This window comes from Macaca fascicularis, chromosome 4 (genome assembly GCF_037993035.2).
Source record: "Macaca fascicularis isolate 582-1 chromosome 4, T2T-MFA8v1.1".
Classification (NCBI taxonomy): Eukaryota; Metazoa; Chordata; class Mammalia; order Primates; family Cercopithecidae; genus Macaca; species Macaca fascicularis.
In genome coordinates this window covers 30919013-31063191 of record NC_088378.1, presented here as the reverse complement: position 1 = coordinate 31063191, position 144179 = coordinate 30919013, and the positions used below count along the sequence as shown (strand labels likewise).

The 144179-nt window shown below is 35.6% G+C and overlaps 1 long non-coding RNA gene across 3 annotated transcripts; it reads left to right on the top strand.

The window, feature by feature from the left end:
- Positions 1-38601: 38601 nt before the first annotated feature.
- On the top strand, positions 38602-106197 carry LOC107129410 (uncharacterized). 3 transcript variants are annotated; one of them, XR_010586073.2, is made up of 6 exons: positions 38602-38825; positions 51917-52014; positions 81292-81324; positions 88376-88446; positions 102577-102777; positions 103946-106197. It is a non-coding gene; the product is annotated as an uncharacterized lncRNA (long non-coding RNA). The 3 variants fall into 3 exon arrangements; XR_012433422.1 differs by lacking the exons at positions 102577-102777; positions 103946-106197 and adding an exon at positions 95822-96741; XR_012433423.1 differs by lacking the exons at positions 38602-38825; positions 51917-52014; positions 81292-81324; positions 88376-88446 and adding an exon at positions 101753-101876.
- The last annotated feature ends 37982 nt before the right edge of the window (positions 106198-144179 follow it).

Sequence of the window (144179 nt, the reverse complement as noted above, 5' to 3'; positions counted from 1 at the left end):
CTTAGTAAAAGGATACACTAGTTTTCTAGAGATAGTTTTATGAAGTATTAAGAAAAATCTAAATTTGACACATTATGGCAACCTCCTAAACATAGGAGGAGACTGCATAAAATATTATACATAAATTGTTCTCAAAACAATGACATAAATTCACCTGATGTTTGAAATGAGATAGTAAAGAATAAAAATTACCTGGAACCTGCACTAAAGATGGAAAGTGGGTGAGTATGTATTATTGGAATGCAAGGACGTGGGGCAAAATGCATATAGTTTCTTTTTACTCATTTTCTTTTAAAATTTAACTGTTTTCAAAATTGCTATTACTCATACCCGTTAGTGAAGACTGTATGAAAGTATTTTCTCTGCATGACCAACTTCTAAATGCCTCTTTGAGAGAAACTTCAGTGACAACATAGACATGTTTGATTGGATACTAGTACTTATGCTACCTTCTTTTTAAAAAAGTGTCCACATAATAAAAATGTTTTGTTTAATATATAGCCCTGAAGTTTCATATTCTAGATTGATAAATTTGCGGGTATTAATTTTTAAAACGTTAAGTGGACATATTTTTCATTCACTGAAAATTGTGTTGCCTTACAGTTATTCTCTACCTATCGAACCAAGGTCATTCATTGTTTGGTGGTAACGGGAGATAACTCCTAGACCACAATTTCACTATTTTGCTTTGAGTCTCAGAGCTGCCTTCCTTGAATCCCTAATAGTTAGTCTTGCCACGGATTTGTTGAGAGAAAGAGATCTCTAAACTCCAAGTTTCCTTTATATATACCAGCAAAGTTTTGGTTCCAAATACGCAGTTTCACGGAAAGCCACAGTGTAGTGAGGAATCAGGACCGTAAAAAGTGCCCTTGTCAGAAGGAAGAGGAAGGGAAGAACCTTTCTGGAACTGGAGGAAAGAGTGGGCGTGTCAGAAAGAAATCAGACTCTAGTCTCCTCTTGACAGTTGATTATTCATATCTCTTTTTATATCGAAGGAGTAGAAGAATTATGCACCTTTAGGGCCTTGTGTAAGGTGTTCGTAGAGAGCTAATAATCAAAGGTAGAAGATGAACTAAAATCACCCCTGTGCTTGTAGAAATGAATATAATTGTTCAAAGGCAGATCTGCCAGGGGCCTGAGACATCTTGCACAACTCTCAAGTGTGAGTGAAAAGTGCTCAAAAAACTTTTCCCTGCAGTGTTGGCCCCGGCATGGCATTGTGTGGAAGAGACGGGGCCGTTCAGCAAATCGTTCTGTCTCTCCTCAACCTGTTTTCTCTAGACATGCAGAGATTGCATTTCCATGCCTCTCCCTGTCCCTTTTTTTTTTTTTTTTTTTTTTTGAGATGGAGTCTTGCTCTGTTAACCAGGCTGGAGTGCAATGGCGCAATCTTGGCTTACTGCATCCTCTGCCTCCCGGGTTCAAGTGATTCTCCTGCCTCAGCCTCCAGAGTAGCTGGTATTACAGGTATGTACCACTGCGCCCAGCTAATTTTTGTATTTTTAGTAGAGACAGGGTTTCACCATATTCCCCAGGCTGGTCTTGAACTCCTGACCTCAGGTGATCCACCTTCTCCATCCTCCCAAAGTGCCTGTTACTTTTAAAGTTAGGTGGGGATGTATAAATTGAAAGAAATGAGACAGAAGTGAGATTAGTCACTTGAAGATAAAAGTTTGAAGAACCAGGGTTGAGTTTACCACATTCTCTTTCTAGTGTTGTTGTGATCATAGAAGCATAAGACAGAGTGAAGTCTTTGTCAGACAAGGTCCTTGAGTGACTATGAACAGCCCCCTCGCTCCCTGCCCATTGCTGACCTATGTTAGACACAGCATGAATGAGAAACACAATTTTGTAGTTATCGGGCCACTGAGATTTCCCTTAAGTCAGCTTCCATATATTTCAGTCAGAATAGTTCCTTGTCTATATAAATCAGGACATGTGTGCAGAAGGGGAATAAAGAAGAGACAAATAAACAATTTCCACTGAAATACCAAAGCAGGAAATAATGGATAATTTACAGAGTAAGTTCAATAGATTCTTATTGATAGTGTGCAAGAGTGAACGAAAAATGGAGCAGCTGAGTCCGCTGGAATAAGATATATTTGCTGTTGCTGAATTCATAGATATTTAAAAGTTAAATACAGAATGAATTATTTTATGTCCATTGTTGAAGAATGATTATCTTTAATACCAAGTTGAGAAACATAGAACTTGAAGGGTCCTTGACAAATCAGTTAATCTTTCACACTTGGCAAATATTTCAGTCTGAGGCCACAACTCCTTTCTTCCAAAGTGCACTTTATTGATATGATCTTGGCACTCTGGACCACTGACTCTAAGGAGTTTCAGAATTCTTTATGTAAAGGGCTGCATGCAGTCACTGTCAATGGATGGGAGCTGGAATACAGTAGAGAAAACTGTTTGAAACCTGAACCTGAGGTAGGAGAATATTTAAAGCATCCTTGAGAGACAAAGATGTATACTGTTTGTAAAGACTTTTTAGGGAAAGAAATTTCCCTCTTCTTTAGAAGCTTTAAAAAAGGTAGAACAAATTTTGTTTCAAAAAATATTTTATTTCCCTCTAATGGCAGGTTATGGCAGTGTAAGTTTTCTGTACCGAAGTAAAATTTCAAAAGCAAATTGGAATCTTTGTCTAGAAACTGGAAAAACTTTTGATTTTTAAGAAAAAGAATCTAGTTTAATTTGACTTATGAAATTCATAGAATTCTAGAGCTGGAAGTACTCTCAGAAATCGTTAGAATACATTATTTTATTTTGAATGAGACCTAAAAGATTAAGTGACATGCCCAAGGCCCTACTGGCAATGCTGAGACTAAAAGCCACTCCTCCTCATTACTAGGATATATTTTATTGCACCACCATTCTGAATGCTGTTTCATTCAGCATTCAGTGTTTAATTAGTCATTCTACTTTAGAAATCCATATCCTTGTTTTGTATCAATTGAATCTGAGAACAACTCATTTATTCACCAATCATTCATTCATTCATTCATTCACTCACATTAATTGAACATTCCCTTGGTGCCTATCTTCTTTGGACATTGTCCTTAATCCTCATTATCATTTTAGACTAAGAACACTTAATAAAGTTTAAAACAATTGTGAATTTAGCCATTTCCTGGGGTAAAACACTTTAATTCTGCTTCTTTTAATAATTCTTCATTGACTTTCATATACTTCTTATTGCAAAGTTTAGGGTTAAGTAAGTTCTGAATGTACTAGAAAGAAGATCTAATATTTCTGCATTTATTTTGATTAAAAATATTTATTATTATAACTAGAGAACTCCTTATGGATTTGTTATACAAACTGACCCTAGGTTTTTTTTTTTCAGTCATAATTAAGGAAAAAAATAACCTGCTTAAAGTAGTAAGGCAATGCATTTATATATTATCCTATATTGGCACTGCTGAAATTTATTCATTTCTTTCCAGATTGATGCAATGTATAAAAATCCCTCGGATTCTACTCTAACACTGCCATCAGTGAGCATGCTGAGTACCTACTATGTGGGCAATAAACATAAATGTGTTAAATGTAGTGACAATAACACCAAAAAAAAATGAAGGGCCCAGGTCTCCAGGAGTGCATAACTAAGTCATGAAGAAGACCTAAAGAAATAGATTAGTAATAAAAATGCTATTCTATTTATGCCTTTATTACCAAAAAAAGAATCACTCTTAAACTACCAAGAAAAGAGAAGAACTAAGTCAGTTTAGTTAAAATACCAGTCTTTAAAGACTTGAGTCAGGTAAGCCAGATTTTGAAGCAAGCCTAAATCTGATAGAGATATAGGGAAATAGCAATTAATATAGGGAGGCATTACTATTTAAGGGAAGGCTTGGGTAAGAAGTCTTCCTCTCTCTTTTGAGTGACCTCTCTCAATTGAATGACCCACTCTCTGCTTAGGTTCCTTCGGAAGGTTCAGTTTCACATTTAGCAGCATTTCCTGAGACCTCGTGTTCCAGGCCCTGTGCAAGGCACTATGGTGTGCCATCACATTTGTTTAACTAGTAGTTCTTCCCTCTAGAGAGGTTGGCAGGTTATTCTCAACCTTTTCTTCCATGCTGTGCATCTTATTCACCCCTGGAATCTAAACTATATAAATAATGTGTGTGTGTGTGTGTGTGTGTGTGTGTGTGTGTGTGTGTTTGTGTGGTGGGGAGAGAGGTTGAGTGAGTGATCAGTAGCTTTAGCTCTGTCTCCATTCCCCAAAATATTCAGTTTAATAGGCCTTGCTACTTATAGGCAGTCCAGAGAGCAGAAGCACAGAGATCATCTGGGTACTCATTAGATATGCACAACATCAGGCTGGGTGCGGTGGCTCACACCTGTAATCCAAGCACTTTGGGAGGCTGAGGTGAGTGGATCACCTGAGGTCAGGAGTTCAAGACCAGCCTGACCAACATGGAGAAACCCCATCTCTACTAAAAAATACAAAAATTAGCCAGGCGTGGTGGCACATGCCTGTAATCCCAGCTAGTTGGGAGGCTGAGGCAGGAGAATCGCTTGAAACTGGGAGGCAGAGGTTGCAGTGAGCTGAGATTGTGCCATGGCACTCCAACCTGGGCAACAAGAGTGAAACTCTGTCTCAAAAAAAAAAAGGAAAGAAAGAAATGCAGAACATTAGGCCCCACCTCCGACCTGCTAATCACAATCTACTCAATCATTTATCCAGGTGACTGAATGCACATTGAAGTTTGAGAACCCTTCATGATATAATCATCTGAAAGAGTTTTTAACAGGACAATTGAGTAGGCTCAATTTCAGCACAGTTAAGTCGGAAAGTCTGGTGACTGGGGTATCTGTGTGGTTTAAACACTCTCCAGGAGATTATAGTGTGCACCCAAGGTTGGGACACACTGCTCTGCTCTTTCCCAAAATGATATATAGATAAAAATTCCACAAATCCCTTGTAAACAAAGTAGATTTCAGAGTCTAGATTCAGGACCTACAAATCAGAAATCCTAATTTCCAGAAAAGAAAGCTGTTCATCTGTATATTTAACGAGCAACTCAGGCTCTATTTCTTTTATCTGGTGACCTTGTGGGAACTCATTTTTTCCTGTATACTTACATCCTTCACCAAAGGACAAGAGGCAGTGGAGTCACAAAGTAGGGAGACAAACATGGAAAGGAAAGAATGTGGGATGAGAAACAGATTCCAAAATATCCAATAGGGTGAGGGCAGAGGTGGATGTGGGACTCAAATCAGCCTGAATCCCTTTGTCACTATCAAGAGCCACTGCTGCACTTAGATCAGTGAATGATTCTCAACAACTCTAAATCTCTTTGTTTGAGAAAGGACTGGTGTTGAAAGGGCCCATTTCAGAGAAGATAACCATGGTTTGCGGGAAGAGAGAGATCAAATCAGAATGGTTGACTTGACTGAGAGTCTTCTGGTTCATTACGAAGAGAATGAGTCAATATTCTGTAGCACTGTGGGAAACTGTCCTTTGGATTCTTTCTTTGCTTATGTGATTCTCAGTTTGAGGAATACCAATTTCGAGAATGTGTAGTCTCTCTACTGGTAAATGTAACGCAAAGGTCAATAACACATTTCTAATACTGGTATTGATTATAATACATTATAATGCATTATAATACATACTCATTGCATTTGTTCAATGTATCTGCTGTCTTGATATAGAGTACCAGGTTGGTTTGAGAAATTAGTTATCCTAAAATTATGTAAGTTGTATTTCAAGAATTTTTTGAGACCATGCATTGATTTATAGAATTATTTATAGTTTTATTTATATTTTGCAGTAGGAGAAATACCATGTATTTTAAACGTCTACTTAAAAAATATGTGGGGTACTCTGCTAGGTGCTGCCGATAGAAAATAGAGGATACAGCCTCCACTTCTGAAGTGCTTAAAATTTATTTGGAGTCAGAGGTGTCAGAACTTCTATGCACAAAAAAATAAGTAACAATGGAGCAGTGGATATGTTGACGGACAAATGGGAGATTTGGATGGTAAGTGTTAAAGGAGTTGAGAGTGCTTTTATGCCTGTGGGCATTGTGCTTTGTGCTATCCCTAGAAAACTTGCCAGTGTGAACTAAGAGACTATTTTTTAATTTCATTTCCAATTCTCACTGTAAAACTTTAATGATTATTTAACTTCTCTGAATAATAGCTGAATGCAAATACAATTAAAAACATATTTTTGGAATTTCCTTTGGTGCTAACTTAAAGGAAGTTTAGAGACACAATAAGTTATCTTTTCTAGTTTGAATATCTAGGGGAATTAAAAGGCCCTAAGATAATTAGCTTTTGTAATATGGACCCAAACTGGATATTTGGTTGATAACTATTTTCTTGCCTTCTCATTCTAGCAAGGAGTTGTGATTTCCCAACAAAGACAGGGAGTTGCAAAACAGCAGGACTTTACTAGAGTTAGTAATTAATTAGGTGCTAAAAGTACCAGAGGCTCTGAGACATAGTGTGTGACTCAAAGGGATAAGAAGCACCCAGCATTTCAAACAAGTGTCACTTAAATAAACAGAAAGTCAAGTGAGTCCCGTCTGTGGAATGGGAAATGGTCAATTGACATCAGGAGCCACCACGCAACTGTGTAATACAATATTATAAGGATTAGTCACTGTATTTTGCAACTTGTGCATGACTGGAAGTTTTTTTCTCAGTTCTGTAGAAGGTGAGCAATTATCTGCCTTGCAGAATTCACAGAAGTCAAAATGAACTCTTAATGCACCATAGTGTTCAAATAAATAACCAATCCTTCACAGGTTCCCACCAGCATGACTTTCCTCTACCCCTTTAATGTATATTAATCAATCAAGTTAATTATTAATATTATTAGACAAGCTAAAGTACTTTACTAATCAACTAATAGCTGGGGACCCAGGGCCAAGCCAGAGCTTTCATGACTGGGAGGAGCATTATAGAGAGAAAATGAGGTAAGTGGTCATTTTGCCTAAAAGGAAATGTGTTTTTCCTATGGAGTAGAAGAATTCCTGCATAAATACAGATAAGTGTTAAAGTGTTATTCAACTTAAGATTTATGATTTGTTTCCCATATTGTTTCCAAGTTTCTTTATGTAACTATTTAAATTTTGAAGTGGTAAGTACTAAACACTGTAATAGGGTCTATCAACATAAGATAGTGGAAGATCATCAGAGCTCACAAATAAATCTATAGGTAAACATTTTGTGTGTGTGTGTGTATGTGTATGTGTGTATGTTTTTTAAAATGTAGGTTCCCTGCAAGAATGGGAAAGAAGAAAAAAGATCTGATGTAACTTGATTATCCTAGAATATTATTCTTATGAGGGATTTCATAAACACTTTTATTGTAATTGATATGTGGTACAGAATGCTGCAGTGTGACATTGAGAACATTTTTGTTACATTGAGTAAGTCTGCCTTCATACTTAATACTTAAATGTATTCAAGTTTTAAGAGTTTAGAAGAATTAAGCATCTCTCTAATTGTGTACTTTTTTTGCAATATGAAATTAATACATGTATGTCTTGCCATAAAGAAACATGTAACTTGCATATTTACAAGTGAATATGTGTTCATCAGAGACACGAGAAACCAAATTTCATTGAGTTTGGTTAGTAAACTTTAAATTGTAGACATAAATGTTTCATGACAGGTTTATTTGATTTGATGGCATGTATTAAACGCTAATTCATTAAAACATTATCTGACTCATACTAAAAAAGCTATTACTGCAAATTTGAAATTTTTTTACTTTATATTACAGAACCAGTAGCTAATTACTTTCCTTTAGCGATCTCTGGTCCTGGCACTAGTGGATGAATGAGTTGAAGTTACAAATCAGTAGTTTACTTAACAGAAACATTTTAGCTGTGTCCATTAATAAAGACTGATTATTGTTTTTGCTTTTTTTTCCTTTTTAAGAAAACTTGTAGTTTTTTTTTTTTTTTTTTTTTTTTTTTTTTTTTTGGAGGTTGGGACAGATAGTTTTGTAGCATGAATGTTCCATATTTTAAAATGTGTATTGAGAAAGAATTTACTGGATCAAGTCTTTCCCTTCAACATACTCTAGAGGGAGTCAAATCTAAGAAAGTTATGTTTAATGCATTTCAAGTGCTGTTGGTTTTTTAAAAATAAATTCCTCTTCTTGGTGACAATCTGTTTTGGCCCTCTAAGTTAATAAGGACGCAGTCCAGGAATTGGTTAGAACTAGGATCTAATGAGGCCGAGGTAGAGACTGACTCTATGCGTGAACCATTTAGCCACTTACAGGGAAAATACCCCTTCCCTTGGTCACAGACTGCTTGGGTCAGCATGTGAACCAATGCATACTTAGGCATGAATAGGGAGAGAGTGAAAGGTAGGACGCGGAGTAAAAGAGTATTTATGGGCCAGGAAAAATTACTCCTTCCCGACTGGAATAATAAACTACAATATGGGTATCAATAATGCCATTCGTTAGCCATGTGAACTTGGAAACACCTCTTAACCTCTTTGAAATTCAGTGTTTTAATTGTGCTAAAATGGAAGTTTGAGCTAGAAGGTCCCAGGTCTAAGTTTTATGATATTATTTCTATAGAATAAAGTTTATGGTTTGTATAAAAGTGTATCTTGAAGATCTGGGTATGAGCCAGTAACTCCTAGAAAAATCTTGGAAGTCTGGGCTGGGCGCGATGGCTCACACCTGTAATCTCAGCACCTTGGGAGGCCTAGGCGGGTAGATCACCTGAGGTTGGGAGTTTGAGACCAGCCTGACCAAAATGGAGAAACTCTGTCTCTACTAAAAATACAAAATTAGCTGGCCATACATGCCTGTAATCCCAGCTACTCGGGAAGCTGAGGCAGGAGAATTGCTTGAATCCGGGAGGCAGAGATTGGAGTGAGCCGAGATCTCGCTATTGCACTCCAGCCTGGGGAACAAGAGCGAAACTCCATCTCAGAAAAAAAAAAAAAAAAAGAAAAAAGAAAAAATCTTGGAAGTGTAGCATTTTGTTTTTAATATACCTTTGTCCTAAATATTCTTGTATCATGCACAACTGGATTATATGTACTTCTGCCAAATATCTCCTGTACTTTTTAAAACATTTGTTCCTTTATTTGCACTATTTCTTTCACTTGAAGTTTATTCAGCTTCTATTTACAGTTATAGAAATCTTACATGTTCTTTAGACCCAACTCAGCTGATATGAGTGCCATGAAACACTCCTTGTCCCTTCTTAACACTATAAGAATGATTTCTACTTTCTCTGAACTTCACTCAAATTTTGTTGTTACTTTTCTTTTGGCACTATCACTTTCTGCCTTGCCTTATAGTTGTTTTTGGAACATGTCTTACTCATCAATAAAACTCAAACTCCTTAAGGAGATGTGCAGATCAAGGGATCTAAACTTTACATTCTCCATTTTAAGCAACGGGATTTTCTAGTAGTAAATATTCAACACAAATCTGCTGACAAAATCAATAAAAGAATGCTGCTTAAAATAACGATCTAGTTTTTGAAAAATTATTTAAATAGACATGTAGTTCATTTTAGTGAGACCATCGATTGCAGTTCTTCAGACTTTATAGCTTTTACATTTGTGAGCAGACATTTTTAGCAAATTCTCTTTTTAGGAAGGGAGGGAGGAAATATACTTGCTATTATTTCTTTCTGACTTGTACATGCATACTAATTTTAAGAACTCATACAGCTTCGGTTTTTTTCTTTGGCAACTTGTAGGTTGGTATCTACCTGAAACAGAGTTTGAGTGAATGTTTTTTAAAGATTTTCATACAATTTTTACACAGTTAATTTTCTACAGCCCTTGATGATGAGGAGTAGCCAGCATTTTTCTCATCAGGTATCAATTTCTTTGTATATCTCAAAAGGACCACATCTCCAAATAGAGTTGGATGTGCAATTAGAAATTCTCACATTTAGTGCAAGTATGTGTTAGGATTTTCTTCAATAGCCTCTTAGGTATTATGTAGCTTTTATTTCTATTATGCCTTCTCCCTATCTTCCTACTTTCATTTCTACTTTTTGTTACTTCCTTTCAGCCCACAGTCATACAAGGCATTTATATAGTAGGTGCACAGTGCATAATTTATTTGGTTTAATTCTCTCTGCTCCTTTTCCTTAATCAACACATGGAATTTTATCCAGGGAAAAGAGTCACATGTGGAGTTCATCATCTTCATCTTCTATTTTAGCTTTTCTGTATTTCTTTCTTCAAGCAGCTGCCATTTCATTTCTTTTGAGTGTTAGCTTGCACTGTGGAATCCCCTCACTTGGTAATTGCAAAGACTTAAATCTCTGATGATAAATATCAAGTGGTGGGGTTGAAACTTTTGGAAAGGAGGGTCTTGTGCATCATAATTTCCTTCCTTTTTTTCTTCCTTCTTCCTTCCCTTTCTTTTTCTTTTAAAGTCTGGAACTGACGAGTTGATATTTCAAGACTAATATCTTGAAATAAAGAGACATTAATGCCTAAAGTTATTTTCACAACCTAAAACTGAACATATCATAGCTATTATGTTTATCTATCCTATAAGGTCAGTGTCAAGATCATTCTTTGGGGAAAAAATTAATGCCATTAAGAATATTCCCCATGTAATCTGTGGGATACTTATAGCCATGGAAAAGTTTCTGGTGGTCTTTACTGTTTTTATCCTGGGTGTATGTTTTTTGTTCCTCATATTTTATACGTTTTTGGGTGAAGTTCACACCAAAGAGAGAAATAAAGGAAGAGAAAAATATTAAATAACTATCTTTCATTGTAACTGAACATTTTTCTAAAGATGAATGATACGGACTTTGAAGGAAGATGTATATTTCTAAACTGCAATGATTATCTCAAACATGTACATAGTGACTTTGGAAAATTTGCTAAAGATTCTTGACATAAGAGAAGAATAAGATAAATTTCATTTATATTAATCTAGAAAAAATTTAAAAATTGAAGGAAAAAAGCTATGTTGGTGCAGATGCAGAGACAGAGAAATAAGGAACTTATATTTACACCTACTATATACCCACAAAAATTTAAAAAAGTAAAAAAATAAGGAACTTAATCATAGTAAATTCTCTTAAAAGTCTTATTTGAATTATTACTGGTGAATTTATCTTGTTGTCTTTATACTTATGTTGAGTCCTGTATCAAGATTTTTAAAAATAAAAAATACAGAAAAGCAAAGCTCCCAGAGGATCTTCTTCATCAACACAAGGATTCATACTCTTCCTCTATTCTTCCTCTCTCCACTCCACTGAAAAATCCCAATGTTACCATGGTTTCTGAGATTTCAAAAATGATACTTTTTGCATCTCCCCAATACTAAAAACCAAGGAAGTATCCTAGAATTTTTACTGCTATAGATAGCTTGGATGTTGTTACAAATTACTTATTTATTTATTTATTTATTTTTAATTTTTTGAGACAGAGTTTCACTCTTGTTGCCCAGGCTGGAGTGCAGTGGCGCAATCTCAGCTCACTGCACCCTCTGCCTCCTGGGTTCAAGCAATTCTCCTGCCTCAGCCTCCCGAGTAGCTGGGATTACAGGCATCCTCCACCAGGCCTGGTTAATTTTTTTTTGTTTGTTTGTATTTTTGGTAGAGATGGGATTTCATCATGTTGGTCAGGCTGATCTCAAACTCCTGACATCAGGTGATCCACCCACCTCAGCCTCCCAAAGTGCTGGGATTACAGGTGTGAGCCACCACGCCCAGCCACAAATAATTTAATGAAACATTTAGGGTCAGACTTTCAGATTGCTCAGCCCTACGCAGAATTTTTTGCATAGACTCTAAGAATATTCATTTATATTTAATGTATGCATATTTGGGCTCTCTTTCTATTGACAGCTAGCAATATTTTGCATTACTAGATGAAAGTAATGTCTTAGTTTGTTCATTGAGAGGTCTAAGAACTGATGAGGAGTGTTTTGCCAATAAATACTTGGATGTTGGTTTATTTATTTGCTTTAATATTATCTATGTCTCCTTGCCTCCTGATGGGGTGTTAATGATTTAGTATAATTGAAACGTATGATCTTTCTTTTTGGTATTTGTTTAATGCCTCATAATTTTGTGCTTCCTTGCAGTCTCTTTTATTTCTGTTATGAACTATATTTTAGTTTTTACTTATTTAGAAATTTGGAAAGTAAGTACCCCATTTTTAATTCTACTAGTGATAAACTTTCATTTAAAAAATTTTAGTTTTATTGTTTCCCTTATTAGTGAAGGTAAAAATATATTAGTAAATTTGTTTAGTTATTCAGTTTTAATTCTGAACTTAGCATATTTACATAATTTAATAAACACATTATAGAATTAAACATTTATGCACCTTCCCGGATTCACTTGGCCCCACCTGCTTCCCAGGGTCTTAGCCACTTTCTCAGTAGAGATCTTTGGCTATGTCACTGAGGAGTCACTTCACCCCAAATATCACTTGCTGTCTCAGGTTACCCTGGCAAGAAGTCAAGATTTGTTTGTTGCCCCTGAAGACGTGGGAACTGCAGCAACATCTAAACTGGGCTCAGCTTATCTAAATACCTGACAATTCTGTCTCTCTCCACTGGTTCTGCATTCACAGGAGCACTGAGCATTGGGCATGACATCTGACTATTCAAAGGGTGTGACTAATACAAGCCAGAAACTCAGGGACTTGTGAGGAAGAGTTGACCAATGAAGAATAGGAGATGTGAGGGTTGGTTTTCTAGTCCACTTCCCATCCAGCTCCCAGCTATTCCAAAATGGAGGTGCTCCATATGGCCTGCTATGCTTCCTGTGAGGCTATGCCAGCTTCACACTGACCCACCTTGTTTTTGCTTTTCTGGCTTCCCTGCCTCCGTTTCCTATTTCTCTCACTCTTGCTGCCCTGGGATTGCATACCCTCCACTGAGCCTGCCCATTCTCCCCAACAAAGCAGTAAGAGCCAAGTTTTAACTTTTTTGCTGTTACAAATAATGTCCCCCCAAAATATTTTTACAAATGCTTCTCTATGCTCATGTTCAAATATTTCTTTGGGATAATGAAGTACTATGAGTGGGCTTGCTGGGGGTGAATGTTGCACACATTGCAAATTTTATTAGATATTCCTAAGCCCTGCATCTGCCATCATGTACAGAGTTTTACTGTGACTCATTTTACCTATACTTCCAACAGCACTGGATGTTATAAATTTATACTTCATGCCAAGTTCACATGTGAAAAATAACATTTTACTGTTTTTTAAATTTGTGTTTTCTTAATTCAGGAGGACAAATAGCTTTTTGGTTTTTTACTGGCCACTAAAATGTCTTCTTCTAAAAGATCTCGTTTTTATTATTTTCTTTTGGTAGCGTATGTGCCACACATATGATGAAATATATGGGATTATTTTACTCTCTTTGGCCCTTTGCTACTGAGGTACTATTTTTTAAAAAACATTGGTTTTATAATTGATTATTATTAGCACATGATTATTTTTCTTGTGTTTTCCTAGTTTTACTATCAAGTGGATATTTCAACTTGATTCTATGTTTAATACAACTCAGCATTTACCATCATTTTTCAATATTATCATTGTTCGTTCCTAAGTTCCTAATTTTAGTTAATTCCTTGGTTGCCAAAAAACCCAATAAAAAAACAAGAAATCCAAAATGATCCAAAACAAATAAACAAAAACCAAAACTTTTAAAATATATTTACATTTGGATATATAACTTTGAAGATTTTTTTACACATATTACATATTTGTAAAGATATGTAAATATATTTTAAAAGGTTTAAATTGTATGTAGAATTTTATTTTTTGTAAAATTCCTAATTGACAATGATTGTATGTATTTATGGGGCATAATATGATATTTTAACAGCTATTGTTTTACAACCTCTGTTTCTACTTAAACGTGTAATGCGAACATTTTTTGAGATAAGGCTGGTATATTTCTGAACCTTTGAGTATCTAAGAATGTGCTTCAGTTGGCTTCACAGATGAATAATAACTTGGATGAGTATTAAATTATTGGCTCAAAAAGTTTTCTCCCAACTGCTTTTGCCAATTTTTATTGCAGAAAAAAAGCTATGTAAGCTGTTCTCTTTCTTTATTTTCATAATGTAAAATTTTTGTGTAGTTTGTATTTATTTTTATGGATTTATTCTGATGTTCGATGTAACTTTTCAAGTTGTTTATAAGCTAAATTCTCTTTTTTCCTTTGGCTTTTTTCCCCCCTAGATGTTCTTATTGAGGATCATTATATCATAGTAACTAACAACAGACTTTGGGGTCAAATGATCTTGATTATAATTGTTCTCCCCATATGAACTTTGTGACCTTGGGCTAGTCATTTTAATCTTTTCTAAGTTGGTTTTAAAATCTATACATACAAGAATGAGTTGTTGAGAAAATTAAATGTGTAGCATGTATGCATTTTTTTGTAAAATGCTTTGAAAGATGTTCTGATGCTATGAAAGATGTTAACTATTGTTGCTTATTTAGACATTCATTACCTCTCCTACATATCTATCTTTTAGTTTTCTTGTTTTTCTACAATATTTCGGAAGACTATTTTAACGTGTTTACTGCATCACCGGTTTGAGACCCTGCAGTGCTGATAGTGCCATTTATGCCTTCCAATGTGGATTTTACCTCTGTTACTGTGTTTTAGCTTAAGAAAGCAGTCATTTTTCATTTCATCTTTCTTTCTTTCCTATGATTCTGCTGGATTTTCATCTCACCCTTATGGCTTTCTTTTCTGTTTTATAAATGTTCTGACTTCTTGTGTTCTAATTAAGATAACAAATATATATAGTCTAAGGCCGGCCCATACCTGTAATCCCTGCACTTTGGTAGACTGAGGTGGGTGGATCACTTGAGGTCAGGAGTTTGAGACCAGCTTGGTCAACATGGTGAAACCCCATCTCCACTAAAAATACAAAAATTAGCCAGGCATGGTGGCATGTGCCAGTAGTCCCAGCTACTGTGGAGGTTGAGGCAGGAGAATCGATTGAACCAGGTAGGTGGAGGCTTCAGTAAGCTGATATCGCATCACTGCACTCCAACCTAGGTGACAGAGCCAGACTTCATCAAGAAAAAATAATTATGTATATAAATATATACAGTTTAAATTTATTTTTTAAAGTTCTATTTCTTTACTGGAACTTAAATGTAATGCAACCTTCTCCGAGCTGTCATTCTTTATTTTTTTTCCTAGAAGTCCAGTTTTTAATCTTTCTTATTAGTTTTATTTTTCTATTCACTCACTTTTGGTGTTTGTCAACACACTGGATATGTGCCTCTGCTTTTGGCTTCAGAGTCTGTTTACTTTAGTGATGGTTAATTCTACTTCTCTATGGCTATAATAACTGGTTCGTGTATGGAGTTCTTTCCCAGTTTTACTATCTGCAGCGTTTATCTAGTGCCACTATCTAAGATGTAATTTACTTTTACATTCCACTGCCTGTAGTGTACACATGTACATTAAAAACTACATTCTGCAATATATCCTTCTCCCACAAATCTTGTCTCTACCTATACCTGTAATGACTTACTTGTATGCCTTCTAGAATTAAATAAGTACACCTTCTAGAATTAAAGTGCCATTAATATTATGCCCACACTATATTGTCTGCACAGTTCTAAGCTTGGAGGCTTAGACCAGAGTTGAACAGGGAGGTCCTCGTGGTGAGGTTAGGTGTAGGTGGTGGAGGTGGGAGCCTCTACCGGCTTCTCAAACCTGTGCCTAGTGCAAGGGATATCGTGTGCTCCCCTCTGCATAGTATATTTTTGATCCAATGAGTTGTGATTAATTAATTTCCTATCTAAAGTATCTACTAGATTGCTTGACATACAGTAGGTGCTCAATAAATGTATATTGCGTTCTCCTTTCTGGTGGGCAGCCATGCTTGGACTCTGGCAGTGCCCTTGACTTATTTCTAAATGCTTTCTGAATTCTAGTATAGTTTACTGTCTGTCTTAATTAAGAGTTTTATTTATCATCTTTTCATGTTTTTATAGATGGTAGTGAGAAGATTTATCAGAGACTTCCAGCCTTTTTATAATGAATTATTTATTTTTTTAAAAAAATTTTGTTCGGATGTCCCTAGGGAAGATATACCAATGGGGAGTGACTTTGAGGAAGCAAAAATTGTTAGTGGCTATATTCATGATCCTAACCAAAAACGATGAAAGGCTTGAGCATTGGTAAGAGATTACAGAGAAAAGGATATGATCTTCAAGAGAGATTTGGGAAGTGCAATAGCAATGCTTAGTAATTATACTTGATGTCTGGAGGAGACTGTTGAGTAAAAGGAAAGCTCACGATGACTAACAGATTCTAACATGCACTATTAATTCAATAGCTTAGTGCAAAGAGGAAGTAGGCTGCAGGGCAGGAATTTAAACAATTTAGTTTTTGACATATTAGACATTTGAAGCCTGCAGAATGTCCATTTGGAGTATTCAGGGGTATTTCTAACTATGGATCTGTATTTCAGGAGATCAGTCAGGGCAGGAGGTATGGTTTTGAGAGGTACCAGCATATGGAAGTAGGATTAGAGGGAATGCATATACTGCACAGGAAGGAACAGATGCCAGGAAAAGGCAAGATTATAGGCAGGGAGATCAGTTAGAGAATTGCAATAATCCAGGAAAGAAATGATAACTGACTTTACCAAAACAGTAACAAAACAAATGAAGGGAAAGATAGATCATGTTTCAGGAAGCTTACTGTAAAAGCGCAGTCAAGAACAAGGTAGGGAGGTAGGAGGAAATCATCTGCTGGGCTGTGGCAAGTGGGATAGAACATAGAGCCTAAGAAAAGTTGTAAAAATTTGGAAGGGCTAACATGAGCAAACGGGAGTGATGGGGCAGACACAAGGGTTAAGCAAAACATCATAGGTCCAGCCGAGGCCAGAAACCATAAAATTGTAGGGGCAACAATTTTCACAATGAATGGTTTTCTCCTTGTTTCCTGAGTGTACAAAGCAAAAAGCTAGATTTCTTACATTGAAACAAATTTGGAGGCTTTCCAAATGCGCACTGTAAAAGGACCATGGACTGTGAACTGGTAAAAACATAATAGAAGTGTTATCAGGGTATAGGCTGTGCACAGGAGCAACTAAAACAAGCATATGAGGTGGAATAGTTAATATTCTGGGAGAGAAAACCTGGGTAAAGGGACCAGAGATCTTAATTTGATTGAAGATTAGGTATCTTAGCTTTTGTAAAATAAGTTTGGATGAGGTATGAGTTGCATTAAGTGGGGAAAATTTCATTTACAAATCCTCTTCCGAGCTCAAGCTGCTCCAGATATTAAGCACAGATCATATACGAATGAACACAAAGTGGCTTTACAGTCTGAAGTCGAGGACAATATGCTCTAGAACATGAACTTTCCTTTTTTGTCCATATGTTCTAAGATCATCTGCATAGATATGATGCAGATATGCTAGTTGCCATTTGTCTATGGCCTGATACTTCAATATAATAAATACCCTGTGTGTGACAATGGAAGTGGATGTCATTAGGAGGGACCCCAAAAATACATCAATAAGATGACTGTCAGATATTGTCTGAAGGTAGCAGGATGAGTCTTCCACATCTATTGTATTTTTTTTATCCTGGCCATGCTGTCTGACGCTTTCTTTAGATTCACTTAAAAAATACAAACCAAACACCGCATGTTCTCACTCATAAGTGGGAGTTGGATAATGAGAATATATGGACACAGGGAGAGGAACATCACACATCGGGGCCTGTCTGTGATTGCGGGAAAAGGGGAGGGAGAGCATTAGGACAAATACCTAATGCACGCTGGGCTTAAAACCTAGATGACGGGTTGATAGGTGCAGCAAACCACCATGGCACATCTGTACCTATGTAATGAACCTGAACGTTCATCACATGTATCCCAGAACTTAAAGTAAAAAAAAAGAAAAATACAAACCTCATGATGGTAGTGAATTTCACAAGGAAATTGCATTGACTTAGCTCCTTGTTGATGCATGACTGGAGAATGGAGATTATAGTGGTTATAGAAAAACCACAAGTTACTATCATTGTTAATTTTCAATCTCAGGCTGATTTTTATATTTCTAGTACCTTACAATTTAATAAAAATGAATGACAAGAATGAGCCTAGCCACTTGTAATTTTGCTTCACTTTTAACTTTGTAAAAGTATAGTAACAATTGTATATACTATGCACATGTATGTCTCTATATAATATTTATAAAATGTCTTTTAAAATTTATTCCGATAGGTCAAATCACTTAATAAATGTGGCAAGTTGAACCAACTAACAACCTAAATATTTTTGTTGGAGTGGCAATATGTGTTTGCCTCTGTGATGGTCTGTTTCCAAAGATAACTGCCCATTTTAAGTTCCTTTAGGGTAGGGATTTTGTTTTATTCATCTCTTTCCACCCATGCTGAGCACAATGCTTTAAATATAGTATATGATCAATGACTTTTATTGCGTAAATAGCAGAGAGTGAAAAACTATAAACTAAAAGGAAAATTATAGTTTAAAACGTCGTCAACTCCATTGACAGAAATAAGAACTCTGCTTACCCAGGGGCCTATCTCGAAGTCCTGAAAAATATCAAAACCATGAATTCCAATGTGTGGTTATTGAAATAAACAATTCCTCTTTTGTGTGACACCAAGTTGAATAAGCACATAAATCTAGCCTTGTCCAATTAGGTGTGGCCAGAAGGCTAGCATAGATAAGTTTGGGTGGGTGCACTATTTCCCATTGTCTCTGAAACCTCTGTCTCTTTGTCCCCTCTTGAACAGCCTTTTTCATGATAAAGCCTTTGCTTTTGAGTAGGAGGACTTGTTAGACCACAAACTACCAAACTCGATTTTTGTATATCCTGATGAAAATTCTCAAATTTCTCTACTGAATGTAAACATCTATGTGATGTATTCAAATGGATACTTACTGAGCATTTGCAAAGATTTGCTGAAGGGACTAGGATGCTGCATTTGCATTGATTGGGTCGTTCAGAATGTTAAAGTGATAAAAGACAAGAATCCAAGCCTGGTGTGTACAGGCATGTTTACCTCAGGCCCTTACCCGCAGTGTCACCTCTACCTTTGCCACTTTTGTCTCTTCCTATCATGGACTTCTTTGGAATTTATTGACCACTTTTCCTCTTTGCCTGATATTTGAGTTTCTATGTTTTGTTTCTTCTCTAATACCTATATATTTTGATCCTTCATTGCCTCTGTCTGCACCTTTCCGAAGCTATATTCCAGCATGACTGCCCCAATTTAGATATAATTCTGATAGCATTTTAAAAGAGGATTTCTTTAAAAATCCCAAGGAACTTCCATGAAGAATACCATATAGACATAATTCATGTTCCCTAGCACTTTTAATAAAAGACGTGCAGTACTGACCTGGACAAATAAATTAAATGTAGATGAGATAACTAAAAAACAATACACCAATATAATTTAATTTTAAATTTTTAGTAGCATTTGAGGTTCGCAACATCCTGAGGACATAAATAAAAATCAGGTATAAATTGAAACAGAAATCAAGGATAACTTAACTGAAACGTAGAGTTAAATTCATGGGATTTCTAAACCCAAATTTTACCAACTAAGAGGATATCTGGTTTAGGAGAGAGATAATGCTGTCTATGTATCTTTAGGTATGAATGAATTTACTTTTAGTAAGTATGCATAGGCTTTTTAAAATGAAGTTATATGAAGCTAATATTTTGGTATCTAAAATATAATAGAAAACTAACACATGAAGCACATATATTGGTTAGTTCACCCTTTTAATTTTCCCAAGCCTATGGTAAATGTACGTATCACTTATCACTTGAAGACAACTAACAGAAATAAGTCTATTAAGACAGTTGTTGCAAGCAAACTATTCTTAATTATTTTTAAAATCTCATTTGATATTTTACACTGCTTGCAAGCTAACAAGTTAGTCTGCCAAGTTTCCTGGATGCTGGTGAAAAGTGTAAGGCTCCTGTTTCAGAGAAAAAGACCTTATTATTGGCAATAGCAAAAGGCAAATTATCTGTATTTTATTGTGCTGGTTTCTCATGCCTCAGTTTCCAAAAGCAGCACGAAGAAGATTTAGGTAATGCCTGCACATACTTATTAAAGGCAATGGGTCCTGAAATAGAGAAACTGAATCTTTTATCATGGGCAATAACCATTCGTGTCTTTACTGTGAAGATAGACCTATTTTCTATCATACAAGACAGTAAGCAAACCTTCCCTTTCCTTTGGTGGAAAACAACATCTCTACTTTCCAAGGGTTTTTGTTTTACAAGCATCCTTCAAAAGATAGTCTGGAAAAGTGACAGAAAGTGCCTCTGCTCACAGATAATGGAAAAATGGAAGAGACCCATGGAAAATTCTCTCCCAATAATATCCACTTCCTTTTCTGCACCATTTTGATTTCTGTCGAATTTTCCCATGAGTAGGGAAATTGACCAGCCACTCTGATTAATATGACCAACAGAATCTAAGATCAAATCTGTTCAATTTGACTCAGAAAGCATTTTATTAAATGTACTATCTACAGGACTCCAGGTAGCAGAATGAGGCCAATCTGTAGGTTGAGTGTGGTTGGGTTTGCCATCTCTACTTTGCTAGGGAAGTTACTACCATCTATTTGCTGTGTGTTTTTAGAAAATTTGTGTATGTGTGTGTGTCATTTCAAAAGGAGGAAAGATAAATTCATATACTCTATCCACCATATACAGTTGGAAGCCACATTTCTTCCATTTTTAGACCATATTAATGGCCTAAAAGACCAATAAAAGGCCATAAAGAAGTGACTTTACCTTTCAGTAGTATTTTACTAAGAAATATTTTGAAACTGCTTCACCAAAAACTGAAACATTAAAAAAAAAAAAAAAAAAAACCCCTCTGAGTCCAAAAATAAAAAGCCTTGATTTTTGGCATTTGGTATTTTTTATGCTAATACTGCCAACACAGTCAATATCAAGCAACTAATGTGATATCATTGACCAAGAAGTTGGGAAGAGGTGTACACAATGGATTGCCATGAGCCAGTGTGACCTGGCTCTAGCACACCACTGAGTCTATGAGTTTAATATGAGAAAAACACTAAAATAGCATCTACAAAAATTCTTCTCCTTTAGATATCTTACCCTTGATTTATTGAGTGATCTCAGAATGCTATTACATATTCTGCCAGAGCAGTGGTGCTAAGATGGCTTCAAAAGGGTCTGGGACATTTCAAGAGGGTTTGGCACTTTTCTCCTGGTGCAAGATTCTACTTACATGCCTTCTTTACTGGATAGCTGTGGGGGGAAATATCCAGTCTAATATTCCTTTCATCTGACCAGTCTACCCACCATTCAAAAAGATAAAGATTCTGGAAGCCTTGCTTCATTCATTCACAGCCAATGTAGCACTATCATAAACATTTCACTGCATGCCACCTCTCACTCTGATTTCAGACCCAGTTGTGTCATAATCTCTTTAGCGCCTGACCTTTTGTCTCATATCCTGTCTATGTCTTAACATTTGTTTCTTGCATCTTCTGTTCAATAATATTCCTCTGATAGTCACTGGTAATCCCTGTGATTATAATAATGCTGGCTCTTTGGCTTACATTTGCTGTCCAGTGCTCTGCAAAACAAATCTGATCCATCCAGGCTGCTGGATTCTATCTCATGTCTGAGAGCTGTCCACAGGGTTGAAGTCCCACCCAGTTTTCCCCAGCTTTTACAAAAGAGGCAAGAGTCTACCCAAAGCATGAATGTCCCCTTTAAAATCCGCACCAGATGACCATCAACTTTTTACCTGATTTGTATCTTCTGGATTGGCAGTAGAATCACAGGAATCAAAAAGTAATATACACTTGGGAGGTATATTTTGAAAACTATTTCAATAAAGATTCAGACCTTGGATTTGGAATCGACTTCATTATGAATCAGACATATGCATTAAAAAGCATATGGGATGTATTCTTTTCATAAGGCATGTAGAATTGCCGAGTTTCAATGTTTCAAATATTATCTGAGTCCATCAAATATTATCTGAGTCCTAGGGAATTTGAAGGTGTGTGATAGATAGGACTTTTTCTGGATGAAATAGATATTTTGCAGGAAAAGATTATAAATATTTGAAAACAGATGATCTTGAAAATAACTTTACTACTCCATACAACAGTTTGTGATATTTAAGCATGTAGAAAACAGAGTCTGAGTACTCATATGAAGAATGATATTAGCAACTGCATAAGACCTTTCAACCTAGGCAAGTCTTTGTTCTGTCTTCCTTTATGCTTAATGTTCTTTTCTACTCAACATTCCCTTATTTTACTTTTTTGATATTTTATTTTTTTATATTTTATATATTCTTATATGTTGTGAATTAAAGCAGGGGGGTATGAACAAATATGTAAAATCTTCACTAGTTTTGTTTCTGTTTAATTCTTGAAAAAGTTTAAAATAAAACATGGCTTTAGCTAAATTTCCTGTATATTCTAGACTTTTTCACGTCCTATCAGAGTATAAGGAGAATGTGCTCTACTTAGAAATACTACCTCAGTGTTTGGCACCATGGGAATTCCTGTGGATTGTTTGGAAGTCAGAAATTCATAAAATTTTAGAATGTATTAAAGCCTTAGAAATTAAAAATGACTTTTTTTCTTTCTGAACAAAGGAAAAAACTGAGCTCCTTGGGGGTGAAAATAACATGATCAATGTCATACAATTAGTTAATGGCAAAACCAGGATCTCAATGCAAATCTCACTATATCAAATTCATCATTTTATTCGCTATAACCTAAGTTATTATTTTAGCTTGATACTGAAAAATGAATTAGAATTGCACAATTCAAAAATGAAAATGAATGCTACTTAAAAGACAAGATAATACTCTTAGGGAATGTGGAGCTAATTCATAGAGAATTACTTGAGGAAATTGAACTCACAACCAGTATGTAGAGACAGGTCCCCAAGTTCAAAAGTGAGTCTCAGATTTTAAAAACTCAGAGTATTTTGTGACCAATAGCATTTGAAGTTATACAAATCAGATAAAGATAATCAAATCTCATACCACAGCCCAGAAATTGATTGTCCCGGGGATCCAACGCCTCCTTCTCTTTCTCCTCCCTCTCCCTTAGATGAAGTAATTTCTTGGCCCTTAGAACTGTTTTCACAATTTATTCAAAGTGTTGCTGCCAGAGTCCCATCCCATTTGGCACAAAGAAGGGAACAAAGCCCCCAACAACTCCGTTGCTTTCTTCAAGGGACTTGACTCCCACTGTCTCTTCATTTCTTGGCTTTGGGAAATGACAGATTGCAGAATCAGATGTTGCACAGAAGTCGTGATAACAACTTAGAAAGATGATCGTTCCTTGCTTGCTTGTTCTGTCAGGTTTTCTTTCCTCTGTCTTTTTTTTTTTTTTTTTTTTTTTAACTAGAAAGTTTATAATATGTATTTCCAAAATTGAAAGAAAGATATTTTAGCTCTATCTTCACAGGTATCAAATTCTCTGTGGCAAGAGAGCAACTACTGACCCTCTGGAAGGCCAGACTGATTATTTCTGTAGGTCTATTAACTTATTTCACAAGATGCTGGTGCATTTCAATCACCTTAGAATTCACTTAGCAACTCTCCTTCATGGACTTGATGAAATAAGAATCACTTTTTTAACTATCTTGTAAACAATTGTTTATGTATGTCAGAAACCAAGCTCAAGGGAATGTGCTTTCTGTAGTAAGAAGAGCACATACATACTGAGAATCAGGATTAGTGGTTTGAGAGCAGGCCCAGCTACTTACTAGCCTAGTGGCTCTGCGAAAATCACATCTTAGCTTCAATGTCCTCACCTACAAAATGCAGACAATAATACCTACTCTGTCTACTGCATAGCAATGTGTGGGAATCAAATGGACAAATGCAAGTGAAGGCTTTTCTATAAACCATAGAGTGCTGTGCAAATGGAGGTTATCATTATTACTATCTGAGGAATGTGAAAAGATTAAAGAATAGTTACGTCACAAACAGCAAGACTGATGAAAAATATCAACTTCAATTTGTCTCCAAATGATTGTGTATTTAATTGTCTCAGCTCTGTAATATTGCTATCTGTGATGAAGGGTTATAATTCATTTTTATCAGGGCATTTATCCTAATTGACTGTGCTATGGTGAGGTTGTGGAAAGTACATACATGGTGGTGTTTGCTGAAACAGAAATCTGTTGTTGAAAGAGGTATGCAAGAAGAAAGCGTTTTTCCAACTGTGTTCCTGTTCAGAATCATTAACTTGAAATTCTGCAGCATACATTGAAACTAGAGTGAAAGAATGATGAGATAGGACTCGTGAGGCCTGGATTCCAGTGTTGCCTTTGACTAGCACTGAATCACAAGGAGGCAAATGATGTGGGTAATGTTGATGATGATGAAGATGATAGCAGTAATAACAGTAACTTTTATTGAGTAATTACTTTGGGACAGGCACTAGGCCAAATGCTTTATAGACATTAAATTATTGAATCCTTTCAACAACTCTGTGCCATAATTATCCCTATGTTACAGATGAGGTGATTGAGAATTAGACCTAGAAATCATTGCTACTAAGAGCCAAGGTTTACTCCCGACAGTCTCATTTCCAAACTCAAGCATTTACTGAATACTCTATCACTTTAATGTTTCTGTGCTTTGGTTATTTCATCTGTAAAATGCAAAAGTTAGCACAGATTCTCATATAGGGCTCTTCAAACCTGCTATCATTTTGTAGGTATGAATCATTTAAAAAACTTGGTTGAGAAATACAGAATTTCTAAAGCTGCACTTCAGGCGTTCTATACCTCTGAAGTAGAAGAGGAAATAGTACCACCTGAATTTCCCAACACATATTTACTGCTATCTGGTTTATTTCTTATTTAACATCTAAACTCTGCTAATGCTTTTCAGAGAGTAGGCAAAGATTCAGACATGGAATTTTTTTTTCAAATCTAAATATGACATATTTACTAAGTTAAGGATACTCTTTTAAATTAGAGAAGTGTGAGAATGGTGGCACCTAGGAGTTCAAGAAGAAGAGAAAGTTGGGAAAGAGCAGGCATTGTTAGTACTAGTCAAAGAGCTCATTTTGGAACTTTGCTTCATTGGCAGTGAAAGAGTAGGATGACTTGCCCAATAGAGTACTAACACAACAGAGGTAGAAAGAATGTTAGAGTTGGAAGGAATCTTAGAGAACATCTAGTCTCACATATTCATTTTACAGATAGGGAAAGAGTTAGCAGGGAAAGATTACAGGCTTTGGATTTACGCATATCCACATTTAAATCCCTGTATTGGTACTTGCTATTCTACCTTTGGCCAATTATTAACTTCTGTGAGGCTTTTCAAAGAATAATAGTGCTGTCTATCTCGCTCAAATATATATAAAGCTGCTAGGATAATTCTGGGTTTATCTAATAAGCATTCAATACAAATTAGTCCTCCTCCCACTTAAATATCTTATCCTTTGTAAAAGAGTCACAAATTCGACCTCACCAAGGTCCGTAAGGTCCTCTAACTTCCACAATCAGCAGTGGAGATTTGTAGCACTGCTAAGAATTGCAATGCTTGCTTTTCTTCCTCTATTACATCCTTCCACCTCAAGCTGCCATTGTGGAAAAAAAGGCATTATTTAGTAGGAAAAAGAGAAAGAATAGGAAACTTCTAACCTAAAAAATTGTATCCTAAAAAAAAGTATTTGTTCTTTTTCTTTCAGTCAGTTCCTCTTGGAAACTTTTTTCTTCAATTTCCGGTTTTCTCTGATTCCTTCTCTTTGCCTACAAACACACTAAACAGTGATATTAAATGTAATATTACAAGTTGTAATATCACACTAAACAATGGTATTACAATTTGTTTCATATCTCTGAAGAATCATTCAAAGCCTTTATTTAATTAGTAATACCTTAAAATATTTAAACTTATTAAAATAACTGAAAAAGTAGCGGTAGTAATTTTAGTTACCGTCCTCTCTTTCTCACCTTTCATTTATTTCTTAAGTATTAAGAAACTCCGTAAAACATAGATAGGCGTATCTTATGTCTCGCTGTCTCTTACAAATGAGTCAAAATTTCTTGACATTCCCATTATCAACTCTATACTCATGAAGTCAATATTTTTACTTTACCTAAACTTTACATTTATTTTTCCAAGTATCTCAATTGATGAAACAAATCTTACTATTTTGCCAGTTCTCCTTGTTCCCTGTCTCTTGGACTCTGATTTCCTTAGCATTTCAAATAATTTTATTTTCCTATATCTAATTTCTGTTCATCTGCATAAAAACAATATATAATCTTAGGTATCCTTTTGGAACATCTGAATTTATTTATGTATTGATACATAATAGTTGTACACATTTATGGGGTACATGTGATATTTTGATACAAGTGTACAGTGTGAAACAATCTATTGGGATATTCATCATCTCAAACATTAATTATTTCTTTGTGTTGAAAACATTTCAAATTTTCTAGCAATTTTGAAAAATACAATAAATTATTTTTAACTATACTCACCCTATTGTGGTATCTAACATTGGAACTTATTCCATCTATATAGTTGTATTGGCATTTACCAATCCCTCTTCATCCTCAAAAATCTGAAAATTCAGCAATTACAATGCTGGGTAGAGATTCAAAAGAAAGAAAATCAATATATTGAAGAGATAGCTGCACTCCCATGTTTATTGCAGCACCATTCACAATAGCCAAGATATAGAATCAATCTAAGGGTCCATCAGTGGATGAGTGAATAATAAATATTGCATATACACAATGAAATAAATATTATTCGACCACAGAAAAGGAAATCTTGTCATTTGCAGCAACATGGATGGAACTGGGGGAATATCAAACTTTAGCAAGTCAGCTACTTGCCAACTGTATTCAGTCTTCACAGAGCATTTCAGACCTATTCTTTAGACAATATTCTAGCACAGATTGCTATCAAATAACTTGTGAAATGTCATAGGTATTTATTATTAGATCTGTTCTTCCTCTTTCAATTCATCTGCATGGTTTTGCCAGAACAATATTTGATTTGATTTGACCCCTTCTCCCCAACTGCATGAGTTTGAGAGTGCTTTTATGTTGCTTACAAAAGTTACTTTGAACATCTTTTTAAGGTTGAAAACAAAATAATTTGACCCTAATTAAATCTATCTAACTGGATTTTACATCACTCCCAATAAGTCTTCTATTCCAACCCAGTTAGCTTTCTTACTGTCCATCTAATCCCCTTCCGTATACCAGCCTCATGGAGGCCTCTTGGTCTTGATTCACATCATTTCTCCCACTAAAAGCAGCTGGAGCATATTCATGGTGCTTTGCAGTTCCCAAAGCATTTCTGCAGGCATTATTTCATTTGATCCTCCTTGTAATCATAACAGATAGTCAGGATTATTTTTCCCTATTAGTCACAGGAGAAAGTCCAGAAAGGTTAACAGGCTTGCAAAAATCATATGACTCTCAATGCACCCAAAGTCTTGTGATTTTGAAAAAACTGTATTTATCACAGCAGAACACTTCTTAGAATACTTCCTGAGACCTCATTAAGCTTTCTATTTATTATTCAAGCCTAATTAAATTGTTTCTCTTCCTTAAACGATCTTATGTCTCCAAAAGCCCACAGAGATCTCATCTCATATTAGATATCTGCACAATAGATGTTTAATAGGTATATTCACTTTTATCTCTTAATATTTTGATCATGAATCCAAAGAACTAGAGTGTCATTTTGGCATGGGCAGGGATGGGGTAGTTCTGAGTGCTTACTGTGGTGTTTTGATACTCAAAGTATTTTGGTTGAATGAGGGAATTCTGTTTTGTTCGTATAGGTCAGAATTTCCTATGCCTAACATATTCAAAGGAAGGATTTATTCTTGTCTTCAATTATTATTATTTAAAATCACTCTTTAGATTAAAAATATTGTTAGAATTCAAAAACAGTCAAATTTAAAAGGACAGGTTTTATTTTTCTTATGGCAATTTAGTGGTAGAATTCACATAATAACTTAAATAAGTTGACTCAATAATATCCAGTGTTGTTTTTGCCTTTTGTCCAATGATTTTTTTTTTGTTTTTAGACAGAGTCTCCACTCTGTCACCCAGGCTGGAGTTGGGTGGTGCAATCTCCGCTCACTGCAACCATGCAAGCTCCACCTTCCAGGTTCAAGCAATTCTCATGTCTCAGCCTCCCGAATAGCGGGAATTACAGACATGCACTGACAAGCCTGGCTAATTTTTGTATTTTTAGTAGAGACTGGTTTTCACCATGCTGGCCAGACTGGTCTCATACTCTTGGTTTCAAGTGATTCGCCCGCCTCTTCGTCCCAAAGTGCTGGGATTACAGGCGTGAGCCGGTCCCAATGCTTTATTTTTATTATGAGAAATATTATTTGACATTTCAACCTCACTTTAGTTCTCAGTTATTAAATATTTTCTGAGAACAAGGTGTGGCTGCTTAGTTTTCTCTGAAAATGAAAGAGATGTGGGTTAGCTAAGTAAAATCAGTATTATTCCACTGTGATTAACCCCAAGATTGACAAACAAAAATTTCAGTTGGTCACCCTATGTGACCTTAAATAATCTTTCTTAGCTATCATGCTACTTTTACACTGCTAAGTTATCTCTGCTTGGCTTGGACATATTCATCTGACACAATTACACATGACAAGCCAAGAACAAATAATATCAAATGCATACTAACATTTCCTAGTCTTCTGGTATTCAACAATCTTGGGAAAACATAATAGATTGGAAAATCTTTCATATACCAAAATTGTATTACATATTACATATACTTATTTAAAGTAAACTAAACCCACATCAAATGATATATTTAGAAAATATTTATCTATAATTATTACTGATCTTTAGATTTGTCAAATTGTACTGCCTGAATCATATTTCCTAAATGTTTATTCAGTGAGAAGATCACAACCAATCAGATATATACATATAGCTCTCACTGAAGATGGAGTATAGAGATTTTATCTACCCATAAGAAATGGAACCAGTTCTCAACCATGTTTCCTACAAGAGGGGTTTCTAAAATTGTTTTATCTGAAATATTAAATTATTCAGATGATGGGTTCTACTTCCAGAGTTTATAATTAGTATGTGTGGGATGGAGCTTAGGCATCTTTCTCTCCCTAAGTATATTTATAATACTCTGCAGATGATTCTTATGACTGATCAAGGTATTGAATCGCCATTTAAGAGAATTGCCACCACTTTTACTCTGAATTATTTTTCTCTTGCAATACTTTTGTAGGCTGTTTGCCACTTGCTTAGGCATGTCACGCTTCAAATGAGTTAGATGTAGGAAACTCTGACCTATAAAGACAGAACAGAATTCATTCATTTAATGAAATTATTTGAATATCAAAGCCCTCATAATTCAAAAAAGTTGCTACTCTAGCCCTTTGTTCAACTCTATATTCTTTACTGGACCCAGCAGTCTGTTGAGATTCAAATAATCTTAAAGAATATCACACTTGAAGAGATTGTAATTCTTTAATTTTACGATAATTATTAGCATCTACTTAGGAAGAGGGCTATATTAGACTCATCAAATAATGTCACCATGGGTAAGAAGCAGCCATTGCCATCTAAGGACTTGCCATAATAATAACAACAAACATCTCTATGAGATATAGGAGGATAAGACAAGAGTGCAAAGGAATGTAATTTAAGACTAAATGTAGTAAGAATGGCACAAGGTCTTGGGAGAAGAGTTCACAGCCCAATTAGCCGATCAAGATTGCCTGCAAGGAAAGCAGAATTGTTATTAGAGACTAGGAAGGGAAGGGGGCGAAAAGGATGGGGAGAGGTTGGTCAACAGATACAAAACTACAATTTGGAGGAATAAGTCCTAGTGTTACATTGCACAGTAGGTAACAATGGTTTACAATAAGGTATTGTATATTAAAATATAGCTAGAAGAGAGACTTTTGAGGAACCTCACCACAAATAAATGACAAACGCATAAGATGATGGTCATGTTAAATACTCCAATTTGATTATTATGCAATATATATGTGTATTAAGACATCAATTTGTAGCCCACAAGTATGTACAATTACAATGTGTCAATCAAAAAATAAAAAAGAGATGCTGCATAAGGAAAATCACATTTGTGCAGGCAATACATGATGAGTGAAATTTGCTAGATAGAGATGAAAAAGGACAGATTTCTGTAACAGAAAAAAGAGTTTAAACAAATATTTGAAGGCTGGAAAACACAGATTCTATTTGAAAAACGTTACCTAGTTCAGCTTGTTTTAAGAGTATGGCACATCAATAGTATAGAATAAGTGAGAGGTCAATGAACCAAGTGACTGGGTGTTGAATGGATATTGATATCACCAAACATATTACAGGGCTAGTGGTAAAAATAAAGACACTCTCCAAAAAATAAAATATTCAGTGAATGAGAGGGAATGATTTGGAGAATGATAGACAACTGCAACAAAGTGGGGTTATTGCGTAACAGATTCTGAAACGATGCACTTAAAAATATATGGGTTTTTGTGGGGGGACAGAAGTAGCTATAAAGGGCAGAAAGAATACATACCTCGTCTTGTTGACTGGGAGAAAAAGCCATCAACCGAGGGACATACAAGTTATGCTGTATCTAATATGATGAAGTGTCCAGTGGAGAGGAGGCTGAGAATATTGCACTTGTTGAGATGACAAACTCATGAGTTCCAGGGAGCACTGTGAAAGAGTTGACAAGGCATGGAAGCTTCAGTTAGACCAGTGGATGTGCAGATGCAAGTTGGGGTACAAGTTCAGTTGATGCATGGGGAGTAATTGGGCAGGTCAGAGAGGGTCTATTATGCCACTGTATGGGCTTGGGATATTATTCCAGGTGAGACTGAGCCATTGGAGCGTTTTGAACAGAAAGTATTTCTCTGGCCTCTTTTGAGAAAGGAAGTAAGGAAAAAGTGTGAAACAGAGATACCATTTAGGAAATTTTTGCAATAATCTGAGAGACAGACAGTGTCAATTTAGGATAAGGTGGTAGAGATGGGCATGGTTATAACGGGTCAGATTCTGGAATCATTTAGAAAGTAGAACCAAGAAGATTTTCTGAAGGATTAGATATGGAGTATAAAGAAAAGAGAGGAATTTAGCATGACTCGAAAGTTTTTGTCCTGAGTAACTAGAAGGAGGAACTTGTTACTAACATAGATGATAAAGACTGTTCAAAGAGCAGGGTTTGGGGAAGAATATCAGAAACTCATTTTGGAGTTTTATGTTTAAGAAGTAAATTAAACATCTAAATGGACATACTGAGTAGGCAGTTGGATATACAATTCTGTAGATGAGTACTTCAGGGAAGGTGTATAGGCAGGAGTATAAATCTATGAATTGACTGTGTATAGGTGGTAAAAGAGAGGACAAGATGAGCTTCGTTTTCTCTTTTTCTGATGCTCTTCCCAGGAGCAAAACTTCCTAAAACAAAAATGTACCTCTACCGAATTTTATTTACCAAGACCTGATTTCAGGCTGGGTGAGATCTGGTGGCACGTTGGAATCTAGTTTCTTCCTCCAGGTCTTCAAGATTGTGTTGAGTTCAACAAAAAGTAGATTAAGCTCCTTTGAAAGGCAGGATATGCATCATAAATTAAGAAAAAGCATGTACTACTGCTATTAAGACAGATTTGTTGATAGTTCTTAGAAGTTTTTCTCATCAGGAGTCAGAAGCCCAGTAACATTTCCATTCATTCACTTCCTGATTGAGTCGTTCATTCCTTAGCGAGAAACACTCATTAAGTACCTTCTATGAGGAATAGGATGGACAATACTTGGTGTGGAATAATGTAAGGTGTGAGGGAGGAGAAGGAAGATTCTTGCCAAGACTTCCGAGGTGTTTAGCTTGTGTGGTGCCTCTTAACCAAGCTGGAAATAGCAGCAAGGAGCAGCAGGGCAACTGGGTTTGTGTAGGAAATTATATTTTTACCTCTTAAAATCAAGAAAATTATAGGCTACTCAAATGAACTGTCTAGTAGGCAATTGTTGCAGTATGTTCAGAGCTCAGGAGGATATTAGGAAGGGAGAGATTCCATGCCAGAAATCCTGGACCAATTTTCTCCCAGATCATAGCTACACCGGATCTTTCTTTTTTCTAGGTCTCAGCTTAAATGTCACATCCTTAGTGACTTTCCTTTCTCTTACCTTATTCTCTTCGTGTCCTCTTCTTCATGGCAATATACCATTTAATTTTTCTTATTTATTTACTTACTTGTTTGGTGTATTTACATATTTAGTGTATGGCTGTAGTACTCCACTTTAAGTTTCAAGATGGTGATGACCATGATTATTTTATTTCAACTAACATAAATGTCTGGGACATAGTGATCAACAAAGCGGTGTACAATAAATGAATGAGATATACAATTGGGAATTTATAGCACATCACTGGCAGTAGAAGCTCAGGATATTAATGAAATTTCTAAGGTTTACAAAGAAGAGGACCAGTGAAATAATCTGAGGACATTTCAACGTGAAAGTAAGAAAATAAGAAAGTAATCATTAAGGTGATTTTAAATAACCGAAAGAGAACAATGCCTTGAAACCAAATGAAGAAAGTATTTCAAGCACAGCACTTTTTTTTTTTTTCAAAGAAAACCAAAAGTTAAACTCTAATTCTTGGTCTTTATTTTTGTAGAAAAATAAAAGAAACACAAATCAAATAAAAACAATCTCTAGTCATTTATTATTTTTGCCCTTCTCTTTCTGATTAACTATGTCTATGAACCACAGATATTGAATGTATTTTCCTGTACATTTCTAGTTTTTCTTTGGATTTGGAACTATTATTTACTTAGTTTTAAAAAAAACCATCTTAATTTTCTTATACCAGTGTCCAATGTAGTTAAAGAATAAAGAATATGCATTTGCGTGTCTCTCAGTGTGTAATATGTAGAAAGAGTGTATGTATGTGTGCTCCTGTGTGATCTTTTAGATAAAAGGCGGGTTTGAGTCAATGAAAATATTTCATGAGTCCTATCTAGGTCTACATAAGAGAGCTCTGAAAATACAAAGTGCATAGGGTCTAAATGTACTGATTAGAAGATCTAAATGTCGTCAAGAATGACCCACGGAGTGAATAATTTGTTTCTCTAGGAACATATGGAATCCACTGACTTCAGGAAATATTTTCAGAGTGCACACATATTTCTTTAAGACATTAACATCCCAGGGGAAAAGGAGGAATAAAAACATGACAGGGAGTAATTTAAAATGGCAGGTACTGCAGTTTTCTTTTCCTGTGCTGGAAACCTGATATTTGATACCAATGTAGATGATTTTCTTAAGATTGCTATAAAAAGTTGATACTGTTCTTTCCAAATTCTCTAAGATTTATTTTTTCCTCCTCCTTTGTGGAATTTTGTTGTTTTTGAATGGCTTGGCTTGTGGGTACAAAGAAATCAAAACATTGCACATTATTTCTTAAAATGTAACCACAAGAAAACGCAAATGTTGAGGCTCTGATTCACAAAAGAATATTGCCTATTAGTTACGGTATGGTTCAGTGGGAAAATGGAGTCTAAAATTAAATTATATTTCACTAGACTGTAACACAATCAATCCTTGATTTTTGTGCATCAGTTACGTTATTTCTCTGTTTCATTTTAATCTTTTCAGCATTTTAAATAAGATTATAACACCTCAGGTGACTTAAATGCTGGACTTCAGTACAGGCAACATAGGTTCTAAGTCTCATTTTGCTACAGATGAGATATGTGACTTTTGGGAAATTACTTAAATTATTTGAGTTTCAACTTCTTTACCTATATAAAAGGACTGATACTATCCATCTTAAAAATTATTGTGAGGATTAAATCAGATAATAGAAATAAGTGTGCTTTTCCTTTCTTTGTTTCTAAATGTTTAGTCTTTGGCTGGCTGCTGAAAATGTTAAAATTACTGGGTACATTATCCACAAACCTTGGAGAACATAGTCTTCTACCTGAATCTAAACTTATAAGGCAATACTTGTGGGAAAAAAATTTCAGAATTACTTAGGTGATGTGGTTGTCATGAAATAAAGCTGTGTTATACTGTGGAAAGATGGTTCCTGTGTTTATAAACGATAGGCTTCATCTGAGGATACAGATTTTTATGACAATGGCATTTGTAATGATGACCCACAGTATGAAATACATCCTAATACTGCAACTCTGCACATTCATGAATCCACTAATGAAGCCATCCCATAACTTAAAACCTTTCTTTACTTTAGATATGAATATATCTCTGATTGTATTACTACAAAGAGTATCTTTACAAACTTTAAATTTACAAAATTCTTGGCAATCATCTTATTAGCATTTCTTTTTACAGTCTGAAAGATAATATTATTTTTGGACACAAACTAATCAACAACTGGTCTTCGACCTAAGGCAAAACTTAAGTCACCTGCCCTCTGATACTAATAACTTTTACAAGACAATTTTGTTTGACCACTTAGCTTATTTATATTGCCGTGGTTGTTGTTTAAGAGACAACAGGGGGCCCTTGCAGGGCTGGCTTCATGAATATAGAATCTGTTTAGGTCACACAGGTTTCTGTCCTCAGAAAGGCCCTGTACTTGGTTTAATGCTATGCTGTTATCATCTTGAAATTTGTAATAATTTTTTTTTTAAAACTTGTGATTTGTAACTGAAGTTTGATGGACTAATAAAGCATGCCTATGAGTAGAGAAGGTATGAGCAATATGTGTGTTTACAGTTCCTTATACCATCCATTTGTAAAGAGCCTTTCTGATGCCTCATCAACAGAATTGCAATGAATCCATGAGGCATGGGGTTTCAGCAAGACTCAAAGTAAATACAAAGTTAAGTGTGTTATGGAAGCTGCTATGCTATAGAAGGAAAGAGAGAGATAAGGCAAATCCATAGTTGTTTTTTCTTTCATTCCTTCTTCACTCATGGGTAAACTGAAGGTAGAGAGTATTAGTACAATGTGTGCATATCAAGAAATGAAATGAAAACAGGCGAGTTAGCTTTGTGCAGGGTTTATATTGTTCTAGTAAGAACCAAGTGCATATGCATGTATAAACTACAAAATAGGAATTGTATAATTTCAATGATTCTGCTTACAATAGTATGTTTTTATATTTTTTAAACTTGATGTTGCATAATATAAAAATGAACAGTAAAATTTATGTTAAAATTTAAAATTTTAATTGTTCTTTTCTTAGAATGACATTAAATAGCAAATAAAAGCACCATGACAGTTTAAGAGAAAAAGCACAATATAAAAGAAAAAGCTTTATATTTTAATAACTTTTAATGGTACTTTTTTCCTGCTTTGTGAACAAGGGACTTTGTATCTTCACTTTGCATTGAACCCCATAATTTACTTAGTTGGCCTAAACTGCAAAATTTAATCTCTCTCTCTCTGCGTGTATATATATATATATATATATACACACACACATATATATAGATATATATGTGTGTGTGTATATGTATGTCAATTAAGAAAAATTAGTGGTTAGATAAAAAGGATCACAGGAATTCATCTATCAATTCATTTCTTTATTCGTTTGTCCACTCAATTATTTATTGAGCTTCTATTAAATTGTCCTAGAAACTATAGATTCACACAAGTGAACAGGACAGAGCATCACTGCTCTCATGGATCTTGGTATGTGGGGAAGACATTCATTATCATTAAATATTTACAATGTCAATTATTTAATAAAAAATATGTTAAGGGATAAGAAGAAAAAATCCAAGATGTATGAAGGTATATAATAAATGACATCTAACTGCTAATATTGGTTCAAAAGCAACTGTAAATTTCCTCTTTCCTACCTAGTAGATGTCAGACACTGTTTAAGGCAATAAAATATAATAAACATTGGCCCCAAGAAACTCCCAATTTATTACAAGTATCATGTATTCATCATTAATATGTAATAATGTACAATACTGTTATGACAGAGATGGATTCAAGGTGAAGCAAAGACAAAGCAATCATTTTCTGAGTGTTGGTGTTGGGGTTTGGGGTAGAGAGCCCTTAAAGAAGCCTCCCACTAAGAGGAATGTGGGAGCAATAATTTTTGTAGGATTTGAGAAGTCAATATTTTAAATATTAACACCTTAAATCGAATGAGTGGAAATCAGAACTAGTGAACTTTCCTATGATATGTTGCTTTTCCCTGGGCTATAGTGAGCATGTCTCCTCCAGATCTTTATATCTCTTTTTATTGAAACAGAGATTTTACTTGCTCCTGTTCTAGAAAACTCTTTGAATACCATGTAATTTTTCAACAGTCAATATCTCCTTCTTTGCTATTTAGAACTTTGTTGCTAGGTTAATTATTCTCTGTTGCTATGCTAACAGAAGTGATAGCAGCTGTGGTTTACCTTAGTAGAGATTCTGTTTATTTGATTAATATTGCTCATCATTGGCCAAAAGATTCAATTCCTTGTCTAACTTTCAAAATGCCCTGGCATATTTCTCTTATCTTTAGTTTAATGTCTTTTAATACATAACTTCTGTGATTAAATATTCACATCTAAGTTCTTTCTAGTATTAGATTATAACATTGCCAAGAACTGTAACCTACTTAAATCTTTAAGAACATTCACTAGATTACAATTTCTTTATATATCACATTGTACTGAGTAGGCTACAACATTGCAATATGAAATATTTTCCCTCTTGATTTGTAATGAAATTATCTCTAGCTACTAATAGTAACTAGTGAAACTAATGGTAATTTTCCTTGTTTAAAAAGTGGATTTTGGGGGGGATTTCATATCAATTAATGGACTCTTCATCTTAAATACTTTTTCACTCTTTCCTTGACTGTAACATCTTGCTCTGAATTTTATTCCCTGGTTGCACTGATATACAGTTCCTGCTGTACCTTTTCTACAGTGCTTAAATTCTCCTAAATTCCAACATTGACATGGATACCACTTAACTGTCTTTCTACAGTTTGTTTTCTGAAAATGAATACTCTATTCAGATTACTGATCTACCATATTATCTCATTCTTATGTCTATATGGATTTATAATTGTTTTCAGGTTCCATTACATGTTTGTGTGTTATGTCCCTTCTTGAGAGTGAGGGTCAGGGTCACGTTTGTAAACGTGCATAGTTTGACTGATATTTGGAATGTATATGTCATGAGTGCATAAATTTGAACATTTCTAAAGCACGTTTAATTTAAGGGAATTTTTTTCCTCCAAATAATGAGAGGTCTCCAGGTAAATGTAAATGTACCCATTACATTTACCCAAGTAAATATACCTGTTTTTGTGTGATTTTAGGAAAGGAGAGTCATTTTTTAAAAGTCTTCAAATTGTAGGCAGTGGACTAATAGGACCTGAAGGACCAAGTACAGGTACCTCAGAAGTGGTCTCTTGCCATGAATATCAATGGAAGTATCATTAAAGGTGTTTGTTTGTTTGTTTGTTTGTTTGTTTTTCCAATTTCCTTCTTTCATGTCTGCATTAAGAAATCTTGGGGACAAAATTCAGACTCTTAAAAAAAAGTTTAAGACCACAAAACACCATGACTAAATTCATTTCTGATATAGCACAAAGATTCTAGTTCCTCCATTGAGGATTTCTTTCCTTTTATGATTTTAATAATTCATCTAGAATCACAAAATAAACCTCTTCCCAAACCTCATATTATATTCCAAAGCAGAAGTTGCAAGTCAAGAAGCTCATGTTGTAAATTCTAGGGTCTTCTCTGTTAGGATCTGTGTAGATCTCTGGCTGGTTGCTCTATGCCTGGTTCTGGAGCCTCTGCTAGTGCATTCTAAGAAGAACAAGGGAAGACCAGCAAGCCACAGCAGAAGAAACTCAGAAGGAAATGTAATTAACTTCGAGGCTTTCACAGCTTTAGACCTTGGTTTGTGATGAGTAGAAGAATGTCCATCATGAGAATGAAACAAGTGGAATGAAACCTTATGTTGGTACAACTGCAGTTATCAATGAGAGTGACTTCACCTTCATCCAAATATGTAAGAACAAATTATCTTACCTGACTGAGGGCAAAAAACTGAGGAATTCCCATTGTCTGACCTGTTATTGAGACATAAAATACCTCCACAAAAAATGTTTCCACGGCCCAACACACTATGAATATCACAATGAACCAAAGACTGTCATCACTAAAGTAATATATTTAGAACATGGTTAATGGAACCTGAGTAAAAAGTTTCTGATTGTGCTGTTCTGATCATTCTAAAGTTCAAAGCATTGCCATTTCACCAGGGAGGAGAAAACTAAACTAAACTAAAGTAAGACTGAATTACTCTCTAACTTGGAAAACAAGAGGACATGCCTGACAGAACTAGTCCCAAATAATTCAGATCAGATATCATATTCTTCATCTTATATCCAGTTCTTAACTTAAAAGAAAGTTGTCTACTGTAAGTTCACTTGGTCAACATTGTTCTATAATAACACTATTTTAGGTGATGGTTAGGTTTCCAAGATTAGTGCAAATGTCTACTTTATTCAAGAAAACATATGCCTGAAGTATAAACATGTACAGAACATGTTTTGCTTTTCACAATGAAATTATATGAGAAAGATTCAACAATAGTTTCCCGTAGATTGGTGCTTGAAGAAAAAGTATACTTCCATTAGACAGAGAGTTAGAAAAGGGCAAATTTGTGTGGGTTTTTAAGGAGATACATTGACATTTTCAAGGTCTTCAAAGCCTGATAGTATTCATAGAATTTGCGGTTAACTTTACTTAAAACGTTTAACCTTTCTCTTTTCTTATACAGGTAACGTTCCACAAACCCACACCTGTGTTATCAACCATACCTTAGGACAGAAGGAACGAGTTTGCGGAAAGGATGGTAAGTGTTTCTGAATAAATCGAAAATGCAATAGGAGATACATGAGAAGGAGTAAGTGGCCAGAGCAGTATATTTATAGACAAGGAATAGTACCCAAGATGGAATTATCTCTGTCGTGATAGAAATGAAAATGTAAGAACATTATTGCAGACACAAACCTTCTCAATGAAAAGAAGTAGGTTGTGGAGAAGAGATGCTGAGACATGCATTGGACTTATAAAGAGGACAGGGCCAGAAAGGCCAGAGCAGACACTAGTTCAAACGAAGGAAGAAAATAAAAATGAAGACCCGACCTGTAGAAAAATTGCACAAGTAAGCAGTATAATCAGGGATCGTTTCACACCCTTGATTACAAAGGAAGACAGACTAGCCTGGAAGCTAGACTATTGAGCTAGACAGACTAGATCAATACAGAAACAATACTCAGTTACTGAGTTACTAAGGAGCAGATCTTATGATAATCTTCACATGGGTTATTGTATCTTTTTTTCATGAGAACCTCAATGTGGATGTTATGATTATGAAGGGCCATATAGTACATTCATATCCTCAATGTGGATATTACAATTGTGAAGGGCCATATAGCAGATTCCAGTTTTATGGATGAGAAGGCTCTAGGATATAGAAACACTAAATAATTTTTCTAAAGTCATTCAGATAGTAAATGGGAGATAAGAGATTTGGACTTAAGAAGTTTGATATTTGCTGTATGTAAATATCCCAATGGAGCATTAAATGCTCCAAACTTAAAATAAGAGAGTTCAGGTGTGTGACTATTAGAGCTGAAATTGGATTCTTCTGGGGTTTATTTATTGCTCCTGCTGTCATTGATAAACCCTATTTCCAATGGTTTAAATCTCCCAAGTCCCTTGAAGGTGGCAGGTAACATATATCAAATCACATAGTTCCCATCCTAGCCACTAGGTGGTGGTTAATACTATCAACTCAAGAGTGTTTCCCGATACAGGCAGGGTGGAAAAGGACAAAATGTTTGCAGTTTTTAGTGGTCAAACTAGGTGCTCTTATTGTATAGTGGTGAGATGGCTAATTGTTTTTAAAAAGAAAAAATGATGTTGAAGGGACAGATTCTCTCATTCTTAACGTACTTATTGAGTGTCTATTGTGCTCCAGGCACTGGGATAGATACTGGAAACATAAAGGTAAGCAACAGAGTAGGGCAAGACATATAAACACCTAACCAGGGTTACATATCAATGTGGTGATTGGCTAAATAGAGATATATGCCAGATATAAAATTGAAGAGAAATATTGCAAAATGAGGTGTGTGTGTGGGCACACCTACATGTATAGTCAAAGAAAGATTACAAAAAGTTTAGGAACGAAGAGACCAAGACCTAGGATAAAGACTTTGCCACTTATGCAACAGGATGCAGTAACATTTATAGAACAGGGTTGTATCAATGATAACCGTACTATCAGAGTATGAATCATGTATAGTTCCTTTATTTTTAATGGCAATGACTCAAATTATAATTGGTTACATCTGATCACTCTGTCACTTTGGAACTATATATTTGATGATTTTATCTACTCATTATTTTAAAATAATGATCAATTCTACACTCATATGAATGAAAGACATCAATCTTCTAATTAGAGGTTCTGGTCAGATGATATAATTAGTGTTATTATAACTGTTGAGTAATAAATAAATAGAATGCAGCAAACTATGTGTGTATAAATAAAAATGGACTGATATTCTTTGTTTTGTGCATAGACGTATGTGTGTGTGTCTGTTAGCCAAAGATATTAACAACAACAAAAAATTTTGAATTTCAGGCTTAAATAAACTTGATTTTTCTCAACTTGTCATTTTTGTGTTTTGGAAAGCCTACATTTGTGAAGCTGAATTTTGTGAGGTCAGATACAGTTTTTGTTCTTATTATGCCAATTAATGTTAAGATTGGTTTCATGCTTGTGGCTCAGAAAAATACCAGGGTTGATATTACCACCCATATTGGCCAACGTGAGAAAGCAGAATCCTCTGAGTTGGCTCTGAACCCAGTAGCATTGGAGAACATCCATGCATGGTTAACCCACTTGCCAGAGGCCCTCTGGGAGTAGTCAGAGATTTGCCCTTCCTGATGCTTGAAAACCCTAATAGTGAGTTCAAGATTATCCACACCAGTCATCTATACACATGATAATCAGGATATTTATAGTAGAAAACCAGATATGGGCATTCCTGCTTAAATATTGTAAAAGAATGAAACTTAAACCTATTTTTAAAGATAGATAATTGAATATCATATAAAGCTATGTAGGCCAAGGAAACTAGAAATTTAATTATTAATTTAAGTGATCTACTTAAATACAAAAATTTAAATTTTCATTCTACCTCTATCATTGTGTTAGAAAATATGTCTGTAATATTCTTGAGAAAACTTGAGTATCTCTCACTAAAAAGCATGCTGTAGCAAAAGCAAAATCTCAAAAAAATAACAACATGAAATGATTAAATACCTACCTATATACATGAAAATTAACCTACTACTCTTAAAGTGTAGTAATTTTTTTTTCAAATCAGACTTTATTTGATTCAACAAGTTGGATGTAATTCATGATAAAGAAAAAAACCTGGAATTTCTAAGCTAGAAGAGCTCATAGAGCAACTCAATGAGGTTTTGATGGTGCCAAAGTAGACCCAGAATTTAATTAGTGGAGAAGATGGAAAGATATAAGCAATTTCATAATAAAAATGAAAGAATTTTACATTTTTGTCAGCCTAAAGAAAGGAATGAATAAAAATAAAGACTCTCAATAAAACAGACTTTTCTATTTCTTAATGAGATGGCAGTGGGTAGAGACTGAAATACTTTTTAAAATGTCTAATTTATGTCATCTGCTTGCTGTTATATTATCATCACTACATTAACTTCTCTACTACTCCTGCCTAATTGTAAAAATTATAAAACAGTGCTCGTTCTTATGTGCACGGTGTTTTAAAAAAGTTAGGTCAACAGTGGCAGAAAAAATTGGGAACCTTCTGGATAAAATTAGAAGTACACCTAAATTAAAATGTAGACTAAAAAACACTTCTTTGCCCAATAAGAATGTAAGTTTTTTTTCCAGGCTAGACACTGAGGAACAAAGAAAACCACATTGATTTGTGACAATACTTTGCATTATTTATGAGTACCAGGAGTGCTCCTAGTTATATAATTAATGAAATAAATCATCTTGAACCAGTAATACTTTTAATTTACCTGGTAGAAGTAACTAAGAGAACACTTTCACACTCCTGGCCACATGCATTTACCAATAGAGAAAACGATTTCCAATAAGATGAGCTCACAATAAAAAGTTACCAATGAGATGAGGAAAAAAATCTAATATGAAAAGATACAGCAAAGAAAAATTAGGCACTCAGAACTTTAGAACACAGAATTAGAAGTTATGGATTATAAAGCAAATATGTTTAAATTGATCATATCAACACAAAATAAATTGAGGAGTACAATGTGTTATGAAAAATGAGTAGACATCTTTGAAAAATAACCAAATATAATCCCTAGGGAAAACAATGTAATCATTTTTTAAAGACCACTTGAAAGCAGATTAGGTGTTGCTAAAGGGAGAAGCTCTGAACTAGAATATAGGTCTGAGGAATTACCCAGAATGCTGCACATAAACATAAAAAGATTAAAAACACGAAGTACAGACTAGACACATAGGGCCTAGAGTGAGAGTGAGGAGATGCAGTATTTGTTAAACAGTGTGGCAAACTCAATATACAAAGATAATTTCTCAGAAGTGATGAAAGACAGGAACACTTACATTAAAAACAGCAACTCATCGAGTCTCAATCAGGACACATGAGAATAAATATGTACCTGTAAATACTGTAATGAAATGCAGAATCACTAAAGATTAAAATAATTCTTTGAAGCAACTAAAGATAAAAAATGTATTACCCAGGCCAGGCACAGTGGCTCACGCCTGTAATCTCAGCACTTTGGGAGGCTTAGGCAGGCAGATCATGAGGTCAGGAGATCAAGACCATCCTGGCTAACACGGTGAATCCCCATCTCTACTAAATATACAAAAAAAAAAACTAGCCAGGCGTGGTGGTACCCGCCTGTAGTCCCAGCTATTCAGGAGGCTGAGGCAGGAGAATCCCTTGAACCCGGGACGTGGAGGTTGCAGTGAGCTGTGATTGTGCCACTGCAGTCCAGCCTGGGCGACAGAGCAAGGCTACTTCTCTAAACAAACAAACAAATAAATAAATAAATAAGTAAATAAATAAATAAATAAAAGTATTACCCATAAAACAACCAATTTCTCAAGACAGAAAAAGACCAGATGTTATAGATAAAATTGTGTCTGCCTCAAATTCATATGTTGAAGTCCTAACTCTCAGTACTTCAGAATGTGACCTTATTTGAAATAGGATAATTACAGATATAATTAGTTAAGATGAAGTCACCCTAGAGTTACATGGTCCCCTAATCCAACGTGACTAGTGTTCCTATAAAAAGGAAGATTTGGAGACAGATGGGCACAAAGGAAAGACAATGTGAAGAGAGAGAGAGAGAAAATGGTTATTTTTACAAGCCATGGAGAGAAGCCTGGAACAAATCCTTGCCTCATCTCTCTGGAAAGGAACCCACCCTGCTGACACCTTGCTTTTGGACTTCTAGCTTTGAGAACTGTGTAATGCTAGACTTCTTTTGTTAAAGCTACCTTATTTGTGGTGGTTTGCTCTAAGAGTCCTAGCAAATTAATACAACAGACAACAATGGAACGTATTATAGCTTCAGAATACTGAGGAAAGTTAACTTTTCACTTGAAATTATATGCCCAGCTATCATTTACATATAATGACAGCACAAAGACAATTTTCAAACAAATAAGAATAACTTTCTCCATTCAGAGATTCTCATAAAAATTTCTTTAAAGATGTATCTTAGGAAGAAGAAAATTGAACTTAGAAGGAATAAATTCAATGCAAGAAGACATGATATGCAATTGGATTTCTGAACCTGGAGATAAATTTAAGCAATCATTAGTTTATTAAAATAAAAATTCTAATGAGTAATTTTACAGATGCTAAAGAAAGGTGCCAAGGAAAAATGTGATAAATATAAAATAAAAATAGCACCCAAGTTTAGAAAAGAATAATTAACATTAAAGCATAATAAAGTTCTTATATTGTTTTGGAAGAATATGTTACGATAAGATTTATTTTTTATTCGTCAAACTGACTGACAGGAAGTAAGACAAATAAAAGTTTTTAATACTTCCTGATTTATGCAGTGATGGGTTGAGAAAGAAAAATTAGCAAGGGAATATATAATTAATGCTGTTGTGTTTGTAACAAGTGAGTAAATTTGGTTTCTTAAAATAAGTATATTCTAATAAATACAACTTCATAAAAATAATATTGTGATATATACATTTCCTTCAGTAAACAAATAAGGCAAATCTTTTGTAGTCATAGCTTAATTATATGAAAAATGATGATAAAAATCTGAAGTTAATAGCAAATAATACAGTAAGTTTTCTTGCTCTTCTCATTTAACAAATACTCAGAAATGTAAATTTTTGATACTAAATTACAGAACATGTAAAGATTTCATGAAAGTACAATCTTTGTATCACTTGGCAAATGCTTTTTAGTTTATCACCTTTATGAGAAATCATATGTAAATATTCTCCAAAATTCTGTTACTTTTGCAGCACATCTCTATATGGTTTGGGACTGGGAGTTTCAACTACAATCTCAACTAAAACTGAATCACAAAATTTGGATTTACAATTTTCTATTTCCACACTAGAGTTATTAATAACAGACATTGCTAAAGCAAATGCATTTATATTAAAAATTAAATGTAGCCACTAGAAAAACTTTTTAAGTATAAATATGGAATGAAAAGGTGCAACCAGTATGAACAATATTAGGTTGGATAAGATAAAAACTAGCAAATAAAAAAATGCTAAAAATAAACAAAATTTAAAAAATAATTCCAATAAATGTAAATGGAGTAAACTTTTTTTATTTTTCTTGAGATGGAGTCTTGCACTGTCACCCTGGTGCAATCTGGGCTCATTGAAACCTCTGCCTCCCAGGTTCAAACAATTCTCTTTCCTCAGCCTCCCAAGTAGCTGGGATTACAGCCATGTGCCACCATGCCCAGCTAATTTTTCTATTTTTAATAAAGATGGGGTTTCAGCATGTTGGTCAAGCTAGTCTCGAACGCCTCACCTCAGGTGATCCACCCTCCTCGGCTTCTGAAAGTGCTGGGATTACAGGTGTGAACCAACGCATCCAGCCAAGAGTAAACTCTTTAGTTAAAGGCAAATAATCTCAGATATAGAAAAAAGAATAAATTCAATTATATTTATGAGAAGCACACATTAAGCATAACAAAAAATAGCTAGTGTTCACCTAGGAATAAGCACATTTCATAGTGCTTAGAATTATAACTTCTTCCAACCTCACAAAAGCCTTTTGACATAGTATTCAGCTGGATTGACCTGATGCTTATGTCCAGAACTATCTGGAGTAATCACCCTTGGCCAATGTTATGATATATTTTAAGTAGTGATAAATTATTTTCTATAACCATGGGTTCATGAGTTGTGGATGCACCAATTTGTCAACACTGTTTTGTAATTGATGATTTGCATCTGTTTTTGGTGGAACCTGGGTAATTTTTATGATTAAGGATGATCACATAGCTGGAATGTGCCTATGTGACCACCTCTCTATAACAGACCCTGTCATGAGCAGACTTTGAGCTTGTTGGTGCCAAGATGCTTTGCATGCATTTTGATGGCGATTCAAAACTAGGAGAACAAGTCAATCCAGTGCAATCCATAGTGAGAAGACAAGCCTGCATCTGAGATTTCCAGACCCCTTTCAGTGAATACCTTCGTTTTGCCATTGTTGCATTGTATCCTTTACCCATAATAAAGCTATTTTGTGAGTATACACTATTTGAGTCCTTTCAGAAAACAATCACTTACGATAATTAATGTAAAATTGAGGCAGATACATACTAAGTTAATATCTCTGTTTTAAAAATGAGAAGAGGGAGGCATGGAGATGTTAAAAAACTCCCCCTGGATAATACCGTTATAAAGTGACAGAGCAGGGACTTAAACCCAGGAAGTCTGAGAGCTCAAGACTTGCTGTCTTCCCCACTGCACTACATTGCATCTCTGGTGGAACAGAAAAATTAAAAACAAAGATAGGGAAAACATACTCGGCAAATAAATTCAAAGAGGAAACTTGTGCAGCTTTATAATTAATGAACAGAATAGATTTTGAGGCAAAAGATATTGTAGAGAGAAAACTTTGCTAAGTAATTTTACATAAAAATACTAATCAAAAAGATGTAACAATTCTGAACACATGTGCACCTCTATCAAAAGAATCTTATTATGTGTAAAAAAACTGACACAATTTCAAGAAGAAATTGATCAATCCACAATCATGATGCATAGCACCACTCTTAATATTTGATAAGTCAAGCAGATTAAAAATAATATTGATGTTCAAAATTTGAACAACACATAAAAAAGCTTGATAATCTTGGCATATATGTAATTTTGCTCTTAAATTAGAGAGCACATGTGACCACATATTATTTTAAAAGGATTATTAAGGTATATAACAGGTATATATAGCATATAAACAAAATGCTTTTTAATTTAGGTTACATTTTCTTATCATTCAGTGACAAAATTAGAAACAAATAACAAAAATGACCCACAAACCTGTCTTATATCAGGACATTTAACAATGAACTTCTTCACTTAGACTTTTGGTACAAATGGAAAAATATAAATCAGAATATTTTTCCTTCTCTTCCTGGCACACTTAAAAAGCAACAAGAAAAATAAACTATAAAAACTCCATCTTGAGTGTGAATATAGGAGAAAATTATAATACAAATATATATTTGAGATTAAGAGCAGAGGACAGAGAAGGGCTCACTAGCAGAGTATCTCAGAATGCCCCAGCAAAGGCTTGGTGTGGTGGCTCATGCCTGTAATCTCAGCACTTTGGAAGGTAGAGACAGGTGGATCACCCGAGATCAGGAGTTAGAGACCAGCCTGGCCAACATGGTGAAACCCTGTCTCTACTAAAAATACAAAAATTAGCCAGGTGTGGTGGTGTATGCCTTTAATCCCAGCTACTGGGGGTGCTGAGGCAGAAGAATCACTTGAACTGGGGAGGTAGAGGTTGCAGTGAGCCAAGATCACACCATTGCACTCCAGCCTGGGGAGCAGAGTGAGACTCCATCTCAAAAAAAAAAAAAAAAAAAAAAAAAAAGCCCCAGCAAAGTGTTCTTGTGAAGCTGAAGGGAGTACCATAAAGTGCAAAAACCACATTCAGCATTGATGTTATTCAATGCACATAATAGTGTTAATTATTAAAATCCTGCAATAATTCAGAGTAGATTTGTACATAGTTGCTGTTCCATGCTCCCTGAATACATTCACCAACCCCTTTTCAGCTGCCTTGGCTTTCTCTGCTCCCTTCCTTTCTGTACTATTTGCTAAATATTTTAAATATTACCCTGGCTAGTCACTTTTTTACAATAAGCATGGGAGCTAATGAGATTAAGGTTGATGGCAGAAGGCCTCCTTGATCTGGGAAAAGGGAGTTGCAGAGGTATGGTTACAACACACACACACACACACACACACACACACACACACACTCTCTCTCTCTCTATATATATATCCCCATACATGCAGGAAGCACTTCACCTCTACAGTAGTGGTAAAGGAGAGAATTTGGTATGTAAAGTCTGTAAGGCTAATCTGGCCCATTCTATCTTTGCCTTCAAAGAAAACTCTTACAAACAGTTGATCCAGAAAATCCAACTAATTCAAAAATAATAAAATATAAAAAGAAAAAATAGAATTTATACAAAGATACTATAAGAATAAAGAAGAAAATGAGCATTACAATATGCCAATAGATTAAAAAAATATATACCAGAAGAGGGACACCACGGAGTAGTTGAAAAGCATTATCAATTATAAAGATGAAAATAATAAAATCAATGAGTTAATAAATTCCATGCTGGAAAGCTACAAAGAAGAAATGAAACACACACACACACACACACACACACACACACACACACAAAATTAAATGGAAATTAGAGAAAGAGTGCAAAATGAGAAAGCATGATAAAGATTGAATATAGATGCAAAGAAATCCAACATATGTGTAATTAATTGGAGTCTCCACAGGAAAAAAATAATGGGAAAATATGAATATATAGATAATTCTAATATATCTTTAAAAAGAGCTAACAAAATCCACATATTGAAGTGTCACCATGTTTGACAGAAAATTGATCCAGAAGTGTTGACACTGAGATATATTCTAGTAACTTTTAATTTTAGATATAAAAAAATACATTTTAGTCAGTCTAGATGCTCACTTAATTTGTGTGTGTGTGTGTGTGTGTGTGTGTGTGTGCATGCGCATGCATGGTGGTAGAGAATGGAGACTATTCCGAGTTTTAATTCCACTGTGGCAATGTAAGTTTCCTGTACCTCATCCCTATAGTTCATAGCAAGGACAAACTTTGAAAAAATACAAAAATAATCATAACAAATAAACAAAAACCCCAAGTGACCTAAAGTTTCTAAAAAGTAAAGAAAAGTAGGCAATTTGTAGAGGTGAGTTAAAGCCTGAAAAAGCAACTGGAATAAGTAGGTGATTTCTTTTCTTTCTTCCTTTATATGGTTTTGCCCCAGGTTCAGCCTCACTCACCAGGTGTGCTGCATGGGCAGCTAAACTTTCAGAATAAATGCTGACATTTTTCTGACCTAAGCGATAAGTCTCGAATAGGGGATTTTGTCCCACGGGAAACATTTAGCAATGTCTGAAGACATTTTTGGTGTAACTGGAGGTAAGAGTTTGAGATGCTACATATTTTTACAATACACAGGAGAGCACCTTACAACAAAGAATTATTTGGCCCTAAAAGTCAATAGTGCCAAAGCAGAAAAACCTTAAAGCAGAGTTACTGCAGGAAAAAGCCTGGGCAGGTAAGAGAGTCAGGGGAAAGTCCCAGAAGAGACACAGTCAAAGAAGAGGATCCCTTAGTTCAGTGTAAAAACTCATTCGGAAAAGTGCACCTTTTTTTCTTTTTCTTTTTTTTCCCGAGATGCAACCTTGCCACGTTTTTCTGGCTGGTTTCCGTTTCCTGGGCTGAAATGATTCTCCTACCTTAGACTTTTGAGGAGCAAGGACTACAGGCACACACTATCACAACTGGCTAGAAAAGTGCACACGTCTTAAATTTATAATGTATCAGTTATTGTGAAATGATAATGCCCAGATAACACAACAAGGGCAAGAAATAGGATATTACTCGAGTTCTAGAAGCCTCCTATATAGAAGAAATAATGGTTAAGAAACCTGTTTTTCTTATAGACAAATCTGCTTCAACAATTATCAATTTAAGTCCAATCTTGTTTTATGTGTTCCCTTACCCATTTTTTTCTCCCCCTATATCATTTTGAAGCAAAATCAAGAGATCTTAGATCTTATATCTACTTTCACATATATTAGTATGTGTATCTGAAAGAAAGGAACTCATTAAAAAAAATAACTACAGTCACATTATAAACACCAAAACACCAACTGTAAGTCCTGAATATCATAAAAGCTTCAAATCTCACATAGATGTCACTTAATGCTTGGTGTTTTGTTTGGATCAGATGCAAGTAAAGTCTGATTGGTTGATTTGCCTTGAAGTAATTTTTAGTTTGTTTCTCCTCCATTTCTTTTTTTTTTTTTTCCCCCAGGGTTTACCAGTCTGCAGTTTGCTGATTATATTCTTGTTGTGTTATTTCATGTGTCCCTATATCCTCTGTATTTTCTATAAATTGCCCTTTAGATTTAGAAGCTTGATTAGATTGAGATTCAATTTATTAAATTATTTTGAGGGACAAGACCTGACAGAGGTGCCTATTATCTTCTTTCACTCCATTAATTCATTAGAGGTTGCAAAATAGTGATTTTTTTTTCGAATACGATTATTTTTATTTGCTGGACTATCTATATTTAAAGTTTGCTTTTTTTCATCATTCTTTGCCTGATGTTTGTGCCTTTAAAAATGCTTTTTTTATGTACTTTTGTCCAGGTTTTAGGGTTGTTTTAGGATGGGCGGCTAAATCATGCCATCTTGGAGACAATCTGAAGTTTCTTTGTTATCTATTAATAGAGCTTCACAATTTTTTACAGGTCTTGCATATATTTTGTAAAATTTATTCCTAGAGATAAATTGATTTATATAAAAATCTAGAAACTCTTGTACTAGATATTCAATTATACATTCATCCAGCAACATTAATTGTATTTAACTACCTGCAAGTCTTATTTTAGACAGTCTCCTGAATGAAGTAAGTCAGAAATTGTCTCTGCCCTCAATGAGCTAATGGAAAACAACAAACTAATGGAAAACATGTTGTTTTTCATTAGCTGTTTGTATTAGTCAGGGTTCTCTTAGAGGGATAGAACTAATAGGATACACACACACACACACACACATATATATAGGAGTTTATTAAATATATATATTTATATACTATATATATATAGTAGTTTATTGAGTATTAACTTACACGATCACAGGGTTCCACTATAGGCTGCCTGCAAGGTGAGAGGCAAAGAGAGCCAGTCTGAGTCCCAAAACCGAAGAACTTGGAGTCCGATGTTCGAGGGCAGAAGGCATCCAGCATGGGAGAAAGATGTAGGCTGGGAGGTTAGGCCTGTCTCTCCTTTTCATGTTTTTCTGCCTGCTTTATATTGGCTGGAAGCTGATTATATTGTCCCCACCAGATTAAGGGTGGATCTGCCTTCCCCAGCTCACTGACTCAAATGTTCATCTCTTTTGGCAACACCCTCACAGACACACCCAGGATTAACACTTCGTATCCCTCAATCAAATCAAGTTGACAATCAGTATTAACCACCACACTGTATATATTCCATTAGCTATAATATACATGTATTATGATCTGTGTGTGTATACGTGTGTGTGTGTGTGTATATATATATATATATATATAGAGAGAGAGAGAGAGAGAGAGAGAGAGCATTCCTAATCCAGAAATGCAAATTTTAAAATGCTCCAAAATATAAAACTTTTTGAGAGACACGATGATGCTGCAAGTGGAAAATTCCACACCTGACCTTATGGGATGGGTTGTTGTCAAAATGAAGGCACATAATGCACAGTATATTCAGTGCCTCCAAGGGAAAAATTACCCCCCCAACCCCCTTCAGTTTTGATACATCTTTTCCTTGTATAGCCAGATTCCCCTTTGCAAGTATGTCAACAAAGGGTAAAAAAAAAAAAAAAGGTACATGCGGAGGCTGGATGTGCCCATGGCGGGTTACTACGATGTGCCACATGGAGCCAAGCCCTATGTACATGATTCACTGTGGGTTTTTTGCTTATTCTCTGTTCTGGGTGTAAAGATACTGTTGAAAATGTCAAACAGACCTGCAGCTATTACTATGGTAAAAAAGAGGCTAAAAAAAGAGGAAGAATTTATATTTATTTATATCACAGAAAGTCAAGTTGTTCTAGAAATTGGACAGTGGTATAAGTGTGAAACATCATACAAAGAGGATAGTATTAGAATTATTACCATATATGGCCTGAAGAAAAAAAGTATACATTGTTGAAACTCTATGCTGAAAATGATGGACAAAGTTAATGAAAAATGGAAACACTGCATAAAGCTAGAAATGAAGATCTCGGTCTTTTATTGGAAGAGAGAATCCATCAGTATCGCAGTGAACACATACCACTTAATGTTATGCTAATCATGGAACAAGCAAAGATCTGTCCTGATGAACTTAAAATTGAAAGGAACTATAAATATTTAATAGAGTGGTTGCAAAAATTTCAGAAAAGATGTGCCATTAAATTTTTCAAGATTTCTGGTTATAAAACATCTGTTGATCATGAAGTAGTGGAGAAATTCACTGACGAGTTTGCAAAGGTCATTGCTGATGAAAATCTGATGCCATACCAACTCTATAATGCTGACAAAACAAAACTGTTTTGACATTATTGTTCCAGAAAGATATTGACTGCAACTGATAAGACAGCCCCTATAGGAATTAAGGATGTCGAGGACAGAATAACTGTGTGGAGATGTGCTAATGTGGCAGGCATGTGTAAGTATAAACTTTTTATGATAGACAAAAATTGGGACCCTTGCTGTTTTCAAGAAGCAAATTTCAGACTAGTTCACTATTATGGTACCAGAAAGGCATAAATCACCAGGGACATATTTTCCAATTGGTTTAACCAACATTTTGTACCAGTGACTCATGCTTAATGCAAGGAAGCTGGACTATATGACAACTGCAAGATTTTATTAGTCCTTGACAACAGTTCTGTTCATTCTGTAGCTGAAGTTTTCATGAAAAATGTTTATGCCATGCACTTTTTCCCATTTGGACTTCATTAATTCAAACATAGAACAAGGGTATGTTTGATAAACTTAGATAAATAAAGGGCAAATATTAAAAAATAACAACACTTTTTTGAACAGTCTGTTAGGAGCATGAACAGAGGCATGGGTGTGAATGTTTTCAAAAGGAGTTTAGTCTGAAAGATGCTATTGCCAGTACTTGGAACACATGAATAAAGACACAGCTGTGCATGCCTTGCACAACCTCTGGCCTGTGACAATATTCAGAGATGGATGATGAACAAGGTGGTGGTTTTCAAGGATTCCATATGTCAAGTGAGAAAAAAAAATGATGTCTGACCTTCATAACCTTTCTGTAAGATGGAAGAAGTATATATTAAATATGTTTTTAATATTGATAATGAGTCTCCAAGTTTTCATTTACTGACTGACAGTGAAGGAGGATAAATGATTCTGAATAAAGGGGATCATGATAATAGTGAAGATGAAGATGATGTTAACACTGCAGAAAAAGTGTCTATAGATGACATAGTGAAAATGTGTGCTTGACTTTTTGAAGGACTGGAGCAGCATATATGATATGGGTTGGCTGTGTCCCCACCCAAATCTTACCTTGAATTGTAATAATCCCCAGGTGTCAAAGGTGGGGCCAGGTAAGGATAATTGAATCATGGGGCAGTTTTCTCCATACTATTCTTGTGGTAGTAAGTCTCATGAGATCTGATGGTTTTATAAGTGAGAGTTCCCCTCCACAAGCTCTCTTGCTTGCCACCATGTTAAGCTGTGACTTTGCTCCTCATTTGCCTTCCACTATCATTGTGAGGCCTCCTCAGCCACATGGAATTATGAGTTCATTAAACCTTTTTCCTTATAAATTACCCAGCCTCTAGTATGTCTTTATTAGCAGCATGAGAATAGACTAATACAATATATTATAACATAACAAGAAATCATGTCAATTTATAAAATCAAAGAGACACTTCTAAGATAAAGACCATTGCTAATGAGGCAGATGACTGTGGGAAGCATTTTAAAAAGCCATCCAGCCAAATGCCTCCTCATTCCTACAGGACCTCTTGGCACTTCTCCGTCCCTCAGCTGTTTCTGGTGTTTATTCTTATCTAAAAAATCAAATACAATGTAAACTTTTAATCAAAACACAGTATCATACACAGAGATTGAAAGTGCTGTTGATTGTTGTTGCTGTTGTTTAAGAGCTGATACAAACAACTACAGACTGTGATGCCAGCCAACCATAGACTGTCCACATGTGCGGCTGAGGTGGTGACACCTATGGTTTCTGATGGCTCAATGTATACAAATTCTGTTTCATGCACAAAATTATTTAAAACATATAAAAATACATTAGGCTATGTATATAAGGTGTATATAAAACATAAATGTATGTCATATTTAGGCTTAGGTATGTAAATGCAATTATTCCAAAATCCAAAAAAAGAAAAAAAAAGAAATCTGAAACACTTCTGGTTTCAAGCATTTTGGATAAGGCGTACTCCACCTGTAATGGTCAAAGACAAGGTGGTTCAAATGAACATTTTGATAATTCTCTTGAAAAATCATCAGGAAGAGTTTGGAGGACATACCGTTTGAGCTAGTATCTGCAATCTGGAGATATTTTTAGCATAAAATGATGGACAATAGATAAAATCCAGGAAAAGAGAACAGAATCAAAGCTGTGAAAAATGTGAAGTTATTAAATGATGTATTAAGTTTTCAAACGTGGCTAGCATTTTGGGTTATTGATGGGAAAAGCTTGGAAAGTAATATAGGAAAGGTAGTTCAGTAGCAAGTTCCAAAGAATCCTGGATGTAAAACTAATTGCTTTGGCCTTCATTCTGTGGCGAATAGAAAAAATCTGAATAAGATGATAACAACTTAGATGCAGTGATGTTTAATATTGAGTGTCAACTTAACTGGATTGAAGGATGCAAAGTATTGTTCCTGGGTGTGTCTGTGAAGGTGTTGCCAAAGGAGATTAACACTTGAGTCAGTGGACCGGGAGAGGCAAACCCATCCTCAGTCTGGGTAGGCCCCATCTAATCAACTGCTAAAATAAAGCAGGCAGAAGAAAGTGGAAAGAGATTTGATTTGCTGAGTCTTCTAGCCTTCATCTTTCTCTTGTGCTGGATGCTTCTTCCCTCAAACATCAAACTCCAAGTTCTTCAGCTTTTAGACTCTTGGACTTACACCAGTGGTTTGCCTGGGGCTCTCAGGCCTTCGGCCACAAATTGAAGGTTGCACCATCGGCTTCCCTACTTGGAGGTTTTGGGACTTGCAGTGGCTTCCTTGCTCCTCAGCTTGCAGATGGCCTATTGTGGGACTTCACCTTTTGGTCATGTGAGTCAATTCTCCTAACAAACTCCCCTTTATATACATATATATCCTACTAAGTTCTGTCCATTTAGAGAACCCTAACTAATACAGATGCATTTCAGATAGAATAGACTGGCTGCTTCATGTGAAACAAAAATTCAGTCTGTTGTGATTGAAGAGAACAGAGAAGGTATGAACAGTCTACGAAGACTTCACTGGAACTCCCTCAAACACGTAACAACTAAGGCAAACTTAATCAAATGGATTCTAGGGTGGACTTGGATATGTACTGTTTAAATGAACAATAATTATTGATACTGGAATAAAAACTACCCAAATTCCAGCCAGGTGTGGTGGCTCACACCTGTAATCCCAGCACCTTGAGAGGTCCAGGTTGGTGGATCACTTGAGGCCAGGAGCTCGAGACCCACCTGGGCAACATGGTGAAACCCTGTCTCTACTGAAACTATAACAATTAGCTGTGCATGATGGTGTGTGCCTGTAATTCCAGCTGCTCGAGAGGCTGAGGCATGAGACTTGCTTAATCTGGGAGGCGGAGGTTGCAGTGAGCTGATTGTACCACTGCACTCCAGCCTGGATGACAGAGCAAGACTCTGTCTCAAAAACAAAAACAAAACAAAACAACAACAACAAACAAACAAAAAAAACCCTACCTAAATTCCACAATGTCAATTTCAATTTTTAAACCACATTATATTTGTTGATTTGGAGAGGGGGAGGCTGATAAAATATACCATTGAATTAACTTTATCTTTTATTCATTTCTCTACCAATGATAACCGCTTTGTGTGATTTTCCATTCTGGAAGATGATTTGTTTCACATTTTCAATGTATAGTTGATTTACTGCTGAAGACCACATCAGAAAAACAAAGTCAGTCATAAAGCAGCTTGCACTCTCTGATCATTCCTTTTAAAAATCTCATATTCAGCATCAAAACATTTATCCATTTCAGAGAAACCAAACCTTGACACCTGATTCTGCACCGTGTGATGATATTAAACATATTATATGTTAAACAACTTCAATTATTTTGCCTATTTCACAAACTTCATTTTGAATCTTATTAACATTATATCTTTGATTTTATTCAAAATAGTACTTTAAAACTTAAGGAATATGACACTCAAAATAGTACCATTCTCCATTATCTTTACTGATTACTTCTATAGCCTCCCTACCCACAGCTGCCACTTTGCCAGGGTGGCAAACACTCAGAAGGTCTTAATGGAGCCTAAAGAATAGCTTGTAAGCATGTCTTTAAATTCCCTGAGGAAACTGTGACTGAAAAGGAGATTCTAATCTAAGTGTACACCACTCTTAGTTTTGAAGACTCTAAAATAATGCTCCAGTTTGAGAGCAAGCCTGAGATTTTAATTAATTTGTGATAAAATGATTCACCACATTAACAAGCTACAAGAGAAAAAAATAGTCATGTCAAAAGATGCAGAAAAAGCATTTGACAAAGTTCAACATTCATTCCTCATAAAACACTCAGAAACTTGGGATCGAAGTAAACTACTTTAACCTGATAAAGATAATTTTCAAAAAGCCTACCGCTAACACTATACTTAATGGTGAAATACTGAATCCTTTTTGCCTAAGATAAGAAACAAAAAAAAGTGTCTGTTCTTACCACTTCTATTCAACTATAGTAGAGGTTATATCTGGTATATTCAGGCAAAACAAAACAAAACAAGGCCTTCAGATTGGAGGGGCAGAAATATACCTGTCATTATTTTCAGTTGACATAATTGTCCATGCAGTAAATCTGACAGAATCTACAAAAATGCTTGTAGAACTAAGTGAGTTTATCAGGGGTACAGAATATAAGATCAATATACAGAATCAGTTGTACTTTTATATTCTAGCAATGAGCAATTAGAAAATGAAATTTTAAAATATAATTTAAAATTACAACTAAATATGAAATACTTTGGATAAATCTGACCAACGATGTCAAGGACTAGTAAGTTTCTTGAAACTACAAAATATTATTGAGAGGAAGTAAAGAAAGCTGACATAAATGAAGAGCTATTTCCTGTTGATGAGTCAGAAGATTCAGTATTGTTAAGATGGCAATTCTTCTTCATACGTATCTTTTGATTATGCACAATTTCATTCAAAAATTTAGCAGATTTCTTTTTTGTAGAAATTGACAAGCCAATTTAAAAGTTCACATGGGAATGTAAAGCAGCGTTACATTAGTTCTCTATTGCACTTTACAAATTACTACAAACACAGTTGCCTAAAACAATATGCATTTCTTAGCTCACAGTTTCGTAGGTCAGAAGTCTGGCATAGCCTGGCTAGGTTCCCTACTTAGGATGTTAAGAGGTGTTTACACAGGGTATGAAAATCAAGGTGTTACTGGTCTGAGTTGTTGTCTGAGGTTCTGAGGAAATACTGCCCTTAATGTTCATTACTGCTTGCAGAATATAATTCCAAGTCATTGTAGGACTACAGTTTCTCTTTCTTGCTGACTGTAAGCCAGTGGCCACACTCAGCTACTAGAAGCTACCCACATTCTTTGACACTTAGCCCTCTCCTCCAAGCCAACAATGGTATGTCCAATCCTTCTTTTGCTTCACATGTAAGTGTGATCTTCTTTATGAATATCACCTAGTGTGATACACTGAGATTCTCTAAATTTCTTGAGGAATATTTGTCTTTATGCTAAACAGTCATCCACTGCTACAAGCTAGGACTCATGTACCAAACTGTATAGTTTTATTGTTTCTTTCTTTAGTACTTATCTGCTTTCATGTATTTTGTTAGGAAGCAGGAACTGTGCAACCAAACTTGATGGTTTTTATAAAATAGTGACTTAAACATATTTCTCCAAGAGGAGGATTGTGTCCCCCCAAATAGTTGAGCACATCTATTCTGAATACTGAAAGGTTTATTTTCCCTCTTTCAGCATTTTTTGTTTTTTGTTTTTTTTAATAATTTAAACTTTTACTTTAGATTCAGAGGGTACAATTTATCAGTTTCTTTCATGGGTATATTGCATGATGCTGAAGTTTGGGGTACAACTGATCCCATTACCCAGACAGTTAGCATCATACCCAATAATTGGTTTTCCAACACTTACCCCTCTCCTTCTCTCCCCTCATTAGTAGTCCCCAGTGTCTATTGTTGCCATCTTTATGTCCATGAGTACCCAATGTTTGCCTTCCACTTGTAAGTGAGAACATGTGGCATTTGGTTTTCTGTTCTTGTGTTAATTCACTTAGGGTAATGCTCTCCAGCTGCATCCATGTTGCTGCAAAGGACATGATTTAATTCTTTTTCATGGCTGCGTAGTGTTCTCTGATATATATGTACTACATTGTCTTTAATTCACCACTGATGAGCACCTAGGTTGATTCTATGTCTTTGCTATTATGAATAGCTCAGTGATGAACATACAAGTGCATATGTCTTTTTGGTAGAACAATTTATTTTCTTTTGGATATATACCTAGTAGTGGGATTGCTGGGTTGAATGGTAGTTTTGTTTTAAGTTCCTTGAGAAATTTCTAAACTTCTTTCCGCAGAGGCTGAACTAATTTACATTCCCACCAGCAGTGTATAAGCATTCCTGCTTGTTTGCAGCTTTGCCAGCATCTTTTGTTTTTTGACATTTCAATAAAAGCTACTCATACTACTGTGAGATGGTATCTCATTGTGGTTTGGATTTTCATTTCTCTGATGGTTGGTGATGTAGAGCATTCTTTTCATGTTTGCTGGCCACTTGTAGCTTGTATGTCTTCTTTTGAGAAGCGTTAGTTTATGTCTTTTGCCAATTTTTTAATGGGGTTATTTGGTTTTTGCTTGTTCAATTGTGTAAGTTCCTGATAGTAGACTGTTGTCATACGCATAGTTTGTGAATATTTTCTCCCATTCTGTACGTTGTCTGTTTACTCTGTTGATAGTTCCTTTTGGTGTGCAGAAGCTCTTTAGTTTAATTAGGTCCCATTTGGTAATTTTTGTTTTTTGGTGTATTGTTTTTGAGAACTTTATCATAAATTATTTGCCAAGACTGATATCCAGAGTGGTTTTTCTTAGGTTATCTTCTAGGATTCTTGTAGTTTGAAGTCTTACATTTAAATCTTTAATCCATCTTGAGTTAATTTTTGTATATGGTGAAAGGTAAAGATCTAGATTCATTCTTCTGTATATGGCTAGCCAGTGATCACAGCATTATTTTTTGAAAAGAGAGTCCTTCCTCCTTTGCTTGTATTTGTCATCCTTTTCAATGATCAGATAGACATAGGTGTGTAGCTTTGCTTCTGGATTCTCTATTCTGTTCCATTGGTCTATGTGCTATTTTTGTACCATGCTGTTTGGTTACTGTAGGCTGAGAGTGTAGTTTGAAGACAGGTAATATGATGTCTCTAGCTTTGTTCTTTTTGCTTAGGATTGCTTTGGCTATTTGGAATCCTCTGTGGCCCCATATGAATTTTAGAATCTTTTTTTCTAATTCTGTGAAAAATGACATTTGTAGTTTCATAGGAATTGTGTTGATTCTGTAGATTACTAGACTACTTTGAGTATTATGGTCATTTTAATGATATTGATTCTGCCAATCCAAGAGGAGCACGGAATGTTTTTCCATCTGTTTGTGTAATCTATGATTTCTTTCAGCAGTGTTTTGTAGTTCTCCTTATAGAGATCTTTTCAGTTAGATGTATTCTAACCAAAAAGTGTCTGTGTGTGTGTGTGTGGTTATGGTAAATGGGGTTGCATTCTTGATTTTGCTCTCAGTTTGAATGTTATTGATGTATAGAATTGCTATTGATTTTTTTTTGCATTGACTTTTTATCCTGAAACTTTCCAAAGAGTGGTAAGTGAGCATTTTTGTCTTGTTCCAATTCTCAAGGGTTCCTTTTGTCCATTCACCGTGATATTGCCTGTGGGCTTGTCATAAATGGCTCTTATTATTTTGATATATATTCCTTCAATGCCTAGTTTGTTGAGGGTTTCATGATGAATGGAGATTGGATTTTGTCAAAAGCTTTTCCTAAATCTATTGATGATAATGTGGCTTTTGCTTTTTATTTTGTTTATGTGGTGAATTATATTTATTGATATGTGTATGTTGAACCAACCTTGTATCCCAGAAATAAAGCCAACTTGATCGTGGTGAATTGAACTTTTTGATATGTTGCTGGTTTTGGTTTGCCAGTATGTAGTTGAGGACTTTTGTGTCTATGTTCTTCAGTGACATTGGTTGCTAGTTTCTTATTGCTGTTGTGCTTTTGGTAGGTTTTGGTATCATAGTGATGCTGGCTTCACAGAATGAGTTGGGGAAAAGTTCCTCCTCATTTTTTTAGACTAGTTTAGCAGAATTGGTACTACCTCTTCTTTTCACATCTGGTAGAATTTAGCTATGAATTTTGGTTGGTAGGTATTTTTTTCTTGTTTCAATTTCAGAACTCATTATTGAATGATTTTTGGGTAAACAATAAAGTTAAGGAAGGAATTTAAAAATTCTTTGAAATAAATGAAAATAGAGTTACAATATACCCAAATCTTCAGGATGTCATAAAAATAATGTTAAGAGGCATGTTTATAGCACAAAAACACCTACCTCAAAATGTTAGAAAAATCTCAAGTTAATCATCTAACATCGCTCCTAAAAGAGCCAGAAGAACAAAAACAAAACCAACCCCAAAGACAACAGAAGAAAATAAATAACTAAAAACAGAGCAGAACTGAATGCAATTGAGATCCAAAAATTCATACAAAGAGTCGGCCAGGCACAGTGGCTCATGCCTGTAATGACAGCACTTTGGGAGGCCAAGGCGGGTGGACCACCTGAGTTCAGGAGTTTAAGACCAGCCTGGTCAACATGGTGAAACCCCGTCACTACTAAAAACACAAAAATTAGCCAGGCATGGTGGAGGGTGGCTGTCATCCCAGCTACTGGGGAGGCTGAGGCAAGAGAATCGCTTGAACCCAGGAGATGGAGGTTGCAGTGAGCCAAGATTGCACCACTGCACTCCAGCCTGGGTGACAGAGTGAGACTCTGTCTCAAAAAAAAAAAAAAAAAAAAAAATTCACACAAAGAATCAATGTAATCAATAGTTGGTTGTTTGAGAGGATAAACAAAATCAATAAACCACTAGTTAGATTAACAAAGTAACACATAGAGAAGATCCAAATAAGCACAATAAAAAATGACAAAAGTGACATTGCAACCCATCTCACAGAAATACAAAAGTTCCTCAGACTACTGTGAATACCTCTATCAAACAAACTAGAAAATCTAGAGGAAATGGATACATTCCTGGAAACACCTGACCTCCCACGATTGAATCAAGAAGAAATTGAAAACCTGTCTGCATTTTTTAAAAATTGTATTTTAAGTTCTAGGGTATATGTGCACAATGTGCAGGTTTGTTACAACGTGCAGGTTTATTGCACCCATTAACTCGTCATTTACATTGGGTATTTCTCCTAATGTTATCCATCCACCCACCCCCCACTCCCCGACAGGCCCAAGTGTGTGATGTTCCCCTCCCTGTGTCCAAGTGTTCTCATTGTTGAATTCCCACCTACAAGTGAGAAAATGAGGTGTTTGGTTTTCTGTTCTTGTGATGGTTTGCCCAGAATGATGATTTCCAGCTTCATCCATGTCCCTGGAAGGGACATGGACTCATCCTTTTTTATGGCTACATAGTAATTCATGGTGTACATGTGCCACATTTTCTTAATTCAGTCTACCATTGATGGATATTTGGGTTGGTTCCAAGTCTTTGCTATTGTGAATAGTCCCATAATAAACATAAATGTGCGTGTGTCTTTATAGTAGCATGATTTATAATCCTTTGGGTATATACCCAGTAATGGGATTCCTGGGTCAAATGGTATTTCTAGTTCTGGATCATTGAGAATTGCCACACTGTCTTCCACAATGGTTGAAATAATTTATAATCCCACCAACAGCACAAAAGTGTTCCTATTTCTCCACATCCTCTCCAGTATCTGTCATTTCCTGACTTTTTAAGGATCGCCATTCTAATTGGTGTGAGATGGTATCTCATTGTGGTTTGGATTTGCATTTCTCTGATGACCAGTGATGATGAGCATTTTTTCATGTGTCTGTTGGCTGCATAAATGTCTTATTTTGAGAAGTGTCTGTTCATATCCTTTGCCCACTTTTTGATGGAGTTGTTTTTTTCTTGTAAATTTCTTTAAGATCTTTGTAGATTCTGGATATTAGCCCTTTGTCAGATGGGTAGATTGCAAAAAATTTTTTCCCATTTTGTAGGTTGCCTGTTCACTCTGATGATAGTTTCTTTTGCTGTGCAGAGGCTCTTTGGTTTAATTAGATCCCATTTGTCTATTTTGGCTTTTGTTGCCATTGCTTTTGGTGTTTTAGTCATGAAGTCCTTGCCCATGTCTATGTCCTGAATGGTATCGCCTAGGTTTTCTTCTAGGGTTTTTATGGTTTCAGGTCTAATGTTTAAGTCTTTAATCCATCTTAAATTAATTTTTGTATAAGGTGTAAGGAAGGGATCCCGTTTCAGCTTTCTACATATGGCTAGTCAGTTTTCCCAGCACCATTTATTAAATAGGGAATCCTTTCCCCATTTCAGGTTTTTGTCAGGTTTGTCAAAGATTGGATGGTTGTAGATGTGTGATGTTATTTCTGTGGCCTCTGTTCTGTTCCACTGGTCTATATCTCTGTTTTGGTACCAGTACCATGCTGTTTTGGTTACTGTAGCCTTGTTGTATAGTTTGAAGTCAGGTAGCCTGATGCCTCCAGCTTTGTTCTTTTGGCTTAGGATTGTCTTGGCAACATGGGCTCTTTTTTGGTTCCATAAGTACCTTAAAGTAGTTTTTTCCAATTCTATGAACAAAGTCATTGGTAGCTTGATATGGATGGCTTTGAACCTACAAATTACCTTGAGCAGTATGACCATTTTCATGATATTGATTTTTCCTATCCATGAGCATGAATGTTTTTCCATTTGTTTGTGCCCTCTTTTATTTCGCTGAGCAGTGTTTTGAAGTTCTCCTTGAAGAGTTCCTTCACATCCTTTGTAAGTTGGATTCCTAGGTATTTTATTCTCTTTGTAGCAATTGTGAATGGGAGAGTTAACTCATGATTTGGCTGTTTGTCTGTTCTTGGTGTATAGGAATGCTTATGATTTTTGCACATTGATTTTGTATCCTGAGACTTTGCTGAAGTTGCTCATCAGCTTAAGGAGTTTTTGGGCTGAGACGATGGGGTTTTCTAAATATGCAATCATGTCACTGCAAACAGGGACAATTTGAATTCCTCTTTTCCTAATTGAATACCCTTTATTTCTTTCTCTTTCCTGATTGCCCTGGCCAGAACTTCCAGTAGTATGTTGAACTGTAGGGCATCCCTGTCTTGTGCCAGTTTTCAAAGGTAATGCTTTCAGTTTTTGCCTGTTCAGTATGATATTGGCTGTGGGTTTGTCATAAATAGCTCTTATTATTTTGAGAAGTGTTCCATCAATATCTAGTTTATTGAGAGTTTATAGCATCAAGGGCTGTTGAATTTTGTCAAATGCCTTTCCTGCATCTGTTGAGATAATCATGTGGTTTTTGTCATTGGTTCTGTTTATGTGATGGATTACCATTATTGATTTGTGTATGTTGAACCAGTCTTGCATCCCATGGATGAAGCCGACTTGATTGTGGTGGATAAGCTTTTTGGCGTGCTGCTGGATTCGGTTTGCCAGTATTTCAGTGAGGATTTTCGCATCAATGTTCATCTAAAATTGGTCTAAAATTATCGTTTTTTGTTATGTCTCTGCCAGGCTTTGGTATCAGGATGATGCTGGTCCCATAAAATGAGTTAGGAAGGATTCCCTCTGTTTCTATTGATTGCAATAGTTTCAGAAGGAATGGTACCAGCTCCTCTTTGTACCTCTGGTAGAATTTGGCTGGGAATCCGTCTGATCCTGGACTTTTTTTTGGTTGGCAGGCTATTAATTATTGCGTCAATTTCAGAGCCTGTTATTGGTCTGTTCAGAGATTCCACTTCTTCTTTGTTTAGTCTTTGGAGGGTATATGTGTCCAGGAATGTATCCATTTCTTCAAGATTTTCTGGTTTATTTGTGTAGAGTTTATAGTGTTCTCTGATCTTAGTTTGTATTTCTGTGGGATCAGTGGTGATATCCCCTTTATCCTTTTTTTTTATTGCATCTATTTGATTCTTCTCTCTTTTCTTCTTTTTTAGTCTTGCTAGCGGTCTATCAATTTTGTTGATTTTATCAAAAACCAGCTCCTGGATTCATTGATTATTTGAAGGGTTTTTTGTGTCTCTATCTCCTTCAGTTCTACTCTGATCTTAGTTATTTCTTGCCTTCTGCTAGCTTTTGAATGTGTTTGCTCTTGCTTCTCTAGTTCTTTTAATTGTGATATTAGTGTGTCGATTTTAGATCTATCCTGCTTTCACTTGTGGGCATTTAGTGCTATAAATTTCCCTCTACACAATGCTTTAAATGTGTCCCAGAGATTCTGGCATATTATGTCTTTGTTCTCATTAGTTTCAAAGAACATCTTTATTTCTGCCTTCATTTCGTTATATACCCAGTAGTCATTCAGGAGCAAGTTGTTCAGTTTCCATGTAGTTGGGTGGTTTTGAGTGAGTTTCTTAGTCCTGAGTTCTAGTTTGATTGCACTGTGATCTGAGAGACAGTTTGTTGTGATTTCTGTTCTTTTACATTTGCTGAGGAGTGCTTTACTTCCAACTATGTGGTCAATTTTGGAATAAGTGTGATGTGGTGCTGAGAAGAATGTATATTCTGTTGATTTGGGATGGAGAGTCCTGTAGATGTCTATTAAGTCTGCTTGGTGCAGAGCTAATTTCAAGTTCTGGATATCCTTGTTAACCTTCTGTCTTGTTGATCTGTCTAATATTGACGGTGGGGTATTAAAGTTTCCCATTATTATTGTGTGGGAGTCTAAGTCACTTTGTAGGTCTCTAAGGACTTCCTTTATGAATCTGGGTGCTCCTGTATTGGGTGCATATATATTTAGAATAGTTACCTCTTCTTGTTGCATTGATCCCTTTACCATTATGTAATGACCTTCTTTGTCTCTTTTGATCTTTGTTGGTTTAAAATCGGTTTTATCAGAGACTAGTATTGCAACCCCTACTTTTTGTTTGCTTTCCGTTTGCTTGGTTGATCTTCTTCCATCCCTTTATTTTGTGCCTATGTGTATCTCTGCACTTGAGATGGGTCTCCTGAATACAGCACACTGATGGGTCTTGCCTCTTTATCCAATTTGCCACTCTGTGTCTTTTAATTGGGACATTTAGCCCATTTACAGTTAAGGTTAATATTGTCATGTGTGAATTTGATCCTGTCATTATGACATTAGCTGGTTATTTTGCCCATTAGTTGATGCAGTTTCTTCCTAGCATCATTGGTCTTTACAATTTGGCATGTTTTCATAGTGACTGGTACCAGTTGTTCCTTTCCATGTTTAGTGCTTCCTTCAGGAGCTCTTGTAAGGCAGGTCTGGTGGTGACAAAATCTCTCAGGATTTGTTTGTCTGTAAAGGATTTTATTTCTCCTTCACTTATGAAGCTTAGTTTGGCTGGATAAGAAATTCTGGGTTGAAAATTCTTTTCTTTAATAATGTTGAATATTGGCCCCCACTATCTTTTGTCTTGTAGAGTTTCTGACAAGAGAAGCACTGTTAGTTTGCTGGGTTTCCCTTTGTGGGTGAGCAGATCTTTCTCTCTGGCTGTCCTTAACACGTTTTCCTTCATTCAAACCTTGGTAAATCTGACAATTATGTATCTTGGAGTTGCTCTTCTCTAGGAGTATCTTTGTGGTTTTCTCTGTATTTCCCGAATTTGAATGTTGGCTTGCCTTGCTAGGTTCAGGATGTTCTCCTGGATAATATCCTGAAGAGTGTTTTCCAACTTCATTTCATTCTCCCTATCACTTTCAGGTACACCAATCAAACATAGATTTGGCCTTTTTGCATAGTCCCATATTTCTTGGAGGCTTGTTCATTTCTATTACTCTTTTCTCTCTAAACTTGTCTTCTCACTTCATTTCGTTAATTTGATCTTCAATCACTGATACCCTTTCTTCCACTTAATCAAATCAGCTACTGAAGCTTGTGCATGCATCACATAGTTCTCATGCCTGGTTTTCAACTCCATCAGTTCATTTAAGGTTTTCTCTACACTGTTTATTCTAGTTAGCCATTTGTCTAATCTTTTTTCAAGAGTTTTAGCTTCCTTGCGATGGATTCGAACATCCTCCTTTAGCTTGGAGAAGTTTGTTATTACTGACCTTCTGAAGCCTACTTCTGTCAATTCATCAAAGTCATTCTCTGTCCAGATTTGTTCTCTTGATGGCAAGGAGCTGTGATCCTCTGGAGGAGAAGAAGCACTCTGGTTTTCAGAATTTTCAGCTTTTCTGCTCTGATTTCTCCCCTTCTTTGTGGTTTTATCTACCTTTGGTCTTTGATGTTGGTGACCTACAGATGGGGTTTTGGTGCGGATGTTCTTTTTGTTGATGTTAATGTTATTCCTTTCTGTTTGTTAGTTTTCCTTCTAACAGTCAGGTCCCTCAGCTGCAGGTCTGTTGGAGTTTGCTGGAGGTCCACTCCAGACCCTGATTGCCTGGGTATGACCAGCAGAGGCTGCGGAACAGCAAATATTGCGGAACAGCAAATATTGCAGAACAGCAAATATTGCTGCCTGATCCTTCCTCTGGAAACTTTGTCCCAGAAGGGCACCTGCCTGTACGAGGTGTCAGTCAGCCCTTACTGGGAGATGTCTCCCAGTTAAGCTACATGAGAGTCAGGGACCCCCTTGAGGAGGAAGTCTGTCCGTTCTCAGAGCTCAAACACTGTACTGGGAGAACCACTGCTCTCTTCAGAGCTGTCAGACATGGATGTTTAAGTCTGCAGAAGTTTCTGCTGCCTTTTGTTCAGCTATGCCTTGCTCCCAGAGGTGGAGTTTATAGACACTGGCTGTACTGTGGTGGACTCCACCCAGTTTGAGCTTTCAGGCCACTTTGCTTACCCACTCAAGCCTCAGCAATGGCAGACATCCCTCCCACTGCTGGGCTGCTGCCTCACAGGTTGATTGCACACTGGTGCGCTAGCAGTGAGCAAGGCTCCATGGGTGTGGGACCCACCAAGCCAGGTGCGGGATGTAATCTTCTGGTGTGCTGTTTGGTAAGACCATTGGAAAAGCACAGTATTTGAGTAGGAGTGTCCCATTTTTCCAGGTACAGTCTGTCACAGCTTCCCTTGGCTAAGAAAGGGAAATCCCCTGACCCCTTGCACTTCCAGACTGAGGCAGCACCCCACCCTGCTTTGGCTCACCCTCCGTGGGCTGCACCCACTGTCCCACCAGTCTCAATGAGATGAGCCAGGTACCTCAGTTGGAAATGCAGAAATCACCCTTCTTCTGTGTTGATCATGCTGAGAGTTGCAGACCAGAGTTGTTCCTATTCGGCCATCTTGGGAAAACCTTTCTGCATTCTTAATACCCTTCTAACTTACATAAAATTCTGGATGAATAAATAAGTAACAATTAGAAAAATAATAAAATTTCAAACGTTTTGTGTTTACTTAAAGATTGATACTGTTCTCAGACTTGCCCTAAAGGGCAGAAATATCATGAGCTATATGAGAAATGAATTATCTGAAATAGCATGATATTTTTATTTTTCAGGGAACAGAAAATATTTAATTATGGGTTTCTTACTCTTATGGAATACCACATGTTTGCTTTTTTTAAACTTTTAAGTTCAGGGTTACACTTCCAGGTTTGTTATATAGGTAAACTCATGTCATGGGGGTTTGCTGTGCAGATTATTTCAGAACCCGAGTGTTAAGCCTAGTATTCAATAGTTATTTTTCCTGATCCTTGTCCTCTTCCCACCCTCCACCCTCTAATAGGCCCCAATGCCTGTTGTTTCCTTTTTTGTGTCCATGTGTTCTCATCATGTAACTCCCACTTATAAGTGAAAAGATACAGTATTTGGTTTTCTGTTCCTCACATTAGTTTGCTAAGGATAATGGCTTCCAGCTCCATTCATGTTTCTGCAAAGAACATGATTTTATTTTTTTTTATATCTGCATAGTTTTTCATGGTCCATATGTACCACATTTTTTTTTTTCTAATCCACCTAGGTTAATTCCATGACTTTGCTATTGTGAATAGTGCTGCAATGAATGTATGCATGCATGTATCTTTATGACAGAATGATTTACATTCCTCTGGGTATGTGCCCAGTAATGGAATTGCTAGGTTGAATGGTAGTTCCATTTTAATTTCTTTGAGGAATCATAACACTGCTTTCTGCAATGGTTGAACTAATTTACACTCCCACCAACAGTGTCTAAGCATTCCCTTTTTTTCTGCAACCTCACCAGCATCTGTTATTTTTTGACTTTTTAATAATACCCATTCTAACTGGTGTGTGATAGTGTCTCACTGTGGATTTGATTTGCATTTCTCCAGTGGTCAGTGATGTCGAGATTTTTTTCATGTACCTGTTGAAAACATGTATGTCTTCTTTTGAAAAGGGTCTGATCATGTCTTTTGCCACATTTTTAATGGGGATATTTGTTCCTTTTCTTATAAATTTGTTTAAGTTTCTTAGATGCTGAATATTGAATCTTTGTGAGATGCATAGTTTGCGAAAATTTTCTTCCATCTGTAGGTTGTCCATTTATTTGGCTGATAGTTTCTTTTGCTGTGCAGAGGCTCTTTCATGTAATTAGGTCCCATTTGTCAAATTTTGCTTTTGTTGCAATTGGTTTGGGTGTCTTTGTCATGAAATCTTTGCCTGTTCCTATGTCCAGAATGGTATTGCCATTCTTCCATGGATTTTATAGTTTTGGGTTTTACTTTTAAGTTTTTATTTTAATTTATTTTATTTTAAGTTCCAGAATACCTGTGTAGGATGTGCAGGTTTGTTACATAGGTAAAAGTGGGCCATGGTGGTTTGCTGCATCTATCAACCCATCACCTAGGGATTAAGCCTAGAGTGCATAAGCTATTTTTCATGATGCTCTTCCTCTCCCTGTTCCCCCAATAGGCCCCAGTATGTCTTGTTTCCCTTCTTGTGTTCACATGTTTGCATTGCCTAGCTCCCACTTATAAGCGAGAACATGCAGTGTTTGGCTTTCTGTTTCTGTGTTAGTTTGCTAAGGATAATGGCTTCCAGCTTCATCCACCTCCCTGCAAAGGACATGATCTCATTCCTTTTTATAAATGCATAGTATTCTATGGTGTATATGTACCACATTTTCTTTATCTAGTCTATAATTGATGGACATTTGGATTGGTTTTATGCCTTTGCTATTGTGAATAGTGCTGCAGTGAACATATGTGTGCATGTATCTTTATAACAGATTGATTTATATTCCTTTGGCTATATACCCAGTGATGGGATTGCTGGGTCAAATGGGATTTCTGCCTGTAGGTATTTGAGGAATCTCTAGCCTCTCTTCCACAATGGTTGAACTAATTTACATCCCCTCCAACAGTGTAAAAGCATTCCTATTTCTCCACAGCCTCACCAGCATCTGTTGTTTCTTGACTTTTTAATAATTACCATTCTGACTAGTGTGAGATGGTATTCCATTGTGGTTTTGATTTCGATTTCTCTAATGATCAGTGATGTTGAACTTTTTTCCATATGTTTGTTGGTCACATGAATGTCTTCTTTTGAGAAGTGTCTTTTCATGTCCTTTGCCCACTTTTAATCCATCCTGAGTTGATTTTTGAATATGATGTAAGGAAGGGGTCTAGTTTCAATCTTCTGCATATGGCTAGTCAATTATCCCAGTACCTGTACCATTTATTGAATAGGAAGTCTTTTTCCCTTTGCTTTTGTCAGGTTTGTCAAAGATCAGATGATTGTACATGTGCAGCCTTATTTCTGTGCTCTCCATTCTGTTCTATTGGTCTACGTGTCTGTTTCTGTATCCATTCCATGCTATTTTGGTTACTTTAGCCCTGTAATATAGTTTGAAGTCAGGTAGTGAGATGCCTCCAGTTTTGTTGTTTTTGCTTAGGATTGCTGTGGCTATTTGGGCTCTTTTTTTGTTCCATATGGATTTTAAAATAGTTTTTTCTAGTTCCATGAAGTAGTTTGACAGGAATAGCACTAAATCTGTAAATTGCTTTGGACAGCATGGTCATTTTAACAATACTGATTGTTCCTATACATCAGTGTGGAATGCTTTTCTGTTTGTTTGTATCTTGTCTGATTTCTTTGAGCAGTGTTTTGTAGTTCTTGTTGCAGAGCTCTTTCATCTCCCTGGTTAGCTGTATTCCTAGGTATTTTATTCTTTTTGTGGCAGTTGTGAATGGGATTGCATTCCTGATTTGGCTCTTGGCTTGACTGTTAGTGGTATATAAGAATGTTAGTGATTTTTGTAAACTGATTTTTGTATCCTGAAGTTGCTGAAGTTGTTTATCAGGTTATGGCTCTTTTGAACTGAGACTACGAGGTTTTCTCGATATGGAATTCTGTCATCTGCAAACAGGGATAGTTTTACTTCCTCTCTTCCTATTTGGATGCCCTTTATTTCTTTCTCTTGCCTGATTGCTCAGTCAGGACTTACAATACTATATTGAAAAGGAGTAGTGACAGAGGGCATCCTTGTCTTGTGCTGTTATTATTATTTTTTCTTAAGGGAATGCTTCCAGCTTTTGTCTATTTAGTGTTCTGTTGGCTGTAGGTTTGTCTCAGATGAGTCTTACTATTTTGAGGTATGTTTCTTCAATACCCGATTTATTGAGAATTTTTTTTTCTGAGGTGGAGTCTTGCTCTGTTGCCCAGGTTGGAGTGCAGTGGCATATTAAGAGTTTTTAACAGAAGAGGTGTTGAATTTTATCAGAAGCCTTTGCTGCATCTATTGAGATAATATCATGGATTTCTCTTTAGTTCTATTTATGTGATGAATCACAATTATTGATTTGCATATATTGAATCAACCTTATATCCCAGGGATAAAGCTTACTTGATTGTGATCAATATGCTTTTTGATTTATGCTGGATTTGGTTTGCCAGTATTTTGTTGAGGATTTTGCATCTGTGTTCTTCAAGAATATTGGCATGAAATTTTGTTTTCTTTTTCTTTTTCTTTTTTTTTTTTTTTGTTGTGCCAGGTTTTGGTATCAGGATGATGCTGGACTCATAGAATGAGTTAGGGAGGAGTCCTTCCTTCTTAATTTTTTTTGATTAGTTTCAGTAGGAATGGTACCAGCTCGGATATAAATCAACTATGAACCTGTGTGATCATGATCCTCAGATTTTTTGGTTGGTAGGCTATTTATTACTGATTCAATTTTGGAGCTTGTTATTGATCTTTTCAGGGATTCAATTTCTTCCTAGTTCAGTTTTGGGAGGGTGTGTGTGTCCAGGTATTTGTCCATTTCTTACTAGATTTTCCAGTTTTTGTACATAGAAGTGTTCATAATAGTTGTTTATGGTTATTTGTATTTCTGTGAGGTCAGTGGCAACATCCCTTTGTTGTTTCTAATTGTATTTATTTGGATTCTCTCTCTTTTATTCCTTATTAATCTGATTTATTAATTGTTTCCAAAAAACAACTCTTAGATTTGTTGATCTTTTGAATGTTTCTTTTTTTGTGTCTCAATCTTATTTAGTTCAGCTCTGATTTTGGTTATTTCTTGTTGTCTTCTAGCTTTGGGGTTGGTTTGCTCTTGGTTCTCTACTTTTAGTTGTAAGGTTAGGTTGTTACATTGAGATCATTCAAATTTTTGATGTGGGCATTTAGTGCTATAAATTTCTCTCTTAACTCTGCCTTAGTAGTGTCCCAGATATTCTGATATGTTGTATCTTGATTCTCATTAGTTTCAAAGTTTCCTGATTTCTGCTTTAATTTCATTACTTAACCCAAAAGCCATTCAGGAGCAGGTTATTTAATTTCCATGTAATTGTATGGTTTGGGGCCACTTTCTTAGTCTTTATTTCTAGTTTTATTGTACTATAGTCTGAGAGAGTGTTTGGTATGATTTCAGTTCTTTTCCATTTGCTGAGGATGGTTTTATGTTCAATTGTGTGGTCAATTTTAGAGTATATGCCATATGGCAATTAGAAGAATGTATATTCTGTTAATTTTGGATGGAGAGTTCTATAGATGTCTCTCAGGCCCATTTGGTCCTGGGCTGAGTTCAAGTTCTGAATATCTTTGTAATATTTTGCCTGGATGATCTGTCTAATACTGCCAGAGGGGTGTTGAAGTCTTTCACTCTTTTTGTATGGGAGTCTAAGTTTCCTTGGAGGTCACTAAGAATTTTCTTTTTGCATCTGGTGTTTTTGTGTTGGGTGTATATATATTTATGATAGTTAGATCTTCTTGTTAAATTGAACTCTTTACCATCACACAATGACCTTCTTCGTTTTCTTAAAAAATTGTTTTTGGTTGAAAGTCTGAAATTACACATTTTTTTTAACAAAGAATATCTTAGCATATTAGCAGAGAATTTTGAATTGTATGACATCTGACATCCAGCTTCAGTTTAAGCAGAAAAGCTTGAAGATGGTAAGGAAACTACTTTAGATTAAATATTGATGTCCAGATATAATGCCAAATTATTTTCTGTGTATTAATTGTTCCATCAGCACTCTTCTTTGAAGACACTATCATTACCCTACACTTGGGGTCCTAGCAGGATCATAGGTATTAGTGCTCTAACTGTGTTATTCCCAAAGAGTCTTATGATCCAGGCTGAATCAGTTACAGAGTATCGTACTTCCCTGGAGAAGAAATTTAGTCCAGAAGAGGTGTAATCCAAAAGGACTGGTAGAACAATGTTTCTACTATCAATGCCTACTTACTGAAATAAAATATCTTTGTATTAAGATAAATTATCTACAAGGACGTGACTCTGGGGTGGCTGGTGGACATCTTGTCGAACGTGTGAATTGGCATGAATGCAGAATAAGGCCAAGCAGAAATGGGAATTGCTGACAGGTGAAAGAGAAGACAGGGCCCTAATGACACATTTAAACACCTGGATTGAATATTCATTTATTCAAAAAATATTTCTTGAACCTCTTTACTACTCTAGACATTGTTCTTGAGTCAGGTATGGCAGTGAACACAACAGAAAAATTTCTTGCTTCTAGGAAAGACAGAGACAGACACAGACATGAATATATACATACATACATATGAACACGCACACATACATAACTTAAGTCACTCAAACTGAGCCAAGTGTTTATAAACAAAGTGAGGAAAAGGGGGGGAGAGTTTTTTAAAAGGATAATCAAGGAAAGCAATACTAGAAAGGAGAAATTAGAGCAGACTTCAATGAAGTGAGGAAAGAAGTCATTTAGATATCTGGGGGAAGAAGTCTTGGCAGAGGAAATAGCAAATACACATGTCTTGAAGTGGAGTAAGACATTCAATGTGGCTGACACAAAATGAGTGGAGAGAGAATATGGGGAATGAGAAAGATGGAAGGACAGTATGGAGGTCTTGACAGCTCATTGTTTTATTCTAAAGGACATGGGTAACATTGAGATAATTTTTAAAAAAGTATTAAATAATCTGAATATTTTGAAAAACATAAACAAAAACAATCTAGTGCACAGTTATCCAGGAAGACAAGCAAAGAAAGTGTTTCAAGCTCTAGTGACTGATCAACCATGACAAATGGTGCTGGTCCTGATAGGTGAGATTATATAAATCCTACTGTCTGATGATTGGTTTACAATGTGAAGGTCATCTGTGATGTGATAAAAACAATACATGTTGAGTGGTGGAGGTGCATCCTCAAGGTAGAATGAAAGAGAAGATTGAATATGGTCTCATCTCTGGATTTTCTAGTTAAGGAAAGATTTCTTGATATCTTGAGTTGGGCTTCTGTTTTGTGATAGCAAATAAGGCATGCTATCCAAAGGGGCAGATAGGACAATGTTTCTACTATCAGTACCTGCTTATTGAGAGAAAATTTCTTAATATTAAGATAGATTATCTAGAAGGATAAGTCTTAGGCTGCCAGTGGACATCTTCTCGATCACTTGGATTTGCACGAATGCAGAATGAGGCTGAGTGGAAATGGGAATTGGCTTTTAAAAAATTAACTTTAAAAAAAGACATCAATCTGATTCCCAGCTTACCAGTTAAAACCAATTATATTCTATATTCATAAGACAAGTATTTATAAGGCTACATCCTAGACAAAACTCTGCTCAAAGAAAGAATAGTCTTTCCATCAGTTTTTCTGGTCCTGATACTGGTGCCATTATTAGGAGCTATGCAACTGGACATTGGAACAGTTTGTCCCTGATATAGAGCTCGTTAATACTATATTATAAACCTCTCAGATTAGTCACAATCTTTTCTGTGCTTAGTTCAATAATATACGTAGTTTAGTTTCTGCATTCTGCATGCAGTAAGTTAATCATAGATTGAAAATATGAATAATTTTGTTTTATACTATTTTATATTTCACAGCAATATCCCTGTTAACATCTGTCACGGGGTGGCCAAAGAAACAGAAATATAACACACACTATGTTATACATACAGATTATATTTTGCTTTATATCCTTTCTTGTGGAAGTTTGTGCACATGTTTAGTTTTATATTACTCTATATTTCTGTGTTTTAATTTTCTTTTCAATAAAAGCAGAAGTTATTTGATATACTAACACTATAGTGTCATACACAGGGAATTTCTTTAAGCTTTAAAAAATATTTCACTAGTATGGTTTTAGAGAATAGAGTATATAGAAAAATCTAAAACAAATCATACTGTAGAACATACTTCCATATATTTGGAAGTTAGAAAAAATTGAGTATTAAACATTCATAATTATCCAGAAAAATACCTGGATAATTAATAAGACTGTGTCATTGAAAAGGGCTTTGCAGTGTGGTTTAATAGCAGGAGTGACCTTTAACCTTTAGGGTTTTATTTAAAATGCTATGTAGTGATATAGGCGGCAGGGTAGCAGCTTTTAATGTTTCACTTTAAAGAAAGAAGCAGGAAGGTCAGAGTAAGAAAATTAGATTTATTGAGCAGTAACTACAACACTATAGCAACTATTTATTTTATTATTATACAGTATATTTAAAATTACAAATATCACAATTTTGCTTCAAAAATATTAAATCACAATGTTCAAACAGTCATTCCTGATTGTAGGGGGAAAAATATTCTATTGTGTTAGATTGCAGCTAAGTTTTACTTTAAACTGCTTGAAGCCTTTGTTTATTTTTCCTTAGTTGTTTTATATCTATTTTTATTTTTGCTAAAGATCAATTCTTGTTCTTTAGGACAGAAACTTTGTCTTCTATGCATTCATATGACACACAGATGACAATAAGCCATGCTTTCAACCTGATATTAAGCCTGCTTGCAGATTTTCTTTTTATCCAAGTGTTCTTTTTACCTGGTCTGTGTGGCCGGCCAAAATCTAAGATGGCTCTTGTATCCCCACTTGGTGTACATGCGCTGCTGATTCCCTCACCAGGAATGTGGGCTGGAACCCTGGATATGATGGGCTATGACTCCTTCTACCAGGCTGTGCTATATAAAACTGTTGTAACAGACTGGAGGGAGGTCTTATTGCTGGCTTTGAAGAAGCTGCCATGTTGTGACAGAGCCACAATGCTAGAACCAGAGGGTGGCCTCTGGAAACGGAGAGCAGTCCCAGCCAACAGCCAGCAAGAAAATGAGGAACTCAGCTGTACAGTTGAAAGAGACTTAATTCTGCCCACACCTCAAATGAGCTTGAAAGATGACCCCAAGCTCCAGATGCAAATGCAGCCTTAGCCAACACGTTGGTTGTATCCATGTTCAACACTGAGCAGCTACACTATGACTGGAATTTTGAACTACAGATACTGTGAGATAGTGAGAGCATGTTGTCTTGAGACACTAAATTGGTGTTAATTTGTTATGCAGCAATAGAAAACTAAAAATAATATGGCCTACTTCCTTTTCAATATATTTTTCACTCTTCTGCCATAGATAATATAATAGCAGAAGGCCTGACATGATTAATCTCAAAGTGACTACAAGGACAGTAATTATAATAGTAACGTGGCAAACTGAAGCAGATTTCAGGTGTGTTAAGGCAACATTCTGTAAATGCTACTTTCCTATGCCACTTCTACCTTTATACCTGTGTGTTTTCTCAGATCAGTATGTACCTTAAAACATTTCTTAAAGCGCTCTTTTTATCCAAGAATTCCTAATGAAAACAAAGCATTCCTTAAAAAGGATTGATTTTTATGAAATGAGCTATTTGCCATCAATTAAACAACTATCCAATGTATTTACACATTTTCTTGGCTATAATGTGTTTTATCATGTTTGTTTCTGAAACTGGGATGCCTTAAATAGATGTCAACAGAAATGTGCTCTGACGAAGGCAGGACTGAGTTGATCTGCAGTTGTCATTGCCTTCATATGTGCAAACTTAGCCTTCTAGGTATTTTATGTTTATACAATTTTCTGTTCATTTGAGTTATTCACATCAGAATTACACAAGCCATTGATTTCTAAAGAAAATTTATATCCTTAAATGTTGCTTAAAATGTCTTCATAAAGTTAGTATTATGAAGCAGCATTGATATGAAAAATTTTTGTCTCTGTGGAAGGTTACCTATCATGAGCCATGATTATTTTTGCTCACTATGTATGGCCAGCATCTAGAGCCATGTTCTAGTCTACAGTGGAGTTGTGTCTTAAGGCAGAGTTAGGTTTTCATACGATGGCATAGGCAAAACTTACATGCTGATAATACTACCTTTTAAAAATTATTTAAGCCAATCTGTGTAAGGTAAGTTTGATGTTACTAAGGTTGAGTAATAGTTGAACTAGTTGTGGAGTTGAACTCGCTCTAAATTCCTGTGTATCTATGTCTTTTATTTTAGCTATTTTTATTTTAACTCTTTCTAATTTGACTATGTTTTTAGTTTGACTATTTAAGTACATTATTACCTCTCCCCAGATTTAAAACAACAACAACAGAACATTTCTTCCTTGTAAATGAATTTCTGCATGCATAAAGCCAAAGTAAATTATAAGGGTTAAAGATAAAAATGAGCAAATTTATATTAGATAAATGCAAACAAAATAAAGCTCCAAGTTACAACATTAATATCAGGCAAGAAAGAATCCAAGGAAAAAGAAAAGCGTTAAACTGGACGATGTGGTTATTTTGTTTAGCAGGTGAAGGATATTATACATGATGAAGTTTTACTAAATAACATTTTCATAAACCAAGTAGAATATCAAAGTTGATATGAAAAAAATTACAAACAAGGGGAAATGAGAAGAATACAATTATAAATGAGAGATTTAATACAACTTTCTTGCCTTTTAAAAGCAAGTAGACAAAATAAAGTATAGATAATCTAATATAATTAATTGCATTACTTTAAACATCTCTATATATCAGATTTTATAAGATGCAAAAAGGGAATAAGTCTCACAATTACTTATATCAGTGAGAGGTTCGGTTGTAGGAAATAGAGTTTGTTCTAGCTATTTTAAGCAGAAAGACATTTGACATAGGTAATTTAAAATCCTGGAAATGGATTTTCCAACCTATGGCTGGAAAGACAGGAGGAGTAGGCCCTGGGCCAATTCCCCAGGAATGATTCCCAGAATTACACAGCCAAGTAGGTCTGCCAGGTTGCTGCTACCTTTTCCTACTTAGGAAAGTGAACACTCAGATGAATACCACTAGAAAACTGTCAAGTTCAAGAACACATCCCTGGAACTGTGATCCAGAAAACAGGAAGCTGCCACCCACACCTCCCCGGCAAGTGATCTTGAAGTGAGGGACTAGATGTTGGAGTGAGGCTCTATATCTGTCCTTACGCCAGAAGCAAGAGGCAAAACAAAAAGTCATCCCTTACCTCACCTGCACTCCCAATATCGAAGGATGGAATGGGGGCATTTTCAGTGCAATCCAATTTACCTCTTGAGCTCTAATTGTCAGTAATAGATACTGACTGCCAAATTCACCAGTCCACCTCATCCATGATCCTGAAACTGGAACTTTTTAAACAATGGGTGTATATTGATACACAAATAATATTTATTAAGTGTTAAATTCAGTTTAAAAAGCTGAATTATGCAAATCGATGCCTCAAATTATGAATGAATAAGACTATTAATTAATTATATATATGTAAAGAAATAACAAATTCGAAGGTTGGAATTTAAAAGTTATCCTGAATATCAAAGTGAACCTGCAGGGCCTTTATACAATAATGACAATGAAATACTGTGTAATAACATTTTCAGAATGAGGCCAAAGGTATATGGAGTCACAAATACAACATAAAATTCTTCACTCTTACAGGAAAGACCTGAATTCAAGATCTCTGTGAAACCAGCTATGTCTAGTAACTTCGCCTGCAAATCAAACAATAAATGACATAGTTTCTATATATCAAATTTTCAGTTTTAAGAAACTATAATTTTCAGGGCCAACAGTGTGGTGATGATGATGTATTATACAGTCCCAGAAAAGTTACAAATTGGTGTAATTTTTCAAAGGGTAATTGGGCAATGTAAGTCAAAAGCCTTTAAAATATAAATCAATCTGATGCAACATTTTTATTTTGTAGCTCTTAATAAAGTAATTGGAAATTTGCATAAAGACATGGAATAGGTTAGTCAGCAAGCCAGTATAGCACTATTTAGCAAAATTGTCCAGTATTAGTGAAGGGTTAGATTAAATATGACAGAACTTTAATACTGTATGACTATTAAAAATAATTGCTTAGAAAAAGATTTAACAATGAAAAAATATTCATGATACATTATTTGGTAAATAAAGTGTTACAAAAACAGCATGTGTAGCAAAATTCAAATTTCTATATGCATTTATACATAGAAAATAACACTGGATGGTTAAATATAAATATATTAACAGCTTTTTAGTGGTTGGCATATCAGTCAAGATAGGTTACAGTGTGATTTGGAAACAAACACCACCAAATCCCAGTGGCTTAATACATGACAGTTTATTTATTTTCTCTCTCAAGGTCTGTTGAGGGTACAGGCAACTTTCCAAGGCAGCTGTCTTCCATGTGGGAGCTCAGAACCCCAGGCTAATTCAATCATGTGGCACTTCCATAACAAGTGCTTCCATGATTGCTGTGTCAGGGCAAGAGAGAGCCTATGAAATTTTACAGGCAGCTTTCTCCCTTAAATTTATATTTCATGCATAAGCAAGTATAAATGATGAGAAGTCTAAGTATCTCCAATAAAATACTTCACTTACCTTAAACAGTTGAAATTCTTGAATCATTTTAGCGCCTGATAGTTACATTCTGATTCATTTCTTTCCTTGACAATAATGGGCCAATCTTGAACTTGCCGTTTATTCCCCCATAGTCTTTATTACTCCACCTAAAATGAGAAATAATTGCATCAAAGCCTTATAAAAATTCTGTGATATCTCATCGATAAATAACCTTGAAATGAGATGTAATACAAAGCTTAAAAGTATTTATGTTTTAGACTTCTTTGGACATATTTTTGCTTTCTGCTTTTCATAATGTTCATAAATGTTAAACAAAATGGGCTCAGGAGTAATTTTATAGATGGAAATCATATTATATATTCCAAGTGACTTGCCTTGGTTTTCCCCCATAGCTGCCATTATTGTGTCTTTTGTTGTTATCCTAAGTTTTACCACGGATGTTATGGGTTCCAACTTTTAAGCAGTTTGTATTGCCCAGCATTGACTGGGAGCAGGGTCATATTTTCATCATGCTCCTCATCTTGTGTACAGCCTTCTGTTATCCCAGCTGCATTCTGTATCAAGGCTTGTTCTTGTGTAAAATAAAGTTGTGTTTCATCTTGAAGAACCAAATTTACTTCTATAGTAAACTTTAAAGCCAGAATCATGACTTTTTGTTAGAATTGGATTAATAGCTACTGGGCACCATATTTAGAAGATAACTGCAGTGGGGATATGGTATAATAAAGTAATAAATAATAGGTTAACATAGGTCCCTAAATTACTGGACCTGCATTAGAGACAGATCTTAGGTCTTTTCCTTGAGAATTGTGTCATCTCCAGGGTAAAAATGATGTGACCCAGGTGGGACTTTTGAAATGTGTTCTATAACTCGCTGCTAAGCAAACTGCTCATGTAGAGGTATCACAAACAAGTGACTTATTCAGAACAGGTGAAACAGGATAAATGATGAAAAAAGGTAGATAAAATTCTTTGAAAATAACATTATTTATAGTATTAGCAATATGAGATATATGTGATTTCTTGATTCCTTCTCCACGTGGTTATAATCAAATCCAACTTTTCCCATTTCACATACAAAGTGAAGTTGGAAGTTGGGCTGGGCAGGGAATTTCAATTGGCTTTGACAGGTTGGAGTAATTTTCAATATGGCTCCAAGATAGTGGTTTTGCTTGGCTAATACATATTTTTCAATTTTGTCAATTGAGACAGAAATCCCAAACATTAGAAAAGTGTTTGAATACTGGCTGTTTCGTGCCAGGAAGGCACAATGACTTTGGTATACAATGTTAAGATGGTGAATTTTGCTAAATGCAATTGCAAACACATGTTCCATTGCAAAGCAGGCAATGAAGAACAAATTAAAAAATAAACAACCCAGAAATGGGTTTCAGTAAGAAACACTGAATAACACCAAGGGTGTTTTTTAAAATTATAAAAGTGTGCAACTACTACAACAACTTTTTACTTTGCAAAGTTATTAATGAATCATATTGATTGCGCAGTTTCTATTTTTTAAAATAATTGAATCATGGAGATTGAATCATGAAAGCTTGTATCTTACAAACTTAGCCCTCTCTTTCTTAGTGAAGAAATTTTAAATACATAAGGAACTAATTTCAGGACTATTGCAATTTTAATTATTACAAATTATCTTTTCTAATTTTTTTTGGTCAGATCAGAATAGTATGGATTTTGAATGAAGATTATTACAAGACTAAAGAGAAAAGCATAATTAGAATGTGATCTCCAAAATAACATAAATTTTTAAAAATGCCACCACAATTCTGAAAGGGAAAATGGGTGGCATTTCAAAGTTTATTTCATAAATGGGGTTATGTTTTGTTCTCTATCCAATCGTTTTCATCACATTACTTCTTTCTTTGAAGTAATCCAGAGTCATTCTACATGCTAAAATATGAGACAATGATATATGAAATCCTTATTTAACAAACTTTCCGTGAGCAAAGTCATGCTTTCAAAATCTTGGTTCAGAATCTCGTATGTTCTAGCTTTCTAATTGTGTAATTTGCTGAGATCATTTTCTACCATTATTGGAGCAATATATCCTTAAAATCATTTCTTTGAGACCAACTGATGTTTGAACTCCAAATTCAGAACATGCCAGGGACATGCCATTTCCCTTTTTTTCAACTTACAACTTATAAACAATAGAAAGGATTTAGTTTATTTATTTTTTCATTCACTCAATTTATGTCTTTCTTTGAGGTGCATATACTTGTCTATGCTTCTCTTACATTTGTCTTGGTTGTAGTCTGTCTTAAATCATAAGTTCCTATAGGACAGGGACCATGCCTATTTAATTTAGTTTTAACACATCTAACCCAATGCAATGAAAATATGTGAACTTAACACATGAATCTTGATGATGACAGTGATTATAATAACTTATGTTGTTTTTCTTTTGCTTCTCAGTGGCACTTGCCAGTAATTCACACATGCTGACAGGTAAGTTCTGTGTATTTTTTTGTGTACATTTTCATACTTCTTTCAGCCAAAATACTACATAAAGTCATAATGCATAAAATTTAACTACAGTATTCCTTTACTTTTATTTCATTTTTTTGGCTCTTTTCCATTTATCTGGCAGAATTATATATGAGGCCAAATCTTTAAATTCTTTGCAGTTTTCTCTTTGGATTTACAGCACAAGTCTGTTGATTATTACATATCAGTCACTATTAATATAAGACAAACATTAAAGAAATGGCAAAGGGGCAGTTACAAGAAAAATGCTGCAGAACAATGCATGGTATTTCTCTTCCCACATTCTAACGCAATCCATCACAGCCAAGATCTTCACAATCTGTAGGGATCTCAGAGAATTGTGGGTATTTTTTTCTTTTTTCTTTTTTTTCTTTTCTGATTGTATCTTTTCTGCACAGTTGAAAAACACTTCAGTGTTTTGTTTGTTGGCTTGTTTATCTTAAAGACAGGATCCATGGTACCTGATGAAATGTACAGAGTCACATTTCAATATAAATATGTAATTACTAACAAACACATTTGGTAATACCAAGCCTTCTTATTGGAAACCCACTCCAGTGCTGCTTATTACTTGGCATTTGTAGACTCTCCTACATTACTTTCTAATGGCTTTATATGGGTACTTCAAATGGATTTGAATTTTTAAAAGCAAGTATCACATCATATACATCTCTGATATGCCTACATCATCACATTGTACAGTTCTGGCATACAATGGATGTCAATAATAAATATTAAAAGTACATAGTTGTTGTTACCATTATTATCAATTACTATGGTATCATTACACATTAGCTTATGAAGTTAAGTGTAGGTAGCAAACAAAAGTCAAATTATAAATTCCTAAAAAGAATACATCTTTGGTCATGGGTTTTTACTCATACATTTTAATATATTTTGTTTGTCAGTTATGGATCTCAAGGAATTCACTCTCTTATCTTTCCCCACTTCAATGACATTCATCTATTCTCTCATTACTAAAATACTACAGTAGTTCAACTTTGGATAGATTTGCTGCCTGATGCCCTCACCTATGTGAAACAAAGGAGGCAAGTGTATTAAAGAGTTATTAGCAGGTAAAGCAGGTATGGCAAAAACCATGCGTTTCATTCATGAAAGGGCACTGCCCACTCAGATATTATTTATTCATTGTTTGCACAAATATAACAACATTAGAACTGCAATAAATTCAAACTAGGGAAGATATATATACTCTGAAAAAAGAAGTGAGGCCTGTTAGCTTTGTAGCAAAAGAAAGGACTCAAAATGAACCTGTACGAAACAGACATAACTGAAAGAGCGGCTTTGTCTTTGTTCATTTTCTAAAAATAGGCTGCACCTTTCAGCTAGTTTCTAAGGCAGCATTGTAGTACATCACAGTTAAATAATTGAAAATTTTTTGTACAGGCTTTGAGTCTACAAGGATAAGTTAAATAATTATAATTTGTATTTCTTTAGTGATGTTGCAGGGAATAAAATACTTTCCCAATCAGACATTCCTACTTTTTAGGCCAATGAGTTCATGAAATTTGACCTAAAAACATTTAAAACAAATATAAGTGATATCCAAACAACTGAAGAAATCCAAGTGTTTCATAGTGAAGAGAGAGTTACTAAAAGACAGTGCATCATCTCAGTGGAACATGATGTAATCATTTATGTGATAATTTTGAAAACTATATAAAAACAAGGGCTAATGTTAACAGTGTTAAGTAAATAATGAGTATGGATTCCACATGGACATATGATTGGTTATCATGATGTAAAAGAAGCTTATTTGCCAATAAATATTGGGATGAAACAGCAGCAGCACTGGCAGAGCACAGCAGCCATACGCACAGATCTGGAGCCACATTTCCTGAGTTCTGTTTCCAGGTTTGTTGCTTTTCAGTTGCCTTACCTTGAGCAAATTATGAAACTTATGTCTTTCTGTTTACTCATCTGACAAACAAGGATGGAGTGTTTTCTTCCAATGGCTGTTGTAAGGATTTGTTTTTTTACATGAGATCTTGTATATATTAAATACTAAGAACAATGCCTGGAACATAGTATTACTATGTGTGCTGTTAATTTTTTTAAGTAGTCATGTTATATTGGTGAGAATAAAGGAGAATTTTATGTTGTTTCTAGGTAAAGTAAATTAAAATAAAAGATTGCATCATGTGAGAGAACTCTATTTAAAAAAGCGAGGAATTACACAAATAATTCAAAAAGTATTTTTAAAGATAATGATCAAAATGAAATATTTTTGGATTCTGAAAGAGATACAACTCACCTATATGGAAAATTCTACTAATTGATAATTTTCTAAAATATCTGGATAGTCAAGACTTTGTTATTTTTAATTATTTCACTCTTGTTTACAAATTGCCACCATATTGTTCCTTAAATTCATTATTAGTGATATCATGTTTGTTTAGCCTTCGCAGCCAAGTTAAATATTTATTTTTTATTTGCTGATATTATTTAATATAATGCTCTTTTCACACAACAGTGAGAAATAACCAACTAAGTTTCATTGGGCTTTGATGTTGTCTTGTCCACACAAAGAGATTTTTATAGGTAAAAGTTTGACTTTCCATTTGTGAATCCACATACTTCTTTGGTGACTCATTTTGCTTTCCATTCTTAGGTAATATATCAAAGCTCCTTATCTTCCTTTAAGGTCTCTCAGAAGAGACTTTCAGGGGATCCAGAAATTCTTATGAATCAGGTAGAGGATTCCTCTATGGCTAATGTAGTCTATAAAAGATAGAGGCTTCCCTGCTGCTATTACAGTTGCTGAGCAATTCCAGATTAATGACAGTCTCTATACCTGAACAAGTCCCCATAACTAACTTCAGTTGTCTCCAACATTAACATCACCAACAGTTCCTCAATATTGTCCTTGATCAGGTGCTTAAGATACTTCCAATCTACTTCAACAAAAGATGTGGACTGCAGGAATGGATGAACCCAGGACATGGATACTTGCTTCACAAGGGGAAAGTCCTCTATTTGGCTCTTCTTTATTACAAGATCTGTCTTCTACCAGTGTGGCTGTTGGAAAACAGGCTTGTGACCTTTCTTGCTAGTGAATTGCTACATCCTGACCAAGCTTGTTTGCTATTCCTTGGATTAAATTTCCTATACTAAGAGACAGAGGTATGACCTTGGCAGTTGCTGAAAGGCACATGAATAGCTGGAGCACTGATTCTAGGCTATGGCCCGATGTGTAATTCCACGTAGTTCAGCCCAAGACACCAGCTAAATTCTGGTTCTATGTTGGTATTTGGGGCCAAAGAAATAGCAGGTGATAAAAGGTCATTCCTTTAACTGGTGTTCTTATTTTTATATTTCGCTTAGACTTGACTGGGTCAGGAAAGTATTGAGGACTTCAGGTTCCATTTCTCAACTTACTACCCCGTAGCTTAAGGGAAGCATTTTACAGGTTCATAGCACCTAGTATTTTTCTCATTGCTGTACCAGCAAAAACTGATTCCAAATAACACTTGATTTTGGGTTATGCTCAGTAATGATCTGAACCAGAAAAACCTGGCCAACACTTGATTTCTGTGATTAGCTTGTAGAATCCAATTACCTAAATCACCTAGGAACATCTTCTTTGAAAGATTAATAATATAGATTATGGTTGGGCATGGTGGCTCACACCTATAATCCCAGCACTTTGGGAGGCCGAGGCAGGTGGAGGTCAGGAGATAGAGACCATCCTGGCTAACATGGTGAAACCCTGTCTCTACTAAAAATACAAAAAAATTAGCTGGGCGTGGTGGTGGGTGCCTGTAGTCCCAGCTACTCAGGAGGCTGAGGCAGGAGAATGGTGTGAGCCCGGGAGGCGGAGCTTGCAGTGAGCTGAGATTGCACCACTGCATTCTAGCCTGGGGGACAGAGCAAGAATCCGTCTCAAAAAAAAAAAAAAAAAAAAAAAAAAAAAAAAAAAATCAAGTTTTATAGCAATGTCATGACAACACAGGCAATAGTGGGTCAAAATTTAAAAAACATTTTCTTTTATCTTTTAAAAATTTGTTTGCTTGCTTACATGTTTCCAGAGCCTACTGTATCATATAGGTGCTCACCTAGAGCCACCAGGGTTCTACAGGCTATAGCTTAAGGAAAGACTCTCACCTAAAGCTGCAGTAGACACTAAATCAGAAAAGTGAACAAAGCTAAGTGCTGAATGAAAAGTCAATATACCATCAGCCACTGAGATGATTCTGAATGGGCCCACCAAAATTAAAATGTTAATGGGTTTGAGGCCAGAATCTAGGAATATGATTTGTGAGGGTAAGAGCAGCAGGTTGAATCCCAGAAGACTGAGATATTTGTTTGACATAGAGTTTGTTAGCTGCTGGATTTTAACGCCTGCGGAAGCATGATACACAAGTGAGTGAGTCTTCCATGTTTACAGGACCATAGATAGATAAGTTACCATTATTCTTTAATTTCTAGACCAGTTCTTCCACTTTCATGGATATGAGTGTGGATGTTTGTATGTATGTGTGTGTGAATGGTATTTTGGTGGACAAGATAAAAAGTCAAATTCTTTTTGAGGACAAGCAGACTATACTTAATATTTGCACTGATCTTTTCCGTTTACTTGAGCACCATTTAGTAAATTTAGTCTTTCTGTGTTTAATGGGGTTCTTGAGTTTCTCAAAATGCCTACTCACAAGATGTAGTTCACTGGAAAATGTTCCTGTAAAAAAATCTGAGAAAAGTACTTGAGATTGTGCCCCAAATCTATGGAGAGTCACCTGTAGTTGGTGTCGTCTTATATTGAAATTATTCTACCCCAAACTGATTATTTTTTATAGATTTATTCACTTTTCCCCTTATAACAAGAGAATAAGGACATAGACTTATAATAGTATTAAGAAATGGCTATTTGAATCATTCTATTATAAAGACACCTGTATATGTATATTTATTGCAGCACTATTTACAATAGCACAATAGCAAAGACATAGAATCAACCTAAATGCCCATTAAGGATAGACTGGATAAAGAAAATGTGGTACATATACAACACAGAATACTATGCAGCCATAAAAAGGAACAGGATCATATCCTTTGCAGGGACATGGGTGGAGCTGGAGGCCATTATTCTTAGTGAACTAACACAGGAACAGAAAACCAAATACCACATGTTCTCACTTATAAGTGGGAGCTAAGTGATGAGAACACATGGACACATAGAAGGGAACAACACACACTGGGGCCTATCGGAGGCTGGAGGTGGGGAGGAGGGAGGGGAATTAGGAAAAATAACTCATGGGTACTAGGCTTAATATCTGAGTGATGAAACAATCTGCACAACAAATCACTATGATTCAAGTTTACCTATATAACAAACCTGCACTTATATCCTTGAACTTAAAAGTTAAAAAAAAGAAACAGCTATTTGAATACTATGTATTCTCAATAAAAAACAATTTTTACCACACTTAGGTGTCCTTATTGTGTGAGTGGTCTAGCATTGTATGGTGCCTTGTCAAAGCCACCACTGACAGCTGGTTACCATTCAGTTGCTAGTGCTGGTGGCCAGTTATTTTCAATTTGGCTTCACACCGGTAGTGACTATCATCTGCTTAGTGATGGAGTGATGTGTAGGTTCAGGTCTTTATAGTTGAAATGACCTCGAATTCACTTTAGGAGAGGGATCTAGGCCTGTATGGGAGCTTCTTCAAAGCTGACCTGAATGCTTTCAAAAGACTACAAGCCGTAATGATTTTCTGGTTTTCACAGAGTCTGGACATCCTATGGAATATTTCCTGTCCACGCAGGCCTCAGAGGACTTGGTTGCCTTATTGTCTAAGTAGCAACAGAAGGGCCATTATCAATAGCTTGGGACAAGTAGATAAGTGCTTTCAATAGATTTTTGCCAAGTGAGGCAGTCTTTGCTGAGAATTATATTTACATAAGATGTGTCTATTGGAGATGTGAAGCACAAATATTTGCTGTGCATTTAACTCACACTTCCACAAGGAATCAGCTAGAAATTGGAAGTTGACTTTTGGAATGTATTCTATCTACTGCCAAGTCACAAGGTGGTGTTTGAAAGTTCAGGAGGTAAAAGGCCCAAATGGTAGCAAAAGTAAGAAAAACATCATCTATCCTGATTGAGGAACTGGCCAAGCTCGAGTAATTATATATAGCTTCTTTTTCGCTCATATTTATTTCTTCCATATTTATAGTTCCTAGAAGTTAGAATACTTACTTGTATTCCACTGTCTTTTTTCTTCTTTTAAGACAAAGAAGTAATTTATTTTGGAAACCCAGTGGTCTTTAGTATCATCTTAATGTATATTTGAGTAAATTTTAGAGTAGGAAGAATAAATGAAATGCAGTATTTACATTTAGCTAATTTTCTTCCCTTGTTAGAAAGCCACTATTTTGCAGAAAGAGAAATACGTTAAAAATGTATGTATTTTAACTATAAAAATCAATTGTCATAAATTGTATATATAGCAAATCACATGGGAAGTCTTTATTTCCTAATTTAAAAAAGCTGCCTCAAAGAAATGTTTCAGCACACAGAGGCACATGGGCCGCTTGGCAGACAGCCTAATTGAAACCAAGGGCCCAGAGAAGAGCTCAACTCTGCATCTGCCGACCAGAACTGGCTGCGCTACACTTTGAACCAGTGCTGATGGCTTTGTACACAAAGATCAAAATGAGTTTGTTTTATTCAGCCGGGTTGTGGAGGTGCACGTATTTTGGCTTCTGGATGCAATAAAGCATTGAGCTCTCAGATAAACAAACTATAAATCTAATCAAGTCTGGGCACAATGATAAGTAGATTGCTTATATGGGGGTGGGAGAAGAGAAGGGGTGGGGGGAGGAGAGAGAGAGAGAGAGAGAGACTCTCACAGGATAAAATAGCCCATTCTCATTTTATGCAGTGGAATGCTGAGCATGAATCTTGGTATGTCGCCAGTTTTAAAAACTGTTTCTTCTTTTCCTTCTCCCTCTCCTCCTCCTCCTCCTCTCTTTTCTTCTCCTTATGTGGCAGAGAGACTACAGACGTATTCTCAACTAAAGAGCTGTCTTGAGAGCTACATCAGGCTCCTTGAATGGAAGCAGGTGAAGTATTGTAAAATATTTCTTCTTACGTATATTTGAGGACTGAAATATTTCCATCTCTGTTTCTCTACCAAATAATGCAATACAGGCAAACAATATGTAAACGGTGTGTTCCTTATGTGGAATTTGTAGCCAACAATATCACCATCGTGTGCCCCTTATTTGTCCCCAGTGACATGCTGGGAATAGAACAGAAGAACGATGAATGCCCTGTCTTAAACATGTTTAGATGTGATGACTCCTAAGCATGGCTGAGAGTTTCAGCTACGATGAACAAATGGAAAGGGATCATAGACTTATTTCTGTATTTGGATGCTTTGGCGCACCGTACAACTTCAAGGATTGTTGGAATCAGTCCATCTCCCTGCTTTACTAAGTAGCTGCCAGATAAAGCTCTAAATATGATAAAATATGTGTCCATTAGGAGTGACTGAATTCCACAACTAGACTTTACCTGAAATTGAAATGATAAAGTTTTCATTTAAAGTAAATACACAAGTTGACAGGTTTAGAAACTGCCCAATAAATAATAACAGTAATTTTGAAATTTCCTCCAGAAACAGGAGTTCTAGCTGTGTGATAAAAGAGTGAATTTCTTAAAAATAAAGACCCATAACCTGAATCTCTAGTTAGATACTTACAGCATGGTTAATTGCTTTTAAAAAATCCTTTTTATTGAGATATAATTCACTTACCAAAAAATTCATGCTTTTACCATATATAATTTAACTAGTACACAGTATATTCACTATATATAGTAGTATATAGAATATTCATTAAATAGTATGCAGCATATGTACAACCATCAGTTCAATCTATTTCTAGAACATTTTCAACACCTCCCCCCCAAATAAATGCTGTATCCATTAGTAGTGTTTTATGGGAATTACTGCTGGAAATGTCAGGGAACTTGGACTTTCTCTCTAACTTCTAATTTGAATAAACTTTCGTTTGTAGTCCTGAAAAATCAACTTAGATTTTTTTCATCTCCAATTTCCATGCTACTAAGATTCTTTTCTATAGATAACCAAAATATTTCAAGTATGTAGTGAAATGTAGTGTAGTTTAAAGAGTTCGGCACTAAACTGGATAGCTTATTGTGTTAATGACCTAAGTCCCTTAAAGTCTCAATACTTTATTCTTACTAGAGTGAGATAAATAGGTCACTGCTGGGGACTGCGTTGTCCTGAGTGTCATGCCAGCAGTCATATTTCTTGTTCAAAACATATATAGAAAGTTCAATCATAATACCTATAATGATATTAATAATAATGAGAAAAAAGAGGAAGAAGGAAAGAAGTAGGAGGAAGAAAAAAATTTATATAATAGACTGATCACCCTACTGTATTAAGAATTTTCATATACTTCTCATTTATTAACTTGTCTATCCTCAATGCAACTCTTGCACATAATTAGCACAACATAGCATTAAGCATAACTTGGTTCCAACCAGCAGAAAGCAACTCAGCTTCTCTCCAGAAATACAAAGAATCTTATTGAGAATATATCTAGAGGTTCCAGACTCAATGGGAGGCTATAGGACCAGCTAGATGCAACTGAAGAAGGTTTGTCAGCTAGAAGCAACCAAAGAAGCTACTGAAGACTCAGTGACAGTATCTATATCAGTACTCATGCCCCAAGTATAATATGGAAGCTATGCCACTGCTACTACTGCTGCTGTGATGAATATGACCTCTTGTTTTCCTGATACCATTACATCAATTGCTTAAGATTCAACAACTAAGAAACAAGCACCTGATTTGCTGAACTTGTATCAGGGTCCATTCTGTGACTGAGTAAGTGAGGAAAAAGTCTGTTTGGCTTCTGTCATGGTTAATTTTATGTGTTCGCTTGTCTGGGCCCAGGTGCCCAGATATTTGGACAAACATTATTCTGAATATTTCACTGAAGAAGTGTTTTGTATGAGATTAACATGAAAATCAGTGTATATTGAGTAAAGACAATTAATCTCCATAATATGGGTGGGCCACATCCCATCAGTTGAAGGACTTTCACAGAACAAAGTCTGACCCCTACCCAGAGCTAAAGAGATTTCAGTTGGAAGATTGCCCTTGGACTGCAATTCTTCCCTGAAACTCTAGCCTGTAGGCCTGCTCCAGTAGATTTTGGACTCTAAGCCTCTATGGTCAAGTGAGCCATTTTCTTAAAATAAATTTCCTTTTATATACATACATCCTATTGGTTCTATTTCTCTGGAAAACACTGAATAATACAGCTTCTTTTGTAGGAGGTAGCTAATATCTCCAAAGGTTTCTGAAAAACTATCAATTTCTCAAATTAAATTGGGTTACTAATAGTAAGGGGCTCAATGAGGAACAGTCAGAAAGCTAGAGATGTTCATTACACATAATAATATACAAAGATAGTGTTGAAGTTCTGACGGGGAAGGGCACATTAAAGATATGAAGCTAATCTGGAAAGAAGTCACAGGATGCTTCCTAAAGGAAGAGACAGAGGGAGAGACATGAACTGGAGGGGAAGAAGGAAGGTATTCTAATTCAGGGGAATAAAAGTGGACACAGTCTCTCACTGAGGCAAAAATACAACAGCATGTGAAGGAGATGATGTTGTGCCAGACCCTTCAGCAGCCTGAAAGCCTCTGCTTTCTGTCTCTTGCAAGCCAGCTGCCATGTAAGAACTGCAACTAACTCAATGCGGTGAGAAGTCCAAACCACAGGGAAAGGTGTTGGGGGCAGGGGGAGTGGGGAGCAGAGGGAGAGAGAGAGAGAGAGAGAGAGAGAATGAGAGAGAGAGAGAGAGATGGGGGAGAATGCACACAAAGAGCACCTATGTGCAATACATGTGAGTGAAGAAACCTTTTAAGAAGTTGCTCCCCAGCTGCCCTAGCAATCCAAGTTGATGTCAAAGATTAAAGATGAATCACCAAGTTGAGCCCTTCTTGGACACCTTAGCTCCAAATCATAAGTCAAATAAAATGGTAGTTTTATGCTATTAAGTGGGTTTAGAGATGCATTTATCAATGCAGGAGTAAATTCCTGGCACATATATCATCTATTAATATTTGATGTATGAATGGTCAGAGAAAAAATATCCCAGATGTTAGTGAAGGAAACAAATGATCAGAGAGATAGGATTAAACTAGAAAACACATTGCCACTGAAGTCCAAGATATTATTGAATGGGATGGTGGGAACAATGTATTCAACAGAGAGAATAGTGATGCAATGAAAATGATTAATTTTGTTGAGGTCCATACTGATCTCATATAGAACAATTTTTATGAGTGAAGAGCAAAACAAAAATTGAGCCAGAATAAGATTTGTTTTTGGCAAATTAATAATATATGATATTTTCAAAATATTATGGTACTTTAGACTATTAACAATTATGAGCAAGTTCAAAGAAAGATAACTTACTGCTTATTTTACTAGCGTGAGTTTATTTTGTAAAGGATATGATTTATAAATAAAATGTATATATCAATTTATTTGAGAAGCAATAAAATATATGTATAAATTTATCGTACAAATTTCAATTTATAGAACTTACAACCACACAAAAGCAATGAAGCTGTCTTAATGAAAATAAAAATTTGAAATGTGACCTTACAAGTAATGGTTACTATCTAATATCAAGTCTCAGCAGTCCACTGATTTGAATAATTTGTTTTGGATGCACAATATTGAGGTGCTCCGTGGTGCTTCCTTCATTCAACCACTGTTACAAGAGTGAATATGCATACACCTAAAAAGAAGGATATAAAGTATAAACTTCCAAGTGAATACCACATTTGTAAGAGTTTCAAAATATAGGTAGAGATGGCATAAGAAGCTTTATTCCAATATCCTCAAAAAGTTAGCCTAGGAGTTAAGATGAGTATCACAGTCTCTCCAGTGTGTTAAAATATACTGTATATTGTATCATATATTTTTTTACTTTTTAAAATAGTCCAAACTTGTTTAGAAATTATATTTCTATAAACATTTGTGTGACTCTGGAAGCTTCTCTGTAGAACACTTGTAAAACTACTGGTTTAGATTAAACAAAAGGAAATCTTCAAGGCACTTTGCTTTCAGCATACTATTTTAAATATAAAGCAATTTCATCTGCGTATACAAATTATATTCTCCATGCTCTAATCTGGTTTTATTTTATCTTTAATTGCAATTTTACCAAATTTCAAATAAAAGTGTTCTTTAAATTTTTTAATATAAAACTTCTCATGAAAAGTAGTAATTTATTTCTGTATTATCTGCTTTTTAGAACTTTTTGCCCTTTTTTGTATAAAGATCTTGATGACAGGCTGTATGGCTCACTAAATTCCACCCAATACCATGCAAGGACAATGGGATAGTCTTTCAGTTTGCTTATATTATTAGCTATTATGTCAGTATTAAAGATATCAGAAAGCATTTTAGCCTCATAGATGAGGCAGACAGCAACTAAATAAGTACTGTCGCACCTGTTAGTCTCAATCAAGACTTTGGGTATCGCTAGCAAAGAAGCATGTTGGGGCATGAGTAGAGGCTCAGCCGTGTCTACTTCAAGGTTGGAATTGCCCTAACCCTGCAAATAGCTTGTAATATGGACACCTCTGTTTTGGATACAAGAGGAAGAGAACTATTCTGATGTTACAGTTTATGAAATGTAACACCATTGTCTGGTTCTGTTATTAAGTGCAGTTGTTCACACCTAACCACATATTTATCATCTTGCATTGTTATCTCAAGATATTTATTCTCTAATGAATCTCTAATAGCTTTATGCAGGAGGTCTTGTCTCCCCTATTTAGCTGTAAGCTCTTTGAAGACAATGGGCAGTGTCTCATAATTTTACTTGCCACTGTACACAGTAGTTTGGGTCACACAGTAGGCAGGCAATAAAGGTTGATTAACTACTTAATATAATACTTATGAACCTCCCCTCTCATGTCAGTGGCCATGCTAGGTACTATGTGCACAATAGTGAATATGGTTCTGTTCCCTTCAAGAATTGCAAAAGCAAAAAGGCATGTACACACACACACACATACACACACTCCTATATATTGCTATATATGATTTTCTGGATTACAATCGCATTAGAACTTAGTTGAATCTCAAACTTGTTGTATTATTAATATTACCATAGATAAATCAGAGTTTTGCTGTTCACTTACCAAAGACCAAATAAAAATTTTTATAACATGATTAATGTGAAAGTGTTAATCATGTTATAAAAATATAGAGACTTTTATTCTAAAGAAGAAGGTTTTTATTTATTTTTATTATAATTTTGAAGTCTAGGCATAATAACTTAGCAAGGAATCATAATTTAGAAATTAATAACTTAGTGTGAAAATTCTTTGTATTTCAGTTCTTCATTATATTTTCTGAATGATAAATTCTGTTAAAGTTTTGTGTTCTCTAAGAAAAACATTTAGAAAATGGTTCATGTTGAGGACTTCTCTTCATTGTGCATTATAAATATAAAGAAACTTAAGGTAAATCTTTATGCCACTGAAGGATCCTCTTCCAAGTTGAAACTTACCTTAAAATCTGCATGGTCTTGAATCTCTTGAACTCTGAGCCTGCCCTGAGGCCCAGGATTTCCTATTTGCAAGCATAGAGCAAAGAACATTAGGAAAAACAAGATAGAAAATCAAAGAAGAGATAACTGAAACCTGGGAAGGATGGTAAAATACAGATGGAGTTTTGAGATGAACGTTGTATTTCATCCTTCCCTTCATTTCCCAGAACCTCTCGGCTTTCAGTATGAAGCAATGTCTTTGCTAGGGATGGAATTGTGTTTCCCCCACTTTATATTTTGAAGCCCCAACTTCCCATGTTGCTGTATTGGAGATAGGGTCTATAAATAAGTAATTATGGTTAAATGAGGTCATAAGAGTGGGGCCCTGATCTGGCAGGTTTAGTGCCCTTATAACAAGAGACACCAGAGAGCTTGCTCTCTCTCTCTCCCCCCTCCCCCAACTTGGATAAGAACAAAAGAGAGGTCACACGAGCACACAGTGAGCTGATGGCAGCCTGCAAGCCAAGAGAAGAGGCCTCAGAATGAAACCTGCCTTATCAATACCTTGATCTTGGACTTCCCAGCCTCTAGATCTGTGAGAAATAAATTTCTGTTGTTTAGGCCTGCCTCTCTGTCGTATTTCATTATGGCAGCTGGAGAAGACTAATATAGTCTTCAAGGTTCAAGCTCTGAACTTCTTATAAGTGGTAAATCTCCTTCAGGATAAAACCGAATTGGAAAATTCTTGATAGAGTTCACAAAATCTCTGAAATATGTGCTAATCGGAAAGAAGAGCAATTTAATCTCTCATAGTGATAAATTTCAGCATACTGTATGATTAAGCACATAGATAGATGCCTTGCTACTAGCAAACACCATTTCCCAGGAGGATTCAGGCCTGTCCGGGCTGACCTGACTATTCAAAGGGTGCTACATGCCTCAGAGATTGATATTTGGATATGGGGATGGATTTAGATTCAAATTGCTGGCATTTGGATTCATGCAGCTATTGGCTCTTTGATCTACAACCCTGAAACGAATTCCGAACCTGAAAAATACACTAGAGTTAGGATGAAGCAAAGTAGGAAAGGGGCAAATTGATGTACCCACGTTCACTAGTGACTATTGCCGTATTGAAGAATATTGAATTTTGGAGGTAATTTTTTATTACACTGTGATACATATGAAGTGGTTGTGATTTAGACACGTAGAGAGTTGTGTGAGCTTTCCAACGAAATTTAAACTTTTTGGTGCACAAGACTAGCATTTTTATTTTGTTTTCTTTGTTTGTTTATGTATGTATGTACTGAGACAGAGTCTCGCTGTCTCCCAGGCTGGAGTGCAGTGGTGCGATCTCAGCTCACTGCAAACTCCGCCTCCCAGGTTCACGCCATTCTCCTGCCTCAGCCTCCGGAGTAGCTGGGACTACAGGTGCCCACCATCACGCCCGGCTAATTTTTTGTATTTTTAGTAGAGACAGGGTTTCACCATCTTAGCCAGGGTGGTCTCAATCTCCTGACCTCGTGATCCACCCGCCTCGGCCTCCCAAAGTTCTGGGATTACAGGAATGAGCCACCATGCCTGGCCAGCATTCAGCATTTTATAAAAGTGATAAAAATAGTCTTCTAGGAGGTACTGAATTAGGAGATAACAGTGAGATACATTTATTTTAAACTGAGAGTCAGAAGTAGCTGGGGAATGTCAATTTAATAAATGAATATTTTATATTCTCAAAATCACAAATAGCAGCAAATACAGTAGTTGACTTAGGTTACAATGTGCTGTGATACTTCAGTGAAAAAAGATTCAACATTTTACCGTCTATATATTTTTGTGAACATTAATGACTGATTTTTTTTCCCCTGGTCTGTTTACAATTGTATAGATAAAGGCATTGTATCTACAAGAGAGAGAAATGTTACAGATCGATCTTAACCATTCCACATGGACCCAAACTTGCAAGCCAATAGCAGGAATGATGAAAACATTCCTTCTTCTACAAGGAAGATCAAGTTTAAGTTTACAAAGAGACAAACAATCCATTGTTTGGAGTTGTCTTTCCCTGGTCAAAAGATCTTTTTCATGCTTAGAAATGCTTATGACATTTTTTAATTGAGGATTTCATGCTTCACACTTCAAGTCAACGAATTTTCCTATGAGAAAGAATCTTTGTATGGAAATTGAAAAGAAACTGGTTATTATGCCATTATTATTAGCATTATCTATTTAGTCATGAAAAATATGACATATATTGTTTAAATTTTCTAAGTGAAATCTGTGGTTATTTTCATGCCCTTTCTGAAATGTCTGAGTTTTAGGAAAAATTTCCATCTAAATCAGAGACCAACAGAACTTGAAGACATGGTCTTAGAAGAGATAGTTTGGGAAAGAAAATTTTACATTTCCAGAATATCGTAATCATCCTTTCTCATGTCCTTTAGTTTCTTTCTCTTCTGCTGAATAGGAAGCAGTTGTGTTTATCCTTGAAAAAAATATGGCACAGATGATTATTAACACTTTTTTCTTTTCCTTTGCCTCTGCCCTATTGCTGTAGTGACTCACATCTAAATATGCCACTGACAGTTGATACAAAAAGGCTAAATTTTAGAATTCTGCATGGTGGTTCAAACACTTACCACTCAATATACAGAATTCATGGAAAAGCTTGATATCCTTCATTCTGAGATACCTAAGAAGGTAGGCCCATCCTGTTCCCTATTGTATTAAGTTTCATCCTTCGTTGCCAAAGAATTGATCCTGATATAAGTCCATCAGAGTAATTTTTAAAAATCTCTTCTTAGCATCAAAATCTATCTTGTCACCTCTTACTCTTAATAAGCCTCAAGTACATAATGGATAAATTTGGTAGGCCACAGGGGATGGGTGGGTAGGCCACCTTCCCAACCCTTACAACTCAGGAGTATGCTTAAGTAGGGATGATACTACTTGAAGAGCCTTTTCTTTGCCTAACTTTTATCTGTTCAGTGGGATATTCAAACAGGTGATTATCTTCCTTAGGAGGTAAAGGGAGGAAGGAGAAGGGAGATGAAACACCTGGTTTGGGGGAAGGGATTGTTAGAGAAATAAAAGCTTGAGGAGGATTTTATGCAATTTTACCAGATGTTTTTCCACATCATACCATGAATTCTTTAATAAAATCTGCCTCTAATGCATTATGAGTGAAATATGTTTCTGGGGTGGGCAGAAGTGCTGGCTTCTGATCCATGTTCACGTGAAGACCTCCATGAGAGGTCACCACGTGTGAGCAAAGAGATGCATCCACAGTAGGGCACAGCCACTTCTCTCTTCTTTCTCTCTATACAAAGACTCCTGCCCTTCCTGAAAACTTGTTGACTTTTGAGATAGTAGCAACTTTGGAAGAAGAATTGTTTTGAAAACTTAACCTCTCTAAGCCTCATTTTTCTCATCTGTGAAAGGGGGATAGTAAAAATACCTGTCTCATAACATTGTGTGTATTAAATGAGATCATATAAATAACTTCCTTAGCATAGTACATTACCTGTAGTTAAGTACTCAGTATCTGTTAGATATTCTTGTATGCTGCCTTAATAGAAAAGAAAAGTCTGTAGATCTGTATGACTTATTTCTAGTTTAATAAAACAACTGGACCAACTCTGTCCTGGAACACTGGTCATCATGAAACCCAATAAGCAATCAAAACGTTCCCCAAAAGGGAAAAAATATGGGCCAAAGTATCATGTATATTCATACACACACATAAATAACATAGAAATTACAGAAAATAAAAGAGGAAGATTAATACTGGAATCAGTTTGCAGACCTCTTGAAAAGAAAGGGGTTTAATATTTCTGAAGAATAAATCCTTTCAGTTTACTCTAATCCACATTACTGGAACACTGAAAAACTAACAGATTCATAGTTGAATCAAAAAAAGAGCTCTACATCATGATTCTATAAAATTGTTTTAGTTTGTCCAGCTTAATATTTGAATCCTAGATTATCTGAGCTCTTATTCTGGGACTAGTCCAGCTAATGTCTTAATATTTTTAATTTCATTTAATTTTCACAGTCTCTCTGGATAAGTAGGTATTTTCAGCTCCATTTTGCAGATGAGAAAAATAATTGAAATAAAACATTTTTCTGTTTTTATGTTTTCAGTCTTTTCTTCTCTCCCGTGTCTGTGAAACCAGAATTTCAAATCTTTATAAATATTTCTTGCTTTATATCAAAACGAAATAAAATAAAAGCTGGATTTTACTGGGACAAAACAATATATGTTGAATTTCAAAGGCAATACTAGACGATATGCAAAATTTCATGTGGTAGTTAACTGAAAATGTATTACTTGATTGTATTACTTAATATGTGAGTCCTTCACATATTGAGAATATAAATTTATTTAGGGTAGAAATAAAGGAGATGTTTTTTGAGACAGATGTTTGAGGAGAACTGTTGGAGCGCTATGAGTCTACTTTCTACCCCCAGCCATGGGAATGAGGGGTGCAACTTCTTAACCCTAGCTCTTCTAAGAGGGACTTCAAGGGGCCCACTGTAGAACATGTCATAGGGATGTGATGCAGTAGGAGGCTGTGAGATGTATTGCTGGAGGCAACAGTGGGGGGTTGGGAACAAGCAGCCAAATGAGAGGTACTGTCTGCATCAAGGGAGTTGTAGCTGGAGAATCTACCTAGGGGCCAAGTCAGCTTTTATGCTTTTGTGCTATAATAACAAGGCACTTGGATATGGAGGACACATGAAGCTATCATTAAAAGCTGGTGTGATGCCAATACAAATTTTAAAAATGCATAAAAAGACCTCTGGAAAGATCTTCTCATCTAATGATAAAAAAGATGTTTTATCATTAGAAATGAGTATGACATTTACTGAAAATTATTGTTTGATAAAATAAAGCCTCTGTAGAAAAGGTTCTAAACATAGTGATATTACTTGATCTAAAGAGGAGGTAGAAATTACTGAATAACAACTCTCAGTCATGAAGCATTTTAACATAGAGGAGGTGACCAGACACTAGTCTGCATCTTTTTACCCCAGATTATTGAGGATAATTTAAATTGTTGCAAGAAATTTAGACACAGTAACAGAAAATTTTTCTGAGGGTGAAAGATTAAACAATGGTATATTTCCTCAAGTGGCACCAGTGGCAGATCCTTGGCACCATCTTTCAAGGTTTGTTTGAAAGTTGTCCCTCTTGATTGCCAAGGAATGGACCAGTTGGCCCTTTAAATTTCCTTCTACTCATATGAGCCAATGAATGCCATCAAATAATGAAGAGTTTTCTCTTGTGCAAAAGTAGGCATAATACATTTTGCACTCTTGTGCAAAAGTAAACATAATCATTTGCATAATTATGCAAAAGTAAGCATAATAAATTTTTCTGAAAGCTGTTAAACCTTTTTTTATTATATGCAGTGCTTGCACTAGGGGAGACTAAGGTTCACACATGGATAGCATAAACCCATATAATTATACTACATGTCTGCAAATAATTAATTTTCTTTGTGCATGTAATTTGTGTGTCATTGCCCAAACATCCTCTTTCAAAAATGTAACTCAAAATGTGTTGAATGGGGCATCAAGCTTTTTAGGCTTCATGGTGACATATTTCAAGAATAAGTTATAACAGACATGAAAGTCGACAGTTGGCCTGTCTTCTGTGGGGCCCAAGAGTAGTTACTGGATGAGTGAGGAGTAATTGTAAAGACTGAAGGAACTATTGAGTTCCAGACAGAAAATTGCCATATCATGAGCCCATAGCACGCAGGAAATTGGCAGCCAGCCTACAGAGCCTGCACTGGGCGGGTGGACCTTACTACTGCTCCATTTTTTAATTTAATTTAATTTTTTTTGAGTTGGAGTCTCACTTTGTTGCCCAGGCTTGAGTGTAGTGGCGTGGTCTCGGCTCACTGCAACCTCTGCCTCCTAGGTTCAAGTGATTCTCCTGCCTCAGCCTCCTGAGTAGCTGGGATTACAGATGCATGCCACCATGCTTGGCTAATTTTTGTATTTTTAGTAGAGATGAGGTTTCACCATGTTGGCCAGGCTGGTCTTGAACTTCTGACCCCGTGATCCACCTGCCTCAGGCTCCTAAAGTGCTGGGATTACAGGTGCGAGCCATTACACCTGGCCTTACTACTGCCCCTTTCATCCCATAAACTGGAGATGCGCACCTCCTACTGTGTTTTCTCTTTCCTTTCCTTGTCACTTATGACTATAACTCGGTATGGAGACTGACCATCTTTTCACATCCATACACTCTGATTGGACTCCCTAACCTTTCTCTCTTGATCTAATACAGTTTTTTCCCCGTAGCAGTGACTTAGTTCAAATCTGTCTACAGCAGCATGTTATCTGCTCCTAACATTCTTGGGCTGGGGCCAAAATGATGTAACACTGCACGTAAAGTCCAGGACTGCTTCTTGCAGCAGTAGAGCAGCTTGCTGTTGACTATGGAATGTCATAAGACTGGGTGAGCTCAGTGGTTCATAGCTCAGGGCAGTATTATCATAGGGTAGGGTTTTGTATTTGTGTGGAGGCCATTACTATTTTGTAAGTAGTGTCCAGGGATGCAAATGTCTTGCAATGATTGGGATAGTCCAGCACTACAAATAATTGTTTAACTTCATATGCCAACAGTGCTTCTGTTGAGAAGCATGTTTAGATTTAGAATTGTCCCATGTTGGCCTGAACAGCCAGGTAGCAACCTGAAGTCACTATGACTCTTTGCCAAGGAGATTTCATGTGGAAGAAATGCTTGTTTTATATTATTTGCCCAAAGCATCATGCATTACTTATAAATGGTAACAACTTATTTCATCCATGAAATTGGGATCCTACCAAGGGATACAGGTCTTTGAACATTTCTACCATTCTAGTTAAATAAAATACACATACACACACACACAAAACACACACACACACACATGCACACGCACAAAGAAGTAGCTATCATTTAGTGAAAAAAATCACTTGATTTGTAGATTCAGAAATTCTTCATTTTGAACACCTCTTCAGCACTTGGTAGGATGCAACCTTGGCCAAGATATTAGTTCCATTTCTATATCTGTGGAGGAAATATAATATAGTACAACGTGAATTGCTGAGAAACTGTTTAATGTTGTCCTGCTACAATGGCTTGGTGACTGAAAAATGGTCACTAATAATCATAAATGATAATAACGTTAGGAGTAGTGTAATTATTCAGAGTAAGAAAAACCTGAGCTGTAGTATCTTGAATCCAATTGATACTCCATTCAATGTGACACAAAACATTCTCATGTAAAGTAAATATAACTTAGTCTTGATGGGATGGTGAAAAAGATAATACTCTATGGTAATAAATGTACAAAACTTCTGTGGAGGAGGAAATGTGGTAAAGAGGAAATTATTTTGTTTTCTGGTACTACTTTTTCTCCTAATTAATTATACGGCACCTTTCCAACACAGGTTTTGTTGTCTTTAACTTTAAAAGCTGAAGACCTCTTTAAGAGCTAAAGATTCAATTACTCAGTAATATAATATTACCCATTAAAACCCCCTACTGTGAGTTTTGTTGCTGTGAGCTTTCATTTAGAAGAACTATTGTGTAATTAGCAGCATCTTGGTATAATTCAGTTTTGGAGGGTGAGAACATTGAAACCATAGGCGCTCACTCTATTCATCCATCATGTACATCTGTTTACAAGAAAGAGCTATACTATGTTGAAGTACAAATATCCTTAGGAAAAAAGTGCGTAACAAGATGACTTTTTGAATTCATATAAGACAAATAATGGTCCTATGTCATTTCTTCCTATCAATTCCAGATGCATGCGGAGATTTACCAGACTTTCCAGTAGTTGCTTTGTTGTTCATGTCCCTAGTGAATCTACAAGAAGATCTATTGTTCTTTTAAAAGAATACTTTGTTGCCTGGCCTCCCTAGCACAGCTGAAATTTCAGGTGCAGTGGTTGGTGTGTTGGCCAGGGGTGGTGGTGGAGAGTTGCCTTAGTTCCCTTGAACTATATTTTCAAATTCTTTAATGGACCTTAGCAAATGCAGAATTAGTTTTTAGTTGTGCCTAAAGCAATTAGCTAGAGAATGTTAAGTAAATAGAATGTTTGAGAAAGAGCAAATTTCAATTTGCCTTTTCTCATTGGGATCCTGGACTTGAGAATTTGGTCCCTTGCCCTACTGTCTCATTTATAGCTTTTGTTCTTGATTTATAGGAATAGGGCATATACTCGTTTCTCCATAAATGTGTAGTATTGGAGCCCAATTGGTTTAATAAATCTCTTATAAAGCAATGAAAATGTGTTTTTTTTAAATAGAAGTCTTTGGAGACTATTAGCTAATTAAATAAATTATACACAAAGATTAAACAGTGTAGAAAAATACAAACTAGAATTATAGGATAAATTATTTTATGTTAAAAGTTAGGAAACAACAGATGATGGAGAGGATGTGGAGAAATAGAAACGCTTTTACACTGTTGGTGGGAGTGTAAATTAGTTCAGCCATTGTGGAAGACAGTGTGGCGACTCCTTAAAGATTTAGAACCAGAAATATCATTTGATCCAACAATCCCATTACTGGGTATATACCCAAAGGATTATAAATCATTCTACTATAAAGACACATGCACATGTATTTTTATTGCAGCACTGTTCACAATAGCAAAGACTTGGAACCAACCCAAATGTCCATCAATAATAGACTGGATAAAGAAAATGTGGCACATATACACCATGGAATACTATGCAGCCATAAAAAAGGATGAATTCATGTCCTTTACAGGGACATGGATGAAGATGGAAACCATCATTCTCAGCAAACTAACACAGGAACAGAAAACCAAACACTGTAAGTTCTCACTCATAAATGGGAGTTGAACCATGAGAACACATTGACACAGGGAAGGGAACATCTCACTCCAGCGCCTGTTGGAGGGTGGGGGGCTAGGAGAGGGATAACATTAGGAGAAATACCTAATGTAGATGATGGGTTGATGGGTGTAGCAAACCACCATGGCACCTGTATACCTATGTAACAAACTTGCACATTCTGCACATGTATCTCAGAACTTAAATTATAAGTAAAAACTTATTAGTATTTTATAAAAATTAATTATGCATGTGTTAATACTTCATTACTGTATCACACTATAATAATTTGTTACATGATAATGATATATTTATATTTAGTTAATAATCTTGTATAATTTATAGTTTTCATAATTTTGTGTACAGGGGAAATGTTAGCAGTCAATGAACTCAGGTGATCAGAAAATAAAACTTTGTTATCTACATGAACATTATTCTTATGGAGGCAGAAACATTTATTGAGACAATGTACCCTTCACTCCTGTTCTCAAAGTTGTATTTGCATTCTGAAACATTTAGGCAAGTGTGGACACTCCTCCCCATAAGCCATGGCTCTACATACCCAAACTGTTGTCTGTTTGTGCGAGAATACACCAATTTTTCCATCTGGTGCTCAGTACTTCCAGATACCTCTGAGCCGTCTTCATTTCTGCCTGCAGGCCCCTTCAGGTCCTGGCACAACTGAAATCTGAGCAAGGCTAGTTAAAGTGATGACATCCTTTGCCAGTTCATTATAAGTGACTTCACAATCATAGTGGCATAGCTGCCACTTTCAACATAAAAGGTTACTGAAGAAATTGTGGCTGTGAGCAAGAATAAAAATGAATGATGCTATTAGGTGCCAAAGAACATGATCCTACCTAGGAACACTCAGAACCATTTGGGGAGAGTTTTCTGAAGACTAGATTGGGCAGAAATAGAACCAGAACGTACTATTGGTTATGTTGTTATTACCTTATCCTACCCAGAGGTTAGCGTAGTGTGAAAAATACGAGTTGTACTCATCTTTCTAAAAATGTGTAAGATAATAAAAATTACACATACACAATGGATAAGAGATTTTCATCAAACTTTCAGATCTCAACTCAATTTCTTTTTTTTTTTTTAACCCAGATTTATGTAATTTTCTATCACCCTTGTGTTTTCAGTTCCCATGGACAGCTCTTCAGAAACTCATGAAGACATAAGGTTCTTCAAAAGAGGAGACTTTCAGAACATGAGCAGGGAAATTATCACTTGATAGATGACAAGCATTGTGAGAAACAACAGTTTTCCCTCCTTCATTCCCTTCCTGGTTATCTTTCCTGTCACATGAAGAAGAAATGAAACACCAGAGAGAATCAAGTTATCATCATCTACACCAGTCACTGTCACTGGTTAAGTATTGGTTTAATAGTCCATTCTTCATATAAGATGATACCTGACCCACCAGTCACTGTACATGCATTTTGAATTGTTTCCCACACGTGGCATTGCAGAAGTGTCTTGGTCACTGTGGGGGCTGCTACTCTAAAGCAGGAGTTTTCAATCTTCATTGTTCTTGTTGCAGAACCCTTTGTTTAGAAGCCCAAGATGTAAAACAGATGAAAACAGAGCTGCTTTGTTAGAAAGAGGCACATGAGAGGGATCACAGTGTTTCTCTTTAGCTCCTCTGAGGACTTTGAAGACCCCTGCTCTAATGCAACTCTAACTTGTTGATTGCAGCAAGATTTAGGAACACTATGAGTTTGTCCTGAAAGGCGACTCTCCAAGTGGGGAGACACAGATGATTAAGGGGCTCTGTCTCTGTTTCCTTTAGTTTCATATTCATCTTAGTTCTTGCACATGTCAGATCCACTCTCATCCTCATGACATACTCCTGGTAAATCATAGGCTCTGAGTTTCTCATTACAGAGCTGATTGGTTGTAATTTCCTGCAACTAAAAGCCAAGTGATTACACCCCAAACTTTAAGTTCAAGGAAGGATGGAGATTAGGCTTGTTTTCTTCAGGGTGTCATCCCCATTGTATAATGTGCCTGGCATACACTGGGAATTCAATAAATATATGTGGACAGAATTGAATGAAGGCACACATGGACAACCAAGAGACATGAAGAAATATAAAGAGTGCAATAAATTAAGTGCATAGCTTTCTAGAGCAGCGATGGCACTCTCGCCACTAAACTTATGAACTTGTTTGATTTCATTATTCGTTTTGAGTCAGATGCCCCCCAGAGGTTCTACTAGCTTTCCCTGGGCTCTTATGACTTACCTCCTGGCCTGCTTTTTCTTAGTACCATCTTAAAATTACCTTCCTGGATATATTTTATATACTCTTCTCTATAATACACCTTGGCATGCCCATGATTAAGACAAAGAGAGCATGATACTTTCCCACAGCTAATGGAGTGCTTGCCTTTGATTTCTGGGAATTTTTGTGTGATTACTTCTTTATTCTGTTTAAGAACTACCAGAAATAGGTCAGGCGTGGTGGCTCATGCCTGTAATCCCAGCACTTTGGGAGGCTGAGGTGGGCAGACCACCTGAGGTCAAGGGTTCAAGACCAGCCTGGCCAACATGGTGAAACCTCGTTTCTACCAAAAGTACAAAAATTAGCTGGATGTGGTGGTGCTACTCGGGAGACTGAGGCAGGATAATCGCTTGAACCTGGGAGGCGGAAGCTGCAGTGAGCCGAGATTGTGCTCCTGCACTCCAGCCTGGGTGACAGAGTGAGACTTGTCTCAAAAAACAGAAAAGAAAAGAAAAGAATTACCAGAAATAACCTCATCTGTCAGGTTAACCCCTCCTTCTATACCTAGTGAATGAGCTTTACTTGTGTAGTCCTTAATGTGTAGCCATATCTAAATAGAATTCTAATAAGAGTGATATATATATAGAGGCATAGGAGAAAAGTGATCTTCTGAAATCTATAGAAAGCACTCAGAGTGAGAGGAGGGTGGTTGGAAGGTAGAGTAAATTGAATAACGACCCCTAAAGGATGCCAAGTCCTAATTCTTGGGACCCATAAATGTTACCTTAAAAGGAAAAAAGTATTTGTAGACGTGATTGAGTTACATATTTTGAGACAGAGAGAATATCCTTGATAATCACGGTAGACCCTAAGTGCAATCACATGTATCCTAAAAGAGAGTGGTCGAGGGAGATTTGACACAGACAGTAGAGAAGAGGATACACACACAGAAAAGACAATGTGAAGAGAGAGTCAGAGATTGGAGCAAAGAAGACACAAGCCGAGAAATGTCAGCAGCCACCATAAATTGGAAGAAGCAAGGATGCAGTCCCCTCCTAGAGCCTTGGGAGTGGGTATAGCATTACTGGAGTCTTGATTTTGTCCCGGTGATACTGATGTTGGGCTTTTGGCACCCAGGACTGTGAGAGAATAAATTTCTGTTGTTTCAAGTGACCAACTTTGCAATACTTTGTTACATGAAACAAATACAGCAGGAAATGCACCCCTTTAAGATCTAGTATTACATGTCTTCAAGCTGCTCATTGACAAGTGTTGCTAGGTTTAGGCACATCTACTGTGTGTGTGGGGGGTGAGTGGGTGTGTACATAGTTACGTACATCCATATATATATATGAAGAGTATCTGTATTATCAGCTATTTCCTTATGGTTGAAATATGTAAGAGTTTTCTAAATCTTGGGGGATAAGAGAGAGAAGTTTTTGAGAGGCCAGACCACCACCATGAAAAACAATTTTTTAAAATTTTTGTGATGGAGTCTCCCTCTATCACCCAGGCTGGAGTTCAGTGGCATGATCCAAGCTTACTGCAACCTCCACCTCCTGGGTTCAAGCGATTCTCCTGCCTCAACCTCCCAAGTAGCTGGGACTACAGGCGCCTGCCACGACGTCTGGCTCATTTTTATATTTTTAGTAGAGATGGGGTTTCACCATGTTGACCAGACTGGTTTCAAACTCTTGACCTCAAGTGATCCACCCGCCTTGGTCTCCCAAAGTGCTGGTATAATAGGTGTGAAGCATCATGCTCAGCCCATGAAAAACAATTCTGATCTATAAAATAGAGAGAAATATAAAATGTATAAAATAAAAGGATGAGTGTGAACCTGATATCACTCTGGGGACAAATACTGTTATCAGACATTAGAATTACTAAGTAGACCTAGGAAGCAGCCTTCTCAGTGGGTTAGGCAGTTAGGTGCTACTGGGATGATAAGGAAAATAGACTAGGGGATTTAGCTGTTAAATAAAATACGATATTTGTAAATTTATGCTAAAGTCTATGTTACCTTGCTGTGCAAAGCCTCTGATTTTTATAAGCAACAAGTTCTGCCTGCCCTCATGCAGATGAATACCTGGAGAATACCTATGTGGATCAAGACCTAGTGCAAGAGGCACTTGTTAATAAAGGGTAGTAAGTAAAAGACCCTGAGGGTTGACACCCCTGGTCCGACAAACCCTCTGTTGGTGAAGCTTGAGGCACCAGCTCTTAAAGGCTTCGGTTGAATTCAGGCCATACTTTTCCCTCTGAGGGGCCTTTTCATGACTGGGAACCTTCTTTCCAAGAGACCAGGCTGGAATAAAACACCTAGTCTTGGCCTCAAAACAGAATGAAGACATTGGGCTTTCTTTAAATTGTGTTCTAGTCAGGGCTTTCCACAAAAGTTATAGATGTCAAAGTTCCTCTAAAAGTTCTAGGTAGTGAAAAGTACAGAATAGCTATCGACATTTTAAAGCCATCTGTGCATGAGCTTTAAATTCTCATCATGTCATGTTAAAAACAAACAAACAAACAAAAAACAAAACAAAAAAACCAAAAAAACAAACAAAAAAAAACAACCAGATTGTTCACACACAAGCACTTACAATTTCGAACTGCTCCATGGTTCTGGAATTCTGAAAAAATCTGTGTAAGTTCTCGAGACCAAAACTCATCATTCTGATAGATTTGCCAACTTGCTCTACACTTATATACAATTTCCATAGGGCCTGCCTGCTTTTGTGGTAAGGTAGGAACCTCCAACTTGCTGTTCAACTTGCTAATTTTCTCACTCAGTTAATCACAAGCTTTTTATAATTCTATATCCCAGAGACATGATTGTGTTGTCATCACTGTAGTGTGATAAAGGGACTTAGCCTTACCATGATCCTATAGAATGTTTGATTTCCCCTAGCTTTTGAAGTTTATAAAATCACAGCTTCCAGCAATGTTTTAATACTTTTCTAAAGAAACAGCAAAGACATAAAACTCATATTTGCTTGATTCTGTTCCGTATTACAGGCCTTCAAAGTTCAGTCTCCCTGGAACTCCAGAACTCCGCACTCTGTAAGATGAATAGCTAATTGGATCCTAGCACATGAGGAAACACTGGCAAAATAGTGGTACATACCGAATATTTCCTTTTATGATTGTAAAAGCAGTCAAACAAAGATGTACATCTGAAACAATGGTGGAAAAGCATGCATTAAATTGAAAAGCATAGTCTTCCATTTGTAAATAATTTTGTTATGTGCTGCTTATGGGAGATTGTTTAGTTAAAGCTATATTACTGCAAAAGAGAGTCAAACAGAGACAGCACAGCACACTAGTAAAACACACTAAAGCTTTTAATTTCCTCATTCATTCATTAAAGAAATATTTTCTTAGAGATTATGTTTGGCAATATGATACATTTTTGTAGAAAAATGCAGTAAGACAATAATAAAAATTGTCTTATAGAAACAACTTCTGCTATTAAGAAACTTATCCCCGTCTCTACTAAAAAATACAAAAAACTAGCCGGGCGAGGTGGCGGGCGCCTGTAGTCCCAGCTACTCGGGAGGCTGAGGCAGGAGAATGGCGTAAACCCGGGAGGCGGAGCTTGCAGTGAGCTGAGATCCGGCCACTGCACTCCAGCCTGGGCGACAGAGCGAGACTCCGTCTCAAAAAAAAAAAAAAAAAAAAAAAAGAAACTTATAAAATTTAAGACACAAGGTAAGGTATTAGTTACATTCTGTGAAGATAATGATTATTAACGTTTATTGGGCTCTGTGCCAGGTACAAGATATTAATATAAGTTAATACTTCTATTCCTCTGAATAGTCATCTAAGGAAGGTAGTGGTTTTCTAGGTAAGAATTGTGAAACCCAAAGCTAGTAAATTAAGTCAATTATGAAGCCAGGATTAAAATTTAGGTAATTTGTCTCCATGCCTATCCTATGCTATCTCACTGTGCTATAATTAAAGATATAGTTGAAAGAATGCTTCTTGTTATAATGTATAATTAAATACAAATGAAAAGCATTAAGATAATTAACCTTCATTTCAGGATATATGTTGTAAATGAAATTAGTCATCAAAAGTTTTTTTTGGAAGTGATCAGCATATATAACTTCGATAAGGTTCAGTTTGAGTATAAATGAAAATGAAGGATGGTATTTATAGGTTAAAGGCACAGAGGTGACAAACAATGAGGATGTTCAAACAGACATGAACCCATTAGTTAGAACGGAGGGTATATAGAAGGAAGTAATGGGAAGTGAGGTTCTCTCTCCCAACATTTTATTATAAAATTGTTTTAATACTCAGAAAAATGAAAGAATTGTATGTAAACATAAATATCCCACTACCTTAATTCTATCAGTAACATTTTAGTATATTTGTTTTATCACATATCTATCTGTCCCTCTTTCTATAAGTCAATCCATCTTAATTATAATTCATTTCAAAGTAAGTTGCAGACGTCAGTATATTTCACCCCTAAATACTTCGTCACATATATCAGTGAGTTCAATAGTTGTTTAGTGATATTTTTGGAAGTAAAAGTTATATATAATGAATAAGCAAATCTTAAATATACCATTCAATGAGTTTGACAATTTCATATACATTTGTAAAATAAACCTTCATCAAAATAAAGAACGTTACCATTTCCAAAATTTATCTTTTGTTCTTATCAGTTATTTTTTTTAATTGCCACCTCAGAGGCAACCAGTGCTGCAATACTTTTCAACCATAGATTAGTTTTCCTTTTTTAAGACATCATATAAAAAGAATTTCTTTCGTGTATTTTTTTCATTTAGTATTTTGTTTTTGAGATTTATTCATTTTGTTGTATCAGTAGTTTGTTTCTTTTTATGGGTAAGCTTCCATTACATGAATATAGTACTGTTTATGTATTTGTCTATTAATAAACACCTGCATTGTTTTGAGTTTGAGGCTATCATGAATAACAGGTGCTACAAATATTCCTGTATACATTTTCTTTTCCTCAGAAAAATACCTAGTGGTGAAATTGTTGGGTCCTAAAGTAAGTATGTGTTTAGTTTTATGAGAAACTTCCATATCTTTTTTCAGTTTCTATTAAAAATACACGAGACCTATGGTTACTCCATATTCTTGCCAACATTGGGTGTGTAGGATAGAAGTTAAATGGTAAAGAGTAAATACTGACTAGATTGTGAAAAAACAGAATTTATTGCTAAAGCCTCTATCTTAAGTAGCAGATAGTCACTGGACTGTGGACTGGAAGATTGCCTGGGGAATGTGATGTTTGATAAGATTAATCTGGTGGTGGGGTACAAGATGGTGCTTGAAAAGTAAGGACTATAGACAGAGTCTAAGAAGGTTGTTGTAATAATTTAGGCATAATCTAATGATGACCAAAACCAAAGCAATGGGAATTTGAAAGTAAGAAAACATGAAAATCTTTATGAGGAAGTAATCTAAAGTATTTGATGCCAATAAATAGATGGGTAAATGAAGAGATGAAAAATTCCAAAATGGGTGCAGGGAAAACAGTGTTACCATTAGTAAGTATAGACAAACAAAAGAGAGCATTGGCTTAGTGATCATCAGGTTATTGGCAGTATGTATCCACAGACCAGCAAAATGACCATCTTTTACTGGGAGGAAAAGTAAGAGGCAGGAGGTTTAAGCAATAGAATTGGAATTAGGGAACGGTCACCTCTGGAGAAGACCAATACTGCTTACACAAATTGGCTTGGAGAAAGAAAAAATCCCTGTCAGTTGCTATAGAAGCCAGCAATCAAGAATTTACCTACAAACACCATCAGATACAAGCTGTTCTATTTGCAATGCTCTAGATTTGCACCTTCTGTCTCTCCTGCCTGGAATATCTTTCCTTCTCTTCTCCACCTGGTTACATGAACTTCAAAGCCATCATTGAAATGTTGTTTTATATGTGGATTCTCCCCTGACTGCTATGGCACTTCACCCTCATATTTATCACAAAATTTACTGTGCTGTCCTGGCATTGTAGACCTCTTATGCTTCTGTTCTTGTACTGTTCTCTAGCCCAGTGTTTGATACTTAGATGCATAAAGACATTTGTAAATGAATGAGGTACTTCAACTTCTATCCTCTCTGCTTCAAAGTTTGTTTTCTTTTAAATTACTTTCTCATCCTTCCTTCTTTCTTAGGGAAAAAAATAATTCTTTCTTCCCTTCAAAATTAATAATCTCCTCTATCACTTCTTATTATCTATCCACCATATGTGCTTTTATTCATCACCCTGTATATATTATTTCTTTTGCTTCTTTAGTATTATCAAAAAATTATATACTTTTATGCACGCTCAAGTCCTCTCCCATCCAAGAATAACATTTTGCTACCCCTCTGAGTTATTTTTCTAGGTATCTCCTTTTTTTCATAACCAAACTTTGAGATAAAGAGTTGTTTCTGCTGCTTTTTCCTGTTCCTCACTACATACACCTTTAAAAACCATGACTTTGTCTATTGCTCCAACTGCTCTGTGGAAACAGTCCTCCCAAAAGTCTCCTACGGTTGATAGATCCAATGCTTTTGAATCCCTCTTCAAATTCCCCAATACCTTTGTAGTATTTGAGTGTTGAAAATCTTCACCTCATTGCTATTCTCTTCTTTGTGGCTTCCTTAACATTTTGCCATCTTTAACATCTACAGTGTGACTGCCACAGTACTAGACACGTTACAAATGTTAGCACATTTGACCAAAGCACTGATTCTTCTCCAATCTCCTTCTTAAAAATAGAACATTGTCCAGCATCTTTAGCTTGCATTCAGATTTACTTTTAGTTATTCTCACAAAATGTTATCATTTTTCCTACTGTCTTTTCAGTCCTTCTAAATCCACTCTACTATTGCAGTATCCATTGCAACTTAAACTCTCTGAAGGCATTCCTATTAATAGTAGAAATAGTTATGGGACTATTTTTCTAGGATTATTATATATTTATGCTTCTATGTTATAGGGTTATCCTATAATATAGTATCCTTCATCAAAATGTTCTTTATTTTGGTGAAGGTTTATTTTATAAACGTATATGAAATTGTTAAACTCATTGAATGGTACATTTAAGATTTGCTTATTCATTGTATATATGAAAGCGTTAGACAATTACAGTCTAACATAAAGTGACAACTTTTTACTTAACACCAATAATATGTAATTTAATCCTAGGAATAACCTTGCAATATATAATTATTTCTACTTATAAGAGAACTTAATTTCATATATGTTAAATAGTAAATATTACTGGTATATAATGCATACAGGGGTTACGGATGAGCTGATTTGCACATTTGCTTAACCTCTGTCTTTCATCTATCTGAATGTCCTTACTGTACATAGGATATCATATTATCCAAATCCTAACCATCTGTCAAAGTATACTTGAAATGCCATCCCTTCCAAGTAGTTTTATTTTCCCTGATTATTCTGACTGGAAGCAGTATTTCCCCCTCTGAACTCACATGGGATTTAAAAACTTATTAATAGACTTTTTTTTAGAGCACTGTTTTGTTTATAGAAAAGTTGAGCAGAAAGTACAGAGTTCCCTCTTTCTCCATATACAGTTTCTTTTATTAACATCTTGCATTACTGCAGCATATTTGTTGCAACTGATGAACTAATATTGGTACCTTGTATTAACTAACGTGCATAGTTTACAGTAGGGCTCATTCTCTGTACTATATAGTTCTATGGATTTTGACAAATTCATATGTCATATATGCATCATTATAGGATCAGGCAGAATGCTTTCACTTCCCCCAAAATCCCTTATGCTCCTCCACCCATTCATCCCTCTCTCTCTCCCCATAAACTCCTCACAAGCACTGGTCTTTTTTTTCTCTAGTTTTGTTTCTTCCAGAATGTTATGGTTAGAATCATACAGAATGCAGTTTTTTAAGACTTGCTTCTCTGTTTCACTTAGCTAGCAATATGCATTTAAGTTTTCTTGCATGTTTTTTCATAGCTTGATAGATTATTCTTCTTGTTGCTGAATGATATTCTACTGTATGGATGTACCACAGTTGTTTATGCCTTTACCTATTGAAACATATCTTGGTGACTTTCAGTTTTGGGCAATCATAAATAATGCTGTTATAAACAATTGCATGGACATAAATTTCCAACCCATTTGGGTAAATACCTAGAGTTTCAATTGGCAGATAATATGGTAAGAGTATGTTTATTTTTTAAAGAAGTGGCCAAATATACTTTCAAAGTAACTATACCATTTTGGTCTCCCACCAGCAATTAATGAGAGTTCCTTTCACACATCTTTGTCAGCATTTGTTGTCAGTGTTTGTGTTTCAGCTATTCTAATAGATGTGTAGTGTGGTATTTAATATTGTTTTAATTTGCATTTCCCTCCTTGTATACAATGTGAAGCATCTTTTCAGGATCTCACTTGCCATTGGTTTTTCTTCATTTATGAGGTGTCTCTTCACATCTTTTACCCATTTTTAAATTGAGTTGCTTGTTTTACTGTTGAGTTTTAAGAGTTCTTCGTATATTTTGGATACAAGCTCTTTATCAGAGAAGTGTTTTGCAAATATTGTCTTCCAGTCAGTGCCTTGACTTTCCACTCTTTTAACGGGGTCTTTTGTAGAGCAGATCTTTTTAATTTTAATAAAGTCCAATGTATTACATTTTTCTTTCAGAAATCATGCTTTTAGTGTTGTGTGTAAGTAGTCATTACCAAATCTAACATCAGCTAGTCTCTTATGCTATAGTCTATAATTTTTAATAGTTTGGAGTCTTATATCTAGGTCTGTGATCCATTCTGAGCTAACTTTTGTCAAAGATATAATCTGTGCTTGGTTCATTTTTTAAAAACATGTGAATATTTTAGCACCAGTGGTGTAGAGACTATCCTTCCTCCACTGAATTGTCTCTGCTTTTTTGTTGTATGTCAGTTCACTATATTTGTATGGGTCTGTTTCTGGGCTGTTTATTCTGTTCCATTGGTCTATTTGTCTGAGCTTTCACCAGTACCACACTTTCTTGATTTCCATGGCATTTAAAATAGGTTACCTAGCAATTTCCCTATATATTGTGTTATTTTTGTACCTGACTTATCTAACCAAATAGACTGGATGCTCTTTGAGGATAGGATGTTTATCTGACTTATTATCTTCTTTCCCATTTCTTCTAGTACAGTGGTTTGTACATAATAGGTCAAAAGAAGTATTATATAAAGCAATGTTTCTCTCCTTTGTACGTCACAAACATTTGTGGAATTTTAGGCAAATATATAGATACTACTGAAATTTACAGAATAAGAGTTCATGTATTTATATGTTTAAAAGCCCAGTGGAAAAATCCAATCCTTAGCCAGGATTGGAATAGTGAGATTAGTAGGAGTAGGAGTTTAATTTAGTAGGAGTTACAAATTTGTTCAACTCTATGTATCTCTAATATCACCTGTGAAAAATAGAAGCCTCTCTACATCACTATAAAATTTAAATAAGTTAATATATAAAATGCCTTGCATTGTTTCTAGCACATGGTAAGCATTTACTAGATGTTAGTTTCTTTCTCCATCTTTTAACCCTCAAAATGTAATTATTCACAGAATGTGTCTTAAGTTGAAATGTTGAATCACGAAATCATAGAGCTGCAGATATCCTGTTTCCCACCCATTTGTTCCTCCTTTACTTAGGATATCTTCCAAAGCTTCCCACAGTCCTGGTCTCCATCTCTCCTTTATTCTGCTGAGCCCTCTGTCATGCAGACTCTGATACTCCATCACTAAATTAACCTGCACAACCATCACCTCTTCCCTCGGCAGAGCACCACCTTCCTTCAGCTTTGTAGCTCTGTGTCTTTCCAAAGTAATTTTGAGCCAATCTTAATAAATTCCCTCCCCTCCACTATGGTTAAATAGCAGCTTGCAAATGCCATACATTTCAGCAGCTCTATAGCTCCCACCATAAATGCTATCTACCAAAATATAAGAAGCCATCCCTGTTTAAAAATACCCAGCTGGGTGTGGTGGCTCATTTCTGTAATCCCATCATTTTGGGAGGCTGAGGCAGGTGGATCACTTGAGGTCAGGGGTTTGAGACCAGTCTGGCCAACATGGTGAAATCTTGTTTCTACTAAAAATACAAAAACTATCCAGGCATGGTGGCAGGCTCCTGTAATCCCAACCATTCAGGGACCTGAGATAGGAGAACTTGAACTGGGGAAGCAGAGGTTGCAGTGAGCTGAGATGCCACAACTGCACTCCATCCTGGGAGACAGAAAGAGACTCCATCTCAAAACAAAAACAAAAACAAAAACAAAAACAAACAAACAAACAAAAACCAAAAAAAAAAAAAACAAAAAAAAAAAACCCAAGCTATCTGTACCATAGTTTGAAAAAACAAAACACAAAACACATTTTATTGAGATACCTGTATAATGCAATTAATCATAAAATGGAATTTAAATAACTTACTTCCCATCTAACAGCCTCTGAACATCCACAAAGAAAACAAACATTTATATACAAATGTTGGCTAAATACTTGTTTTATATATGGAACTAACCAGATGTAAACATCTCTCAGGCAGCTACTAGCACAAGTCTTACGCCACATGCCAGGAGCAGTTTTAGACTTTGCCCTTGAGGAGCTTACACTTTTGGAAGAGATGGACAGATATAAAAACTGTAGACCACTTTGTGTTCCACTACACACTTTGTTAGATTTATTTTTGATATCAGACTAATGTGGTGTATAACAGTACTTTTCAAATATTTATAAGCTTATGAATCTCCTGGGAATCGTTTTTTTTTCTTTTTATTAGAGTGATTTGTTTTCTTTTTATTATTAGAATTATTATTATTATACTTTAAGTTCTAGGGTACATGTGCATAACGTGCAGGTTTGTTACATATGTATACTTGTGCCATGTTGCTGTGCTGCACCCATCAACTCGTCAGCACCCATCAACTCGTCATTTACATCAGGTATAACTCCCAACGCAATCCCTCCCCTCTCCCCCCTCCCCTTGATAGGCCCCAGTGTGTGATGTTCCCCTTCCCGAGTCCAAGTGATCTCAATGTTCAGTTCCCACCTATGAGTGAGAGCATGCGGTGTTTGGTTTTCTGTTCTTGTGATAGTTTGCTGAGAATGATGGTTTCCAGCTGCATCCATGTCCCTACAAAGGACACAAACTCATCCTTTTTTATGGCTGCATAGTATTCCATGGTGTATATGTGCCACATTTTCTTAATCCAGTTTGTCACTGATGGACATTTGGGTTGATTCCAAGTCTTTGCTATTGTGAATAGTGCTGCAATAAACATATGTGCACATGTGTCTTTATAGCAGCATGATTTATAATCCTTTGGGTATATACCCAGTAATGGGATGGCTGGGTCATATGGTACTTCTAGTTCTAGATCCTTGAGGAATCACCATATTGTTTTCCATAATGGTTGAACTAGTTTACAATCCCACCAGCAGTGTAAAAGTGTTCCTATTTCTCCACATCCTCTCCAGCACCTGTTGTTTCCTGACTTTTTAATGATTGCCATTCTAACTGGTGTGAGATGGTATCTCATTGTGGTTTTGATTTACATTTCTCTGATAGCCAGTGATGATGAGCATTTTTTCATGTGTCTGTTGGCTGTATGAATGTCTTCTTTTGAGAAGTGTCTGTTCATATCGTTTGCCCACTTTTTGATGGGGTTGTTTGTTTTTTTCTTGTACATTTGTTTGAGTTCTTTGTAGGTTCTGGATATTAGCCCTTTGTCTGATGAGTAGATTGCAAAAATTTTCTCCCATTCTGTAGGTTGCCTGTTCACTCTGATGGTAGTTTCTTTTGCTGTGCAGAAGCTCTTTAGTTTAATTAGATCCCATTTGTCAATTTTGGCTTTTGTTGCCGTTGCTTTTGGTGTTTTAGACATGAAGTCCTTGCCCATGCCTATGTCCTGAATGGTATTACCTAGGTTTTCTTCTAGGGTTTTTATGGTATTAGGTCTAACATTTAAGTCTCTAACCCATCTTGAATTAATTTTCGTATAAGGAGTAAGGAAAGGATCCAGTTTCAGCTTTCTACTTATGGCTAGCCAATTTTCCCAGCACCATTTATTAAATAGGGAATCCTTTCCCCATGTCTTGTTTTTCTCAGGTTTGTCAAAGATCAGATGGCTGTAGATGTGTGGTATCATTTCTGGGAATCTTGTTAAAAATGCCCATTATGTTGAGGGTGGGGTCTAAGATTCTGTGTCTCCCAAGTTCCCAGGCAATGCTGATAAGGCCTATTCATGGGCCTCAGCGTAGTGAGGGTCTCAACAGTCTCTCAGGCTGTCATTTGAATATAAGCTCTGCCACTCATCAACTGTGTCCTCTTAGGTAAGTTACTCATTCTCTCTGAGACTCACTAGGTAAATGGAAAAAATAATGCCTACCACACAAGATTTTGTAAATATTCATTTAGACAATATAAAAACAATTTACTATATACTTAATAATGTGTGGTTATATACAAATTATATAAATGCACATATAATCTGTATATGTGTGTATATATACATGTACTCTGTATTATATATAGTTTTTATACAGAGACTGTATAATTGTGAGCCTCTTATCCCTATCTTTGATAGCATTTTCAGATTCTTGAAAAGTATTTAGAAAAAAAGTGTTATTACTAGATTTAAAACTGGAAGACTTAGATTCAAGGATTAGCTCTGCCACTTAGAGTTATATAACTTGAGCAAAGTTAAAATAACTCCTCTGAACTTCAATTTTGTCATTCATAAAATAAGATTAATAAAACCTTAGTAAAGATGCTCCTTGAAGCAACTTCCAACAAACCATTCTTAAAATGGAAAATCTTTTTAAGTGGAAAATGTATGTAATACACCTAACTTACCAAACATCATAGCTTAGACCAACCTACCTGAACCATGCTCAGAACACTTATGTTAACATACAGTTGAGCAAAATAGTATAACCCAAAGCTTATTTTATAATAAAGTACTGAATATGTCATGTAATTTATTGAATAAATACTGTGCTGAAAATGAAAAACACAATGGCTGTGTAGGTACTCAAAGTAGTGTTTCCACTGAATGCCTACGACTTTCACACTATCATAATGTCAAAGAATCATGTCAAACAATTGTAAGTCAGGAACGATTTGTAGAGGAATGTGGAAAGGATTAAATGAATGGAAGTATACAATGAATTTGTAAATTATAGGTGTAAGATATTCTATTTAGAGCCTATCTTGATAGTTAAAAATAATATTTTTCCCTTTTTAACTTCTAGCAACATGGACTGAGAAAAATGAAAATAATTGAGGGATATTCTAGTGATATGATTTAATACGGAATGCCAAGTTGGTTGATTCTAAAAAAATTCCCTCGTGTTTTCTTCAACAGGATTTTTTTTTAGTCTGAAATATCTACATGATTTTCTCCATGTTGCACTTTGTAGTGTAAACACAGCCACAAGATGAAGTGAAAGCATTAGACAATTCCAGCCTAATGCAAAGTGACAACTTGTTAATTAACATCAATATTGGGAACAGCATGTTTACCAGTCAAATTTCATAGATAACAAGAACATCGAGCATACTTTTAATCTTGTTTCACAGAAATGCAGTATTTTAAAGTTGTTGATGAAAATGAAGACTTTCGTTTATATTTTCATTGAATAGCAGTTAGTTAACTTACTTAAAAAATAGAACTGTCATATTAGGAGTATGAGCAATATCTAGTAAATTTGTCTTTTACAGAGTATGCAAATGAATATTCACGTGCACACTTATTTTTTAAAACTAGTGTGATGACACTAACTCACATGTAACAAAACAAAACCATGTTTTTTTAAAAATTGCTGAATTGATGTTAGTTTTGATAAAAAATTATCTTCAAACTACTTTTGATTAAAAGCTCATGTAAATAAGTTGTATAAGAAAACCACATTTAAGGTACTTTGGGTTAAAATCCATGTTTATGAGCTTCTTTAATGCATGATTTTAAAATAATTAATATTTAGAACTTTGCAGTGAACATGTAACATGCAGGTTCTGCTCTTCAGTGACATTTAGAGATTTCTTTAAGTAATCACCTTAAGATCCTGTGTTCTGCCTTTGCCCTGCTACACCTGGAGCAGGTGCTGCTAATATAAATACTTTGATAGAGAAAATCGTCCTTACTGATTACATGTGGTTAAAAATGGAATCTAGGAAGCTTTGTCATTCAAGGGGTGCCTGTCTCCACCCTGGTCTTTGTCTTGATTACATGGTTTTCTTCCTAGAAGCTTCCTTCCTTGGCTGCTTTGCTGCACACCACACAGATGTTTCTCCTATTGCTGCTACATGGTGATTTTTTCAAGCAGTTCCATGGACAGATATTTCCAGATGTGCTCTCCATCTCTCTGGATAGACCTTTTCTCCTTACAGAGAGCAGATCACACTGCTCCTCAGGCTTTTGATCTATTGACTACAGAAAAAATAAATAGCACTTCATTGATGTTGTGTTTTGGGGCTTTGACAATAGCACTCACAATAAGTTCCCTCTTCACTCTTTGAAACACTACTGGCAGATGTTTTCCATGGACTTCTCCACCCAATAGTCCTTATTCTCACCCCAGCTTCTACATCCAAGGAGAAGGTGAATTATCAAAACTCAATCTGTGCTTTCTGTTCATATTTGATTTAAGAGTTACCTTTACCTGCACTTTGACATTAACAGCAAAATTTAGTTCTTATCAAATTAAGATCTAGTTAATACTTTGTTTTGGTAATAAGGTAATAATAATAAGGTAATTTTAGGTAATGTATACTTATTGACAAAAATAAATTTTAATTCTAATTACTTAACAATTTTATTTACCCATATTTACAGAGAAAAGCATGAGCCAAGATTACCTTAGTATTTAAATATTTTTTCTCTTTCATCCACCCATTTGTCCACCTACTCATTCATTCATGCATGACTATTTAGCACCTATTAGTTGAAGACCTGCCAGGTAACTGACACTGGGAATACAGAGGCAGAAGAAATAGAATCTCTGACTTCAGGAAACTCATGAACCACTTGTGGAGACCAATATTAGATATGTAGTATGAAGTTTTGTTTGTTTGTTTGTTTATTTATTTGTTTTTTGAAACAGGGTCTTGCTGTGTTCCCCAAGCTGGAGTGCAGTAAGGTAATCTTGGCTCACTGTAACCTCTGCCTCCCAGGCGCAAACAATCTTCTAACCTCAGTACCAAGCTGTTTTGGTTACTGTAGCCTTGTAGTATAGTTTGAAGTCAGGTAGCGTGATGACTACAGCTTTGTTCTTTTTGCTTAGGATGTCTTGGCTATACTGGCTCTTTTTTGTTCCACATGAAATTTAGGCATTTTTTTTTTCTAATTCTGTGAATCAAGTCAATGGTAGCTTGATGGGAATAGCATTGAACCTACAAATTACTTTGGACACTATGGCCATTCTCACAATATTTATTCTTCTTATCCATGAGCATGGAATATTTTTCCATCTGTTTGTGTCCTCTCTTACTTCCTTGAACAGTGGTTTGTAGTTATCCTTGAAGATACCCTTCACATCCCTTGTAAGTTGTATTCCTAGGTGTTTTATTCTCTTTGTAGCAATTGTGAATGTGAGTTCATTCATGATTTGGCTTTCTGGCCATTATTGGTGTATAAGAATGCTTGTGATTTTTGCACATTGATTTTGTATCCTGAGATTTGCTGAAGTTGCATATCAGTTTAAGGAGTTATGGGGTGAGATGGTGGGGTTTTCTAAATATACAATCATGTCATCTGCAAACAGAGACAATTTGACTTCCTCTCTTCCTATTTGTATACCTTTATTTCTTTCTCTTGCCTGATTGGCCTGGACAAGACTTTGAATACTACGTTGAATAAGAGTGGTGAGAGAGGACATGTTTGTTTTGTGCTGGTTTTCAAAGAAAATGCTTCCAGCTTTTGCTGATTCAGTATGATATTGGCTGTGGGTTTGTCATAAATAACTCTTATTATTTTGAGATATGTTCGATCAATACCTAGTTTATTGAGTGTTTTTAGCATGAATGGATGCTGAGTTTTTTTCGAAGGCCTTCTCTGCATCTACTGAGATAATTACGTGGTTTTTGTCATTGGTTCTGTTTATGTGCTGGATTACATTTACTGATTTGTGTATGTTGAATCAGCCTTGCATCCCAGGGATGAAGCCAACTTGATCATGGTGGATAAGTTTTTTGATGTGCTGCTGGATTCGGTTTGCCAGTATTTTATTGAGGATTTTCACATCCTCAATTAATTAATTAATTAATTATCACATTTATTGAGGATTTTCACCTGATGTTCTTCAGGGATATTGGCCTAAAATTTTCTTTTTTGTTGTGTCTTTGCCAGGTTTTGGTATCAGGATGATCCTGGCCTCATAAAATAAGTTAGGGAGGAATCCCTCTTTTTCTACTGTTTGGAATAGTTTCAGAAGTTTCAGAAAGAATGGTACCAGCTCCTCTTTGTACCTCTGGTAGAATTTGGCTGTGATTCCATCTGGCCCTGGGGTTTTTTTGGTTGGTAGGCTATTAATTACTGCCTCAATTTCAGAACTTGTTATTGGTCTATTCAGGGATTTGATTTTTTCCTGGTTTAGTCTTGGAAAGGTGTATGTGTCTGGGAGTTTATCCATTTCCTCTAGATTGTCTAGTTTATTTGCTTAGTGGTATTTTTTGTATTTTCTGATGATGGCTTGTATTTCTGTAGCATCAGCGGTGATCCTTTATCATTTTTTATTCTATTTGATTTTTCTCTCTTTTCTTCTTTGTTAGTCTAGCTAGTGGTCTATTTTGTTAATCTTTTCAAAAATCCACCTCCTGGATTCAATGTTTTTTGAAGGGTTTTTCATGTCTCTTCTTCTTCAGTTCTGCTCTGATCTTAGTTATTTCTTGCCTTCTGCTAGCTTTCGAATGTGTTTGCTCTTGCTTCTCTAGTTCTTTTAATTGTGATGTTAGGGTGTCTAATTTTGATCTTTCCTGCTTTCTCCTGTGTGCATTTATTGCTATAAATTTCCCTCTAAACAGTGCTTTACTTGTGCCCCAGAGATTCTGGTACATTGTGTCTTTGTTCTCATTGGTTTCAAAGAACTTAATTATTTCTGCCTTAACTTTTTATTTACCCAGTAGTCATTCAGGAGCAAGTTGTTCAGTTTCCAAGTAGTTGAGCAGTTTTGAGTGAGTTTCTGAATCCTGAGTTCTAATTTGATTGCACTGTGCTCTGAGAGACTGTTTGTTATGATTTTTGTTCCTTTATATTTGCTGAGAAGTGTTTTACTTCCAATTATGTGGTCAATTTTAGAATAAGTACTATGTGGCGCTGAGAAAAATGTATATTCTGTTGATTTGGGGTGGAGAGTTCTGTAGACGTCTATTAGGTCTCCTTGGTTCAGAGCTGATTTTAAGTCCTGAATATCCTTGTTAATTTTCTGTCTCATTAATCTGTCTAATATTGACAGGGGGTGTTAATATCTCCCACTATTATTGTGTGGGAGTCTAAGTCTCTTTGTAGGTGTCTAAGAACTTGCTTTATGAATATGTGTGCACCTGTATTGGGTGCATATATATTTAGGATAGTTAGCTCTTCTTGTTTCGTGGATCCCTTTATCATTATGTAATGGCCTTTTTTGTCCCTTTTGATCTTTGTTGGTTTAAAGTCTCTTTTATCAGAGACTAGAATTGTAACCTGTGCTTTAACTATTTATTTATTTTCCATTTGCTTGGAAAATATTCCTCCATCCCTTTATTTTGAGCCTACGTGTGTCTTCACACATGAGATGGGTCTCCTGAATACAGCACACCAATGGGTCTTGACTCTTTATCCAATTTGCCAGTCTGTGCTTTTCAACTGGGGCATTTAGTCCATTTACATTTAAGGTTAATATTGTTATCTGTGAATTTGATCCTGTCATCATGCTGCTAGCTGGTTATTTTGCACATTAATTGATGCAGTTTCCTCATAGTGTCATTGGTCTTTATATTTTGGTATGCTTTGCAGTGGCTGTTACTGGATTTTATTTTTCTTTTCCATATTTAGTGCTTCCTTCTGGAACTCTTATAAGGCAAGCCTGGTGGTGACAAGATCCCTCAGCATTTGCTTGTTTGTAAAGGATTTTATTTCTGCTTCATTTACAAAGCTTAGTTTGGCTGGATATGAAATTCTGGTTTCAAAATTCTTTTCTTTAAGAATGTTGAATATTGGCCCCCACTCTCTTCTGCCTTGTAGGATTTCTGCAGAGAGATCCGCTGTTAGTCTGATGGGCTTCCCTTTGTGGGTAACCTGACCTTTCTCTCTGACGGCCCTTAACATTTTTTTCCCTCTGTTTCAACCTTGGTGAATCTGATGATTATGTGTCTTGGGGTCGCTCCTCTCAAGGAGCTGCCTTTCTTTTAGAGATGCCCCGCCCAGAGAAGAGGAATCTAGAGAGGCAATCTGGCTACAGTGGCTTTGCTGTGCTGTGGTGGGCTGCACCCAGTCCGACCTTCCTGTGGTCTTTGTTTACACTGTGAGGGGAAAACCACCTACTTAAGCCTCAGTAATGGCAGATGCCCCTCCCCCCGCCAAGCTGGAGTGTCCCAGGTTGACTTCAGACTGCTGTGAGGCACCAAGAATTTCCTGCCAGTGGATCTTAGCTTGCTGGGCTCTGGGGGGGTGGGACCTGCTGAGCAAGACCACTTGACTCCCTGACTTCACCCCCTTTCCAGGGTAGTGAACGGTTCTGTCTTGCTGGGGTTCCAGGTGCCACTCAGTAAAAAAAAAAAACAACTCCTCAGTTGGAAATGCAGAAATCATCCGCCTTCTGCATTGGTCTCACTAGGAGCTGCAGAATGGAGCTGTTCCTATTCGGCCATCTTGCCCAGAACTCATATAGCACATTTTCTGTATCCAGTCATCTGATGATGGATGCTTAGGTTGATTCCACGACTTTGCTATTGTGAATAGTGCTATAATAAACATATGAGAGCAGATATCTTTTTGATAAAATAATTTCTTTTCCATTGGGTAGATATCCAGTAATAGAATTGCTAGGTTGAATGATAGTTCTATTTTATTTTTATTTTTATTTTTATCTTTTATTATTATTATACTTTAAGCTCTAGGGTACATGTGCATAACATGCAGGTTTGTTGCATATGTATACTTGTGCCATGTTGCTGTGCTGCACCCATCAACTCGTCAGCACCCATCAACTCGTCATTTACATCAGGTATAACTCCCAATGCAATCCCTCCCCCCTCCCCCTCTCCCCTCCCCATGATAAGCCCCGGTGTGTGATGTTCCCCTTCCCGAGTCCAAGTGATCTCATTGTTCAGTTCCCACCTATGAGTGAGAACATGCGGTGTTTGGTTTTCTGTTCTTGTGATAGTTTGCTAAGAATGATGGTTTCCAGCTGCATCCATGTCCCTACAAAGGACAGATAGTTCTATTTTCAGTTTTTGAGAAATCTTTATACTCCTTTTCATAGGAGTTGAACTAGTTTACATTCCCACCAACACTGTGTACCTGTTTCCTTTTCTCCACATCCTTGCCAACATCTGTTATTTTTTGACTTTTTAATAATAGCCATTCAATAATAGTGTAAGATGTCTCATGGTGGTTTTCTTTTGCATTTCTCTTATAATTAGTTTGAGCATTTTAAAAACATGTTTCTTGGCCACTTGTATGTCTTCTTTTCAGAAATGTCTGTTCATGTCATTTGCTTACTTTTAATGAGTTTTTTTTTTCTTGTTGATTTAAGTTCCTAGTAGGCTCTGAATATTAGTCCTTTGTTGGATGCATAGTTTGCAAATATTTTTTCCTATTCTGTAAGTTGCCTGTTTACTCTGCTGACTTTCTTTTGCTGTGTAGAATCTCTTTAGTTTAATTAAGTCTCATTTGTGCATTTGTCCAAGTTGTGTATTTGTTTTTGAGGTCTTAGTCGTAAATTCTTTGTCTAGGCCATTGTCCAGAAGAGTTTTTCCAAAATCTACAAGAAACTCAAACAAATCAACAAGAAAAAAAAAAAAAAAAAAAAAAAAAAAAAAAAACAATTAAAAAGTAGGTAAAGTATATGAACAGGTATTTCTTGAAAAAAGACATTCAAGTGACCAACAAACATGAAATGAAATTCAAAATCATTTAAAACCACAATAATACACCATCTTACAGCATACCTGGAAACCATACTACAAATTTTGTTTCCATTTGAATAATTTTTTTTGGATGAGGTCCAATTTACATATTTTTTTCTTTGGTTGGTTGAAGGTTTTTTGTGTTATATCTAAGAAACTCTTGTCTAATCCCAGGTCACAAATATTTACACCTCTTTTCTTCCAAGTGTTTTATAATTTCAACTCTTACATTTAGGTCTTTGATGTATTTTGAGTTAAATTTTGCATATGGTGTGAGGTAGGGGAATAAATTTATTCTTTTGCATAAGGACACACAATTGTCACAGCATCATGTATTGAAAGGATTATTCTTGTTCCCATTGACTGGTGTTGGCATCCTTGTTGAAATTTACTCGACTGCAGACGCAAAGGTTTCTTTTTAGACTCTTAATTCTATTCCATTGATATATTGTCTAGCCTTATTCCTATACCATACTTTCTTGATTGCTATAGGTTTATGGTAGGTTTTCAAATTAAGAATTGTGAGTCCTTTAATTTTGTTCCTCTTTTTCAAGATTATTTTGGCTCTTCTGGATTCATTCATTCCATTTCATATACATTTTGAGATCAACTTGTTGATTTTTTCTAAGAAAAGAAACTGGAAGTTTAAAAGAGATTGAAGTCAATATAAAGATCAATTTGGGGAGTATTATGATCTTTAAAATATTAAGTTTTCCAATCTAAGAACATAGTATGCCTTACCATTTACTTAGGTCTTCTTTAAAAATTTTAAACAATGTTTTATGGTTTTTATTCTACAAGTCTTAAACTTGTTTCATTAAATGTATTCTTAAATATTGTATTCTTTTGATGCTAATACAAATGTTTTTTCCTATTTTCACTTTTGGAACATTGATTAATATAGAAATACAACTGATTTTTATATATTGATGTATCCTGAAACCAAAATTGCTGAACTCTTATTAACTCCAATAGTTTTGAATGTTCATGTGTTTATTTGTGAATTCTTTAAAATTTCGTATCTATAAGATCATGTCATTAACAAATACAGAAAGTTGTACTTCTTTTTTTTCCCAATCTGAGTGCCTTTATGTCTTTTTCCTATCTAAATGTTCTGGGTATAACCTCCCATAAAATGTTAAATACCTGGGGAAAGTGGACATCTTTGTCTTATGTGGAAAGTTTTCAGTCTTTTATGAAGAAATCTTTTTGTCTTTCACCATTAAGTACGATGTAAACTGTAGATTCTCTATGAATTCCCTTTGTTAGATTGAGGACGTCTTTCCTATTTGTAGCTTGTAGAGTTGGAAAGGTGTTAGACTTTACCAAATGATTTTTATACATCTATTGAGATGATCAAGTGTTTTCTTCTTTTTTCGATTAATATTGTATATTACATTGATTAGTTTTATTGTATGAAACAACTTTGCATTCCTAAGCTAAATCCAATTTGATCATGATACACAGTACTTTTTAGATGCTGTTGGATTCAGTTTTTCATGAGTTTATTAAGGATTTTTACACCTATATTCATAAGGGAATTTTGTCTGTGATTTTCTTTCCTTGCAATATTTTTGTGTCAGGGCAATATTGACTTCATAGAATGAAATAGTATTTCCTCCTTCTATTTTTGGGAAAACTTTTAGAAAGATTGGTGCACTTCTTTAAATGTTGGTATAACTAATATTTATAGTAATCTCGTCCTGAATTTTGTTTGTAGGAAGTTTTTTAAATTTAAGATTACAGATTCAAACTCAATCTTAATAGTAATAGGTCTATTCAAATTTGCAATATTTTCTTCAATTTTTGAGGTTTGTGTCTTTCTAGAAGTTTGCACATTTTATCTAGATTATGTAATTTGTTGGTATAAAAAGTTCATAGCATTTTCTCAGAATATATTTTTAAAAATTTCTGTAAGATCTACTCCTTCATACATGATTTTAGTAATTCGAGTCTTGTCACTTTCTTTTTCTGTTAGTTTAGCAAAAGTTTTGTAAATTATATTGATAGCTTCAAAAAACAACTTTCAGTTTCATTGATTTTCCCTATCGTTTTTCTCCTCTCTATTTTGATTATTTCTGCTCTTTTCTTTATTTTCTTTCTTCTACTTGCTTTAGGTTTAGCTTGGTCTTTTTTTTTTTTTTTTTTTTTTTTTCTAATTTCATAAGGTAAAAGGTTAAGGTTGATTTGGATCTGTCTTCTTTTTCAATGTAGACATTTACAGGAATACATTTTCCTTTAGGCATTTTATTTATTTTTTTTATCTCATAAGTTTTGATAGGTTTTATTTTAATTTGCATACATCCTATAGTGTTTTCCATTTATCCTTATGATTTCTTTTTTGACTCATTGATTACTTAGGAGCATGTTTAATTTCCACATACATTTGTAAATTTCTCAAGTTTCCTTCTGTTATTGATTTCTAATTTTATTCCATTATGGACAAAGAAGATACTTTGTATTATTCTAATCCTTTTAGATTTATTGAGACTTGTTTTATAGCCTAGCATACAGTCTATCCTGGAAAATGTTACATATACAGTCAAGAGGAATATATATTTTGCTGTTTGGAGTGACTTATTCTATAAATGTCTGTTAGGCCTAGTTGGTTTATAGCATTGTCCGAGACTTCTGTTTCTTTGCTGATATTCTGTTTAGTTCTATCTGTTATTGAAACTTGTGTAGGGGCAGAAAAGTGTGATACCTTTCCTCAGCCATCATAATGGTCACAGTTGACTCTCATATAACAACGATACTTAAAGTTTTATGTGACATGAGAGCCTTCAGAGATGAAGGCTGAGGGAAAACTGTCCATTTGTATAGTTAGGTTTGTTGAAGAATCAACAGCCATGTAGAAATGTAATTGAACAAAAAAGTGAATTATCTAATAGTAACAGAGTGGAGAAATCTAGCAAGGCTTGTCTCTTTAGATTCTTTTTGACCTCTCTGTGTAGCATTTCTACCTCCCAGGTATAGGGCAGAACTTCTTCTGGAATGAGGGTGTTATGACCTACTATCAGAAAAGGTAAGTCAGAGAATTTCTTTATGGACATCTCTCACAGAAAGATGGGAAAAGGTTAGAGTAATATTTCCAGGTTTCCTGGCTGGCTTTGGGGAAGAAGGGTTCTAGTTTCTATAACCTGCCTTAAGGGAAGACAAATTACAGTTTTTATTACCTGTCTTGAGGGAGAAAGGAGAGCGTTAGAAAGAAGGTCAGAAGGTCAGAAAGGGACTTTGCTTCTGAAGTCCTTCTAAAGTTCTTCAGTTCAATGTACTCAGCCTAGCAAAGCACGATACTTTGTGGTTACATTTTCTGAGTCCCAACAGTAACATATTTAAGTTTCCAATTCTTATTGTTGAATGGTCTATTTCTCTCTTCAATTTAGTCTGTTTTTGCTTCATTTATGTTGGAAATCTGTTGCTAGGTGCATTTATGTTTATATTAGATTGGAGCAAAAGTAATTGTGTTTTTTGCCGTTAAAAGTGTTATATAGTTTTTCCCCTCAATTTTTCATTACTGCTTTCTTTTGTGTTAAGTAGATATTTTCTAGTGTACCATTTTAATTTTTTTTATTTCTCTTCCAATGTTTTTGAGTTATTTTCTTAATGGCTGCCTTGAAGCTTACCACAAAATTTTAATTTATAACAGTTTTCTTCAGAATAATGCCAATTTAATTCTGACAGTACATAAAAACATTAAAAGTAATGGCAAAAACCTCAATTACTTTTGCAATAACCTAATAATTATATCTTCTTAATAGATGGACATTTTTATTATCATAAAATGTCCTGTGTCTCTGGTAACAATTCTTGCTTAAAACCTATTTGGTCTCCTACTAATGTAGTCAATTCATTTTTTTAATACTATTTGCAAGATATATCTTTGCCCATCTTTTTACTTTTAATCTACTTATGAGTGAATCTACAGTGAGTCTCTTTTTGACAGAGTTGATTTATTTATTTAGTTAGTTATACCATTTTGGTAACCTCTACCTTTTGATTAGAGAGTTTAATCCATTTACATTTAATCTAATTACTAAGGTAGAATTTACATTTGTCATTTATTTTCTAAATGGGTTATATATTTCTTTCTCCTCAATTCTTTATTACTGCCTTCTTTTGTGTTAAGTAGATATTTTCTAGTGTAACATTTTAATTCCTTTATTTTTCTTACAATATGTTTTTGAGGTATTTTCTTAATGGCTGCCTTGGAACTTATTATGATTATTTAAATTTGCAACTGTTTTGTTCTGATTAATGCCAATTTAATTTTGACAGTACACAAAAACATTGCTTCTGCGTAGCTCTGTTTCCCTGCTCTTTTATGCTGTTATAGTCACAGTTATATTTTACATATTGTGTACCCATTACCTTCAACCTATAATGATTCCATTTTGCAGTTGTTTCTAAATCAGAGGAAAAAGGTTTTACAAACAGAAACTACAGTTACATTGTCTTTTATATCTATCTTGTATTTGACTGTATTTGTGCCTTTTGTTTCTTCATATAAATTTGATTAGCAATCTAGTGTTCTTTCACAATTTGAAACAGAACTATAAGCAAAAGCCACAACTTCAGTATACTGAAACCTAAAATTCAATGACATTGGAAAATATTTATAATATATTTATAAATTTTTACAAGTCAGTTATAAATCGGTATGTGTGCCATAATCTAATGTATGTAAAAAGTAAATATATTTTATATACACATAGAAAAATTTAAAACAAACAAGAAAACTGTATGCCAAATTATTAACAATGTTTATCTCTGTGTAGCAGAAATAATGGTAATTATTAAATTTTAAATGACGATTTTTTCTTTGCTTCTAAGTTTTTTCTTTCAATATATGTATCTTATATAAAAAGAAAAACATTGGTATGACTACTTCTTAATGTATTATTCTTCAATAAGATACTCAGAGAGATTAAGAGAACATAGTATTGAAAGAATTTGTTCAGGTCATTCAGAGTTGGATCTTAAACAGTCTCTTAACCAGAACCCAACTAGAGTGTAAGCTCTTTAACACTTATTTATATAGCTTTACATCTACACAATGTTAAATACACATGCACATGCAATACATATTTGTTCAGGATATGAATCAATGAATCAATAACTCGGTGAATGAATATATGAATAAACAAATGAAAATGATTATAGCCTATATATACCTTGCTTCTTCTGAAGCTACTTGGAAGAAATTACTTGTTAGAACAACACTTGAGACTCTTTAGTTGCAATTCTGAAATGAATGATTTATTGCTTTTAAAACGGTATGAGATACTAGGTGAAAAGCTGTATGTAAATGTGAAATATTATTTTATTAATTATGACTTGTAGAATGATCTGAAAGATTCATAACATACAGTGATTGCCAAAAGCAGCTGAGAAACCCGGTTTGCTTTTGACAAATAAAAGTGAAATTTTGAGGGGAAAAAAATCATATTCAAAGTTATTCTATATAAGCTGAGACTTACCAGACTTACCATGCCAAATGAATAATATTTACTTTCATTTAAAATTTATATAATCCAACCATAGAAAGTTTACATAGGAGTATTAAATATAGCTATTATTAATTTATACCATGGGGCCATGATTAATGTTTTTTCTGCCCTAAGACTTTATTTTTTTTCCTCTTTTTCTCAAACATGTTTGGCATTTGGAAGTTTTAACGTAATTTCCCCCTTTGGTTTCACCTGGGGTCTCTGCTGTCCCAGAACCTCCTTCTGACCTCAGTGTTGTGTTTTCATTTAAAATAGGGCATGTATATAAATGTCAGCAATACAGGGCAATTAGAAGTTTGAAAAGGGCTGTAACATAAACCAGTATTATAGTGAAATGGATATTGCCTTAAGCTGCCTGCAATTCACTTGCTGTTGGAAAGACAATATCCTGCCATTCTCCCATGGTGGCCTTCAATTGAACACATTTGGCTGAAGATTGACCCATTATTAAGATAAGTCTCTGCCTGGCTTGAAACAATGAAGAAACACAGAGTGAGTGAAGCCAGCAAATTGGGCTGGTAGTTAGCCCGCACTGGGCAGAAATGTGACACTGGATTAGACTTTAATAGCTGTCTGTGGTGCTATCTGTGAAATCCAATACTGTCCTGATTCCCTTGAATTGGACGGTAGGTACATGCTCTTTGGGCTTGTTCAAAGTTTTCAGGTTTTTGAAGGAACTGCTGTTTATTTATTTAGGCATGTGTTTATGTTATTTTTATTTTTAACACCACCACCAATAACAAGAAAAAAGAGTTTAACATTTCTGACATTAGCTTAACGTTTATTCATTTTCTTTGCTGCTAGGAATCCAGACCACAAACTGTTTTTGCAAAGTTAGAAAATGGAATATGTTTTTACACAAGGCATATCATATTGTTCCAATTTACCCACTTCCAAAGATGCTCGACCTTTGTGCACTCAAGGATGCTTTCTTTCTCTAGCTGGAGGCTTTTCGACACACTGTCAGCTGAGCTCTGGCTTGCCCCATGTGACCTCAGAGCAAATTTTCAAACAAGATAAGGTTGCTGTTGAAAGTCTCTCCTGGGCTTGCAAACTTTTTCCTGCCTGTTCTGGTGTTTACATGAATAACAAAATGCAAAATGGTACCAAGCAACATGTACGACTTTCCACATTCTATGTACTCTGGGTCAAGACCTTCTTTTTTTTTTAAAGACCACATGAGGTTTGGTGGTAAGGAGAGAATAAAGTTTGGGGGACAACCTACAAAATTACCTGTTCTTTTGCTGTTAGGGTGAGTCATTTTAATTAAATATATCTCCATTGAGGTGTTTCCATGATCCTGACTTTTAGTTCCTTAACAACATTTCATCTCGTCAAACTCAGCTTTGTAAAACTCATATGCAAAGCTGAATTGAAATGAGGGAATGTAATTGAGTGTAGAAGGGAAACCTATATCAATGGTTTGCTTGTAAAAATCAAGATTTCTATGCAGGCTACGAGCTATAGTTTTGGCTGTTGTAGGAAAGACTTCTAAAAATCCTTGCTGTCAACATGCTTTTGAGGTTTTCCAGACTTCAGGGAAAGTTAAATAGACCATGAAACATATAAGAAAGTATGCCCGGGCCATGAGAATTGGGAGAAACTAGAATGGTTTACAAATGAAGTTGGTTGGATCTCTCTTGCTGGAAAAGTTTAGTGACATTTGAGTTCCTGCACCATTTTGCTTGAGATGGCTTAAGTGACACAGATGTCAGAGTGCCTATGATGGTTTAAATTCCAACTGTCCCTAGGCAAGTACGTGGATTAAACAGCTTTCCACAGTCAAATTTACCCACTCTATTTCAAATTCAGTGTAAGTGCTCTGTCTTCGCTTTCTTTGCATGCTTTTCTATATAACTAGGTGTGATTGTTTCCAAACAGATACGTAACATCCTTTTACAGTAAGTACAGATTAGAAATATTTCTCTCTAAATGAAGAAATTGGACCTCAGAGACAACTGGAGTGATACCTTTGATATGCTTCATGAATCAAGATGGTTACTACATTACCAAGACCAGAGAAATCTAAAACATTAAGATTGAAGTCACTTAAATTTCATTGTTTTCGTATCAGCCTGCTTCCCAATATTTTCAGCCACACTTCTACATATGCCTAGTGAAATCCTACTTTCATACTTCATAACAGCTATTACAACTTTTTTTAATATTTGCAAAATGCCTACTCACCTCAGCTTTCCTCCCTTTTCATCAATAGGCTCACTCATATTGACAAAGAACACAGAGCCCATTCTAAACTTCCTCAGATAAAGCTTTCTCAACATTTTAGCCTCGAACCAATCTATGTACTTATCCATCATTTCTTCCTCTGGTAGAAAAGGCAGATTTCACCTCTGCAAAGCTACACTTCCTCTTGTGTACTTGCATCTTTTCCATTCCTAAGTCTTAATCATCAATGGCGTCCTCTTTTTGTCTCGGTGGCCAGAAATGTATGTAAATTGCTGTCACTCTACTTCCTTGCCAGAACTTGGCATTTTAAGTCTTTTAAATTTTTAGTCACTTTGGCAAGTATATGATGATATCTGGTGTCTTCAATTTGCATTTTGATGATTACTAGTGAAGTGAAACTTTTTAAAAATGTCTTTCGGCCACTTAGATATTCTGTTTTTGAACTATCTGTTCCAGTGTTGTTTCCTTGCTTTCTCTCTTTGTTTTGTCTGATATTCCAAAACCTTATATACAGTAGTCCTCACTGTGTCTTCTCTACTTTTGCAAAGTCCCTAAGCAAAGTGAAGGGGATTCCCTAGAGCCATCTTCCTTGGTAAGCACTAGACTCAACTATAGTACTCCTACTCCCATGAGGCTGTCAAAAACATAGCTCAATCTTCCAGAACCTCCGTCTTTAATTGTCAGACTCTCCCAGGATACAGTAACCCTAAATTCTGTTCTCATCTTCCTGGGCCTTTTTCTTTATTTTAGATTGTTGGATGGTAACATTATGATGTCTTATTGGTTCTCTAATTTAAGGATATGATATGTTTTATTTTAAAATATTTTATCTAGTTTGTTCAGTAGTCTTCAGTTGGAGACAAATTACCTAGCCTTCCATTAGTAGGAGGAGATGTCACTCTTCCTTGTTTTCATGTTGCTATTTCTTGGTTTTAATCACCAGAAAGTTACTTGGAAGTTTCTTTTTCCTCTGCATTGCTTTTACACTTCTCCCGATTTTGTCTTTGTCCTTCTTCTTTAAACTCTCTTTGTGTCTTTTCATCTAGTTTTATGCTTTCAACTACCAGAGCCCAAATCTGTGTCTCTATCTTAATCTCTTTCTTTTCAGTGAAAGACTCTACCTCCAGGCAGCCAAATGGACATATCGATCGAAATACCCTGAGCACAGCTCAATCTTAAATGATCAAATCTACATTTTTATTAAGCTCATTCCTACCCCTGGACAGGACTTAATCTTGTTCTTATATTTCTTACTTTGTGGTTAGTGTCATCAATAAATGCTGTCGCTTTTTATTAACGTTGCTATTTTTCCAAATTTGAATCCTCGTACTCCTTCTCTGACTCTCTGCTTCCAATCTAATCAATCATTAAATCATGTTGATTCTTTTTATTGATACTTCTCTAACCATTCTCCATTTCTTAAAACCTTAGGGACATAAAAGTAAATTTCTTAGACAACAGACACTAAAGCTGGACTATTTGGTGAACTGTTAGCTAAATGGCCTAAAGCAGATTACCTAACAACTCTGTGCTTCTGTTTACCTACCTGCAAAGCAGGCATGATAACAATAATACCTAACTAAAGAAGACTGTAAACATTTCCACAATCTTTTCCTCCTCTCTCTATCCTTACCCTTTGCAAAGTGACTTTGCAGCTCCTATCATCAAGAGATGGAGTTGATTTCCCCACCTTAGAATCTGGGCTGGACTGTGACCTGCTCTAGTTAATAGAGTGAGGAAGATATGATAGTATGTCTGTTCTCAACCTAGGTCTTGAGAGGCCTTGAATGCTTTTGCTTGCTCAAAATTTGCGCAGTTACCATGTGAATAAGTCGGATTCAGCCTTTGGTGAATGAAAAAGCATCCAGGGTGGAGATAAAGCTTCCTAGCTGAGGCCATTCTAGTTCAGCCAGCCCCCAGTCAACCTGGCAACTGACCAAAGATTATGTGCGATCTCAGCCAAGCCTAAAAGAACTGCCAGAATGATGTGCTAAAATAAATAGTGTTTGTGTTACAGCACTATATTTGGGGTTATTACCTAGAAAATACCAACTGATAATACTACTTTATAGGGTGGTAGTGAAGATTATATGAGTTAATATGTGTACATTGTTAGGACATTGCTTGGCAAATAGGTAGCATTATTTAAATGATAGTTATAATTATTCTTATTTCCCTCTCTATCCCTAGAGGAACTCTCATCACCAATTAATTCTTTTCTTTTTTTTGAGACTGATTCTTGCTTTGTCACCCAGGCTGGGATGAAGGGGTGCCCTCTTGACTCACTGTAGCCTCTGCCTCCTGGGTTCAAGGAATTCTCCTGTCTCAGCCTTCTGAGTAGCTGGGATTACAGGAACACACCACTGCACTTGGCTAATTTTTGTATTTTTAGTAGAGATGGGGTTTTGCCATGTTGGCCAGGCTGGTCTTGAACTCCTAACCTCAGGTGATCCTTCCTCCTCGGCCTCCCAACGTGCTGGGATTACAGGCATGAGCCACTGAGCCCAGCCTGTTAATTCTTAAGTGTTCCCTTTGCTGTTTTTCTCTTCCCCTTCAAGTGTACCATTTAGAACTGCTTCTTTAGTTATCTTCTAAAATACAAGTTCAATCCTGTCAGTTTCCTGTTTACAAATGAATCTTTACTAATTACATTTGAGTCTAAACTTCTTAGTTTAGTTGTTTGAGACCTATTTAATTTTGTCTTTTTATATATTTCCTTAATTTATCTGTCTTTAGGCATGCCTGCTACCCTATATTAATTATCAGTAAAATAACTAAAATTAAAACGTAAATCGTGTAGAGACTATTACTTTCTAGTTGACTCAGTATGGCATTTGTGGTCAATTCTGTTAATACTGAGTTGCAGATGAGGAATGTAATAAGAATCCCAATATTTATCATATTAAAATAAGATTTGATTTATAGCACCTTTTCTATAAACTAATCCACCATAAAATGCTATCTGTAAACTGTTCCTGTTAGATTTATATGCTATAAATATAACTCCTAGTGCATATGCATTGTCAGATAATGAAATGCTCTACTTCAGGAATTTCCAAATGGAGGTCCCCTCATTGACACTGGATTGTTGGACAAGAAAAAAGCCAGGGAGCTTTATAAAAATATAAGTATTTCAGTGCCATCTCAAAACGTCTGAGTAAGAATTTCTAGTGATACAGGTAGGAAATCTGTGTGTTTTGAAATAACTTTTGGCTCATATACCTATCTCTGTGATAGCTAAGAACATTTCTAGTTATTTAGAATTCACTGAAAATTCTCCAGGAAAGAAAAAGCTTCTGTTTAGACAATATGAAATCTGGGACTGAAATTCTCTTTAGGTGTGAATAATTGTAGGCTGTTTGTTTTTTTATTTTACCAACTGTAGATCTGCTAAACACTTAATTAACCCTAGTAGTATGTCAGAAGTATGGTAAAAGCACATTGCTTTCTCATATGAATTTCATTTTGATTGAACTGAGCCAAATTTTGGATATAGAAACTGACTTTTAAAAAACATTTGAATTAATTTTGGAAATTCAAAGTTGATAGAATTAGAAAGTGTTCTCCAACCAAAATACATTTAAAAAAATCTAGAGCCTGATTTTGTTTTATCTCATTGAAGGTCAATCTACCTTTTCTTCATATAACCTAAAGGTTAAAAAATACCTTCAGGTACGAATTCCATGTGTGCCTGAAACCCTTCTTTTCTAAAGCTGTCCAGTACTTTAATAGAACATGATTTCTTTCAGTGTTGTATTAAGTGGTAAAGTGATTACAGGCTAACTTCAGACCTGTGTGTGATAAGCCATCAAGTTATACAACATAATAATGATAGATATACATTTAAATTTAATCTATCTATAGCAGCCCAAGAATAATTTTGCAATGAAGAGTATCACTCAGAAAATGTATAGATAATCACTCTCTTCACCCTGTTTAGACCAGATTTGGAATTTTGACTCTAATCCCATCTTTCCATATGTTAAATAGAGTATTCAAAGTACCCAACTCAGGCCAGGTGTGGTGGCTCACTCCCGTAATCCCAGCATTTTGGGAGGCTGAGGTGGGTGGATCACCTGAGGTCAGGCATTCAAGACCACCCTGGCCAACATGGTGAAACTCCTTCTCTACTAAAAACACAAAAATTAGCCGAGTGTGGTGGTACATGCCTAAAATTCCAACTACTTAGGAGGCTGAGGCAGGAGAATTGCTTGAACCCAGGAGGTGCAGGTTGCAGTGATCTGAGATCGTGCCATTGCACTCCAGCCTGGGTGACAAGAGTGAAACTCCATCTCAAAAACAAACAAACAAACAAAAAACAGAAAAAACAAAGTACCCAACTTAGAGAATTACTGTAAGGACTAAATATTCTTAACCCTAACTTAGTAACCTATGAATGCTAGTTACTATAATTCAAAAATTTATGGTCACCTCTTAATTATCATCAAACATAAAATGTAATGAAGTCTTAAATAAATCATGTTTACCTTATGATTTATGATTAGCTTTATAATTCTGTAATGGAATTGACATTTTACTAGAAATGAACAGACAAGAATCGAATAAAAACTGCCGTGAACAAGTAAATTTAGGCAGTTGCTTCAACTTCCCCCAAGCTTAGCCTTCATCTCTTGATATGGTTTGACTGTGTCCTCACCCAGATCTCATCTTGAATTGTAGTTCCCGTAATCCCACAATCCCATATGTTATGGGAGGGACTTGGTGGGAGGTAATTGAATCATGTGTGTGATGGTTTTAGAATGGGCTTTTCCCCCTTTGCGCAGCTCCCATTCTCTCTCCTGCTGCCCTGTGAAGAGGTGCCTTCTACCATGATTGTATGTTTCCTGAGGCCTCCCCAGCCATGTGGAACATTGAGTCAATTAAACCTCTTCTCTTTATAAATTATCCAGTCTTGGGTATTTCTTCATAGCTGCATGAAAATGAACAAATACATCCCTCAACTAAGGTCAAACTGCAGATGCTTCGTGCTTTACATAGATAAAATACAATACTGTATGTCAAAATTGTTCTGTATGCTACATTGTTTTTTAAGGATAAGGTATTATTATTATCAACAGCATCTCTGTTGATGCAAGTTCTCATTACATATATAAATATTTGTAGAGTCACTGTAGAATAGCTTAGGCACTTTTCACAGCAACAGTATCAATCAATTCAAATAACAGTTTGAATAGTTCTATGTAAGTAATAAAATCAGAAGTATTTCATAGACAAATCTGGTCTACTGTGGTTTATAGTAATCTGCCTTTCCAACAATTACTGTCTAAACTTTTTTTTTTTTTTTTTGCATCATCTCTACATTGTTACTTCTAAGATATATTGTTATTTAACTTATGGAGTATTTATGTTTGGTGTCTCTCAACTTGGGAAAGCAAAAAAAGAAAAAAAAAAAAAGGAAAACAAAAAAACAACTTGTCCCAGGTTGATAGAAAGCAACTTAAGGGTGGGCATCATAATTTAGATTTCTTGTTTCTTTATTTTTTGTCCTGCTCAACTTTTGATAAATACGGCAAAATAAAGGTGAGGGTAAATGTATTTAAAGGCAAAATACTTGATTATCTCTCTCACTCACAGAAACAGAATCTTGAAAAAAATAAAAATAATGTAAATGGTGGGGGGAACTAAGTTCTTTTTAGCCCATTGTTTTCATATTCATAGTAGCCCTTTGAGATAAAGATTGAAGAGTAGAGTATAGTTTATTGAAGATTGTTTGGGCTTCCATATTTTTTCTAAGAGATATAAATTCTGGAGTTATCACATATAAATCATTACACCTGTAAGAGAATACACTCCAAGATAGGACATGTATAAATTCTTGATTGAGGTGCTAAACTAATTTATACCTTGAATCATCCCTATTAGGAACAACAGTTTAGTTGGTTTATCTTGGTTTTCCCTGTCACTATAATGATTATCATGGAACTCTCTTAGCAAGCACCTGCTTATGTACAGTTTTCTCGTTAAATGAATGATTTTGGAAAACACATAGGATATTTTCTAGCTAAATACTAGAAAGGATATTTTCATATAGTAACTTCTGTACAAAGAGTTGGACTTGAGAATGTCAATAATGCAACAGTTGTACATATTTGCTTTCCTACATTAAAGTATCAAGGCACAATATAAAAATAAGATGAAATTAATTTATAATCATACAGTCTTTCTTTTAGAAATAACATTCTACAGCTTATAAATTCCTTCTTTTTAATAGTTATCAGCATGAACTTAAAAATAATTTACAAATAGCATGGCATGTCAAGCTGTGATTATGGAGCTTAATTCTATATTAAACACAAGAGAAGTAGATGGTGTTGAATAGCTTTTTAAAGCTTGTGATTTTCTGGAGATTTCTGGTCCTCATTGGAGGAGACAATTGTAATAAAAAATAACCTTGGTACAGTCGTCTGTTGGAGTAGTAATCTGAGAATTTGTGCTTTGAATATTTTTCTTTCTTTGGATACATAAAGTAGCAGAGCATGACTCCATGTGGGTTGGTTCCACTTTGTGTTTTGGCTTTTGTATTCTAAAATGGAATAGTTTTCCTTGGCAGACTCAGCAATAGAGTAAGTCTGGAGTAGGTGGAGTGCATGTATTTTATTTTTTTTAAGGAGAATGGGGATTTGCACAGTGACCCAGATGTGTGCTCTCTGAACTCCAACTGTCTGTGTTCAAATATGCACTGTGAAGTGAACAGGGTTTAAAAGGACCCCGTTGGATACCTTGGGGGTATTTCTTGCACAGTGTTTTGGCAGCGTGCTCTTCTAGCTGAATTAGATTTATTGTTGAAGCACTAAATCTTCATTATACGTGACAACCTTACTCCCCTGCCGTCCTGGTCCCTTTCCCTGCATAGTCCTTTTGTTTTATTCCAACATCTTGTTTCTTTCCCTTCCCTAGCCCCAAGATCCCCAAATATTTTACATTCCAGTCTATCTCAGAGTTAAAATTGTGTTAAATTTGTGAACGTGTCATTCACAGATGTCAGAAATTGGAAAGCACAATAAAGGTTAAAACATGTCTCATCCAATCCATCAATATTTAGCCAAGAGTGCACTGGAGCTTTTAACATGATCTATACGGCTGGATGCCTGACATAACTCTATCAGTGAAAAGCAGTCACAAGCACTCTGGCTAGGTGTAGTTACAGGTGAGTATTGAAAAAGAATACCATTTCAGGTGTGTGGTCCTGAAGCTGTCACTTTTCTTCTATCCAGCACCATAGGCCAGGATGAGGAGCCAGCACAAATGTTCAATGGACTTAATCTCCTGTTGAATTGCCGTGGAATTTTTAATAACTTAAGAAACATTAGACCAGATGGACTCTGGAATAAAGGGGTAAATTTAGAAATATCAAGAAAGCTAATTTTCTTAATCCTTGCTGTACAAGAAATTTCACCTATTCCCAATTGCTTGGATCTACCTAGCTTGTTTAAAAAGACATATTATTGTTGTTATAAGTTCTTTCTCTGCTTACTGCAATAGCAGTATATTTGAGAATTACTATCTATCATTACATAAAAAGTCAGAAATATCATGCTGGTATACTTAATACAGATACTGCATGAAAGTCATTCATTCATTCATTCATTCACTCCTGTATTCATTTAGTAGTACTTATTGCATGCTTACCATTTACCAGATACTGAGATGTATAATTGTGAACAAGACCAATCAAATACACCTCTCTTGGTGGGATTACCACAAGGTATGAGATTCAGACTAGTAAGTAGGTAATTTCAATGCCAGTGTTCAACAAGGGTAGTATGTTAGCTATGGAAATACAACAAGCTTCTAACTCAGACTGTGTGTGAGTGTGGAGGAGAGAAGTTAGCAAAGAGAAGGGCAATGTGGAATCTGAAATCTGAATAGTTAGTGTGGTTGGCCATTTGAAATAGGTGGTGAATGAGTCAAGACATGCAAAACAGATTAAAGATGAGAATGGCATGTGATATGGTTTGGCAGTGTCCCCACTCGTATCTCGAATTTAAGTTTCCATAATCCCCACGTGTCACTGGGGGGACCCAGTATGAGGTAATTGAATCATGGGGACGGTTGCTTTCATACTATTCTCATGATAGTGAGTGAGCTGTCATGAGATCTGAATGGTTTTATAAGGGACTTTCCTCCTTTTGCTTGGCATTTCTCCTTGCTGCTGCCATGTGAAGAGGATGTGTTTACTTTCCCTTCCGCCATGATTGTAAGTTTCCTGAGGCCTCCCGAGTCATGCAGAACTGGAGGCAGTTCTGTTTGTCTAGAACCTCAAGGATGAGGAGAGAAAGCAAAAGTGGGGCCTCTTAATGGAAGCAGGATACTTTTAGATGTGAGCTTGGTCAGGAACTTCTGTTGCATGTGTGCTGTTCATATGCCCTGCTTGTGGAGCCCTTTGATTGCTTTAGAAATGTATTTCATCTACCCAGAGTGCTTCAAAACATTAAATGCCACTTTCAACTATCATCACGTTCAGTTTCTAGTATATGTTAAAGAGATTGAAATAGAGAGACAAAGAAATAACTCATAAGTAAATGTGCTCCTATCCCACTGAAAAAATAGACTTCTTTTGTGATTAAGAGGCAATATTATTGTTGCATCAATGAAAAAGATATTTTTTTAAAAACACACGAGAAATATAAAAGATGGAATAAAACAAAAAATAAACCTACTCTGAATAGAAAGTCAAAATATAGGTTAGTCTAAAACTAAAGCAGGTAAGAAATCATGATCAAAACATAAAAGTTAAATAGGAGAAAACATTCCCTAACAAATAGAAATATATCGACCATAGTATGGACTTTTTGTGGTCCCAGTCATGAGAACACCAAGTAGATGGCTTTACCTTCATTTATCCATATTATTGTGAAGGGATTCCTATAGATGCAGAGAAATATTATTCATTCACAATCCCAAAATACAAGTTTTGAATTCTTACATGATTTAAGTCAGCTTTAAATGAATTTAACAGCAGATTTGAGGACAAGTGCTGCTCCACATCACTCAAGGTCACCTTCCACTGAAGTTTGATCCCTTTCCCTGATGTCCGTAGCAGATGTGTGTAAGAATTTGGCCCACTGTCCTAAAGATTACTCGGTTTGTTGACGTCTTTTGATTCCAATCTTAACCCCAGAACTTTGACACAGAATTTGAATTTTAAATTGCTGGAGCAATTTCCCGAGAATACATGTCAACAACTTATCCAGGTGTTAAATATATACAAACTGTAATATATATATCTCAGAACTTGAATTGGCATACCTTTATGCTAAGTTCTTCTTTGTGGTAGCCTTGTTGAAAATGTTTGGCATATTTGTTCATAAACAAGAACAGATTTATTACTTTAAATTTAGCTAAGATAGAAATATGATAACTCCTATTTTTTAGTAAAATGTCTAAATAAACTTCCACAGGCATTTTTAAGTATACAGTTAATAAATACTACCTGTAGCAATCCCTCATTTGCCAAATATTTAACTTCATTCACAAAACACACAATGTAAAATATTAATCTTTTGCCATGTATCTATGTGTTAATAGCACATCTGATTTAATAGTTTATACGGTATATTTAATGATAAAGTTTCTGTTGACAACATTCTTCTAATTTTTTAAAAACTATTTTGCTGGGCGCGGTGACTCACGCCTGTAATCCCAGCACTTTGGGAGGCCAAGGCGGGTGGATCACAAGGTCAAGAGATCGAGACCATTTTGGCCAACATAGTGAAACTCCGTCTCTACTAAAAACACAAAAATTAACTGGTCGTGGTAGCGTGCACCTGTAATCCCAGCTACTCAGGAGACTGAGTCAGGAGACTTGCTTGAACCCGGGAGACAGAGGTTACAGTGAGCCGGCTGGAGACAGAGTGAGATTCCATCTCAAAAAACAAAACAAAACAAAACAAAAAACCTATTTGAAATAACATCTTCTTCATGAACTCTTCTCTGATTTTTGCAAGTCAAATTTGATATTTACTTTATTCTAATTCCTCACTACAATCTTTAATATCCTCCCCCTCATATTTTGTCTTGTACTTATTTGTGGACTCTAATCTGCTAACTTTTAAGATAATTAGTGTTGTAGGTTTTGTGTTATTTTTAAAAAATTATCCTCAATTGTCTTGTACCACTTATATAATAGGCCCTCAGAGGAAATAGTGCAGTGTTCTGGAAGGATGAATCTACGTTTGAATCCTGTATTTGTAGTTCTCTAGCTGAGTGATTTTAGGAAACGTACTTAATCTCTCTGTTCCTCAGTTTTTTCACCTCTCTGCAATGAGAACATAACACATACTTGACAGTTTTGCCATTTAAATTCATAAAGAGAGCAGATCTAAGTGCACTTAGAAGACAGTAAAACGTTGCTAGCTTCTCTCTCTCCTTTAGTAGAATTTGTCAATTTTTATTTCAATGGAAGCATCTTGTGTCTTTAAAAGTATATGGTTTTTTTCGTAGATTTGCTAATTTACAAAATACAAAAGTTTTCCAGTTATGATAGCCAATTAATTTAACTGAACTTCCAAAACCATTTCATATTATTCTTATCTGGAAGAACTGCCTTGCCTTACATGTAAAGTGCAGTGATATGTGCTGTTAGAGATACTTATAGCTTTCTGTTGTGCTCCTATGGAGATCCCCTGTGTCATGAAATGGCCTGTTGTTAGAAACAGACAGGAGTCAATGAATCAACAACAGCCCAGTGAGCTGTTATTTACAGTAACATTACAGCAATGATTTATGCTCATGAGGTTCCTAGGTGACAGGGGAACTGAGATTGTAAATTAATGTAGATTTAGATTGTTGCACAGGAGGTGCGGATGGCCTTTGTTTTCTATTTTGAGGCACAACAAAGGACAGAAGAATGACGTATTAGCCCAGACATCAGCTAAGCTCACATTACATTTAGCATTCTGGCCCATCTTCTGATTTCTCTTTCGTGTGAGCAATGTTGGCTATTTTATTTTCATGTTGTGATGTATGTACCCTCTTCCTGTAGCCTCAAGACTAACCCTAAATGACTGAGGACGTCCCACCCTATAACTTTCCAAATCCCAGGTCACCTGTGTCCTTGCATAACAGACTCAATGATGTGTTTTCACCGTCGTGATCATCAGGTGCCTTCTGCTACTTGTACTTAAAAGTAACCAGAAGAATTTATGCAGATTATATGCACAGTCAGGGTGACCTCTGACTGAGCAAATGTCGAAATCGCCAGAAGAGGGTTACTGACCTGATAAAATTCAAGATGCTTATACAATTTTCATTTTTGCAAATTTGTCTAGGTGAATATTTCCAAGTTAGATTCACTCTTAATGTCAAGGTTAATG